Genomic DNA, 144,179 nt, shown 5'->3' on the forward strand with positions numbered 1-144,179 from the left:
AACTTAGAAGAGATCGACCTAACGAAGTCGGTCTCCTACAAAAACAAGTTATATAAGTAATCCCTGAAAGAGACCTAACAAAGGTCCAAGAAAGAGGATTACAAAAATAACTTAGAAGAGATCGACCTAACGAAGTCGGTCTCCTACAAAAACAAGTTATATAAGTAATCCCTGAAAGAGACCTGACAAAGGTCCAAGAAAGAGGATTACAAAAATAACTTAGAAGAGGACGACATAAAGAAGTCGACCTCCTACAAACAAGTTATAAAAGTAATCCCTGAAAGAGACCTGACAAAGGTCCAAGAAAGAGGATTACAAAAATAACTTAGAAGAGGACGACATAAAGAAGTCGACCTCCTACAAACAAGTTATAAAAGTAATCCCTGAAAGAGACCTGACAAAGGTCCAAGAAAGAGGATTACAAAAATAACTTAGAAGAGGACGACATGAAGAAGTCGACCTCCTACAAACAAGTTATAAAAGTAATCCCTGAAAGAGACCTAACAAAGGTCCAAGAAAGAGGATTACAAAAATAACTTGAAAAAGGACGACGCAAAGAAGACGGTCTCCTACAACCAACAAGTTATAGAGTAGTCCCTGAAAGAGACCTGACAAAGGTCCAAAAAAGAGGACTACAAAAATAACTGGAAAAAGGACCAATGAAAAGAAAACGGTTATGGGTTGCTAGTAAGAGCCAGAAAACCAAGAAACAAGTTGGAACCACCCATCCACGACCTCAAAGGATCCAACCCACAAGCAACAAGTGCAAAGCAATCCAAAGAGGCCGAAAGCTCCGACATTTTCAAAAAGTGCTAAGACAAGCGCAAACAAGCAGGATATAAAATATAATATTATAAAGCTTCAGGGTCAGGCCCAAAAGCTTGAAAGCTACTTATTGTTTTTCAAAGTAAAGTTGCCAAACCAGCAACCAAAAGGAATATCAACAGTCAGCAAAATATTCAAACTACAAATAAGGAGTTTAAAAGCCCACAAGCCAGGCCGACTACACGAATATCCAAAGAAAAATCAGCAAAGATCGGGAGCCTTCCCGGCAGCATCAGTACGGGGAGAAGGAGGCCGAGTCTGAATAGGCACAACATCCACGGTTCCATCATCCCGGTTCAGAATCTGGCAATCCGGATCAGACACAACTGGGGGAACTGAAGAGGTTGACACTTTCGCAGAAGACACAGGGGGAGGTTCAACATCATCATCATCCTGGTCATCAGGGATAATCTTACCATCCCTCACAACATTATCCAGGTTGAAAAGAGTAAGGTCGGCCTCGGGAGCAATAATCCGAACCTGCTCCCTCAAGCTCTCATAGGCAGCAGTTACGCTGCCAACAAGATGACTTTGGAGCTCGGAGCAATCCGCTCGCGCATTCTCCAACTCCTCCCTCAGGCGCACCACCTCCCGATAAGATGTCACATAACTGTCCTTATGCCTCAATGCCGTGTCCTCGGCCAACCGCACAGAAGCCGCTAGAGCAAGGGAACTCGCCTTTTCGTTCTCCAGATCCTTCTCCAACTTGGCTACATTTACCTCAAGCTCTTCCTTCAGGCCCTTCATTCGGTCGAACTCCTGTTTAGCCTCCTCTATAAACTCCTTGGTGGCATAGAGAGGAAGATTCTGAGCAGTTCGGTACAGAGCAGCCCCCATATATGCCATTTTAACACTATTTCGGGTCATAAAATTCAGATGGCAAAGGATTGACACATCATCCATGGGGAGGGTACCGTAGGGACCGATTTGCTGATCTATGAATTCGATTGCATTAAAATCAGGGGCGTCAAGGTTAAAGGCCTCAATCGTTTTCTGTTTCTTATTGGGAGGAGCACCAGAAACAATGGCAGAAGTCTATGGAGGATCAGTCAGACGAATTCGAGGAGTGGGGATCACCTTCCTTGGCCCAGGAGAACTTGGCACGGGCGGCTTCACAGGAACTTGAGAAGATCCCTCTCCGGCCGCCTTGGTCGAGATGTTTTGAGCAGCAGCAGCCTTCTTCGCCTTCTTGTAGGCCTCAATAGAATCATTGTTTTTCGACATCTCTGAAAATACAGAATCAACCGTAAATGACGAGTTACAACATAGGAGAAGAAAATCTCAGAAACAAGTATAAAAATAAGTCAGACAGTACCCAAAGCAGTTCGAACCAAAGATGGATCACTCAAGAATCTTTTTGTGTCCAGATGGGGTGGTTCCCCCCACAAATCTTCAAGAACAACTACAAAAGCCCGCTCAACCTCATTAAGTATCTCCCATGTATAACGTGGCACTCTCACATTCTTTTGCCACTCTAGAGGAAAAGCAGGCTCGTCATTCTCATCAAGAAAAAGGGGCCGGACCCCCTCAACAGCACGGACTCGGAAGAAATAATTCTTAAAATCTTTAAAAGACTCATCATACATGGCAAAAACTTTATGCCCCTGGGCCAATCTAAAAGAAACCCAGGAAGCTTTCTTTTTGGAAGAACCTCCGGGCTTGGCCGAGACAAAAAGATAGAGGAAAAGAGTTTCAAAAGGTGTTACGCCTAACTCTTGGCAAAGCAATTGAAATATTTTGATAAAACCCCAGGAATTCGGATGAAGCTGGGATGGAGCAATATTACATGACCACAACAAGTCAGTCTCGAAAGCAGTAAAAGGAAAAGTAACGTCCAACTGGCTGAAGAAATATTCATAAGCGTAAAAGAAGGGACGCTCCCCTTCGACGAAAGTAGGAAAACAAGCCCTTTCATCAGAGTCAGGAGCTACAAGCTCATAATCCCTCTCCCGAGAACTGCTACCACAAATCCTATGACGTTTCCTCAGCTCTACACAAAATTCAGCATCCACGACAGAGACACACATTAAGACAAGGGAGTCCAGCCAATCGGACATCCCCTTGAGAACTTTAGAAGACACCTCTACAACGTTATTGCGAGAAGACATGAGGCCAACTAATCCTACAATAAGAAAAGAAGATTGGATTACTAAAAAACATCTCGGACGAGGGGCAAAACAACTCGACAGACGAACAAACAAGAAAAGGAAAACCCCAATACTCAAACCAAGGTCCTGGGGCATCCTTTGGAGGCAGTAACAAAGCAAGGTTTCAGGAAAAAGCTACAGCTTACGTCCCAACATTTCTCAAACAAGAAAATAAGATCTCAAATAGCAAACATTTCAAAGAAGAAAAACACAAAGTCATCAAAACCACTATCTTCCTACAGTCTATCAGCAAGGAGCATTGTCAACATCAAAAATGCCAAGCAGAAAATCATCAAAGACACAACCTTTTTCAGAATCAAGAAAAAACCATCATCGAAGGCGCAAGCAGAAACGTTGATAACATGCAAAGGCCCTAAAAGCATCAAGCAACAGGAAAAGCGAAAAAGCTCATGCAAAAGACAAAGAAACTCCAGAACACACAGCGATCAGGCACGGCAAAAGACAGAAAGATCCAAACTTTCTCCAAGCAAAAATCAAAACTTTCTCAAAACAGACACAAAAAGTGACGTAGAAAGAGAAAGGAAGAAGAACCAAACCTGAGAAAATGGGAGAAAGCCGCAAAGGAAAGCAGAAAAGCGGAAGCGACAGGCGAAAGAGCCACCCCTCGAACTCTAAGCAAGAAACAGAAAGCGAGAGAGTAAAGGGAGAAGTTACGAAGAAGAGCGAAGAAGAGAAACCGTTTTTGATTGAGAAATTCAAAATAAAAAGCTAAGGGAAAACGGGGCAATTAATACCAATTAATGAAGGTATTAAACCCTCGCACGTTCCCAAGAACAAGGCGCTGGTATAAAAGCGCGTGCTTTTAGAGGAAAACGTTCTACATTCAAAAGATTCTACAAAAGGAAGAAATCAACAAAATGCTTGAACTCGGTTTCACTAAAGAAGGACCGAAGTCAAAGGACTCGACCTCAAAAAAGAAGACCGAGCTCAAGCAGGGACACTGTTCATACCCTGGGTCGAGCTATCCGACCCGGGATGATTGGCGACAAAGCGACCGACCTCTTCAGGTCAGACTATCCGACCTCTTCTTCTAAAGAGCTCGGCCAATCGACAGGAAAGCCCAATAAAGGGCCCAAATAGAGGAACACGACCCAAATCCACAGGCAGTCCGAGCCTACAGAGATAAGGGCGGTTCCCTTGAAAATAAGCTGACCTCACCCAAAGATAAGATAAGATAAGATAAGATAACTAACTTATCTTATCTAAAAAGGTCACTCCAAACCATTATAAATACACTGGAGCACCCAGGTATAACTCATACTCTGATTCTACTAAAAACCTGCTTAATACCCGTACTAACTTAAGCATCGGAGTCTCTTGCAGGTACCCCCCACCCTCCAGTGACCAAGGATCAGAAGTGCAGCTAGTCCAACAAGTCGGACACAACAGCTCCGGCCGCCACCAGCCAGCCGAACACGTCATCTCCGACCAGTACAAAAGATCTCATCCGAGATCGGCCTACAGTTTCAGGTAACCCTCGGAACAGTAATTATATCCTTTATTTAAATGATATGAATAAAAACTTATTGACAACACAAAAAATTGTTAGCAATAAAAAGGTAATTTAAATATAAATCTCATAAAATCTCTCAATTTAGAGAAACCTAAAAATGAAGAGTTTGTAAAATTTTGGAGGGTTAACACAAATTCATAAACCCTTGCTTTTCAAATAATAAAACTTAGGAATGAGATTAACGAACCCTCTAAAGCCTTTTATTTTCTCTCCTCCAAAATCTTTTACAATCAAACTCATGAATACATCATAAATGAAAATGACATTATTAATTTGAAAGTGGAAATATGCACTCTAAAACAAATAGTTTCAATGATGTCTCCTCTACAGTCTTATATTTGAAGTTGACACCAAAATATATAATAATGAGTTTAAATATTATTTTTCATAATTTGGTGATAATTGAAGAAAAATACCGATAATTTTTTTCTTCCCATATGTTTCACTTTTTTGTCTTTTTTAGGCATGTTATCATCCAATTGACTTATAATGCTTGAGATTTCAAATCAATTAAGAGTAAATAACTATTTTGATAACGAAAAATTCTAATTTTGACAAAATAAATTTTAATATTTGTTTTTGGCAAAATAAATTTTTAAATATCAAATCTATTTGATGAAATAGTAATTTAAGTGTAGTTTTATGAAAATAGATTAAGTAAAGAAAGATTAAGAAGAGAGTTTAAGGATAGATAAATTTATGAGGAAACACTTTTATTAATAGCAAATAAGCAACATAAGAACTAAAAATATAAAATAGTGGTAGAAAATAAGTGTTGAAATTTTTATTAATGTCGAGAATGAAAGAACTCTTTTAAAATGGACAAGGGTTAATTAAATTTGCTATCATGTGTTCTAGTGGAATATGCAAATACTATTTTTTTTTTTTTTGAATTTTTTTGTTTGAATTTAATGAACAAAATGCAGAACAATGAGAAGAATTGGAAGAGAGAAAATGATAGAAATGATCTCTCAAATTTTAGAAAAAGAGAAGTGGGTTGAAGTCCTTTTATAGTCTCAAGCCATTTTAAAAAGAAATATATTGTCTAATAATTATAATGTCATATTCCGTCTACTTTCTTTTTTTTTATCCAAAGGCTTCTTATTACTAAATAGGATAATTGGTAGAAGGTGTTTTTGGATGTTCTCATTATTTTAAGTCATTAACTAAAAATAGGTATAAAAAGAAAGTTGATCTCCATAAATTAAGATAGCAATTCTATGTATTCTAACAATGGTCTATATATTCCTTATAAAGAGGTATCTGACTAAAAGAGTGCTCATGACATGTAAGTATGTAACATTAATAAAGGAATATCTAGTTTAGTTTATTTTTAACTAGATATACTCTTTAACTAGATACACTCTCTACATTTTAAATCTAACTAATTCACTCCTACTAATTTAATTTTTATTTAAAGACAACTTTATTTTTTTTATCATATTTTAGATCATCTTAAAATTATTATTTATAATAACAAAATTGTATTTTTAGTGTACAATCAGATAACCTAAATATTTAGAATAATATGTTAATAATTAGTCTATTTTATCCAACAGAAAATAATATTTAAAAGTTCATTTTATTAAAATTAAAAATTGAGATTTATTTTAATCTAATCATAATTTTTTAAATACCAAAATGACTAATTATTCATGAATTAATTTAGGAAACTATAGTCCTTCATTCATGATTTAAATGAAAAAGATAAAGGAAAAAAAAAATGAAATGGTACTCCGTTCCATGTCTCCATCACGTAACTAACATAGCTTGGAATCTAATGTTATATATATTGACAATTTGACACTTTTTTTTCCTCCACTCCTTTTTTACTTTTGTATGTGTGTGTGGTGTATATATAATATACGTTCTTTGAAGCAAATACAAGATGATATGGATTGCCTTCGAGAAAATCTACCAAAACTTGGCAGATAGATAGACTCCTTTCCCAATCGATCCTATATCACTGTCTTCACACTTCATAGAAGAAAGAAATTTTGCTGGAAGTATCTTCAAACACTACAAAAGAAAAAAAAGAAAACAATGAGTATCATTAGAATTATCGTTAGAAAAACAAATAAAATCCAATGATAAATTAATTATCGACGAATTTATTGTCGAAAGGAATTTAATAGTATAAATTTTGTCGGTAATTAGTTATTGTCAGATTTTTTCGTCTAACAGAAATTACAATCGAATTCTGCAACGGATTATCTACCTGAAAAATTATTTGGTTATCGGCAGATTTTTCTAACGATAATATTAGCGCCACAATATCTTGTTTCCCGCATTATTACCGTCGGATTATGCCCTTAGTAAATCTGACAGTAATATCAATTTTTTTAAAAAGATATTGTGACGCAATTTTTTTTAAAAAAAATTCTTTTTTAATTTTAATTTATTTTTCACACAATTGGTGGTCAAATTATAAATAATAGAAATCAATTATGTAATATTAAAATATCAAATGTTCAAATAAATTAAAAGTTAAATAAATTAAATAAATACAATAAAACATTAAAACAAAGCTCTAATCACTAAAGATCCTGGTAGTCATTGTCGTTGTCATAAAACAGTGAAACGCAGTGATGTCTGTGTCCCACTAGCAGCACTACTGCCACCAGCAATACCGCTGCCACCAGCGGGGCCATTACCAACAACGCGCATCTGAGCTCAGTACACTGTCATCTGCTGCTCCATCTGCTGAAGTCGCTCCAGTTACTCCTTCCACTCTAGCCTAAGGTCATCCGTGTTCCTCACGCGTGTGAGGATCTTCTGATACCTCTCCCGAGTCTCGATCAGCTCCTAAGCCTATTCATGAAAGCTCCGGGTGAACTCCTGCACCTGCAGCCTTAAATCAATACCTTCCTCGGGATCGACAGCTCAACTGGGGCAAAGGAGGACGATGGCCTCAACGTGGAGGTGCGAAGGTTGCTAGCAAATAATGACCCTAGCTCGTATACGTGGTTCATGTACAGCGCTGAGGCGGTCTTACACCAAACCACATTGGGATCGACGACCGAAGCAGCAAAGCCACTGGCGTTCTCTCCACTTTGCTGAGATTGCTGAGTTGTGGCCTCTAGTCTCTACGTGTAGGACTGCTGTGTAACACATGTTATTATGATTAGGACGACAGTTGTACAGCTAATTAAAAATTTTATATCACAAGATTAGACGTTTACTCACATAATGATCTGTAGATCGCTAATCAGCGAACCTCTCTTTGCTTTCCTTCAAAGTGTGGGTGTATTTGAAGGTCTATGCCATTGTCTCATCACGATCCAACGACTTCGATTACACATGTTGCATTGAAACAATATGTTAGGATGCCTACTAATGATATGTCAAAGAATATGACTAAGTTAATAACAAAATTAGAGAAGCTACATACTAGCCTGACCTTAGTCTTCATGAAGATCGCTGAGCCGCCGGTATACTTGGATGACCTGGCCGATGCCTTGTTAGTCTCCCAGTGAACTTACAGAGCTTTCTTGATTTTTTGGCGGAGCCAAGGAGTGTGATGGTCACACCTCTCACGTAGATCCTCCAGCATCTGTTACAGCCGCCTACCCATTCGATGGTCATATATCTTCCTTATGAGGGCATTGTGCTCCTTGTCCCATATAAAGTTCAACTGCACAAAGAAACTTTAAAATTAGTTAATCAAAATATATCAGATTAAATAAAATAGAAGATATAAACTAGCTAAGAAGGTTTGACTATATTAAGTTTTTACCGCCCACTTCTAAAACCATCGCTCTCTTGTCTCAGAGGGGATCTTCTTATAGCTCGGCCATGGATGGTCGTACATCATCTTGATGACGTTAGTCATCTCCTGAGTACATACATTGTTGTTTGGCGCAAACCTATCAACAATTCACAAACAAACCAATATGGCAATATAAATTAAAACTTCAGAAGCAAATAACCATAATATATAGAGAATTTTTTAGAAATTTTAGCAGAGTTTTATCTATAACTGGAATGCGCCACAAACTCTATCCATCAACAATTAACTTAAATAGCACCAATTTTCAACAATCAATGAACAACAGTCAATAATCAAGAAGCAACATCCATAAATACACTAAACTCACTAAACTAGAATCAAGAATTAATCAATAATTAGGATATATCAAACACTTTGAGCAATTCAAACCTACAACCCTAAATCTACTAAAACCAGAATCAACTATCAAGAGTCACTAATCACGATATATGAAACACTTTCAACAGTTTAAACTTACAACCCTAAATTCACTAAAACTAGAATCAATAATCAAGAATCACTAAGCACGAGTTATCAAACACTTTCAGCATATAAAAGACTTAAAACAGTACTTACGTTGTTCTGCTATCAGGCCAAATCATCATCCGTACAATGGAAGGTGGTGGAGAGGCATCGGCTGGCTGGCTTCCGTGAAAGGATTTCGACGTCACGGTATCCGTTGCTGGAGGCGGCGTCGCTGAGATAGTGGGCTACTGAGCAGATGAAGGCGGCGTCGTCACCATAGATGCAGGGACGTAGTTGGGGTTAGGGACCATGATAAACAGCTGTGACGTCACCGAGGTAGTCAGAGTAGAAGGAGAGGATCCAGAATTCCCAAGGGTATCGGCAGAAACTCTTCCTCTACCACGACCACGACCACTAGGCTAATCCGCAACACCTCTACCCGTCGTCATGTCTGCAAAGAGCATACTAATTAAAAATATGCTAAACATATTCACAATATCATTCAAAATAATTAATCAAAATAAACTACATTAAACTTAGTTAAAAAAATACATTATCCATTGAAATCAAATAAAATAAAAAAAGGTAAGTGCACATTCCAACAACACAAACATTTAGCAATATATAGTACTACATGTATAATTTGTCCGTATGCAAATAAAAAGTATCCATAAGTCATTTAAAATGATCTCATATTTGATCTTTTTAATTTACTGTCATTTTCACGCTTAAAACATATTGAAAATTAATGTGACTTATTATTAGAGTCTTTAATCAAAACCAAACAAAGAGAACAAATCAACAATAATTAACACAAATCAACAATAATCAGAAATTCAAAATAAGAAATCAACCTTATAAATTATAATAACTAGTTCAGAACAAATCAACAATAATCAAAACATGTTTTAATTAGAATCGGAACAAATCAGAACTAAATAAGGAACACAAATCAGAACATGTTCTAATTAAAATTGAAACTAAATAAGTTCAGTATCCTAAATTCAGAATTTTTCACTACAAGAAAAACGCTGAGAACATTCAAATTTACCATCAAATTTAGCGGCGATGACTACAGTTGGATTTAGCGTCAGATTAGCGACGGGTTTGATGAGAAATTTGTCATATTAAATAATTACCGGTGGATAGTCGCTTCTGACGGTAAAATTGCCTGTAATTTTTTGTGGAAAACCACAACAAATAGGCGCTAAACTTTAGTGTCGGAGTTATCGTCGGAAGAATCCAATGGTAGACACGTTTAATAGAACGCTGTGTTTTGGAGATCCGAACCAAATTACCGTTGGAAATATCCGCCAGTAAATACGACGGTAACCGTGCCCTAAATTGAAACCGTGAACCTCCTCCCCCCTTCATTTTGAATTTAGTCTCTCTCTCTCTCTCTCTCTCTCTCTCTCTCTCTCTCTCTCTCTCTCTCTCTCTCTCTCTAACTTCTCACCTTTGTCTCTCTCTCTCTCTCTCTCTCTCTCTTTCCTCTCACCCTCTCACTCTCTCTCTAACCTTCTTATCTCTCCTCTTTGTCAACTTCCTCTGCCACTGTCGCTTTCGCAAATGCCTCCGACGCTACCACTGCTGCTAAACGTACATGCTGCCTCTGCTGCAACGCCCCTGCCAAATCTATTTTTGCCGCCACTGCTCCTCCACCCTTCTTCAAGGTTTTTTGTTTGAACTCTAGTTATTTCAAATTTTGTTATATCAAGTTAATTAATTAGTTAGTTTAATTTTCTATTTTAGTAGATATAGGTGGTTAGGATAGGTTGGAGTGGTTAGATTAGATTCTGAGATTATCGAAAAATATTAGATTATTAAGTTGTTTGCTGATTTTTGCTACTGAAATTGTTAAAAAAAATGCTTGACTGTATTAATAATGATTGAGTTGTTTGTATATTACCTTAATAATGATTGAAAAAATCAACCAGTTAAGAAGGGTTGATGAATATTTGGTTTGGATGAAACCTTGAAGGGTGGAGAAATCTGAATTTTAGGGGAGACTCTGTCAAAATTTTTATAAGATTTTAAGTGAAATCGAAAAAATTTAAAATTATATTTTCAAAATTATTATAATTAGTTGTTGGGTTGTAGTATTTTTGTGTAATTGTTAATTTTTTGAATAATTATTTTTATCTTAGTTTATATTTTTTATTTTGTTAAGTTGGTGTTATGATAAATATTTATAGCATTTACAAGGGAACTATATATATATAGATATTCATTTTGGTTCTTATGAAAGAAAATTTTCTCTTTGCAATGTGTTTTATTGCTCTATAGGCACTTGTTAGTTTGCTAAACTAACCAAAACACTTATTCATTCTAATTTAATTATTTTGAAACTAAAACACTATGTAATTTTCCTTTTTTTAAATTTACTAAACTAAAACACTTTTAGAATTATTTGTTATTTCTTGAGTTTATTCTTATGTTATTATTTATTAGTATTTGTTATATTATTAATATGTTACTAATATATTCGCTGTACAGATATGAAGATAGGTAGTAGAGGTAGATCGAGTGGGCACGTGGTCGTGGTAGAGGACAGGCTTTCACCGAATCCCCCAGGGCTGCCCAGTCATCGCCCTCTATCCTGGTTGCCCCAACTACCCCGTCAACCCCTATGACGTCACAGGTGGGTCCATCGGACCAACAATTCATCATAGTCCCAAACCTAAATAGGGTGCCTCCTTCTGCTACGCCCCCTGCAGATGCAGGGATGACATTGACAGAGCTCGTAGTGGGTGATTCCTCTAATTTCCCCGAGCAGAATGCTCTCCACCACTGCCCGTCATCCAACTGAGGATTTGGCCCGTTGGCATACAGTCGTGAGTTCAATTTTTTAATATCAAGTTTGTTTATCTTATGTGTTTGTTAATGGGAGGTTTTTCCTCTGACAGGTTTGCACCAAACCCCAATGCTTGTACACAGGCAGGGACGGACCCAGTAGCAAAGAAGAGGGGGCACTTGCCCCCACAGTGTTTTAATTTTTTTTTTTTTAAAATATAGTTATATATAATATGCCCCACTTCAAATTTTAAATGACCGCACTATAAATAAATTAAACTCAATTAGCTAAAGTTTTAAATTCACTTTTTTTATTTCTCTATCATTTTGATTATTATTTAACCTAATCAAATTTAATTCTTGTGTCGTCACTCCTTTATTCCCTTAAGCCCTCTTTTTATTTTTATATTTTCAACTTTTTTTTATTCCTTATCTAGTGGTCATCTTTTCTTCATCAAAAAATAAATTTTAAATTTTTTATGTTTTTTATATAGTTTTCCATGACCTTATGTATCTTTCAATTTAATTGTTTCTCTTTTTGATATTTTCAATTGCAAATTTTAATTCAAACAACTGTAGTTTAGGTATTAATCTAATATTTTATTTTCTTCGTGACTTTATATATTTTATTTTATTTTCGATTTATTCATTTTTATTACTTATTTTTTATCTTTTGTTCTATTATATGTACCTATGTTGCGTATAAAATTTTAAAATAAATTGATTAATTTACTAATTTAGAATATATTTTTTATTTTTAGAAATAGTAATAAAAAAATATTTTAATTACAATACATAATTAAACAGATGTATAAAATCTTTCATCTAACATTATATCAAAATTAAATTAAAAAATATATAACAAATTTAATTATTTTAAAAAGAAAGAAAGAAAAAATTGTGAATTATGTTTCTGTTATTTTATATAAACATACTTTTCGTATACAGATTTAATTTTTTTAGTATTTATATATAATTCTAGTTTCAAATTATAAATATTAGTGTATCATTAGGCGCTAATATACTAATTAATTCAGTCTTTTATTATTAAATGTGTATAAAAAATTAGTTAGGATAATAAGGTATTTATAATTTAATTAAAATATTTTAAGTTCAAGTTTTAGAAATAAAAAATATTTTTTTATAAATTATATATAATGAATAGTATTTTAAGAATGAAAGTGTTCACTAACTCTTTAATTTTTATATCTCTATATAATTAATAATATTTAATAAAATTTATTTTAGTATATATATATTTTTGCCCCCACTCCTAAAATTTTCTGGGTCCGTCACTGTACACAGGAGATATTAAAGGTCATTAAGTCCATGTACGACCACTCGTGACCGACCTAACGCAGATCCCGACTAAAACCAGAGAGCGTTAGTTTTTAGAAGTGGGTAGTAAGAACCCAATTTCGTTTGAATTAATTAACTGTATATGAACTGTATTTTATTCTGACTAACAAATCTTGGTGAATACTTTGTGCAGTTGAAATTCATATGGGATGTAGAACACAATGTCATGATCAAGAAGATTTATGACCACCGGATAGCCAAACGACTTCAGCAAATGATGAGCAACGTTCATCAAGGAAAAGACTACCTGACATCGTGAATCCGTCCAAACATCAATGGTGAATTGGAGGCCTATATTAGAGATAATGACGGGTTCAAGCATCACCGTCTGACGAACGTTGCTAATAGGGCTTTGCCCAAGTCATTGGATCGTGAGGAGACACTAGCGGAGACCTTCAATTATACCCATACTTTGAAGATAAACATTGAGAGATTTGCTGACGAGCGGTTTGTGGCCCATTATATGAGTTTAAATTAATCCTAAGTTTCAACTTTATTTGGTTTAAAGTCAATTATTTAACTATTATCCTAATCACAACTAATGTGTGTGAAGCAGGAGGAGTACACGCAGAGCTTGAAGGCTGTGACTTAGCAATCTCAGCCACCTAGTGGGACTGACAAAGCCAGCTCTGAGACCTCAGTGGTAGATCTTGATAGGATTTGGCGCGAAACTGCCTCTGAACCCCACAAGAATCGCCGCTTCGAATTAGAGTCGTTCTTTGCCAGTGACCTCTGCTCCTCCACGTTGGCGGCTTTCTCTGCCTTTACGTTTGCCACCAACCCTGCTGATCCCCAGGAAGTTTTCAACATGAGGGAGGAGGTGCAGAAGCTAACATAGGAGCTTTACCAGTAGGTGGAGCAGTTTGAGCAGAGGTATCGAGAGATTCTTGCACGTGTTGCTGTCAACTCAGACCTGACGGAGAAGCTCGTTTGGTTGCGACAGCAGATGGAGGAGTATAGTCAGCAGATGTGCGCTAGAGGCAGTAGCGCTGCTGGTTCCAACGGCGACGCTACTGGTTCCAACAGCGACGCTGCTAGTAGGGCACCGACGGCAGCACCTCCTCCGCTGCCTCAGCAGGGGAACCACGACGCCGATGACAATGATAACAATGAAGATTACCGGGATGTATAGGGTTTAGGGTTTTACTCATTTTCGTTTGTCTACTTTATTGTACTCTAAATTTGTGACATTTTATTTCATTCAAACTATTTATTTTTAAATAAAATAATTTCTTGATTTCTGGCAACGCTAAATTTTTGCTAACAATTTTGTTAACAAGAGTCTACGAATTATGTCTTAATTGTGCTAAAAAAAATTTAAAATAAAATTAACATTACCATACGATTTACCATCGGATAAATTCGACGGTAAATTGACACCTAAACACGTGAAACGGCACCAAAGTTACCGCCGGATATATCCGACGGTAACCATCAACACAATCTCACCAAATCTATTGAAAATACTGACAGAAAATCCACTGGTAATTAGCATCGGACAAAATAAATCCACCGGTAAGTAGTTTCTAGAAACATTTATACTAACAATGCAAGGATAGATGGCGGTAAATCCGATAGTAATCTATTTAGCGGTGGATTTATTTTATTAATCCGACGCTAATCAGCATTTTTCTTGTAGTGTTAGAAAATCCTAAGTTCGTAACTAAATAAGGAACAGAAATCAGAATATGTTTTAATTAAAATTGAAACTAAACAAGTTTAGTACCCTAAGTTCAAAATTTTAGAAAACTCTAAGTTCAAAATAAGTTCAATGCCCTAAATTCAGAACTAAATAAGGAATACAAATCAGAACATGTTCTAGTTAAAATTGAAACTAAACAAGTTCAGTATCTTAAGTTCAGAATTTTAGAAAATCCTAAGTTCAAAATAAGTTCAGTACCCTAAATTCATAACTAAATAATCAACAATAATCAGAAGTCTTAAAATAGCAAATAAATCTTATAAATTATATCAACAAATTAGAATTTCAGAAAACCCTATGTTCAAAAATATTACCTGATGATGAGCACCAAAGCTGAGAAGAAGAAGCGGCGTAGACGGTAGCAGTGTAGGCAGCGACAGCAGCAGTGGCGAAGATGGCGGCAGAAGCAACGGCGTAGACGGCGGCAAAAGCAACAGTGTTGGCAGCGGCGACAGCAATGGTAGCAGCTTGTTCAGAATTCGGCAACTACAATGGTGACGGCGAAAACAACGAGGAGTGGCTCCTGGAAAGAGGGGCTGCCAAGGAGATGAGAGGGGTAGAGAGAGAGTGGGAGGCGAGAAGGTTAGAGAGAGACAAATTCGAATGAGTAAAAAGAAGGTTCGCGCTTCAAATTTATGGCACAATTACCATCGGAAAATCCAACAGTAACGCATTGTGGGTCACCAAAATGAAGCGTTTCACTAAGTGGGTTTACCGTCGAATTTTTCCGCCAGTAAATTTGACCCTAGAGGATGCGCCAATTTTTTTTGTTTTTCCTCCGATTATTACCGGCGGCTTTACTATCGAAATCGTAAATCCGCCGGAAATAATTTGACCTGACATATTTGACGCTTAACCCATCAGTAAATCTGTCGGTAAAGTGCAATTTCTCTGTGATGCTAAATTCGATGATACTCAGCATTTTTTTTGTAGTGTAAGCTGGGCCATGCAAATTGGATATCCAATTATCAAATCATTAATAGAAGTATTGTCTCTTAAATTTGTTGATGACAAAAATAACATTAAAATGTTTTAAAATGTGATAAAAAAAAATAATCAAAACCTACCATTCTTTTTATAAGTAGTAAATAATTTTTGTATTTGACAAATAATTTGTATATTTATCTAAACTTTTGTAGAATTATTTGAATAACTATTGAGCAAATTTATATAAAAAATAAGACTAAAATCCGATCTTTGTATATTTTTATTTTAAAAAATAATTTTGGTCATTCATAAATAGTTACAAAAAAATTTCATTTGGCCTAAAATTTTTAAATTTTAAAGATAAAATATCTCATTCTTTTAATAATACGTACAAAATTTTACATTAAAATATGATTTCTAAAGCCTTTTAAGAATATATATATATATATAACAGTTAGATACTTTTGTTGTGTTTAAAAAATTGAGTAAATTTCTGTCGTTAACAAATTTAAAAGATACTTTTCTTATTAATTTAATAATTCACAGTCATTTTTGATAATTCGAGTTCAAAATGGAAATATTGTGTAAATTATTATAGTGGTAATTGAAAGTTCATACTGCTGATAAAATATTATCTTAAAACTTAAGCTCTTAAATTATTTAAAATATGACAAAAATATCATATTGTTATCATTAGCAAATAATTTTTGTATTTAGCAAGCAATTTGTGTATCTAATTCGAATTTTTGTGGAACATTTAGATAACTAGTTAAAACGTGCAGACAAAAAATTAGAACAAAATTCAATTTGCAAATTTTTTTATTTTTTCAAAAAAGATTCATTCATTAAAAAAATTCACTTATCATAAAATCATTAATATTTAATAATAAAAAACCTCATTTTTTAAAAAGTATTTGAAAGAAATCGCATCCAAATCGAATTTTTTTAAATAAATATATGAATTAGGAAAATAAATATTTATGAGTATTTTTATCGAAAAGTATCACATCACTTATTTTTTCTATACTGTAAACGAGATACGTGATGCAGAAGTCTATATATGTATCTTGTCTAAAGAGAGGATCTTAACCCTTTGACTTCTCTTTTTTGGCCTTATCTCCCACTTTTAACCCTTTCTAATCATATTTCTGAGTTACTGAAAGAATATGGCATACACTGATAACTACAATGGAGACATTAACATACTCAACATGACTTGACACATTGTAGGGGTAGAGAATTTTGAGGTTGGTGTTGTTTTTTATTTTATGTCTATGTTAAAGCATAGATGTAATTCTCTAATTAGGGTAGTTTTACGTAGGTAGTATGCAGTATATGTTAGGATCAGTTTAAATGTTAGGATATGATATTTAGGTACAAGTTAAATTGGATGTTATTGATTTAGTTATTAATTATAGTTTTTAACTAAGGTTAGGATTTGTTTAAATGCTAGGATATGATGTTAGGTTTAAATGCTAGTATGCTAAGTTATTGTTAAGTATATATTTGTGAATTTAGTTATTAGTTCACTACAAGAAAAAGCAATATTTGTAACAAAAAAAATTATTACAAAAAATAAAATTTTGAAACAAATGGATTTTGTAACAAAAAAAGGGGCTGTTGCAGTATGTCCCGTTATAAAAAGTTTTTGTAACGAAAAATAGAACTGTTACAATTCAAAGTAATATTTTATAACAAATTTTTCTGATGCAGAAAACCAAAAGTTGTTATAAAAGTGATAACAAATTTTGATCTTCAAAATATTTTTGGTGACAATATATTTTTTCCTATCATAAAATTTTATTACAAAATATAAGTTGATTTTGTAACATTTTTTCTTTAGTTACAAAACACTATTTATTTTGTAATAATTTTTTAATACAAATTACACACATAATTTGTCAAATTATTTTTTTAATTAATTAATATATTAACTAATTTACTCACCAAATCAACATATATATATATATATATATATATATATAAAATAACATAAATAGTTCAAATATCTTTCATTTAACTAAGATTGTTTTATAAATCTTCAACATATAAACTTGTACAAACTAACAAGACACATTAAAGAACCCTAATGTAGATACATTCATACATAGGACAAGAAAAACAAAGAATTATAAATCTCCAAAATATAATAAGTACCACACACCATCATGTTCATACAAGTTCCATCATGTATGAACAAGGAATTACAAACTCCATCATGTTCATCCAACTCCTTTCTCATGGAAAAACTTCTAATAAGTACCACACAAGTGTCACACACCTGAAAAGATCACCAACCAAAAAACACTAGCTTAAATTCAAATCAAATCAATAATGTTTCAAAGTACAACCCTACTTCTCAAAATTTTTAAAAATTCACATGGTTCTTCTTATGTTCCAAACTCTAGTGAGGATGCTCTATGGGTCACATTCTTACACTAGATTTGGTTCCAACTCAATCAGGTTAATATAAAACCTTATAGGAACTTCACAAGTTGCTACTACAATAGGGTGCCACAATAAAAAGACTAGAAAGTGCAATCACTTAGTAAATTCATATAAAAATGATCATATAACTAAGGTAGTGTTTGGTAGAGAGATAGAGACGAAAAGACTGAGACTGAGACTGAGAGACAGATACTAAGAGACAGATATTGAAATAAATCTTAGTATTTCGTTTGGTGCAAAGTGAGATACAGAAATTGAAACAAGAATAAAATTCTAATTTAATTTGTACAAAGAGTAAAATTGGAATTAATTAATTGAAATGAAGGTATTTTAGGTATAAAATGTTATTAAAGTTTCAATGTCTATCTCTAAAAATTTTAGTCCCCTGTGTCCCTACTTTTTAGAGGTACTGAAATACTGAAATTTTGGAGACAAAGACAAAAATTTTAGTACTAGTCTCTAAACTAACAAACATGATACTGACTCTCAGTCTCCCAGTCTCTGTCTCAGTACCTCACAACAAACGCTACCTAAAAGTTTATGGTGAACTACTAGGGTTTTTAACTTCATACTACAATTAAAACAAGAATGTACAAATTTATTAATTTTTACATAATTTTTGCCCAAAAAACTTATTTCAAAAATCATACAATTTTATCTATTGAACAAAATGACTTGAAACTTCACAAGGGACAACTAGGCTCATAAACCAAACTACTCAAATTGGTTCCAAGTGAAAAGCAATTGCGGTTTGGGAGTTATATACACTTAGAAAGTTGACTACCCTTTTATTAACAATTTATAATAAACCTAATCTTAAAGCAAAATATTTATGTTTGTATTTACCACATATCTAAGTAAATTATTTTTTGTTAAGTTTTCTTAAGTAAACGTTTTCATTTAATCTACCATCCATATATAGGAGTTGCGAAATGAATTTTGTTATTCACTATTTCACTAAATAATTTTATTTAAATTAATTAAAATAGAAAGTGTAGTCATTAATTATCTTATGAGACATTTTCATTTGCATTAAAATAAACGTTAAAGTTAATTATTTATCTAAGCATTTCCATTATTCAATTAAATTTTTTTATGTAAATAAATTTATAATTTAAGTGTTTGTACTTATTTGCTTGAATAATTTACTTATAAGTCAAATTAATTCCTGATTCGGTATTTTTATTGTTTATCAGAGACCTCGCCTGTTTCTTCCGAGAAGAGTGAGTCACACACTCCCACCACTAGACGTCATTGCCCCGTATCTGAGGGAGGCTGGGTTTGGTGATGCGTTGCCGCTAAGGAATTTTGTCTTCGACAGCTCTTTGATCACGACATTCGTTGAGCGTTGGCACCCAGAGACCCAAGCCTTCCACATGCCTCAGATTATTAAGAAAGAAAGACCATGATTTCATCGTCTCAAACTCAACAACTGTAAAGGCTATAGGAAGGATATTGCTGTTACCGTCTTGTGCAACTACAATAAGGAGAACACCACCATATTTTTCATATAGATGCATACCATCTAGGAGTGTTCGGTTTGTGATTTGGTTTGATTTTTTGACAAAAACCCATCCAATCTAATGTTATCTTAATTATGCGGTTTGATTTGGTTCGATTTTTTTATTGAGATCATCCGAACCAAACCAAATCAATTAATATTGGTTTAGTTTGGTTCGATTTTTTCGGTTTTCCAATTAATTTCATAAAAAAAAGTCTAAAAATTGCAAGAACGACATGTATACAATATAAAATATACGTTATAAATTTGAAGATAAATTTTCTCCAAAGTACACCATGAGATATATGTAAATTTTTGTTAATCAAAGTACATCATTTGTTGACTAAAAGTTATAAAGTGAAAAATATCAAGTTTCAAAATGCAAATTCCCATCTCCGTTCCACAAAGATGAAAAGTTACTTTATGCCTGTTGTAGAATCTAAATTGCATTAGCAACAACTTCCTCACACAATAAAATGTACTTTGCCTTTAAGACAGTTAAATTCTTTGTACCTCTTGCTTCCATTGTCCCTTCTCCGCTTCCTCTACTGCGTCTTTGGTTCCTCCTTTTGGATTAACAACCTCCAGCCCCTCATAGCCCATTATACTGAGAATTAAAATTACAAATTTTCAACAAACATAAAATCTCCCAGCTCATGTGAAACTGAATTAGCCTAAAACAAACACAAGCTTCATGAAATAAATCAAACAGTTAATAACACATTTCATGTTCTAGTGAAACAGAAAGAAATGAAACCCAATAACTGAAAATAATCACAACAAAATCAAAACTCAAACGGCTTTTACATTAAACTATACGTTTAGATAACTCAAACAACATATATATCTAATAAAACTGCTACATCATTATTTCAATCCAACAAACAAAGAAAACCAAGTAAGATCGATGATCATCCAAACCAAGTTAAATCAGTGATCTTGATTCTTGAACTTCTCTCATACAAAACAATTCACAAAGAAAAGAAAAAGCAATATAAAATTAACAAGTGTGAATCCAAAGGTTCTAAAAGATCTGATACCCATTCACGGATTTTGACATGGCAGTTCTAAAATTGGACAAATTATGCAAACAGAAATTTCAAAAATAATCAAAAATTTCAAAAATACAACAATGAACAATAAACTACATAAACCACATACAACAATCAACAACAATCAGCAATTTCAAATATACACTGAACACAGAGCAGAAATTATTCAACAGAAGCAAAAATTCAAACAAAATAAAATTAGTAACAACTACCAGAAACTCAAAAAAAAATACACTGAACAAAGAACAGAAATTATTCAAACAAAAGTAGAAATTCAAACAAAATAAAATTATTAACAATTACCAGAAATTCAAACAAAAATAAAATGAACATAGAACATAAATCATTCAAATTAACACCTGACTTGGAACCTCCATATCTGGTGTTCGGAGGGGCTGGGTTCGCCAGTTCGACGCTGCTGGGAGGGGATGGTCTAGCGCTGCTGGGTGGCTGGTCCAGCACTGTTGGAAGGGGCTAGGAGGCATTGTTGGGAGGGGCTGGGTGGTGCTGGTTCGGCGGGACTGGGAGGCGCTGGTTTGGCAGGACTAGGAGGGGCTGGGAGGCGCTGGTTCGGCGGGGCTGGGAGGGGTTGGGGAATGGGGTTTCTTTGAGACTGGCCGCGCTAGGTTAGGAGAGTAGGACGTTAGGTTATCTAATGGGGTGGGGTGGGGTAATGGTCTAATGGTTTTTTAGGGTTTTTAAGTTGAATTGTTTGGTTCGGTTAGGTTAGGTTTTTTAGTGTCAGAACCAAAAACCGAACTGAACCGTAAAAAAAAAAAAACAAAACATGATTTTTTTTTGTTTTTTCAGTTTTCGATTTATTTTGTTTTCAATTTTTTCGGTTCAATTGGTCGGTTTTGTTTGGTCCGGATCGGTTTTGAACACTCCTAGTACCATCGACAAAGACAAATGACTTGCAATGCTTGAAAGCATCAACATAGGGAGGAAAGGCCCAAAATACCTTATCAAACATGCTGTAGTCACGCACCATGAGGTGCCCATCATAGTACGATGCAACGATGATCTCACATATAGTTCCAGGACAATAACTCTATAGCGCTTGCAGCAACCTCGGCACCTTGTTGTAAGACTCCTTCCAATCACCGTATATCTATGCAATCGCCTTTTGCTTTGCCATCCAAACCTTCCTGTACGAGGGTTCGAAATGATAGCTCTGCCTAACTGCACCTTGTAGAACTGAGATGCTGACGGTCGGATTTGATTGTATTAACGGGAGGATGACACGGCAGATGAGACTACTATCAAACTGTTGGTGGTCCTGCAACATTGTGGGTGCTAAACACGTATGCACTCCACCCACCCTACGCACCTCCCTAGCGAAATAGAACAACAGTGGTAAACATGTTCAACAAGCATAACAACGACAAATGACAACATTGAATACAATGAATCCTTAACGTACTAGTATCCGAGATTCTATCGGAGAGTAACACGGAGACTCCAAGGGCATCTTGCAGCATGTTGTCGACAACGCACATGGTACTTCAATCGATCGGACTCCACCACTCGATATTCAACACTTCTGCGAATGCTGTAATTCTTAACACCCTGCACTACTGCATCTCTGCTTTTGATTCTATGGCCAACCCTAAAGTCCACCCCACTATCCAAGTTGTAATCTTCCTCACTCGTGTTGCCTAATGGATTCTTCTCGTGCATCGCATTCAGATCTAACGTACTATAGTGACTGGGTATAGATGACAAGGCCGGAATTGAACAGGGAGAGGCAGAAGATACCTACGTGATGCCTTAACCGGGATCTCCGGTACAAACTCATCCTCATCATCATCTTCGGAGGAACCTCTCTCGCTGCTATCCGCAACATACTCCTCGTCGAACTCCTCACCATCGACCTCCATGTCTTCCACTGGACTGGCAACATGAATTGGTGGTGGTGCGAGAGGTGGGTCATCCTGGATGAAGTCTGACGACCCAGATCCTCCACCACCACCGACATCTCCAACCTCCGTAGAAAGCTCCATCACTTGCTCTGCCACGATTCTCCCATAGATGTCAAACATCAGGCGCACATGCTCATCGCCATGGAGCCAAAACAGACGAAACCGAAATACTCTGTTTTCCATCAGTGCTAGCAACCTATACCCCACTCTTCCGATCTCTTTTCTCCCACTCCCACCGACGCTACCCAATATCAGACTCTTCAATTCTGCCAATGAACTTACTGGCCAGGTACGTAACAAAATGGGATTCTCATACTCAAATGTTACATCATTATCATTATTTCTTATACGGCAATTTGGATACACATTTACAACCAAGAAACTATTACTACTAGACATTTTGGCTTATTTTCAGAAGCAATAGATAGCAAAGAAGTAGTAAAATATTTGTGGAAGATACAAAGAGTTGCATATCCTTTTATAGCCATTGAAAATTTGTCTTAACGTATCTCATTTACACTGTAAACGTTATAATGACCCACTTATCTTGTTTACACTGTAAACGAAATATACGCCTGCATTTATTCTCAGTCTTATCTCGTTTACAGTATAAACGAGATGCGTGTTTACTTATTTCGTTTATACTGTAAACGAGATAAGTGATATGATGCTTTTCGGTAAAAACGTTCGTAAATACTTATTTACGTAATGAGTAAAGTATCGTTTTTGTCCCCAACGTTTGGGGTAAGTCCTATCTGTGTCCCTAACGTTTAAATCGTCCTATTTGTATCCTTAACGTTTATAAAAGTGATTCAATGTTATCCTACTATCAATTATACTAACAAATCAGATTATATTTTTCAATTATTCTCACTTGAATGTATTCATTCTCAATTAGGTCCCACTTGGATGTCTTTGATTTTAATATTATACCCATTATTTGTGTTTAGATTCAATTATGTCCCTAAAAAAGTGAATTATGTAAATGTTGTAGAAATTAGTTTCAACATTTGATGAGTTATTTTTCGGAATAGATCATCGATTCTATCACAGACATTTGTATTCTAACTTCAAGAATAGATTTTTAAAACTCAAACTAAAGCGCTCATGATGTGTAATTGACGGCAGGATAACATTGAATCACTTTTACAAACGTTAGGGATACAAATAGGACGATTTAAACGTTAGGGACATAAATAAGATTTACCCCAAACGTTGGGGATAAAAACGATACTTTACTCTTACGTAATTAATATATTAATGATATTTATTTTATTCATTTAAAAAAAATTCCATCCAAATCCAATTATTAAAACTATTTTAAAAAATATATATTTAAAATATAATTATTTTTGTCATATTTTAAAAATTTATTTATAATTATTTTAACCATAACTATTTTAATCGATGGATAAACATTTTACGGTCATATTTGATTTGATCTGTGAACTGCCGGCAACTTCCATTGTTGACTCTCTCCATTGTATACCAAATACAAACTCACCGGCCTAGCAAACTTCTAGACTCGCCAAACCATTGCATCACACACGACTCAATCCAAAATACAAAACAACAAACACCACACAGTTCCAAAGTTACAATACATCAAACTACCTCCCATCTCAAATAAATATTCAATTACGTATTGTTGTTAGAAAATAAATTAAAGTTGTCACCGAAAACTTGTTTTTTATTTAAGTTAAATATATGAAACAAAATTATTCTTATTAGGTTTTCTTCTTTTCATATTTGTTTGTCCACTTATTATTCTCATTTTTTCCAATTTGTAGAATTACCGGAAAAATATAGTTCTAAAATTTAATACAAATGGAATTTGTATCTACCTAAATTAATTATTGAGTTACTATAATATTTTTAAAAAGTAATAATTTCAGAAAAAAATATTTATAAAGAAATAGTAGTAGGATTTAAAATAAGCTGAGTAGAAATAGTTTATGATCTCTTAATTGTTTTCTTAATTTCAAATAAATTATTCTTTTTTAAAAAAATCTCTTCTACACATAAATGTTTATATAGAAAATTAATATAATATTAATTAATTTATTTTTCAGTTAAACCCCTAAATTAATGGACGAGGGTCATAAAATTACTTATCCTATTTTTTTTATTTATAGACATTTTGATATTATAGCTATGTCATGAAATGACTTATAAAAAGTTTAAACTATTGGATATAAGTATATAAAAAGTTATATATCTTAGCATGACAATAATATAAACACAATAAAAATTAAACGATAGTTATTGCTATCAAAGATAATTTTGTAACCATTTTTTAAAATTTTTAAGACTCTAATACATTAAATCATTTCTCTAATATACCACATGGAAGATCAAAATTTTTCAAACACAGTTTGATGCTAAGATATCAACTCTTTTCTAACCTACAACAACCAGTCAAAAATTAACAAAGATTAATGGTTAGGTTATTATAGTAGAAAGGGAAAGAAAACTCTTTTTGCAAACACTTATTTAAAAATGAAAGAAATAATTGTAGAAAACTCCAATATTTTGTCTTTAAATTTTTTAAAAATTGTGTATATCAAAATTAATCATTATGTATTTGTATATAATATATATTATTTAATTTATTTTTAATATATTTTTTATATTTTAATATATATTTTATATTATTATTTAATTTTAATAGTTATTTTTAGTATACATCTAACATAATTAATTTTATATTTATATTTATTTTTTAGTGATTGATTTTAATGATGGATTTTAACTTCAGCCTAATATGATTCTAATATTACATTTTTTTTCTCTCAATTTTTGCATCCATCCATTATTACTCTGATGGATTGTTAGTTAAAAAAAAAAAAAAATTGTTTGTTCAGCCAAAACCAACTATGCAAGTGCTAACAAACAATAATCACCATATCAATTTAAAGGGAAAAAAATGGGATTAATAAAGATGCTACTCCCACAAAACAAACTATAAATGCTTGTCCTAAACTCACAATACAACACACACAGTCACACACAAACAAAAAGCAGAGTTTCAGTATCACTAAAAATGGCAACCTCCATTTACTACTACTTACTTCTTACACTTTCCTTCATCATCACTCTCAAACTCTTTTTCCGGTTCCAATCTAGAAGGTTCAAGAACCTTCCGCCAGGGCCGCCAACTCTTCCCTTCCTCGGAAACCTTCACTACCTGAAGCCACCGGTCCACCGCATCTTCGCTGGCCTCGCCGCCTCCTATGGCGACATCATGTCACTTTGGTTTGGCAACCGCCTCGTGGTGGTTGTGTCCTCGCCGTCCTTGGCGCATGAATGTTTCACCAAGAACGATGTCGTCTTGGCCAACCGTCCCCGCTTTCTTACCGGAAAGTACATATTTTATAACTACACTACATTGGGTTCTGCCTCGTATGGTGATCACTGGCGCAACCTCCGCCGCATTACCACCGTCGATGTCCTCTCCAGCCACCGCCTCAACTCCTTCCTCGATGTCCGAAAGGACGAGACTAAGAGACTGGTAAGTTACTCCTAATTTTTTTTATCAACTATACTAAATGTGAACTAAAATAAAATATATATTAAAATATAAAATATAAATTAAAAATAAATTAATCCATACATAATCCATATATTTAGTGTTTTTTTTAGATTATATAATTTTTTGGATTCCAAATAATATAATAGGTAAACTTTTGTTTAATTTAACAGATCGAGAAACTATGGAAGGACACACGTAATGGTGAATTCGTGAAGGTTGAACTAAGGTCAAGACTAACAGAAATGACATTCAACGGAATGATGAGGATGATCTCCGGTAAGAGGTACTACGGCGACGATGTGGAAATGAATGACGTGGAGGAGGCGAAGCAATTCCGGGAAATCATAACGGAAATTCTGTCGTTGCTGGGAGCAAGCAACAAAGGCGACTTCATGCCGTTGGCCAAGTTCTTCGATTTCGACCACTTGGAGAAGAGGCTCAAGAATATCGCCAAGAGAGCCGATTCCTTCTTGCAAGGCCTCATCCAAGAGCACCGCGTTGCCGCCGGCAGCAACGCCGACAGCGACACCATGATTTTTCATCTCTTGAAGCTTCAAGAGACACAGCCCGAGTATTACTCTGATCTCATGATTAAGGGCCTTATTCAGGTATTTACAACTCTATCTTTAGGTAATTTACTCACTAAAGTTGTGTCGGTACAAAGATCGTCAAATAACAATTTAACCCAATTTATTCATGGTAGTTATTTGTATATAATTGTTTTTATACGAAACTACGAAAGTTAATATTTAAAAATTATTAAAAATAATTTAATATTTAATATATTTGATTAAATTATTATTAAATATTTTTTAAAAAATATTAAAAATCATTAAAATTTATAATTTTTGGTTATTATTTAATTATTAATTTTATTTTATATTTTTAAATATTAATAATTAATTGATAAATAAAAATAATAATTTTTAATAATTTTTTATTTTTTAATTTTTAACAATTAATTTTACATAAAAATAAGTGTGGATAAATTATGTTAAATTATATAAATTTTTATTTATCGTGATAATTTAAACGTGAATAGTCACCGTCAAGTATTTTGACTAAGTAATGAGAATATGACATGTAATAAAGTTTTATTATTGGTCAATTTTTGTTGTTGTATGAAAATGACTAAACCAATTGATTTTTAAACATAAAACATGAAATAGTTAATGACGAAAGCACTCTTAATCAATATTACTTATTTTATTTGATTTTTTTTAAAGTTAATTCTATTGGTTTAGTTGTTCATATAGTTTTAATTAATTTTTAAAAAAAATATAGTTTGACACAAAAAATTGAATCACATATCATAATTTAGTATTTGAATGAAGATATAAAAAATATGGTATAATTTTTTATTTTATTATACGTTAAATAAATTAAAAACAATATTTTTATAATATATAAAAATTAAATCTTAAAATTTATTATTCAATAATTAAAATAAAATATTTTTATATATGGATAATTATAAAATTTTTGTTGAAACATCATCTCATATATTTTTGCTCTTGTATGCACGTTGGATACGCATCTCTTGAGTTTGTCTTGATTTATGATGATTGTCACATCACTAGCTATTAGAGATAGCACTCTCTTACGTCCAAAAAAAAAAAAAAGAGATAGCACTCTCTTGTTACCAAACATTTGACCTTTTTTTAAAGAAAAAGTATATTTTTTATTTTTACTATATTTTTTAAATTTTAAAAATATTTTTAAATTTTTTATTTTATTTTTAAATTTTTTATTTGTATTAAATATAATCTTAATAATTAAATTTTTAGAAAATTTTTTAGACTAATTTAATAATGATATATAATAATTATGTTTAGTTTATTTGTGTTAAAATTATTGTTGAATTAATCTTAAATTTTTTTAAAATTAATCGTCAAATATATATTTAATGTAAATAAAAAATTTTAAAAATAAAATTCAAACAAAATAAAAATTAAAAATATTTTTAAATTTTTTAACAAATTTTAAAAATAAAAAATATACTTCGCCTCTTTTCTAAATTGAAAGGAAATTCAAAACCACGATTTACATTTAAAAGGGGGTTCCGTGTAGATGTTTTTAACTATCTAAATATAAAATTATCCATTAAGAATAATAATAAGTGTAAAATAAATAAAAACTACACCAAAATCTAAGAATTATAGGTTTAAGAAAAAAGTTTGGAAAATAATATCTTTAATTAATATTTAGTCACTTTTTATTGTCTAAGAAAATATTATATTTGAATTTTTTTATTAATTACTTATTAGATAAAAATAGATTCATTCCAAAATTAGACCGTACATTAAATATATAAAATATTTTTTATTATTGTAATATATTATTTTATTATATTTAATTTAATCTTAATTGAATTTTTAAATATTTTAAATATTTTATTTTATTAATTTAATAACCAAAATGTAATTTTACAAAACATTGAAATTTTGTAATTATAACTTTGTAAGTTTAGAATTGACTGCCAACAATATGATGTGATTCTTGAAGGTTGAAGCAATGGAAAAATGGTTAAGAATCAGGATTTCAATGATTTTTATCCGTTAATTTTAATTATATATTATATATAATTTTTATAATTAAAATTAATAATTAAAAATTTAAAATAGTAATGTATCAATACATTTAAAATTTTTTTAAAAATAAAAAATAATTTTAAAAAATTGACGAATTTAAATTTGCTTAAACTTATCTGGATATATCTTTTTAATTTCATGACACCTCACCTAAATTTAGTTAGTACAATCATTTGACTTTTGTACATAAACTCTTTTTTTAAAAATATTTATCTGAAATTTGAAATAAATTTTTGTTGAAGTTACTTGTTAAGATTACTTGTATTAAAAAATTTAATATTTTTCTTTATAATATATAAAATAGATTTATTGAAAATTGAAAATTTTATATTTTTAAAAATACAAATTATCTATATTAAAAGGTGGTTTATTAAAATAATGGTCAATTTTTAATATCAAGATAATATTAATTATTCTTTCAACATCTTTAATTTAATTATGATTATTGAGTAAGTATTGAATATGTTTTGTAATTTTATCTATTTATATAAAAATTTAATTTTAATACACTTTCAGTATAAAACTGTTTTACATGTATATTTAATTACGTATTATAATGTCAACAAAAAAATTAATTTTTATATTAACTATGTGAATGATTATCTAAAACAATAGATGTGACTAAATGATTGTACAAAATATTTTATACTATTAATATATCAAAATTAAACACTTTGTATAGTTTCAAAACATTACTAAAATTCATTTTTACCTTTTTCTTAATATGTTTATTTTTTAACTATTATTTTAAAACATAAAGAGTATTATTTAAATTAGGTTTAATTAGTCTGTTAGTTCCTATAGTTTCATAAAATTTTTAATTAGGTCCTTATATTTTTTTTTTTAAATTGGGTTCCTGCACCAAAATTTTTTTTCAATTAAGTCCCTCTTAGTAGTAATTGACTTAATTTTATAGGGACCCAACTAAAAAAAAAAAAAGAATTGATAGAGGGACCTAAATAAAAAAAAATGTAGGGACTCAATTAAAAAAAAATTTGGTGCAAACACTCAATTAAAAGAAAAAAAAAAGTATAGGAACCTAATTGAAAATTTTGCAAAACTGTAAGTACGAGTAAAGTAATTAAATTTGAAATTCACAATAAAGTATTTAATTTGCATTTGGTTTCCACTTTCAATGAATAAAATTTCAGGCTATGCTTCTTGCTGGAACAGACACATCAGCTGTAGCAATGGAATGGGCTATGGCTGAATTACTAAACCACCCAGAAATAATGAAGAAGGTAAAAGATGAATTAGACACACAAATAGGAAAAGACCGTTTAGTAGAAGAACAAGATTTGTCAAAGCTACCATACCTTCAAAACGTTATTTCTGAAACACTTAGATTGCACCCTCCAGCACCGTTACTATTGCCTCATTCTGCCTCAGAAGATTGCACCATTGGAGGTTACAACATTCCAAAAGATACCATAGTTTTGACAAATGTATGGCTAATTCATAGAGATCCTAATATTTGGGCCGATGCAGAGAGTTTTAGGCCCGAGAGGTTCGAAAAAGAAGGGGAAGAGAACAAGCTCATTCCATTTGGGCTTGGAAGAAGGGCTTGTCCTGGATTGGTCCTGGCCCAACGAACTTTGGGCCTTACTTTGGGTTTGTTGATCCAATGCTTTGAATGGAAAAGAGCGAGTGAGGAAAAGCTTGACATGGCTGAAGATAAAGGGATTGCAATGCCAATGAAAATTCCATTCAAATCTTTGTGCAAAGCACTACCAACTGTCAAGAATATTATGAATTACTAATAGGTTCTGTTTACGGAAACAACAAAAATTAATCTTTAATTAGTAAACAAAAATTTTATATATCTCTAAAATTTATGTTGGCTGATTATGGGATAATTTTTATTGTTTCTCTAAATTTATGCGTACTCATAATTAGTTATGTTGTATATTATAAAGTATATGTGCTATGATGAAATAAACATGTGTATTTATTAAGCGTAGTAAAGTAAGAGATTCATAAGGGCATAATGTACAGTTGTTGTCAGTTTAGGAGAAATAATTTTGGTGATTAGCTTATATGCCAAAGCTGATTAGTCTATTCGAGTATAGTTTGTTGCAGAATGCAAATACTCACGAAGTTACTCACGATTAAAATGAAGGAAGGAGTAAATGGATAGATGACAATTAAGATTTATCATTTATCTTGAAAAAGTATATGACAAGTTAAATTAGCAATTTATTCAAAATGCATCACTTTTTGTGTTTTTTTTTTTTCGTATTTCTTCAAGTTTCTATGCAGATTTTATTGGTATTTTTTTAAAGATAATTTCTATTTAACTTTCTACTCGTTAGTCATTATATCCCATTAATTATAAAAAAAAGTATTGACAAAAAATGTTAACCCTCTAAAATTTGTAGTTATGTTATTGGTATAATACAATCATGTTAGATATTAATTATGTATGAGCCAACATTAGTCAACAAATTTTTTTTTTTGGTTTTTCCACGGTATTTCCCAACCCGACAGGTCAAGGACTAATCCATCGCGGTACTGAACTCTATTTAAGAGTTTGTCGCTGGCCAATGGTATTCCCACTTGTAATTTGTTTAAGTTCAGAGGAATTACAAATTTTATTAATATATCTCTGAAATTAAACACTTGTAATTTATTTCTTTTCCGTTTTTATTAATAAAATTTTTCTACTTTTACTTGTTCTACGTTTATGTTTCTTTCTTCATCTTCTCTTTAATTTTTCATTTGTTTTAATTTCTGCAATTTACTTTGCCTTTGGCACTTTGCATTTCTTTGTTTATTTGTTACTTTCAATCCTTTTTAATTCTTATTGACGATACAATTGCGATATTGAGATACCCACATTTTCTTTTAAACATTAAAAAAAATTTGAGTAAAACAAATTGGCACGCCCAGTGGGACTTTGTCAATAGATTGTAGTTTGTCAAAAGAAAAAAATCAGGAGTTTTGAATTTGCATGTGATTACGTAGTGGGAAGATTGTGTTTCCAGGGACCAAGAAATTAGCATCAGTTGACATGTCAAATATATCTGCAACATCTTCTTCTACTTCCAGCGATGAGACTAGAGAAAATGAGTCCGAAAATTCTCCCATGATTTCAAACGCAGAGCCTCCCTTGCTGTCAGTGAGGCATGATGGCGTTGGCCGTGCCCATCTAGGGTTAAATGCAACTCACATAAATACCGTGGGGTGGCTGCCTTATGGCTTGCCACCAGAGTATGTCCCCTCCATGGTGACACAAGGATTGTCTGTACCTCTCAACTCAACTTTTCAAAATCCTCTGTACCAGAATGCATATGGCATGTCAAATGTACCTATTTCTGGGGTGTCAGGTTCACATATATAACAACAAAATTTTTCACACGCTATTAACACAGAAAATAACAGCGCATCTAATTCTACTACACCCACTGTTACTAGGGTAGAAAACTCCAGACTTGTGCTTCCTGACATGTCAAGAGCAATGTCTGTTAATCAACCTAGTCAAATCGTTGGATCTTTAGCAAATATTAGGAAATAGATGGATGAAAGCCACCATGATCTAGTAAACATGTTAACTCATCAAATGGTGACTGTTTTGAATCCTCTTTTAGAAAACACAAATACTAGAATTGAACAATTAAATAGGCAAGTTAATAGAATTGCTACTGTGGTAAATTTAGAAGAAAATGATAACCATGGTTTAGGGTTTGATAATGTCAACCAAAATGGTGGAGCAATTTCTAATTATGATATTCATATGTCTAGACAATGCTGATGATATGTTGAAAAGACTTAGGCAAAACAACTTAGGGGGCATTATAATCTAGCTAGGAATGTCGAACAAGTTTTAAACTGTTTGAAATTTAATGTTAGTTGCTTAAATAGGCCATATTTCGTGTCCGCTTTTCCTGAATGTATCCAACAAGCAGAGCTTCCAAGGGGTTAGAAAATTCCAAAATCCCTTACAAAATTTTCTGGAGAAGAAAATGAGTCCACAATAAAGTATATTGTTCGATGTACTGTTGAAATTGGGGAAGTAGCTTCTAATGAATATCTCAAGATGAGATATTTTCCTTCTTCTTTAACAAAAAAATGCATTTACATGGTTTTCCAACTTGAGACCAAATTTTATTCATTCTTGGGCGCAGTTAGAAAGAAATTTTCATGATCAATTTTTTTTCGAGGTGAATTGAAAGTTAGCCTTATGGACTTATTCTCTATCAAACGTGCAGAGGGAGAATCCATTGACACTTATTTGGCACGGTTTAGAAACATGAGAAATAAGTGTTTTACTCCGATTTCAGAAACTGAAGTTGTCAAAATGGCTACTAATGGGTTATAATTTGGAGTTAGGAAGAAACTTGTCAATCAACATACTTTAGATTTTTTCCAGTTAGCTGAGAGAGTAAGACAAATAGAGCAAATTAAGAAAGAAAAAGAAAATTTCAAAAAGGGTTCTAAAAAGGTTGCATATGTTGATTGTTTTTCCGATAGCAGTGATTCAGATGAGAAAGAAGTTTATATTGCTGAATTATGTGGGGGTCCTTCTTATGTATGCAAATCTTTGAAGCCTGTTAAAGAAAAAAAAGTTTCTTTATATTCCAAAATTAAAAATAAGACCTATTCTTTTGATATTTCTAAGAAAGATCAAATATTTGAAGTTTTATTAAAAGATAAGCAGCTTATTTTACTAGAAGGAAAAAAGATGCCTTCAGCTGATGAAATAAAAAATAAAAATTTTGTAAGTTTTATTAGATATTCTCACACACTATTAATAATTGCGTATGTTTTATGGATTTGATACAAAAATCCATTGAGGAGGGAAGGTTGAAGTTTGAGGATAAAACTACTATGAAGGTGGACACTGAACCGTTTGCTGCTGATTCAAATTATGTTGAGCCATTCAATTTGTCGGTCAACATGGTAGGAATTGAAGCTACAGTGACTAGTGCTCAAGATGAAAATAAAGACCTGAGAATTTTTTAGCAAGACAAAAAGCCAATTTTTTCTCATCCTAGTGAGAATTTGTTAGATTTTTTGTTGAGAATTAAAGAATCTGACAGCACTATCGCTATGTGCCCAAAGTGTAGTGCTATTTTTGACAAGGAAGCTGCAAAGGAGTTTGAAAAGTACAAAATTGAAGAGAAAGAAAATGCTGAGTTGAAAAAGAAGATTGCTGAAAAAGAGAATAAAACCAATGAGCTAAAACAAAAGATAGCTGAGGGAAAACAAAAGTTGGGCAGTCAGACTTCTTTGAACAAGTGTGTCAACAGCGCTTGGATACAATCCGTCCACCAGAAGATGAAGACTATAGTTATGATTGATAAAAAACTCGATGGATTTTTTCAAAAGACAAGGGTTCCTCCCACCAAAATTTCAAATAATAAATGGGTCCAGAATGTGAAAAATGTACAGAATCAACCTATCGCTTTCTCAAGAGGGCAAAACAAGTGGGTGAGACCTAGACCTTTTAAACTCAGGTACTACGAGTCCCAGTTATGGGTCCAGAATGTGAAAAATGTGCCGAATCAACCGACCGCTTTCTCAAGAAAGCAAAACAAGTGGGTGAGGCCTAGACCTTTTAAGCTCAGGTACAACGAGTCCCAGTTATGGAACATGAATCATGCACAAGATGGAGGTGGTGTATATATTCCAAAAAATATATCTATTCCTTCAAAGCCAATTTATTCTTGTTATAATCCTAACATGCAGCAGGTTTCCTAATTATTCTCCTTGGCCAAGTTGTCAAAATATTCCAAAGTATTCTTCTTTTACAACCTTTGAGCAAAAAGAGAATATACTTGAGTATGTTCCTTTAGATTCATACAAGGAGCACGGTGTAAATTTTTCTCCTTTGTCAACCATGGCTAAGTCTGCAAAAACAGGAAATTCTTCCAATCACCCTAAATACAATAAAAATGTAAAGAAGAATCTTACTGGAAAGAAGGTAATGGTTGAAAACAAGGGAGAAAAAGATGAAGATTTAATTACTGACAATTTTGACACTGATTTTGATGACAACTTAGAAGCGATATTTGGTGTTAAGCAACCTATAGCTGTGGTGTCAATACTGCCTGAGGAGTATAGTCATGTCCGGGAAGTAGAATCATTAGAAGATAATTGTTATGATGTCTTTCTTGGATGCGAATGCTTATTGCTAGATGACAATATGTGTGGTGGAGGATTGTTTGAGAAACCTACTAAAAATGATAAGAAACATTTGCGTCCACTGCATATCAAGGCTCGTGTTGATGGAAGGATAGTCAATAAGATTTTGGTTGACGGAGGAGCTGCTGTCAATATCATGCCTGAAAGAATGATGGGAAGGCTTGGAAAGACTGAAAAAGATTTGATCAAAAGTAGCATTGGGGTGACAGATTTTAATGGAAGAACTTCTTCTGTTAGAGGTGTGGTTCTACTGTCAATTGAGGTTGGTTCTGTCAATACGCCAACTCTGTTTGTTGTTGTTCTATCTAAAGCTAGTTTTAAATTACTTTTGGAACGTGATTGTATTCATGGAATGGGTGCTATTCTATCCACTTTACATCAAAAATTAATTTTTTGGAATAAAGATGGAGGAGTGAAAGAAGTTCTTGCTGACAATAGTACCTGTTACTATGATGAGATGCATGTGGAGTTCAGGATGTATAATCCTGGAGTCAAGCTGCTGACAGTTGACACCAAGGCATTTAATCATAAAAATATTGAAATGTACAAAATAGATATGAATGGTTTTATTTTGGTCCCTAAGGCCAGGGCGGATACGGCCTCAGGAGAGACTTAGATGATGAGTTTAACGAGCCAACTGGCTCGGCTGTCAGCCTATATGGCGGACAGAGAAGGGTGCATTGATAGTGTACCTTATGATTGTATATATGATGATGGTCTTTTAGGTTTTGAAAAAAAAAATAATACTAACAATGTGAAAAAAGTTGAGGTGCAGGATCCTTTGGAGGAGGTAGATATTGGTAACAGTGATCATCCTAGACCAACATATATGAGCAAGATGTTGCCTGATGATTTCAAAAAAGAAATAGTGGAGATATTATAGGAATATTGTGACTGTTTTGCATGGGATTATAAAGAAATACCAGGTTTGAGTCGTGAATTAGTAGAGCATCAATTACCACTGAAAGCCAATGTCAAACCTATCAAGCAGCCACCAAGGAGATTTGCTCCTGAAGTCGTGCAGAAGATTAAAGAAGAGATTGAAAGACTTCTTAAGGCTAAGTTCATAAGAACAGCAAGGTATATCAATTGGATTTCTAATGTGGTTCCTGTCATGAAAAAGAATGAAAAATTAAGGGTTTGCATTGATTTTAGAGATTTAAATTCTGCAACACCAAAAGATGAATATCCAATGCCTATAGCTGATATGTTGATAGATTCTACTGTCGGTCATGAAATTTTAAATTTTATGGATGGATATTCAGGTTATAATCAAATATATATCGTTGAAGAAGATGTGTCAAAAACTGCATTTAGGTGTCTAGGTGCTTTAGGAACTTTTGAATGGGTTGTGATGCCATTTGGGCTCAAAAATGTTGGTGCAACTTATCAAAGGGCGTTGAATAAAATTTTTCATGACTTTATTGGAAATTTTATGGAGATTTATGTTGACGATGTGGTTGTCAAATCAAATGCTAAAAAAGAGCATCTAGACAATTTAAAAAAAGCATTTGAAAGAATGAGAAAGCATAAATTAAAAATAAATCCCTTAAAATGTACTTTTGGTGTTAGTGTGGAAATTTTCTTAGATTCTTGGTGCAGAAAAAAGGGATTGAAATTGACAAGAACAAGACAAATGCTATCTTAAAGGCTCTTCCTCCAGCCAACAAAAAATAACTACAAGCATTTTAGGGGAAGGTCAATTACCTTAGAAGGTTCATTTCCAATCTGTTAGGAAAAACTAAGGTTTTTACGCCTCTGATCAAGTTGAAAAAGAGGAAGAATTTCAGTGGAAGGTAGAGCACCAGGAAGCTTTTGACAGCATCAAGCAGTACTTGACTAGTCCTCCTGTTATAGCACCTCCAAAGCACGGAGCACCTTTAAAACTTTATGTGTCAGCTTCTGAAGTAACAATTGGCAGAATGTTGGCTCAAGAAGATGAGGACGGCAACGAAAGAGTAATTTATTACCTAAGTCGTGTGCTAAATGATGTTGAGAGCCGTTATTCTCCAATTGAGAAACTTTATTTAGCTTTATATTTTTCTTGTTTGAAACTTAAGTACTATTTAATTCCTAGGAATATTTATGTAATTTCTAAGTTTGATGTTCTTAAATATATGTTGTCTTCTCCAATATTGCATGGTAGACTAGGAAAATGGATGTTGGTCTTAACGAAATTTTCTTTACATTTTGTTTCTGCGAGAGCTATTAAGTGTCAAGTTCTAGCTGATTTTCTGGTTGACCATCCTTGTATTGACATTGATGAGAGTTTACTGGGTTTTGTTGGTTTGGTGCTTTAGAAATTATATTTTGACGGTTCATGTCATAAGGGTGGTATTGGTATAGGTATGTTAATTATTTCTCCGAGTGGCGAGCCAAGTAAATTCTTCTTTAAATTGAATTATTCATGTTCCAACAATGAGGCAGAATATGAAGCGTTAATAATGGGACTGGAATTATTATTAGAAAGAGGAGTAAAAAATTTAGAAATTTTTGGAGATTCACAGCTTGTAGTCCGTCAAGTATCACTTGAGTATATGTGTGTTAGTGAAAATCTAAGAAAGTATTTGAATATGGTTACAAAGTTGTTGAGCGAGTTTGACAATGCCATTGTAAGGCATGTTCCAAGGGAGTTAAATCAAGAAGCAAATGAATTAGCTCATATTGCTTCAAGATATAAGATCAAGTCCTCAACACTAGAAAAATTGGTAAGGATAAAGGAAATATTTATGCCTTTGAGAGAAAGAGAAGTGTTGTTATTAGAAAAACTAGACCCAAAAGATTGGAGAGTACAATTTGTGGAATATTTAGAAAATCCAAGTCTTAATGTTGATAGAAAACTTAAATATAAGGCTCAAAGTTATGTTCTAATGAATAATGTCTTGTTTAAGAAATATGTTGATGGAAATTTCTTAACATGTTTGGGAGAAAAAGAAGCGTATTTGGCTCTTGTCGAACTGCACGAGGGAATCTGTGGTGCCCATCAGTCAGGAGAAAAAATGAAATGGGTGATAAATAGGAGAAGATTGTATTAGCCAACTATTCAAAGAGATTGTATAAATTATGCTAGGTCCTGTGAGGAATGCCAAAAATATGGAAGCCTTCAACATATTATAGTGTCAGAATTGCATGTTATAATTAAGTCATGGCCATTTAGAGGTTGAGCTTTAGATCTGATCGGGAAGATTCACCCACCTTCTTCTAAAGGTCATAAGTTCATTTTGGTTGGTGTTGATTATTTTTCTAAATGTGTAGAGGCTGTCCCTTTAAGGAAAGTGACTCACAATGAAATAATTAATTTCATTGTGGAGCATATTGTGCATAGGTTTGGAATTCCTCAGTCTATTACCACTAATCAAGGAACCATGTTTATTGGAAAAAAGGTCATAGAATATGCCAAATCTAGGGATATAAAAATGCTTTCTTCTACACCGTATTATGCTCAAGCAAATGGACAAGTGGAGGCAGCGAATAAAATTTTGATTGCATTAATTAAAAAATATATTGGGAGGCAGCCATGAAATTGGCACCAAACTCTCAGTCAAGTTCTTTGGGCTTATTGAAATTCTCCAAGAGGTTCTACTAGAACCACCCCATATAAATTAGTTTACGGTCATGATGCGGTATTGCCAATTGACATCAATTTGCAAAGTATAAGGGTGGCTAGACAAGATGAGATACTAGTGGTAGATTATTGGAATTCTTATATGATGAGCTCAATGAACTAGATGATGAAAGGTTGAGAGTTTTAGAGCGGGTAATTCGACAAAAAGAGATTGTGTCAAAATTATACAACTGCCGTGTTAAAGCAAAGATATTTGTAGTTGGAGATTTAGTGTGGAAAACAATTTTGTCTATAGAAAAAAAGTCAAAAACTTATGGTAAGTGGTCTCCAACTTGGGAAGGACCTTATGTGGTTGACACGATTTATTTTGGAAATGCTTATAAAATTATTAAAGTTAGATCAGGAAGAAGAATGCCTTCAATAAATGGCAAGTATTTGAAAGTATATAAGTCAGGCATTCATGAGATAAAAATTCCACATGTTTAAGGATACAAAACTATCCAGTTGAAGTGTCAAGGGCTAAAATAAAAAGCTAACTAATATTTGCAATTTAGTTTGTAAAAACTAACATGCCCATGTGACTTCTATGAATTGCAAGTTTCATTGACAGTGTAAAACATTAAGATTATAAGGCAAATATATGTCCATGGCATTAATTTAAAATAAGGGTCAATACAGAAAATAACTTATCATTCCTTGAGTGAAGTACAGTACATGCTAATATATTGAAATAAAAAGTTTAGTGAATAACCTATGTAGAGCTAGAAGCATGTCAAAAAATGCACATTTGATTTACTTTGACAGTAGTTGAGGCAAATGCACACGAGATGACATGCACCAGTGCAACCTGATATAAATAGATATGGAGGTCATCTCAAATGAAATATAAAAGAGGTTACTGTGATATTAATAATTGGTTCAGCGTAAAGTAGTGTAATAACTTCCCAAAGATAATAAGTGTCAACCAGTCTACAAGATGAAGATAGGGTGTGATGAGCGGATAATTTATACGCTTTTCGGCATTGTTTTTAGTATATTTTAATTAGTTTTTATTATATTTTTATTAGTTTTTAAATAAAAATCACTCTTCTAGACTTTACTATGAGTTTGTATGTTTTTCTGTGATTTCAGATATTTTCTGGCTGAAATTGAGGGACCTGAGCAAAAATCTGATTCAGAGGCTGAAAAAGGACTGCAGATGCTGTTGGATTCTGACCTTCCTGCACTTGAAGTGGATTTTCTGGAGCTACAGAAGCCCAATTAGCGCGCTCTAAATTACGTTGGAAAATAGACATCCTGGGCTTTCTAGCAATATTTAATATTCCATACTTTTCCCAAGATTTGATGGCCCAAACAGGCGTTCCAAATCAGCTTAAGAATTCTGACGTTTAACTCCAAAACTGGCACAAAAGCTGGAGTTAAACGCCCAAACTGGCACAAAAGCAGGCGTTTAACTCCAAGAAAAGTCTCTACACATGGAAGCTTCAATGCTCAGCCCAAGCACACACCAAGTGGGTCCGGAAGAAGATTTCTGCATTAATTACTGATTTCTGTAAACCCTAGGCTACTAGTTCTCTATAAATAGGACCTTATACTATTGTATTTTCATCTTTGGACGTTTAGTCCCTAGACCTTGGAGGCTAGCCATTCGGCCATGCTTACACCATTATCACTTTTGTATTTTCAATGGTGGAGTTTCTACACACCATAGATTAAGGTGTGGAGCTCTGCTGTTCTTCATGAATTAATACAAAGTACTATTGTTTTTCTATTCAACTCAAGTCTATTTCTTCTCCAAGATATTCATTCACACCCAAGAACATGATGAATGTGATGATTATGTGACACTCATTACCATTCTCACCTATGAACGCGTGACTGACAACCACTTCCGTTCTACATGCAACCAAGCTTGAATGTGTATCTCTTGGGTTTCTAATCTAAGATTGGAACCTTCGTGGTATAGGCTAGAATTATTGGTGGCCATTCCTGAGATCCGGAACGTCTAAACCTTGTCTATGGTATTCTGATTAGGATCTGGGAAGGGATGGCTGTGACGAGCTTCAAACTCGCGATTGTTGGGCGTGTGACAGACGCAAAAGGATCAATAGATGCTATTCCAACATGATCGAGAACCGACAGATGATTAGCCGTGCGGTAACAGTTTGGAACATTTTCACTGAGAGGACGGGAAGTAGCCATTGACAATGGTGATGCCCAACATAAAGCTTGCCATGGAAATGAGTATGAATGATTGGAAGAAGGCAATAGGAAAGCAGAGGTTCAGGAAGAACAAAGCATCTTCATACGCTTATCTGAAATTCCAACCAAAGAATTACATAAGTATCTCTATCTTTATTTTATGTTTTATTTATCTTTTAATTATCAATTCTCCATCACCATCTGAATTAGCCTGACTGAGATTTACAAGGTGACCATAGCTTGCTTCAAGCCGACAGTCTCTGTGGGATCGACCCTTACTCACGTAAGGTTTATTACTTGGACGACCCAGTGCACTTGCTGGTTAGTTGTGCGGAATTGTGACAAAATGTGATTCACGTTTAAGAGCTCCAAGTCCTTTGGCGCCATTGTTGATGATCACAATTTCGTGCACCAAGTTTTTGGCGCCGTTGCCGGGGATTGTTCGAGTTTGGACAACTGACGGTTCATCTTGTTGCTTAGATTAGGTACTTTTCTTTTTATTTTTCAGAATTTTTTAGAATGAATTCTAGAGTTTCAAGGTGATGCTTTTATCATCACAAAGCTGATTGATTCTCATCAATTTAGCTGTTGAATGTAATGTCCTGCTGAAGCGTGGCCAACCATGTCTAATCTTTTTAGACTGAAGCTTTAGACTAACATTGCATGATTCCTAGAATTCTTATTAAAAGTTTTGAATCCCTTTATTTTCTTCTCCATATAAGTTTCAAAAATCACAAAAAAATTTATAAAATCAAAAAAATAAAAAATATTTTATGTTTCTTGTTTGAATCTAGTATCAATTTTTAAGTTTGGTGTCAATTGCATTCTTCTTGCATTTTTCGAAAACATGCAATATGTTCTTCATTAATCTTCAAGTTGTTCTTGATGATTTCATTGCTCTGATCTTTAAATTCTCTTGTTTTGTGTGTTTTGTTGTTTCTCATATGCATTCTCAATTTGTTAGTGTCTCCTATATGAAAATTTTTAAGTTTGGTGTCCTGCATGCATTGTTTATTTGATCTTAGTTGCAATTTTTATTGTTTCTCATAATTAAAAATTCAAAAATATTTTCAAAATTGTGTCTTTTCAAGTCAATAATACAGAGAATTGAAGATTCAGAACATTCAGCAGAGGAATCAAACAGAAAAAGTTGGGCGTTCAAAACGCCCAGTGAAGAAGGAAAACTGGCGTTTAAACGCCAGCCATGGTACCTGGCTGGGCGTTTAACACCCAAAAAGGTAGCATTTTGGGCGTTAAACGCCAGAATGGATGCCATTCTGGGCGTTTAATGCCAGGATGACACTAGAGGAAAGATTTTGTTTTTAATTCAAATTTTTTTCAAATTTTCATAATTTTTCAAAATCAAATCTTTTTCAAATCATATCTCTTCAAAATCAATTTCTTTCCATTTTTTTTATTTTCAAAAATCCTTGCTACAATTAGTGATTTAATTCAAAATTTTCAAGTTGTTACTTGCCTATTAAGAAATGATCAAATTTTAAATTTTAAGAATCATATCTTCTAAATTCTTGTTAGTCAAGTAATCAACTTTAATTTTAAAACTTTCTCTTTTTAATTTGATCTTCAATCATATCTTCTCAATCATATCTTTTCAATCACATCTTTTTCAAAATTAATTTTCAATCATATCTTTTTAATTTCTAATTTCAAAATCTTTTTTAAAAATCACTTTATTTCTTTCCCAATCTTAGTTTTCGAAAATCATCAATCAAATTTTCAAAAATTTCTTTTAATTATTTCAAAATCTTTTAATTAATTTTCGAAAATTCCTCCCCTCTTCTCACATCTTTCTATTTAAGGGACTAACACTCAACCTCAAGGTGCAATTCAAACTCTATCCTTCTTTATATGTTCGAATTCTCTTCTATCTACCTCCTCCTTCTATTCTTCTTTTCCTCTGACACCTCAAGGAATCTCTATACTGTGACATAGAGGATTTCCTACTTTCTTGTTCTCTTCTCTTTCATATGAGCAGGAACAAAGATAAAGGTATACTTGTTCAAGCTGATCCTAAACCTGAAAGGACCTTGAAGAGAAAACTAAGAGAAGTTAAAGTACAATTCTCTCTAGAGGGCCTAACAGAGCTTTTCAAAGAAGAAGAAACCATGACAGCCGAAAACAACAGTGCCAACAATGCAAGGAAGGTGCTTGGTGACTTTACTACACCTACTCCCGACTTCTATGGGAGAAGCATCTCAATCCCTGCCATTGGAGCAAACAACTTTGAACTTAAGCCTCAATTAGTTTCTCTAATACAACAGAATTGCAAGTTTCATGGACTTCCATTGGAAGATCCCCATCAGTTCTTAGCTGAATTCTTGCAAATCTGTGACACTGTCAAGACCAATGGGGTTGACCCTGAAGTCTACAGACTTATGCTTTTTCCTTTTGCTGTAAGAGACATAGCTAGGACATGGTTGGATTCACAACCTAAAGAAAGCCTGAACTCTTGGGAAAAGCTATTTAATGCCTTCTTGGCAAAGTTCTTTCCACCTCAAAAATTGAGCAAGCTTAGAGTGGAAGTCCAAACCTTCAGACAGAAGGAAGGTGAATCCCTCTATGAAGCTTGGGAAAGATACAAGCAATTGATCAGAAGGTGCCCTTCTGACATGCTTTCAGAATGGAGCATCATAGGTATTTTCTATGATGGTCTGTCTGAACTATCCAAGATGTCATTGGATAGCTCTGCTGGAGGATCTCTTCATCTGAAGAAGACGCCTGCAGAAGCTCAGGAACTCATTGAAATGGTTGCAAATAACCAATTCATGTACACTTCTGAAAGAAATCCTGTGAATAATGGGACAAATCAGAAGAAAGGAGTTCTTGAAATTGATACTTTGAATGCCATATTGGCTCAGAATAAAATATTGACTCAGCAAGTCAATATGATTTCTCAAAGTCTGTTTGGAATGCAAGCTGCACCAGCCAGTACTAAGGAAGCTTCCTCTGAAGAAGAAGCTTATGATCCTGAGAACCCAGCAATGGAAGAGGTGAATTACATGGGAGAATCCTATGGAAACACCTATAATCCTTCATGGAGAAATCATCCAAATATCTCATGGAAGGATCAACAGAGACCTCAACAACGTTTCAACAACAATAATGGTGAAAAAAACAGGTTTAGCAATAGCAAGCCTTTTCCATCATCTTCTCAGCAACAAACAGAGAATTCTAAGCAGAGCCACTCTGACTTAGCAACCATTGTCTCTGATCTAATCAAAACCACTCAAAGTTTCATGACTGAAACAAGGTCCTCCATTAGAAATTTGGAGGCACAAGTGGGACAGCTGAGTAAGAAAATTACTGAACTCCCTCCTAGTACTCTCCCAAGCAATACAGAAGAGAATCCAAAGAGAGAGTGCCATAAACACGTCTCCCATGGCCGAACCTGGAGAGGAGGAAGAGGCAGTGATCTCCACTGAGGAAGACCTCAATGGACGTCCACTAACCTCCATGGAGTTCCCTAATGAGGAACCATGGGAATCTGAGGCTCAGACTGAGACCATAGAGATTCCATTAAATTTACTTCTGCCATTCATGAGCTCTGATGAATATTCCTCCTCTGAAGAGGATGAAGATGTTACTGAAGAGCAAGTTGCTAAGTACCTTGGAGCAATCATGAAGCTAAATGTCAGGTTGTTTGGTAACGAGACTTGGGAGGATGAACCTCCATTTCTCATCAAAGAACTGGATGACTTGACTAGGCAGAGATTACCTCTGAAGAGACAAGATCCTAGAAAGTTCTCAATACCTTGTACCATAGGCACCATGACCTTTGAGAAGGCTCTGTGTGACCTGGGATCAAGTATAAACCTTATGCCTCTCTCTGTAATGGAGAAGCTAGGGATCATTGAGGTACAAGCTGCAAGAATCTCACTAGAGATGGCAGACAATTCAAAGAAACAGGCTTATGGACTTGTAGAGGATGTCTTGGTAAAGGTTTAAAACCATCACATCCCTGCTGATTTCATAATCCTAGAAACTGGGAAGTGTATGGATGAATCCATCATCCTTGGCAGACCCTTCCTAGCCACAGCAAAAGATGTGATTGATGTTGACAGAGGAGAATTGATCATTCAAGTGAATGAAGACTCCCTTGTATTTAAAGCTCAAGGATATCCCTCTGTCACCATGGAGAGGAAGCATGAAGAGCTTCTCTCAATATAGAGTCAAACAGAGCCCCCACAATCAAACTCTAAGTTTGGTGTTGGGAGGTTTCAACATTGCTCTGAATATCTGTGAGGCTCCATGAGAGCCCACTGTCAAGCTATTGACATTAAAGAAGCGCTTGTTGGGAGGCAACCCAATCTTTAATTATCTATGTTAAATTTCTATTTTTTTTTGTTATTTTATGTTTTCTATAGGTTGATGATCATGTGAAGTCACAAAAACAATTGAAAAAGCAAAAACAAAAGAAAAAACAGAATGAAAAACAGAACACCCTGGAGGAGAAACTTACTGGCGTTTAAATGCCAGTAAGGGTAGCAGAATGGGCGTTAAACGCCCAGTCTGGCACCATTCTGGGCGTTTAACGCCAGAAATGGGCACCAGACTGGCATTTAACGCCAGGAATGGGCAAGAAGCTGGTGTTAAATGCCAGAAATGGGCAGCAGCCTGGCGTTTAACGCCAGGATTGGCAGCAAGGGACGTTTTACACGCCACATGGTGCAGGGATGAGAAATCCTTGATACCTCAGGATCTGTGGACCCTACATGACCCCTCACCTATCAAATCCCACCATTCTCTTCACCACTTACATCCATCCTTCATAAAACCCCACCTACCTCACCATTCAAATTCAAACCACTTTCCCACCCAAACCCCGAACCATACCCCCCTCTCCACTCCTATATAAACCCATCTTCACTCATTCATTTTCACACAACCTAAACACTACTTCTCCTCCTTGGCTGAAACACAAAGCCCCCTCCATCTCCTCTATTTCTTCTTCTTCTACTCTCTTCTTTCTTCTTTTGCTCGAGGACGAGCAACCTTCTAAGTTTGGTGTGGTAAAAGCTAAAGCTTTTTGTTTTTCCATAACCATTTATGGCACCAAAGGCCGGAGAAACCTCTAGAAAGAGGAAAGGGAAGGCAAAAGCTTCCACCTCCGAGTCATGGGAGATGGAGAGATTCCTCTCAAAGGTGCATCAAGACCACTTCTATGAAGTTGTGGCCAAGAAGAAGGTGATCCCCGAGGTCCCTTTTAAGCTCAAAAAGAGCGAATATCCGGAGATCCGACATGAGATCCGAAGAAGAGGTTGGGAAGTTCTCACCAACCCCATTCAACAAGTCAGAATCTTAATGGTTCAAGAGTTCTATGCTAATGTATGGATCACCAAGAACCATGATCAAAGTGTGAACCCAGATCCTAAGAATTGGCTTACAATGGTCTGGGGGAAATACTTAGATTTTAGTCCGAAAAATGTAAGGTTGGCATTCAACTTGCCCATGATGCAAGGAGATGCACACCCATACACTAGAAGGGTCAACTTTGATCAAAGGTTGGACCAAGTCCTCATGGAAATTAGTGAAGAGGGCGCTCAATGGAAGAGAAATTCAAGAGGGAAGCCGGTTCAACTAAGAAGGCATGACCTCAAGCCCGTGGCTAGGGGATGGTTGGAGTTCATCCAACACTCAATCATTCCCACTAGCAACCGGTCTGAAGTTACTATAGACCGGGCTATCATGATTCATAGCATCATGATTAGAGAGGAAGTAGAAGTTCATGAGGTTATATCCCAAGAACTCTACAAGGTGGCGGACAGGTCCTCTACTGTAGCAAGATTAGCCTTCTCTCATCTCATTTGTTACCTCTGCAATTCAGCTGGAATTGACATAGAGGAAGACATCCTCATTGATGAGGACAAGCCCATCACTAAGAAAAGGATGGAGCAAACAAGAGATCCCACTCATGGACAAGAGCATGAGGAAACTCCTCATCATGAAATCCCTGAGATACCTCAAGGGATGCATTTTTCTCCACAAAACTATTGGGAGCAAATCAACACCTCCCTAGGAGAGGTAAGTTCCAACATGGGACAACTAAGGGTGGAGCACCAAGAGCATTCCATCCTCCTCCATGAAATTAGGGAAGACCAAAGAACCATGAGAAAGGAACAACAAAGGCAAGGGAGAGACATTGAGGAGCTCAAGCACTCCATAAGATCTTCAAGAGGAAGAACAAGCCGCCATCACTAAGGTGGACCCGTTCTTTAATTTCCTTGTTCTTTATTTTCTGTTTTTCGAAAATTATGCTTTATGTTTATTTATATTTGTGTCTTTATTACATGATCATTAGTGTCTAAGTGTCTATGCCTTAAAGCTATGAAAATGAATCCATCACCTTTCTTAAATGAAAAATATTTTTAATTGAAAAAGAAAAGAAGTGCATGAATTTCAAATTTTAAAACAGTTTAATTATTTTGATGTGGTGGCAATACTATTGTTTTTCTGAATGAATGCTTGAACAGTGCATATTTTTGAATTTATTGTTTAAAGAATGTTAAAATTGTTGGCTCTTGAAAGAATGATGGAAAAGGAGAAATGTTATTTGATAATCTGAAAAATCATAAAATTGATTCTTGAAGCAAGAAAAAGCAGTGAAAAGCTTGCAGAAAAAGGATATATGCGAAAAAAAAAAAGAAAAGAAAGAAAAAGAAAAGCAAGCAGAAAAAGCCAATACCCCTTTAAACCAAAAGGCAAGGGTGATAAAAAGGATCCAAGGCTTTGAGCATCAGTGGATAGGAGGGCCCACAGGAATAAAATCCTGGCCTAAGCGGCTAAACCAAGTTGTACCTAACCATGTGCTTGTGGCGTGAAGGTGTCAAGTGAAAACTTGAGACTGGGCGGTTAAAGTCGTGGTCCAAAAGCAAAAAGAGTGTGCTTAAGAGCTCTGGACACCTCTAATTGGGGACTCTAGCAAAGCTGAGTCACAATCTAAAAAGGTTCACCTAGTTATGTGTCTGTGGCATTTATGTATCCGGTGGTAATACTGGAAAACAAAATGCTTAGGGTCACGGCCAAGACTCATAAAGTAGCTGTGTTCAAGAATCAACATACTTAACTAGGAGAATCAATAACACTATCTGGATTCTGAGTTCCTATAGATGCCAATCATTCTGAACTTCAAAGGATAAAGTGAGATGCCAAAATTGTTCAAAAGCAAAAAGCTAAAAGCGTCGCTCATCTAATTAATACTGATCTTCATAGATGTTTTTGGAATTCATTGTATATTCTCTTCTTTTTATCCTATATAATCTTCAGTTGCTTGGGGACAAGCAACAATATAAGTTTGGTGTTGTGATGAGCGAATAATTTATACGCTTTTCGGCATTATTTTTAGTATGTTTTTAGTATATTTTAATTAGTTTTTATTATATTTTTATTAGTTTTTAAATAAAAATCACTCTTCTAGAATTTACTATGAGTTTGTGTATTTTTCTGTGATTTCAAGTATTTTCTGGCTGAAATTGAGGGACCTGAGCAAAAATCTGATTCAGAGGCTGAAAAAGGACTGCAGATGCTGTTGGATTCTGACCTCCCTGCACTTGAAGTGGATTTTCTGGAGCTACAGAAGTCCAATTAGCGCGCTCTCAATTGCGTTAGAAAGTAGACATCCTGGGCTTTCCATCAATATATAATAGTCTATATTTTGCTCAAGCTTTGATGGCCCGAACAGGCGTTCCAAGTCAGCTCAAGAATTCTGGCGTTTAACTCCAAAACTGGCACAAAAGCTGGCGTTTAACTCCAAGAAAAGTCTCTACACATAGAAGCTTCAATGCTCAGCCCAAGCACACACCAAGTGGGCCCAGAAGAAGATTTCTGCATTAATTACTGATTTCTCTAAACCCTAGGCTACTAGTTCTCTATAAATAGGACCTTATACTATTGTATTTTCATCTTTGGACGTTTAGTCCCTAGACCTTGGAGGCTGGCCATTTGGCCATGCTTACACTATTATCACTTTTGTATTTTCAACGATGGAGTTTCTACACACCATAGATTAAGGTGTGGAGCTCTGATGTTCTTCATGAATTAATACAAAGTACTATTGTTTTTCTATTCAACTCAAGTCTATTTCTTCTCCAAGATATTCATTCGCACCCAAGAACATGATGAATGTGATGATTATGTGACACTCATCACCATTCTCACCTATGAATGCGTGACTGACAACCACTTCCGTTCTACATGCAACCAAGCTTGAATGTGTATCTCTTGGGTTTCTAATCTAAGATTAGAACCTTCGTGGTATAGGCTAGAATTATTGGCGGCCATTCCTGAGATCCGGAACGTCTAAACCTTGTCTGTGGTATTCTGAGTAGGATCTGGGAAGGGATGGCTGTGACGAGCTTCAAACTCGCGATTGTTGGGCGTGTGACAGACGCAAAAGGATCAATGGATCCTATTCCAACATGATCGAGAACCGACAGATGATTAGCCGTGCGGTGACAGCGCATTTGGAACGTTTTCACTGAGAGGACGGGAAGTAGCCATTGACAACGATGATGCCCAACATAAAGCTTGCCATGGAAAGGAGTATGAATGATTGGAAGAAGGCAATAGGAAAGCAGAGGTTCAGGAAGAACAAAGCATCTTCATACGCTTATCTGAAATTCCAACCAAAGAATTACATAAGTATCTCTATCTTTATTTTATGTTTTATTTATCTTTTAATTATCAATTCTCCATCACCATCTGAATTAGCCTGACTGAGATTTACAAGGTGACCATAGCTTGCTTCAAGACGACAGTCTCCGTGGGATCGACCCTTACTCACATAAGGTTTATTACTTGGACGACCCAGTGCACTTGCTGGTTAGTTGTGCGGAATTGTGACAAAGTGTGATTCACGTTTAAGAGCTCCAAGTCCCTTGGTGCCATTGTTGATGATCACAATTTCGTATACCAGGGTGCATACAAAAACAAAAACAAAAAAAATCCTAAAAGTTCAAAACGCTAAGATTGTAGAGACATATTAAAATGACAGAAGTTTACATAAGAAATAACAAGACTAAGCTTTAAATATCTCTTTCAAACAAGCAACTTCAGTTTGGAGAGCGGTTTGGAAGTTCCTGGCTTCTCTTGCAGCTTCATGTGAGGAGAGTATCTTCTCTTCAAGTGACTGTAAGAAGGATGCATTGCTACTGTCAAGCATGCTGCTTGCTTTGGCAAATTGACCCTCATTCTTTATCAAAGCAACATCCAGACTGTTTTTTACTTCTCTCTTGACAGTCAGTTGTTGTTCCAAGTCTTGAATCTCCTTAGATAACATATGAGTCCGATCTTTAATGTTTGCAATATGGGTAGTCAGGGTAGTTTTGGCAATCTCAAAAGATGAGGTGTCTTGTTTCAACTTAGAAAGAGTTTTAGTTGATTGTTGATATGATGAGATAGCTGCTTGAGAGTCCAGAAATTTGACATAAAGGTCCTCATAAACCTTTCGCAAGCGAGCCAACAAAGGATCAATAGTTCCAGGATGTGGTGTAATTGAAAAGGTTTGAAGAATATCAGAAAGTTGAGCCTTAAAGTTCAGATCGGTGGCAAGTGTCAAAACAGGTTTGGATAGAATAACACCGAGTTGTTGGGCCAATGAAAGCAGGATAGATTTGTCAACATTTTTGGTTGTGGGAGGTGTAATATGGAGTTGTTCTGTTGGAAGGTGACTTTGAATGGTAGAGCAAGATTCAACTATGACCTTCTGTGTATCCATACTACATGCATATGCTTCATTCAAACTTTCTAAGTCTGACAACAAATCATTCACCACATTAGGAGTTTGAGCATGAATGGAAGTGATTGGTATTTATTTTTCTGACTGTTCACTCGGAGAGATTTCAGAATTTTGAAGCTAAACAAAATTGCAAAAGAAGGTGTCAACATAAAAAAAAGGGGGATATAAGGAAGAGATGCTAATAATCAGGCTAAATAGCATGTCATACCTTATTAGCTTTGGGGTTAGGTGTAGGCTTATCAGATGTGGCAGCCATCAGATTTTCAGTGCTAGGCACAATCAATGAAGTGGTAGGAGCTGCGATGACTTAAAGCAAGAAGTGAAATGAGGGCGAAGGTAATTAATGAGATTAAAAATCAGCATGAGAGACATCATCATCATCATTTAAGTTCTTCAAGATAATGCTATTTTAATATGGAGGATACGAGAATATGTAAAAATACCTGAGAAGCAAGTTGACCACTGAGGCTAAGGGCATCGACACCATCATCTTCCGAAGAGGATTTACTCACTGCTTTATCACTAGACGAGTTGCTCTTTTTTTCCTCTTCATTTTTCTGAGAGACTTCCGGTCCATCAAGGTTGCCATCGGATGCATTGGATGTGTCATCCTTATCATCACTATTTGAAGATGTTGACACTGCAATTAGTTCAAGTCTTCTCTTTATCCGACAGCTTAAGTAATTAAAATTGAGTTTCTTTTTTTCTACAAGCCTACCAAAAGTCTTTCTTAAAGAAGAACTAGCAGGTTTTTTCCTCTCTAACGAAATAATAATAATAATAATAATAATAATAATAATAATAATAATAATAATAATTAAAACAGGTGCTATTTTTAGAAGGCATTATGCATGAAGGAAATAATATTAATAACATCAACACAGAAAAGAGCATAATTTTTTGAATTCAAATGGGCAAATAATTTAGTTGTAATTACTTTTTTTTTACGGTTGATGCTCTCCTCACTTATTGCATTACAAAAGCAGTGGTCATCCTTTGACAATAGGTATTAAAAGTGACCTTCACGGAATAGTAATAGGTTCTTCACCAAATAGTGATACTTTTCTTTTGTGAAATCTTAGCTGGGGTGAGAGATCGCGTCAACCATTCTGGACCAGTTTGACAATTAGCAAAAGGAGTTAAATTGATGTTGTGATCTTTCTCCGGCAAGTAGTAGAAAGCACGAAAGAAGTGTTACATTTTATCATGTGAGGCCATCAACTTGTCGGGAAAAACTAAGTTGAGCAGATGGTTTCTTGCAATCACAGAATCTGTAGGACCTTTTTGGGTCAAACGCGGTTGTAGCTCAGACCAAAAAATGGTAGACAGCCACAATTGGAAAAACCAAACGGGACCGTCAACATTAGTGATTTTCTTCTTCTCCCTCGTAAGGTCTGTGATCCAATCCAGAGTGAGATATAGTCGAGCCAGAAACAATTTGGCTAAACACAACTTCCTACCTTCGGCTAACATAATGACCAATGGGAGATAAGTGACTTCAACTTGAATACTCCGGGCACAGAAAACAATACCGCTCAACCAATAGAGAAGAAAGGCTATATGCTCGTTATCAGAAACAGGTGCTTCATCTTGACCTCTGTTATTGAGAATGAAGCTCTGGTAGGTGGTGAAAGAGATATCAATGGCATACTTAACTCCTGTGGTCGACTTGGTAGTAGTTATAATTTTCTCTCCCAAAGGAGGTAGGCCAGTTATAGCAGCTACATCCAGAATAGTAGGCGTAATCATATCGTATGAGTGTGAAAAGTATGAGAAGTCTCATCCCAAAAATACAATGCACCTCTCATTAATCCTGAATTGACAATGTAAAAGTTTTTACTAAGTTAAATTAGATCGTATATTCCAATCTCCTTCCATAAGGTCATTTTTTCAGTTTCAACCCTAGTTAACCAAGTACGGTAGACTCCAATATTGGTCTTTAGGAGATTTCTGAATAACCTGTTATTGGAGTCAAAGTATCAAATGGGAATGGAATCTTGAAAAGCATCGGGTTTTCTTTGAGGGTGACCAGAAAAAGAAATTTTTATCTTATTTACGGCTTTGGGAGAGATAATAGAGCCGATAAAAGTTGAGTCTACATCGTCAATGGTGAAAGGGAGTAGCACATGAGATTCCCATATTTTTTACTTTGAGACCTCTGATTCAGGAGCAAAATCTTTGTCATTTTTAACAACAGGATTATCGCAAATGACCACTTTCGATGAAGCATGAGAACTTGTTGACAGATGGTGGTTTGAGTTTGTCATAAGAGTACAGATTGAAAAAATTCAAGTATTGGGTGTCGAGGTTCTCAACGATCAACAAACAAGCTGTAAAGGTAGAAAGTAATGCATAAGAAATTAATAAAATTGAGCTTATATGGGTTTAATTTGGTTTAAGCAGTAAACAAGGACTTAACATGGAACAAAACTTACTACTGCTTGCTAATACTCATGAATAAAAATATATGTATATTAGCAGCCTATCTATTTGAAATTTTATCACAAATTTACAATAGGATAAAAAAGAAGAGATGCCTCTTTAAAAACTAGAACATCCTAATGTTTTTTCAATTTAAAAAAAAAAAAAGATAAAGAGCATTTGAAGAATAGAAAATATATTGAACAAGATCATAGGTAAAAAAAAAAAAGAGCAACACCGTAGAATTGAAGAATAAGGATTCTAACAGTGAAATCTTAATCTGAGTCAAAAAATATAATAAAAAAAAAGGAGAATACTCTCCGGAATAAGATTCTAGTACTCATAGAGGACATAAGAGATATTATTCACACTATTTTTAAGGGTTAGGATTTCTCTAAATCAACAATGGAAAAGAAATAGATAAAAATGGAGCTAACAATTAAACCTTACCTAAAGTATCAAAAGAGTTAAGTATAGTTGAACCGTTGTAAATGGAAGAAGCCCACAATAGTAGATGGAACTTGAAAGAATGGAAGACGCAGAGTTGAAGAAGAAATTTCTGGGTGTACAAACACTAACTTATTTTCACTCACAAGTATTACAAGATGATAGGATACTGAGCTGTTTTATTTTTATTTGATCAAAATAAAATAAAGATAAATAAATAAAGATTAAAAAAAAGAGGGAGTAAGAGTATTCCTATTTATATTCTAAGTTAACATTTTAAAATAAGATACTTATCAATATGTGTTTTTATTATTTATATATATATTTAAAAAAGAAAAAATATTTCAAATATATATATATATATAAAATAAAAAAATAATAATAAATTTTAAAAAATAATAAATAAATAAATACATGTTTATATATATTTCTTTTATTATTATAAACAACAAGATTTTTTCACTTTCAATTACTATATGACTTCAAGTGAAAAATTTTGGGGGGGGTTAAGTACTGAAATCGTCCCTAAGGTCTGGGGCGAAAATCAAAATTGTCCCCGACCTTTTTTTGTTATTAAAGTCATCCCCAACATTACAAAACGTTATAAAATCGTCCTTTTGTCCATAAACAATACTTTTTGGACAATTTTACCCTTAAACAAAAATTAAAAAAAAATTCATCTTCATCTTCCCCAGGCCAAATCCAGGGAAATGTCCCGTCTCTATATGAGCCACATAATGATTTGCATAGAATAAAAAGAAAGGGGCACCCTTTCTAAAGCATTAACAAACTGAAATCCAATTAGATTAAATCCTGTATCGTCATCCTTCACTTCGAAGAAAGCTGCCTCCCTATCAGCATCTCCATGGATATTAAGAATTCCCCCATCTTTTTGTATCTTGATCTTTTGTTGTAATGGTTCATCTTCTCTTAACGCAGATCCAATTTCATAAACAATTTCATCTAAATGCATATCCTTTTTCTCTTCCTTTCTCATTCACAACAACAATCTTTCATTTTCTTCTTCTCATAACAACCCTTCTTTATATCTTCTTTCTTCTTCATCTTTTTCTGCAGTGTCCACACAAATCTTCAACAATAATAATACCAACTATTTTTTTTAATTTAAAAAAAATCAAACAAAATAAAAAATAACAATACATCCAGATTCAAAACTCCATCACAACAACACCACTAACTATTTTTTTTATTCCAAAAAAATCAAACAAAGCTAAAACAAAATCAACAACAACAACAACAATGTATTCCAATTCAAAAATCCATCAACAACATTACATCTAAATTCAAGACAAAAAATTCAAAAATTCAATCTTTTAAACTCAACAGAAAACGTAGAAAAGAGAAAAGAGAGAACAGAGAAAAAAGAGAGAACATGAATCCCAGAGATTCCAGATTTGAAGAACAAGTCTTCCTAGAGGTTCCAGATCCACATGTCACATGAACCCCAAATCCTCTCTATCCCGAAAAACCTTCTTCAAGCAAAGAACATGAACAAAACCCTCGATCTCTCTCACTGAACAGCGATCATGAAGGAAAGCATTCGCTAGTCCTCGCCAGAACCTCCACCATGACCACAGAAAGCTTCCCCTCCCTCCCTTCGCCAGAAGCTCCGCACAGTAGTGATTGGCGCCGATGACTCAACACCGGCTGTTGCTCTGCCTTATTCCCTTCTTCTTTCTTTCCTTTTTCTTTCTTCTTTCTCTCTGTTTCTCTTTTCTTTTGTTCTGCGTCTTTTTTTTTTTCTGTTTTAGGTGGAATGGTGGGGGTAAGGGGTAACGGGTGGGGAGGGGGTGGGATGGGGTGGGGGTAGGTGGGGTGGTTTATTTTTTTAATATTTTTTATTTTTATTTAAGGGTAAAATTGTCCAAAAAATATTGTTTATGGATAAAAGGACGATTTTATAACGTTTTGTAACATTGGGGATGATTTTAATAACAAAAAAAAGTCGGGGACGATTTTGATTTTCACCCCAAACCTTAGGGACGATTTCAGTACTTAATCCTTTTGGGGGCATTATATTAGACAAAAATATTATTTTTATAACAAATTATGAAAAAAAAAATAGTTATATAGTTATGTTTGTGTATATAATATTTATATTTATTTTAATTAAATTAGATCATTTGACAATTTAGTTATTTACTTTGATTTTTTGAATTGGTATCAAACAAGAAGTGCGGGTACAGTTACGGATGTCATTCAAATTTTCACTTGGTAACTGTCAGTTGACATTAGGTTAGTCTATAAATATTAAATAGAGATTTAAGCACATTTTGTAAGGAGTTCAGTTCTTTTGGAAAACATTTAAAAACCCAAAACGATCTCAATTCCTTGGCATCACAGAGTAAAATTAGGAATCTTAAGTAATTTCTCTAAACTCAAATAATTGTAATTTGTTTCTTTTCCATTTTTATTAATAAAATTTCTCTATCTTTACTTGTTTTTGTTTTAAAGTTTATGTTTCTTTTTTTCATCTTCTCTTTAATTTTTTATTTGTTTTAATTTCTGTAATTTAATTTGCCTCCAATACCTTGTATTTCTTTGTTTATTTATTATTTTTAATCCTTTTTAATTCTTATTGACAATACAATTGCGACATTGAGATACCCACATTTTCTTTTAAACCTTAACAAAAATTTGAGTAAAGCGATGGGTTACAAGCGAAGAAGGATATGTGCCCGTTGTGCTCGTCTTTTCGGTCGCGCTGCTTCTCCCGTTGGTTCCACCCCGCTGCCACTGTTTAGGTGGCCTTTGTATATCTAATTTCGGATGTTTCTTATCATATAATTTTGGACTTTTTTTTTTCTATATTTTAAGATATTTTTTAGTGTATGATTTCAAATGTTTCATGTTTCTTCTATTGTATTAAAAAATTGGCTGATTTTTAAATGAAATTGGTAGAATGAGAGTTGATTTCCTATATCTTTTTGGTATAATATTGGTTTGGAAATTCGGATCGTGACTCCTGCTATTGTAACTTCTATCTTATAATAACTTCTCTCTTATATCTGATGACCTCTCTCTTTTATAATTATCAACACAGCTTTTATCATTCCCTTTTAAATTTTAATATATTTTTTCTGCCGACAAACAACCAGTTAAATACTCAAATCAATTGCCTATCAAAGTCCATACTCTATCTTTAGTAGCTAAAAGGAGTATCATCTCTTATTAGGGTTCTTGATAGGACAAGTTAATACTCACAGTTCATGAATTACATCAACATGCCTACTATTATAACAACTTTTTTATTTCAATTTTTTGGTCGGTGTCTATTATAAGTTTATAACTCTCTTATACATTAAAATAATGTAAAACTTTATACAGCATAGAAAAATAATTTTTGGTTTCGATTAGTTTCTCTTGTGTACGAATATATATTTTTTTTCTTTGGTACAGAGTGATTTGTTTTTAGGCTGACGGCATAAATAGCGACTAAAAGAAACTGAATAATCCCTGACCCAACAGATTAGAAAACTAAATAGCCAACGTTGAAGATTTTTGTTTGGGCTGAAAATCATTAGTTTCTTATTTTTCTCCCTTGTACATATTTTGGACATTGAAAACGTTCCCCAGGCCCCAACCTCTCTCGTAAAAGAATTATTAAGTGGTGCAGCTGAGGCTTTAGCTTAGTGGGTTGAGTATGAATGTGCGTGAGTTGTATGATATAAAAAGATTGGAAATGGTCGTATATATATCACAACGTTATTCTAAAAGCTACTCTAACTATAAGTTCGCACCACTGTGTCCTAATTTTGAAAACACAACCGCAAGTTTGGATAAAAAAAAATTTAGATTTGAGGTTTTTTGGGCAGAGTATGAGAAGTGCAAAAAAGTAATCAAGAGAAGTTGGCAACAGGATGACGGAAATAGAAATTGTTGGAATCAATTCACAAAAAAGAGAAATAAATGTAAAAGGAAGTTGATGGAGTGGAGCAAAAGGAAGCTTAAAAGAGCAGATAAAAAAATAGAAAAAAAGAAATAAAGCTACATTATATTCAAGAGGCTGATATGACGAAAAGAGAATTGAAGAACCAAATATCAAAACTTTAGAAATAAGAAAAAAAATATTGGGGACAAAGATCAAGGTTGAAATGGTTAAAATGGGGCGACAAAAACACAGCCTTCTTTCATGCAACAACCATTCAGAGAAGAATTAGAAATAGAATCGACAAATTGAAAGACGAGACAAGACATTGGATACAAGGAGAAGTAGACATAATGAGGTTAGTAGAAAGACATTTTACTAAGCTGTTTACTTCTGAAGGGGATAGGAACCTGGAAGAGTACGTAAGAGAAATACCTAGGAGAGTCACTAGAGAGATGAATGAAGAGCTAATGGCAAAGATTAATGACAAGAAAATTAAGGAGACGGTCTTTAGTATGGGAGGATTAAAAGCTCTAAGGCCAGATGGATTAAATGGGTTATTTTTTCAACAACATTGGGATATTCTGAGTAAAGAAGTGTGTGGTGTAGTTAAACAAATATTTGAAGACGGTATCATACCAGAGGACTTAAGAGAAACAACTGTTGTTTTGATTCCCAAAGTGAGTCAACCGGAAAGCCTGAATCATCTTAGACCCATAAGCTGCTGCAATTTTGTATATAAGATTGTAACACGGGTCTTGGTGGGGAGGTTAAGGAAAGTGCTAGATGTCATCATATCTCCGGTTCCTAGTGCTTTTGTAAAAGGAAGACTCGTACAGGATAATATAGTAATAGTATAGGAAGCGTTTCACAAATTAGACAGAAAAGGAAATCTTGGAACCAAAGACATAGCCGTCAAATTGGATATGAATAAGGCCTATGACAGATTGGAATGGAACTTTTTGCAAAGGGTCATGGAAGAGTTCGGTTTCAGTAATGAATGTGTGAAGTTGATGATGAGTTGCATGAAAAGTGCTACTTATAGATTTAAAATTAATGAAAAACTATCAACCAAGATCTCAAAGAGGTCTCAGACAGGGAGATCCTCTATCAGCCTATCTCTTTATCTTGGCAGCTGAAAGCTTTACTATTCTCATGGATAAGGCGATGAGGGATAATCTAATTTCTGGAATAAGATTAGCTCCAATAGCACCAGTAATCACTCATCTATTATTCGTTGATGATTGTATTATTTTTGCAGGAGCACAAGAAAAGGAGATTTATCAACTAATTCAAATTATAAACAAATATATGGAGGCATCAGGACAAAGAGTCAACACTAAAAAATCTGGTCTGATTTTTGGGAGTCAAGTATCTATCCAAAAGAGGGTGAACATTGAAGAGATCACCGAAATGACGTCGTGGGAGGATCCTGGAAGATACCTACGGTTACCAGTGAGATGGGGAAGATCCAAGAATAAGGCACTGGAGTGGATATAGGAGAAGATACTAGACAAAATACAAGGATGGAAAGAGAAATTATTAAATCAAGCCAGAAAGGAGGTTTCGATAAAAGCAGTAATACAGGCGATTCCAGTTTATTCCATGAACGTCACTAAATTCCCTAAATCCTTTTGCAAAAGAATTGAAACAACAATTGTGAGATTTTAGTGGACAAACAATGGAAAGAAAAGAAGCATTCATTGAAAGAGCTGGACAAAAATGACGAAGAGTAAAATAAACGGAGGCTTGGGGTTTAAAGATTTAGAATGCCAAAACATAGCACACTTGGCTAAACAAGTATGGAGACTACTAAAAGAGGAGGATGAAATATGGGTTCGGATACTAAAGGCCATTTATTACCCTAACTGCAGCTTATGGGAGGTGGGAGAAGGAAGAAACGCATCATGGATAAGAGCATGTTGGAGGGAAGAGATTTCCTCAGAAGGAAGGGAAGGTGGAGTGTAGGGAGTGGAGCGGAGATAGATATTTGGGAAGATAACTGGGTGGTAGGAATAGACAAATTGGGGAGATGCGGAGAAGATTGATTTAGAAGAGTGAGCGAGTTGATAAGAGAGGGGGAGGGCTGGGACGTGAAAAAAATTCAAGACATTTTTCTTGGTAACATAGCTGAACTAATAACCAGAACACCCATCAGTCTGATTAATAAAAAGGATCATTTTGTTTGGCCATATAGAAGCGATGGACGGTACTCAGTGAGAACGGTTACCATTATGCGAAGGAGGAGAAAGATACAAAGGAAAAGACAAAACCCAGCAAAAGCTCCGACAAGTCAGAATTTGAGGGAGGTTTGGGAGACTATTTGGAGATTACCGGTGCCACAAAAGGTTAAAATATTTTCATGGAAAGCAGTGCACAGAATTCTGCCAGTGAACTCGAATTTGTATTAGTGTAAAGGTGCAATTACACCCTCATGCAGCATATACCAGGAAAAGGATGAAACCATCGAACATGTGTTACTATTGTATCAGTGGACTAGAGAGGTGTGGTTTGGATCTAGCCTTCAAATTGTGCCTACGACCTATAATGTAAAATCTTTTGAAAAATGGATGATGAATACAATTGAGAAAATTAAGAGTGAGACAGGGAAGGAACAGGATAAAATTTTGTGTAACTTGAGATGTGTTTGTTGGTGCATATGGAAAGCGAGAAATCAGCACATATTCCAGCAAACAAAAGTCAATCCAGAAAAGGTAATAATCTATTCAGAGCATCTAGCAGCAGAATACCATAATGCAACAAAGGGATTCAATATAGAAAACAAACCAAGGGCAGGCAGGAATGGTGAGAGTAAGAGAATTACCTGGAGGTCTTTGCCATACAATAGGTTGAAAGTGAACTCAGACGCGGCTTTCCACAGGAAAACAGGCACGGCAGTTTCAGCAGTGGTTATCAGAGACTGGCAAGGAAAAATCATCACTGGAACAACATCAACATTCAGGACAACATTAGCATTAGCAGCAGAAGCTCAAGCATACAAAGAGGCACTCATTCTCATTAAAAATCTTCAAATAGCGAATTGCATAATTGAAACAGATTGCTTACATCTGGTTCAAGCGATTAAGGCAAGAATGCCCTTAGCAGAAGCAGACGCAATCATCAGAGACATTCTCCAACTGTTGGATAAGACTCCGAATGTGGGAGCTACCTGGACTCCAAGAGAAGGCAACAAATTAGCTTACCAACAGGCAGCAATGGCAGCGGGGAATGAACTACGGAGACAGTGGACAGTTAATCCACCTATTCCCGTCAAGAATACAATCAAAACAGAAGCAGGATTTGCAATACTTCAGCATAATCAATATATACGAAATCAAGTCAACGAGGTTTCAGTTTCAACCAACCATCAAGGATTTCAAATAAAAGAGGGGTTACCTGGGAGGGTGGAAACAGAAACCCGCGACAGGCAAGAAGATGAAGGGGAAGAGCGGTTTCGACCCACAGCATTGCAACGGCCTACCAACGACACAAGTGATAAACCCCTATTTTATTATTCATCTTGTACTCAATTAAGTGTTTTTATCAATTCTTCACCCACTTATTCATAAGATTTGCATGGTTTTATAATTCCTTCCTTATTCTATGATATATGTGAAAACATGTTTCCTATGCATTAAAAATAATTATTTTAATTATCCTTTATTACCATTCGATGTCGTGATCTATGTGTTAAGTATTTTCAGGCTTCATAGGGCAGGAATAGCTTAGAGGACAGAAAGAAAACACGCAAAAATGGAAGGAACGCATAAAAATAGAGTTTTGAAGAAAATGGCAGCGACGCGCACGCATGGACGACGCAGACGCGTGCCTAGGCGCCGAGCACAAACGACGTGAACGCATGACTGACGCGTACACGTGACAAGGAAAAACTCCAAACGACGCGCAAGCGTGACGGACGCCACGGGCAGAAAGTTGCAGAAGTTGCCCCCAGCGATTTCTGGACCCTTTTTCGGCCCAAATCCAAGCCCAGAAACATAGAATAGAAGCCAGAGAATGGGGGAATCAAGAGACAATTCATACAACATTCATTATTTACAATTTTAGGTTTTAGATGTAGTTTTCTAGAGAGAGAGGTTCTCTCCTCTCTCTTAGGTTTTAGAATTAGGATTCCTTTCATAGTTATGGTTATTTCTTCAAATTCAGGTTCAATGTTCCTTTAATTTATGTTTCTCTTCTACTTTTATTTATTCTAATACTTTTACTTGTTAATTACTTATGTTGCCAAATTTGCTTATGAACTCTTCATGTTAGATTTGAATATTCTATTTAATGAAATTTGAGGTATTTCAGATTTATGATTGGTCTCTTCTATTTATGATATAAATAATTTAGATTTTTCCCTCTTTTGGCTCTGGTTGAGTAATTGGTGACACTTGAGTTGTCAAACTCAGCGGTTGATTAAAAATTGGGAATTGCTGATTGATTTGGATCCTTCTAAAGCTAGTCTTTCCATAGGAGTTGACTAGGACTTGAGGAATCAAGTTAATTAGTCCACTTGACTTTCCTTTATTTAGTAAGGGTTAACTAAGTGGGAGTAATAAATAATTCTCATCACACCTGATAAGGATAACTAGTAGGGGTGTTCGCGGTGCGGTTTGGTTCGGTTTTTTAAGAAAAAGTCATCCGATCCAATGTTATATTAATTATGCGGTTCGGTTTGGTTCGATTTTTTTATTAAGACCATCCGAACCAAACCAAACCAATTAAATTCAGTTTGGTTCGGTTCGGTTTGTTCGATTTTTACATTGTTTTGAAAACCTATCTTATTCTAATCATCAAATCATATCTAGGGTACTAAAATAATTAATAATTTCGCAAAATCAACAATGGAACAATGGAACAATGATCAACTTGACTCAAAAATCACTAACAAATTAGCAGAAGCACAACAAATTAAAATTATTAGCAAGTTGCAAAAACATGGGAAACAGATGGAAAAATAATCAGCCTGAACTGAATCAAGAAAGTAAAGAAATACAAGCAAACTAATTCCAAAAATTTTGCAAAAATGGTGCACCAATTCCAAACTAAATCAAGAAATAGAACCAAACTGAATAAAAAATACACCCAAACTTATTCCAAAAATGTTCATGTGATGCACCAATTCCACAAGTTCTTCCTCTTTCACTTTCTTCTTTCCTGCATTAACATTAAATAAACAAAACGTTTAGAATCAACCCAAACCAAAATTTTCCTAAATCAAAACAGAACAAAAATTTTAAAATTAAAAAAACAAAATCAGAATCAACCCTATACCAGAATTTTGCAAGAAAGTAAAGAAATACAACCAAACTAATTCCAAAAATTTTGCAAAAATGGTGCACCAATTCCAAACTAAATCAAGAAATAGAACCAAAAAAGCAAAATCAGAATCAACCCTAAACCAGAATTTCCCTAAATCAAAACAGAACAAAAATTTCAAAATAAAAAAAGCGAAATCAGAATCAACCCTAAACAAGAATTTTCCTAAATCAAAACAGAACAAAAATTTCAAAATTAAAAAAGCAAAATCAAAATCAATAAAAAGACTAAACCAGAATTAATAAAAATAGAATCAGAACAAAAAAAAACTACCTGAGACTTAGGCTCCATTGCAGAGGACGACGGAGGTGCAGGATGGTGAGACGGCGGCGACAACGAACCAAAGACCAGAGAGACTGGACAGATCAGCGACGAACGAGAGACGGACGATGAACGGCGGTTGCTTCGACTGTGTCTGGTGCGTGCTGCTGCGGTTCGTCGAAGAAGACAGAAGCTGTTGGTTCATGGAGGTGACGGCTGCTGGAGAGGTGGTGTGAGAGCTGTCGAGGCTGAGGCAGAAAGAGAAGCGCTACAAGCTACGAGGAAGAGACAGGAAGAGAAAAGAGCCGCGCCGCTGCGATGGTGCTGTTCGGCAGCGTCGATGGTAGAGAAGAAGAAGGAAGAGCTTCCGCTGAGATTCGGCGCTACAGAGGTTGAGAGAGAGGGCTCGAGGGGTTAGGGTTTCTGCTAGGGATGGCTATTGGCTACGGCTGGTTTAGGAGGGAGGCTGCTTTTATAGCAGGGTTTTTAATAACACCAGTTCAGTCTGGTTCCGTTCGGTTTTTCCTACCAAAACCGAAAACCGAACCGAACCACAAAAAAAATGCACAAATTATTTTTTTCAGTTTTTCGGTTTTCGGTTTGTTCGGTTATCGGTTTTTTTGGTTCGGTTGATAGGTTTTGTTCGGATTGGATCGGTTTTGAACACCCCTAATAACTAGGATGGGATTTCCAGTTCTCATACCTTGCCAAGAGTGTTTCTAGTTATTAATTTACTTTTCTGCTATTTAATTTCCCTGTTCAACCTTTCAAAAACCCATAAATATACCTTTTTCCATAACCAATAATAAATCATACTTCCCTGCAATTCCTTGAGAAGACGACCCGAGGTTTAAATGTTTCAGTTATTAATTTTATTAGGTTTGCTTAAGTGACAACCAAAACTTTTGTACGAAAGGATTTTCTGTTGGTTTAGAAACTATACTAGTAACGAGAAATTATTTGTGGATTTCTTTACTAGCAAGAATCAGTTCGTCAAAATGGCGCCGTTGTCGGGGAATTGCAATTGTGTGCCTTATTATTGGTTATTGTAAATATTTTCTTTTGCTGTTTATTTGTATTTGTTTTTATTTTTGTTTCTAATTTTTATTAGTTACTATAAGTTCTCACCCCGTCGCTTTGAGTTTGGTTCTAATGTTGCTATAAGGAATGGAAGCTATAACAGGAACATGCGTCAAGGTCAAAACAATCACAGATGGAAGGAGCCACGAGGATCTGATCAACCCTTTTGGCAACAACACTTTCCAAAGTACCATGGACAACGACCATTCTACAATGCATGCCAAGAAAATAGTTATGGTGGACCCTCTCGTGACAAACCACCTCCACCAAATTACTATGGTCAAGAACCATTCCGAGGTGCATACCAAGATGATAGATATGAAGGACCCCCTTGTAGCTACCAACAAGCCCCATCATATGCCAATGAACCACCTCCTCAACATAGCTTTGAACCACCATACTCACAAGCCAACCACAACCATTCACCACCATATGACCCTAACCTTTATCCACCCCAATTCCAATCCAATTACTCCCAAGAACTACCACTTCCATATGCACCATGTCCATATCCATCAACCCAAGAATCACAGGCTCGCCTCAAGGAAACAGTAGATCAATTTCATGCAACCCTTCATCAACTAGAGCAAGCGATAAATCAATTAGCTTCCCGACGTTCGGACACTCAAGAAACTCCCATAGCTTCATGTGGAGAATCTAATGAAGAACGTAGTATGAAGGAGACACTAGAAGCTCCGGTGGACAGTAAAGAGCATGACTTTGTACTGGAACAAGTAGAGGAAGCTGCAATTGTCGAAGAAGAAGAATTAGTTGAAGACTTAGGAGACACTGAACCTCCATGGAAATCAAGAGTTGTGGAGAATTCTGCCCAAAAATTTGCAATCGATGCTAAGGAGGATAGTGCACAACCCCCAAAGCATGTATCTTATGAAGAACTGGACGGAACAGATCAAGAAGTGAGTTTCCTTGGTAATGATGATCATGAATCAACTTCTCCTAATGATGACCTTGCAGTCATAATTGAACTCTTTGAGCTAGAAGAATCTTCCCCAAGTGAGTATGAAGATGATGTGGAGGTAGATTTTTCTCAACCTCCAACTTATGACTTGAGTGATGAGGAAGAAATTGAAGATTTTGATCAAGACAAGGTTGCAATTGAAGAGGTTTGTTAGGAATTGGAAGAATTCACAGAGGAGTACAAGGAAGTGGAACTTGCAGAACCACCGGAAACACCTCTCCCACGGCCACTACCACCTAATACAAGTTTCAAGTGGGTAAAATCCTTAGCCTTTATCTTTACCTTTCCACTTGAATATGATTTGCTTGAAACCGATGGCCAGCTTAGAGCTCTTTGTGGCTTTAAGAGTAAGAGGGAGATGGTTGGTAATAACAGTTGGCACCTAAGGTTCAATATGGTTCCACGCTCCAAATGGAAGTGCAAGGATTGGTATAGAGCTCGATTGAATGAATTTCGGAAGAAGTTTGGGTATCTCAGTGGAAATTCAGGTTGTGTACTTCCCGGTTGGAATAATGAAGATAACAGCGAAGACGGGTATTGAAGCAAAGTTTGGGATCCTGGAATTTATCCTGACAATCAATACTCCTGGAGTCTGAAAACCTGCTTTGACTTGCTTGAAGGCTTTACGTGCCTAGTTTGGGACCCCGGAGGCTACTGAAATTGCAAACATTGGTAGAGATTTATGGATGAGTTCAAACACAAGCCACCATGACAAGGAGCTCATCAAATGTCCAACTTAAGGACTTTAACTAAAAGTGCTAGGTGGGAGACAACCCACCACGGTATGATCGTCTCTTTTTCAATTTTAATTTTATTTCATTTTTTTGTTTTAGTTTCATTTTATTTTATTTCATTTTTCCTAGAATCATTCATAACATCTGCATCTTGCATACTGCATAAAAAATAAAAATAAAAATAAAAAATAACACCACGCGTGCGCATGGGCCACGCGTGGGCGTCGACTACAAATCGACGTCACAATCCAATGCCCAGAAAGTTGGGCTGGAATCGTGCGGCTATTATGCGTTAAGCACAATTTGGGCCACGCGTACGCGTCAATGACGCATACACGTCACTTTCACTTCACACCCACCACGCGTCGCGTGGAAATTATTGCCCCCTCAATTGAAACAGAGAGTTACTCCAAAACGACGCTGAATTTGTGCGTTTAGTACAATTCTAATCGACGCGTACGTGTGCTTCACGCGTATGCGTCATTTTCATTATCCCACGCTCACGCGTTCGCGTGATCCATGCATTTGCGTGGATTTGAATCCACTTACCCTCGACGCGGAACCCTAGCCCTCCTCGCGTCACCCTTTTTCCCCCCATCCCTCCCTCACAGCCTTTCCTCTCCACTCTCTCTTCCCTCTGCAACTACCACCGCCGAGGTGGCACCGAGGGACTCACTGCTTGGCGGAAGGCTTGGCGGTAGAGGAGCAGCAGGGACCATAAGATGACAGTAACACCAGAAGCTTCATGGCGGACCCAATTGCATCATCAGGAGATTCAACGAGGCGCGTCTTCAACGCGATGCGGCTGCGGAAGAACCCAAAGGGAAAACCTGCGAATTCGGGTTGATGACAACAATGAGGAGGAACGATTTTGGCATCAGCTCCATGCATCAAGTCCTCGAGATTCTGATGGAAGCTCCGATGACAATGGGAGAGCTCTGTGAGATTGACATCGAGGAAGAATAGTTTAGGTTCTATTAGGGTCGGGCATTAAGGGGTGGGGTCGTTGGGTGAATTTGGTTCTGGTTGTTAGGCTGGGTCAGTTCCCTGGCCCAAAGCCAAATCCAAAAAAATAAAGATTGGTCAATATTTTTTATTCATTTTATGTTTAAATTGATATTAATAATTTTTATTTTTTACTAAAAATATTAGATCAAGTATGTCCGTTAAAAAAAATAATAAAAACTATATACATGTACCAAGTTTACTATTTGTGTCGTAACTTTTGTAGGTAACCACCTAGGGTACTAGCCAATTGCAATCAATTAGTATATGGACTGTAAAAGAAGTTCAACAAAAAAAAAAAAACTAAATCTACACACCGTAGTACAAAACTGCGCCACTGCACTACGCTACCCACCACCTTCCCTCCTTCAAAATCGTCCACGTTGCCTCCACTGTCTATCGAGTCCTTTTTCTGAAATTTCTCTTTTGGAAGGAACGTGAATTTAAATTATCATGAGAAACATCCAAAATCAAATAAAAAAATATCTAAAATCAAATAAAAACAAGCATCCAAAAACTAAAAAAAGAAACATTCAAAACATAAGAAAAAGAAACATCTAAGACTTATAAAAAAGGCACATTCGAAACTTAGAAGAAAGCAACATACAAAACTAGTAAAAAGAACTATCCAAAACCTAGAAGAAGAGCACAGTGTGTGGCGTAACCACGACAGTTGCTCTCTCGTGTGTCATCGACCGTGGAAGACGAGAGGAGTTGGAGGAAGAGGGGGGTGGCCTCGCAACAAGAAGGGTTAGAGTAGAGGTGGCCAATATCACGATGAAAAGGGTTGGAGGAGAGGATGTAGCATTGCGATGAGAAGAGTAGAGAAAGGGAGGCTCGGTGACGCGGTGACAGGAGATGAATCAGGAGGGCATGGCGGCACGGCGACACAACTTGGAGAAGGAGGGTGCGACGTCGTGATGAGAGGAGTTGGAGGGAAAGGTCGTGGTGTCACAACGTTATGGGTTGGAGTATAACGTGCGTGTTTTTTGAGCTCAAACCTGGCTTTTTTTTAAATTAAGTTATTTAAAAAATTAGCTGTTAGGTTGCATATAGAGTTAGTTACCTATACTTTCTTCTTTTGTATTGTCTTGTGAATCAATACAATACAACGACGCTAATGTTTCGAGACTTAACTAGAACCAATGTAATTTGGGTCTGAATGTGAGATCTAAATTCCTTTTAGATGAGAGGTTCCTTTGTCTCCTCCAAAGAAGTAGTGCCATCTGAGCTCTTTGGAGAGATTACAGGTGATACCTGCAAGAGACTCTAATATTTAAGATAGTAAGGGTTTAAGCAGGTTTTGTGTTGATTAGAGTTCAAAGAATTTATGAGGGTGCCAGGGTATTTATAATTATAGGTAGTGAGCCAGTAACTACTTCTAAAGTGATTTTACTTTTGCTGGTGGGTAGTTACTCCCTTTTGTTATGGAAGTTATTCAGATCTCATTTTTAGATTAGTAGGAGAGATTGTAGGAGTTAGCTATTTATTAAAACAAGTCGTGTTAAATCCATATCGTTGTGGTCGACCTCCGAGAAGTCGAGTAGGCTGTAGTATGGATCTATACTCTTTTTCTATAGATTGTTAATTGAGTTTTTAATCATTTTAGTTTTGACTCTCATAATAAACTAGTATATGAACAGTATTTTTACTTGAAATAGAATTTTATGAAGTTGGACTCGAACAATCAGATGATCAAGCCAAAATATCAAACCGTAAAAAAATAGTTTGTGGTCTGAATGGTCATGTAGAGAAAATATTATTAAGTAGAATGTTATAACAATTTATTCTTCAACCAATAAAAAAAAGGAAAGCAAACTATAAAATATAAATAAATTTGATTTTTTTTTCATGTTTTCTGTGTGTGTATTAGAATATAACTCAGCAATAAGCTTCAATGATCCCTTTTAAAATTATAAATACTCATCAACTTTTAACATTGTATCCATATCACTGTATGTAAGCTTAGTGAATTTAACTTCAAAGAAACTCCTTAAAAGAAAAGAAAAAAGCTTAATGAATTTAATTAGTTTACATAAATTTAAAGATTATAATTATAATTCCGAGTGGTAGCTTACGCATGTTAAGTCATTAACATAACCCTAAAGCACTTAACGTGCCTTGCAAGGCGAGGCCTTTAACCAATCAACATCATCGTTTTCTAATTTCTATATTGACTTCATTTTTCAGAAGACTCTCTCCTCAGGTAAACCCTTTAAATTTAAAAGCAAACCCCCACAACTATAAGAATCTTCTATATTCTTGAACATTGACTAGCCACTATGGAGGAAATAGGAATATCCTTTAATTAGCAATTTTGTAAACTTTCCTCCTTATTTTCCTAGGGAACTTAATTAAATAAAAGGCATCATAAAATTGTTGTGTAATTTTTTGAATTAAAGAAAATGCTAGGAAGATAATATTATTTAGTAGAAAAAGAAAAAACTAATGTTAACCTAACATTTTTCATTTTGTTTAGCATGTGTTATTGCTATTTTGGAAATATTTGTTATGCTTCATTGTCAAGAATCAAGATAGACCAAGTCAATTTGAAAGTTATTTTTTATTTTTATTTTTTTAATACCGCAGAAAACATGTGTTAATGCTCAAACTAATGAAGATATGAATTGATCGGCAAGAATTACTTTGTTTTTCTTTTACTTTTTTTGGTGGCGGATACCAATTTAATTTCTAATTTTAATTGTACTAATATTATCATTCAATATTTGTCATTCTTTGAAATCATGTTAAATTTAGTAGACCTTTCTAATGAAGAGTATATTAAATAAAATAAAAAATTACATAGGTTTTCATTTTTATATAGTTAACATGTTCATATATTCGCAATAGATTATTAAATAATCATATATGATGAGTTCATGTAGACCATAAGAACCCGAATTAAAAAAAAAAGCACATTTTTCCTTAAGAAAATAATTTAAAAATGATTTAAAAAAGCGTATCATGATGTAAAAACTTTCGTAAATATATAAATTGTTTTTTGCGCGCGTAGATAATTATCTAAACAAATAATTTATACTTTTAATATATTAAAATTAATTTTTCATTCTTTCTTATCCACCATTAGGGTAAGAAAGTTTTATGGATACATCTAAGTATGAATAAGTAATTTATGTTTTTATGGAAATATGCTAATTAAGATACTAAAAAATATTATATAATAATTTAATTAAATATATTAAATTTTTTAATAATTTTTAATTATTATCTTTATATAAAATTATTTTTCCATAATAAATAGTCACTAATTAGATATTAGAGATTGTCTCATTGTAAACGACTATTTTTCATAATTGAGTTGTATTGGCATAAATAATATGGTGATTGGCGATAATAACATTAAAGAGATAATAACTTAAAAATTTCTTATTTAATTTAATATTTTTAAAATTTATACATCTAATATTTATAATTTTATATTTATTACATATAAAATTATCTATTTATTCTAATAGTAATTAAAAATATAAAAAGTAATTATAAATTATTTTAGCTTAATTTTTTTTAAAAATATTAGAAAATTATTAGAACATATTGTTTTTATCCAGCAGTTAGTCAATAATATATAAAGATATAAGTTAAAAATAGGTTGTTAGATTAATGAACGGAATAAATTATATTGAAATGGCTAAAAATACTAATAAAAAATAATAAATTTGGCTGTTTTTTGAGTTTTTATTTTTTTTAATTTTTCAGACTTTTTTCGTAATATAATCTGGAATGAGTCTGTAAAATATTTGGGTCAAGAATTGAGATATATAGGTCAGTGTCTCCTATGACTATGAGACAAGAGCATAGTAGTTCCCCTGGCTCGTTCTCTGAACCTCCACTCTCTTCCTTTCACCTTTCGTTTACCATCTCTTTACGTCACACCCTTTACCCTTCACCCTTCGATTACGATACACAAACCTACCTCCACCCTTATTCAACTACTTCTCTTATATATTCTTCAACTCTTCTCTTTATCATACACAACAACACTTCTTCATCCATGGTGCTTCCTCACTTTCTTCCCTTTCTGCTCTTCTTCTTCCTACTTCTTGTTGCTGATGGCAGGTTCGTGGTGGAGAAGAGCAGCATCACGGTGCTGTCTCCGCACACCATGAAGGCCAAGCACGACGGCGCCATAGGAAACTTCGGTGTTCCTAACTACGGAGGATTCATAGTGGGATCCGTACACTACCCTGACAAAGACTCTCATGGTTGTAAGCCTTTTGAAGGTGATAAGCCTTTCAAGATTCACTCTTATCGCCCCACTATTCTTCTCCTTGATCGTGGAGGTAACTACTTCTTTTTCATTCTTTTCGTTGACTTTTTTTACAATCACCGTTGACTTCATTCATCCACCACATGCTAGTTTCATTCTTATGTGAAACTCTATGCTCCTGTGTTTTCTTTTAGCGATTTCTGAGATTGGTTATATCTAAAGATAAGAGTGGTTCGTGATTTGTTGTATCAATGATGATGATATAATTTATGCATCTGTCGATTAATCTTTTTTTTCTTTTCTTTTTTTTTTTCCCCTGTTGCTTTAATGTTTTCTCTTTTTGTTTATCGTAAAATATTGTATGTCCCACAATTAAAGTCTCATACTATTTCCCTTTTTGTCTTTTGGCCCTCAATTTTGTTTATATTTATTTCTTGTTCATACACAATTCATTAATTAATCTCATTTAAACTCCTGCTCCCATTTCCGGATTACATTACAAGAAATGCTTCAAGCTATCAGAATTTATTGTTTTTGACCTTATTTAGCCATCAATTCAATTTCAACATATTTTATCTCATACTTTTAAACGATGATAACTAATTAATAATAAAAAATAATAAATTTTAATAGTATAGAAGTCCTCTTGTCTTATATTCTCTTCCTTGCGGAGGAATACCTCTTTAGAGTTATTTGAATGATGTATTTGTACTTGGCACTGGCAGAGTGTTACTTTGCGTTGAAGGTATGGCATGCTCAAATAGCTGGAGCTGCAGCAGTGTTAGTAACTGACAGCATTGATGAGACCCTAATAACCATGGATTCTCCAGAAGAGAGCAACGATGCAGATGGATACATAGAGAAGATTCAAATCCCCTCGGCGCTGATCGAGAAATCCTTCGGCGACGAGCTGAAGCAAGCACTGAGCAAGAAAGACGAAGTCATGCTTAGAATTGACTGGAGAGAATCAGTGCCTCACCCAGACAACAGAGTGGAGTATGAGCTATGGACTAACAGCAACGACGAGTGTGGCGCTCGCTGCGAAGAGCAGATGAATTTCGTCAAGAATTTCAAAGGACATGCTCAGATTCTTGAGAGGGGAGGCTACACATTGTTCACTCCTCACTACATAACCTGGTTTTGTCCCAAGCCGTTTGTAGAGAGCAGACAGTGCAAATCTCAGTGTATAAATCATGGAAGGTATTGTGCGCCGGATCCGGAGAAGGATTTTGGAGAAGGATATGAAGGGAAGGATGTGGTGTATGAAAACTTGAGGCAGTTGTGCGTTCATAGAGTTGCCAATGAGAGTAACCGTTCTTGGGTTTGGTGGGATTATGTAACAGATTTCCATATCAGGTGTTCTATGAAGGAGAAAAAATACACCAAACAATGTGCTGAAGATGTCATGAAATCATTAGGTAAATGCTTACTGCTTTTGCCTTTTATAATCAACACTAATCTTGTACACTAAAAATAAACTACCAAATCAGTTATAAGTGTTAGAATCTAAAATACACATAAAAAATATGTGAAACAACATACAAATAAATAGTGGTTAATTTGATAAGTGATTTTTATTGTTAGTTTTTAGTATGCAGATGACATTTTTTATCAATACTAATGTATATAACTAAAATTATGGTGTGGATGTAACAGATTTGCCTATAGAGAAAATTAAAAAGTGCATGGGTGACCCCGAAGCTGATGTGGAGAATGAGGTGCTAAAGAATGAGCAACTACGCCAGGTCACATTTTTTTCTTTCTCTTTAAATCTGAATTCAAAACTTTGTAAAAACTTAAAATCTTCCATCAAATAACACAACCTTATATATGGATTTGGTCATTCATTCCATAACATTTAGAGGAGTTTTCTTTCATCTGTGAAATTCAGATAGGGCATGGATCTCGTGGCGATGTCACCATCTTGCCAACTTTGGTTATAAACGATGTCCAGTATCGAGGTTAGTAACTTAAATACCTATTTCACAGACATTCTGCTTAACTCTCAATCAAATATTGTGAAGTATGCTCTATCGTCGACTATAATTTTCAGGAAAATTGGAGAGATCTGCTGTTCTAAAAGCTGTATGTGCTGGATTCGAGGAGACTACTGAACCTCCAGTTTGTTTAAGTGGAGGTTGGTGTAAAACTTTTGAGTTATGAAAAGTTTTCACGCCATTTTATCAACATAAGTATGATTTCTAAACTTGTCATATTGGTTTGTATGTGCTTATCAGATATTGAGACTAATGAGTGCCTTGAAAGAAATGGAGGATGTTGGAAGGATGAGAGGGCTAACATAAGTGCTTGCAGAGTAAGGAATATCCATAACCACCATTTTTCTTTCTTCAAAGATTATTTATATGTAAATATCATTGTCCATGTGTGTGTGTGATTTGTTGGCAGGATACTTTTAGGGGAAGAGTTTGTGAGTGCCCTGTTGTGAAAGGTGTCCAGTATAAGGGTGATGGTTATACATCATGTGAAGGTATGCCTTCTTTTCCAATCTAACAAACGTGGTCTTCCATTTTTTTTAAAAAAATTATTAAGAAAATTCAGTTCGTTTTGAAATCATAGCTTTTTCTTTAAGATTATGTTGACATCATAAGAAAACAGAGACATTTGTAAATTAAAAGGAAATAGCTAGTTTAGTTTGACAACGACAACCGTCAACCAACCTTTTTTCTGGTACGGTCGGCTTCATGGGTTCAATAATCCTATTGTGTTATTTCATCAATTTCGCATATAAATAATAATTAAAAAAAAACTCAAATTTTAAGTTTAAATTAGTTCTAATGGTTTGCAGGAGCATAGATTTATATAACAGTTTTAGTTTTAGTTTATGAGACCTATTGTAAAAGTCCTACATTACCTATTTTTCTAAGGTTTTTCTTCCTCTATTAGCATAAATACCCTTATACCTGTGTTGTGCAAGTTAAGTTATATGTATTCTATTCACATTGTTTAATTTACACGATAATGATTTTCTTTTTAATTAGACAATGTGAGATTTCTAACAGTAAATATAATAAAGATGTCTTAAGGCACATGTTTAAGTTTAGTAAACATTTTTAAGGAATTTTTGAATTTTAATTTTAATAAATGAACAATAAATAGTCTAAATACATTGGGAATTTAACTTTGGAATTTTCTTATACAAAAATTTTCTTAACTAGTAACATTAAGATTTGCTTTAGCTAAATCCATATAATAAACTAAACTTAATAGTATACAAATCTATGCTCCGCTTCATTTACGCTACAAATTTTTCAAATTTCTGTCTTGCAGTTTTTTCTCTTTTTTTTTTCGGTGTCCTGTTTTGCTCTATAATAATACAAAACATTCGTATGTCAATATTAGTAAAATATTCAAAGCTCAAACATCTAATCCAGGGGGTCCACGGTTAATACATAATAGAGTGAACATACTACTGAAGAACAAGAAAAGAAGAAACTCATTACATGATCTCCATTCCCTATTTAAGAGGAAACTTGTTTTCTTACATGTTTTATCTGTGATAATCAAAGAGATATTCCAGTTTTTTCATGGTGTTGCTGAGACTTGCCTTGCCTTATTTTACAGCTTTTGGACCTGCAAGGTGTTCAATAAACAATGGAGGTTGTTGGTCAGAAACTAAAAACAAATTAACTTTCTCAGCTTGCTCAGTTTAGTACTGCTTAACCAACTCTTATTCACGTTTCTGGTTGTTATAAAATAGTAAATATTTATTGAATCACTTTCCTTGTTATGCTTCAAAGCTTACTGAATTCAGTTTATGTGTAAAGGAATTTATAGTAAATGGTTGTCGTTGCCCAGTTGGATTCCATGGGGATGGATACAAATGTGATGGTAATATCTGTTTCCACTCATGCAACTCAAATGACTAATTTTGGAAGAATATAATTCTATTCTTAAACTTCTCTTTTGGTTTGATAGATGTTGATGAATGCAAGGACCGAAGCGCTTGTCAGTGTGATGGCTGCACCTGCAAGAATACATGGGGTAGCTATGATTGCAAATGCAAAGGAAATCTTCTTTACATGAGGGAACAAGATGTTTGTATTGGTAAGATACTAAGCTAAGCACGAATAAGATTATAGTTTCAGATTAAATGAATCAGACTATAGACATGGATTTTTAAGTGACAAAATAGTTAGTACTTAATTAAACATTCAGTCTAAAACCTCTAATACCAATTGCTTCCAATGCACTACATATTCATTCAAAATAAAAGCGCCAGATTTTCCTTACTGTAGGATCCTTATATGTTTTGTTCAAAGGTGGATTAGTTATTATGACCACAATAGTGTGCTAAGCTAATCTACAAACAGATCATTTCAACACAGATTCATTTTACTCAACACCTTAGGACAGTAAATTTACATGATAAAAAACTTGCCTGTTAACAATGCAGAAAGAAGTGGATCAAGATTTGGGCGGTTCCTCGCATTTTTGGTGATAGCAGTTGTTGCAGCTGCCAGTTTAGCCGGTTATGTATTCTACAAATACAGACTCAGGGTAAGTTGATTTCCAGAAAACAGATGGCGCAAACAAAATATCCTCATTAAATTGGAGATCCAAGTTAAGCTCCACATTTAATTATCTCTACCTTCTTGTAGGCTTACATGGACTCGGAAATCATGGCTATCATGTCCCAGTACATGCCACTAGACCAGCAAAATAATGTAGCTCATGCCGAAACTGAACCTTTACGGTCACAAGGCACTGTATAAGGTTTTTACTCTGTCTTTGCCTTACAATTAATTTGCTTTGAGTTTTCCTTTGGTGGAGAACAAAATTTTCTTACTTAACTACTATCTGCATTTTGCAGACATAATCTAATAATGGCAAAATGATTGAGCTACACACAGTAAAATCCAAATCAGAGAGGTGGGGTATATGAGCAAGATTGGCGATATTCATGACTTGACAGCAAAGAATGGTTCACAACTTTATAGTTTAGTGTAGGGCAATTATGCAAACTATTTCGTGCATACATAAATATTTCCTAGAATACCATCTAGTTTTTGGTTTTTTGTAAATAGAATTGTTGAGATGTAATGGCACACTTGTTTTAGTATCAGGATTCAACATAGATACTTCCCAATACAAGTAAAGACTTTGGTTCTTTTGCATGGTCTTAAAATATAATCATCTACTGTAGTTCACCAATCAATATTTCACTCAGCATTTTGCAGTAGATGATGGTAATAAGGTATAACATCTTGTATGCTCTTATGGGGTAATGACCAGATGGCTATCCCTTTTACCATTAATCTAGTATTACTCAGAGCTCTTCATTCGTGACAGTGAAAAAGTGTAGCAAAGGGAGGAAACTGAAGGCATGAGAAACGGGGCACTTGTAAGCATGCATTACCAACTTCAATTGGAGAAGAAATTCTTTTCAAAATCATTGCTGGTGTTTTTGCAGCAGTGATTTAGAACATTAGACCTTTGCCAAACGAACAAGTAGAACAATCTTATGATAGACTTATGGTTATTGGTACGAACATAAAATGATACTGTTTATCTGAAAATAATCGATGCTATTGGCATGTGTAAAGTTGACATACCTTAGTTGAAGGATCAATATCTCCAATTGGTTTTTCCTTCACATTTCAAAGTCCATTCTTTACCACTTTGATGCTTCTTTAGTTTGTTTCTTTTCAAACAATGAACTGAAAATAAAAACACCCATTCACTTGGTACAAACAACAATTTTATCTTATAGTACAAACCCTAAAAACATTGCTCTTGGCTTAAAAAGTTGCCATTAAGAATTCCTAACAAATCAACAATAACAACTAAGTAATTTCAGCTAAGCATTTTTAATCTAATCATGCAACAAACATTCATTCTTATCTAATTAACAGTAACACCTTACCTGTTTCTACTCATTCCACCGAGCAATGACGCGTTCCAGCACCGCCAAAACCCTCTCCTTAGATTCTTCCTCATCATCACTGCCGCCGCATTTCTCGAATCCCAAAATTGCATCGTTCAACTCCACCGCATCCTCCACCCTCGCCTCCTTCAACATCCCCCGATAAATCCACTCCCTCAAGCCGCCACAAGAAGAAGCCACCACCTCGCCAGCCACCACCATGTCCCTCGCCGCCGATAAACCCTCGAACACGAATCCGTTCCTGCAAAGACCTTCGACGACGACCTCGTAGACCTGCCTGGTCGGGGGGGAGGGGGAGTCAGGGCGGCGGAGCCAGCGGAAGACGGCGAGGGCGGGCTTGCACATGCGGTTGTTGAAGTAGGAAGTGAGGAGCATGAGGGCGATTGGGGAAATGTGGTGGTGGATTTGAGGCGCGTGGCGAAGGCGCGTGAGGAGGGAGAAGGTAGGGGAGGTGTCCGGGTGGGAGGTGAGGGAGTGAATAAGTGGGGAGAGAGGGAGAGCGTGGAGAGGAGTAGTGGTGTGGAGGACGGCGGAGGTGAGGCGGAGGGCGGTGGGGAGGTGGTCCGGTTGAGAGAGGAGGCGGGGGAGGAGGTGGTTGAGATTGGAGAGTTGTTGTTGTGTTAGAGGAGGATAAGGACGTGTTTGGGGATGGGAACTTTCTTGCTTTGAACAATAAGAATAAGAGGTTGAATAGTGTGGTGATGGTGGTGTGAGAAATGGGGATTTGGAGGGACCGTGAAGAAGGCGTTGGAGGAAACTCATTTTGCTGCTCCTCGCCATTGCTACTCACTTGTCAGTCACTCAGTTGTCACTACTAAAAGTCTAAAACTAAAATGAATCTGTGTTTTAAACTCCTTTTTCTTTTTTTTTCGAAGGGATCTATTTAAAATTTTTAATTAATTTCCGCTTAATTTGCTTTCCGGTAAGACCATTTCCAGACTTTGGGATTTTTTTATATAAATTAAATAAATGTATTATTTACGAATATAAATAATTTGTAGTATTTTTACAAAATTATATCGTATTACATATTTTGTTTATAGTGTAAACGAAATAATTTTAATATATTTTGTTTACTGTAAATAAAATATGTAAAAAATTTTAAACACGTATTGGAAGTTGATATACTCCACAGATTTCGTTTATAATATAAATAAAATACGGTATAAAAGTATCATTTTTAAAATAATAAAACGGTATTAAAATATAATTTTAAATCGATTTAAAAAATTAAATTTGATACCTCTTAATTGAGTATGGGGAGGATATGCCATTTGAATTATAACTCATTGGCTATCTCATCTATATTTTAACATTTAAACTAATAACTTTCTCATGTTATTACTCTATAAATCAATTTTAACTCAAGTTACATAATTTAAAACTGCCAATTTAATATAACAAATTTTATAAGATTTTTCATGTATTTTATTATTTAAAATGTTCAAATTATATTAAAATTTTTAAATTTAAATTATATATGGTTTAAATTTTGTTTATTAAAATTTTTAATTTTTTTATGTTTTTATTTTTTTTAGTACTAATTTAAATGAGATGGTTTTTAGAAAATAATGTGATGGTAGTTTCAAATTACATTATTTGATCGTTTTAAATAGATAGTTTTAAATTACGTGTTTAAATGGGCACGCAACTTGAGTTAAAACTGCTCGTTAAAATCCGTCTATCTTCCATATTAATCAAAACGTTTTCATTGGTAGAATGACAAATAATAACAAACATAACCGAATTTTATTAGTTATTAGTTTAAATTTTAAAATCGGGCCTGCTACACATCCATGTAACCATGTAATCAAGTTGGCCCAAACCCAAAACAACTAATGCGCTTCCAATCTCATAAAAAAAAACATGACTTTCACGCGCCCCATACAAAGAAACGACTACTTCATTCGCGCTTCATTATGAAAAAACGTTCATTCTTCTTCAATACATACGAAACCGCTCTGTCTCTTCGAATCTCTCTCAAAATCACTCAAACTTTAGTCATGTTCTCTGCGAAAACCACTACTGCAGCATAATCGCGAGAAGATTTAGCAATGAACAACCAAAAGATAACGAAAACAGCATCACAGACTACCAAAGGTATGAGAAAAACTTCTGTTCATATGAATTCTTGCAATGTCGCATTTCTCCTAGTTGCATTTTAGGTTTACTGAATTGATTTTCTTCGTTTAGTATATCGAACTATTGTGAATGCATTTCTACATTATAACTAGGGTTTGGAATGAAATTTATTGTTGTTTTTATTCAGTTCAGTAGACAATGTAACTAGCGCTTTGAAATTGGTTGTTACTCTATTCAGTACTTTTTTTGCATGTAGAAATACTATTCTTGATGATTAAAAGTTGAAAACGATTTATTCTTGACATGAACATTGTTCGGTTTGGTGGCATTCTTGAAATACTATGATTGAATTTTTACAGTAGTATAACTAGGATTTTGGAATAAATTTTGTGGATATTTTTAAATTTGGCCAAATGAATTTTATTCGGTTCGGTGGCTTCCTTTTGCTTTGTTCGGTGGCTTTTAATTGACTTGATTAAGATATACATACTTGTGTTTATTGGTGTATTGAGTGAAGTATTGACCAACCTTTTTCCTTACAGCAAAACAGAACAAGACAATGGCAACAATGAAGGAGAAGCCGCACTATAATGTAAGCACATTAAATATATTTATCCGCTTTCATTCGAATAATATCTATTTTGTATTATAAAACTTGCAGAAAACTCATTATTGCAGATGTCAAACAAAGGCAATGGCAACAGTGTACAGGGATATGACTCAAGAAAAGAAAGATATAGTGGAAGAAATGGGATTTGGTGCCCTGGCACATGTCTCAGAAATGAATGTCTCTCATGCCCTGTTGAGAGAATTGATTAATCACTTTGATGAAGAGAAAGGATGCTTGAAAACTCTCCAGGGCAGAATATACATAACTTCTCAGAAAGTAGCAGCTGCCCTGGACATAACCAACGGAGGTAATACACTTTCCACTTACTGTTTATTTTTAGTTTATTGGTTTACAGAAAATTAAACTGAGTCTTTTTGACTGATTTTTGTTACTAAAAGATTGTAGGGAATCATTTTGATGATAAGGTTGATTACAATAACCTGAATCCAGAAGACAAGGAATATGCTGGATATGAGCGTAGAAGGAGAGGAGAACCGAAAAAAATTCAAGAGGACTTTTGTTGTTTTCATACAAAAGTACTTCTTGTTGCCCACAAAAGTAAGTGTGGCCTCCCCAATCCATAAGCCATCGATCTTTCATGTGGACAACATTCTGGAATGGAATTGGGCAAAACATGTGCTCAACTTCTTGATAAAAGGAGTTGAAAACAAGAGAAAGGGGAGGAAACAGTCTATTGATGGCTGTGTTTTTGTGTTGATGTTGATATACTTTCACGAAACCAAGTTTCCTCGCCCGTTCGCACCTGATGCTCCCCCAGCACCTTGGGTGGCCCATTGGACAAAGAAAATGATGCTTGAACGGATTTCTAGAGAAGCAATAGAAACATTGGTAAATACTCTACTAATTTTTTCCTAAAATTTGGTTTCAAATGTTGTTAAAATACTCTACTAACTAAATAAACTCTATTTTAGGTTATAATTAATTTATTTGTCCTACTGGTAATTGTTCACCATATGAACCTTTTTCGGTTCGGTGGGACCGCTCCCATTGCTTCACCTGATTGTTACTGTGTTCAATTGAGTCCTTGTGCATGCAAAAATATTTCTTTGATTATTAAATAATTATCATGTTTTATGGCTTTTTATTCAGCACATTAGTATCATTCGGTAAAGTGGGTTGCTCATGTTGATTAAATGGTTGTTATTGTATTTTTCATTAAATAATTGAGTCCTTGTTTCTGTTTTAGGGACTTCTGTACAAAAAAGAAAAAGAGAATGAAAAAACAGAAACAAGGAAGTTGGATAAAAAAGAAAAAGGAAAGAAAATAAAAAAGAAAATTGTCAATCTGGATTCTTCTTCGGAAGAAGAAAGATTTTCCAAATTTGAATCTCAATCTAAATCTGACAAAACACCACCGGCAAAGAGAGCAAGACAAAAGAAGGTGCTTGTTGAGAAGGATTCACAATCAACAAGTGAAACTGAAAGCATTCCCACGGATTCAAAAAGCAAAAGTGAATCCGAAAATCGGTAAGTTTAATGTTCATATTGATTTCATTTAACTTGTATTTTCTTAAATTTGTTCTTATACACTTGTTCTTATGTATTGCAAAGAAGAAGAAATCGAAAAAACCGAAACAAAGAAAAGAAAACAACCACCGAAGGTGGTTAAAAAACAAACAAAAAAATGAAGCCTGTGCCGACAAATTCAAAGAGCACAAGCAAATATGAAAGCCAGTAAGTATTGTTCAGCAAATGAATTTCTTTCGGTTCAGTAGTCTTCTAATTTTCGGTTCTGCTTTTTAATTATTTTCGGTTCGGTGGTGTCTGTCAGTTTGGTTGAATTGATTGTTATTTTCTTGTTCTTGCTTATATTTTTCTCGGTTATAAATTCGATGTGTTTGTCTGTCTTGCAGAGAAAAAGAAATTAAGAAAACACCCATAATAAAAAGAAAACAACCGCAAAAGGTGGCAAAAAAACAAACCCAATTTGACAAGGAGTAAGTTTCTCGAATCAGATTTTCTTTTATTGATACTTTCGTTTTAGGTGTATTGATACTTATTTTATGAACTTTCAGAACTGAACAAGCAAAAGACAACGCTACATAAAGAAGAAGGCAAGCGTTGGAGACGATAAGAGAAAAGAGATAAAAAAAAAAAAAAGAAATGATGGAGCTCAGTCAACACACATTGCTCCGGATCAGTTTGCCTCAACAGAGGCACGAAATGAATCCTCTCAGACGTAAGATTCAATTTCTTATACCAAGTTCTTTTCCTTTTTTTGCTTACTTTTGCTAGAACTTTTTGTAATTCCTCTATATTCAATTAATAATATTTATTTATCTTGGTTAGACTGCCAACTATAAATCTCAGAAGTGAACCACTCTTGCAGACTCAGGAAAGCTGTGCACCGTCTGTAAATGCCCAAGACAAAACCAGGTTTGTTGCACTCTTTACTTTCGGTTCGGTGGTTTCCAAAAAAGAATTTGATGTGTTTCTAGATCTCTACTTTTAATCTTGGTTTCTATTTTTAATTTGTATCTTTTTTTTAGGAAAAATACCCCAGAATCCACGGTAAAATATTTTAGAAAAAAGAAAATACATCCAAGAAAGACTTTAAAAAGTTCACCAGTGTAAGTTACAAATATTTATGTTACTCTATCATATTTAGGTAATTAAATTTTGTTTAATTAATCTCGCGGAAAACGTGTTTAAATGTCACTAGCGCTACACCCAATTCTGAGCTACAAATCATTCAGGTTCAACAAGAAACTCATTCTGAACTTTGAAAATGTGAGCTTTCAATGTGCGGATTCCCGTTTCTTAGAACAAATTCTAATTATTCAACATTAACTTCTTCCTTGTTTACATTCTTTAGAAATCCTCTTTCATTGTCTCTTCCAAGTTTTCTTCAGGAAGAGTTGATCAATGATGAATTTATCTATGTCCCTCCAGAAAGTCAAACAAAACAAACCTCTGATAAAGAGTAAGTTTATAAATATTTATTCACCACATGAATCTTGTTCGATTCTGTGGGCTTGGTAATTTTAAATCATTACTGAAATATTTGCTGTTTAATGCAGCATCCCTACAAAAAATAACAACAACAACAACAACAACAACAACCACCTGAATTATAAGTTTTTCCATTATTCACCACATTACTTAATTTAGGTTCAGTGAATTTGGTTATTTTAAATCACTTGATAGATAATGTGTTCAGGATTTAGGGTTATTTTAAATCACTTCAAAATCTATTACTGCAGCAGCCCTCTGGAACCACAGCACCAGCCCAACAAAGAAGCAACAGTGCAGCAATCAGAAGAAGAAGTAGATGTTAATGTGTAAGTTTAACTGCTTATACAAATCCCAATAATTTCACTTCACTACATGTTTTAATTGTAAGTTTTATCTCTTCTGTTTCTTACAGCTACCCTCCGGAACCTAAAAAGCAGGCTGTCGAAATATCTTCACCGAGAAAAATAGAGCCAAAACTTGCGTTGTCTCTTACGAGTTCTGTTATTGAAGAATTATTGAAAGACGACTATTTCTATGAAATTTTTTATGATGAGTAAGTTGCACATAAAAGTTCTTTTTATTAATTTAATGAGTTGTTTTTGAACTATTATCTGTTTAATGCAGTAGCCCTGTGGAAGAAGAACAGCAACCTAGCCAAAGGGAAGATGATATGCCTTCCTTTAACCTTGGGATAAGTCCACAAGAATCTCAACCAACTGATCCCTCTAAGCCACCTGTTTCATAGCTTGAAGTCCTGACAGAGGCGGTTGTAGATGCTGGAGTAACGACAGCATTAAAGTTTGCTGAAGCAACAACTTCCGAGTCACCCTTGCCAGCTGTTGCAGTTTTAAAAACTCCGGAAAAAGAAATAAAAATCTCAAAGGAGTTGATCGAAAAATGTTATCATTGGATGACACATGTAAAAAAGACAAAAGATAGTAGCAATAAATATGATGCAATATTCGTCTTGAAATATGAGGCGCTTTATGAGAGGTTAAGAGAATATTTCATGTCTCTAATGCCCAAAGAACAAGTGCATGCCTCGGTAAATTCTTTCCCAATTGCTTTAACAATAATAATTTTTCTAAACACTCTTATACAGTATATCTCATAACTTTTCTTCGTGTAGGTTGCCAGTATACATAGCATGATTCTCAACCAAATCAAAGTTCGGTGGTATCAGGAACAAATATACATTGTGCCGCTAGATATTGTGGTAAGCTAAATTTCTTATTCACTGCTGATTCATGTTCGGTTTAGTCAGAATGTTAATATTGGTTCACCTGAATCTTATGTGTTCTGTTGAGTTCTTTTGCATGAAGAAAACTTTTTTCTTCATGATTGAATATTTTTCACATCATATTCAGCATATGAATTGTGTTTGGTTTGGTGGAAATTTGATTTAACTGATCTTCGTTTTGCATAATTTTATGTTGGGATACATGGCGTGGAGTACGTTGATAAAACGACAAACAAGGCATACCGGTTTGATATTGAGCAGTATGCCCACCACCGCCAATTTTTTGACAAAAGAAAACTTGCTTCACATCCATTTGTAAGTTGTAATTTCTAAAAATTCTTTAATAATTCTCTCATTTGTTATTTATTTCCACTGAAATATTCTATCATTTACCCACAATTCAGCTATTTGTGCCAATTTGCAACGGAGCTCATTGGTGGTTGTGGATCGCTGATGTCAAGAAAAAGAAATTCTATGTGTTTGACCCTATCAATAAGCCGAAAAAATATATATCTGAATCAAGAGTGATGCTGAACAAATTTGTTGTAAGTTATTTTTCTTGTAAATTATTCAAATAATTTAGTACATGAAATGAGTTCGATTCACCGTTGACACTTTCTTTTTTAAATTTTTGTGTCCCTTTCAGGGATTAATAATTTCTCAGATGAGGGTTTACACTGGGGCGGAACCCTTAATGGAAGATGGGCTGGGAAAAGAAGCAGAGTATATCCAACTGAATGGTCAACGTACAGAGTAAGAATCTTTCTCTTCTATAGTGCTATATTTAATGTATTTTATTTTGTATACTATTAATCGTATTATACTCAATTCTTGCTTAGCTATGATTGTGGAATATACATCATGAAATGACTCGAAACAATTGATCCACGAAAGATCAAAAGCGGGAAGAGATATAAATATAGAGCTTGGACACAAGTAAGTACTTTCTAAATTAATAAACTTTCTTTTTTTATTTCAGTTGGGTTCATTTGTTATGTAACTAATTCCTTTCAATTGAAATGTAGGAAGAGATTGATGACTTCAGGTCCCAATATGGTCCAAATCTTCTGTTGCATGAAATGAACAAATCAGAGAGCAAGTGATTTGGGAATCTGAAGCAATAAGACTGCCAAAGCTATCTGCTGCCCTCTCCAGCCCTTATTGTAAATTCACATCTAGAAATTTAGATAGTAAATAAGATATACTGTGATTCACTAGTTGTATTTGACAATATTTTGTTTAACTTGTTTAAAAAAGCAAACAATGCTTCTTTCAATGTATATATGTGAATATTAATGTAAATGCTAATCTATGTATCTAATATTAATATCAATACTTTTTTCAATGTATTCAATGTACTCATCTGAGATGTTAATTTATAAATCTCTTGGAACTGTCTGGCTGTTGTTTTATTCAAGGTTCTTAGTGATTGCAATCAGTATATTTACCAATACATTAGTAACACCAAAAAAACACAATGAACCGAAATTAATACACTAGCCCAACCGAAAGTTACAAACACACTGTAGAAAAATTCTGAGAGCTAATTACAAAAAAAATGTTTCTATCAATATTCAGTTTCAGAAACACCTGAACCCTAAACCCCTAAACCCTAAACTTAAAACCCTAAAACCCCTAAACCCCTAAAACCCTAAACCATAAACCCCTAAAACCCTAAACACTAAACCCTAAACCCCTAAAACCCTAAAACCCTAAACTCTAAACCCTAATTCCTAAACCCTAAACCCTAAACCCCTGAACCCATGAACCCTGAACCCTGAACCCTGAACCCTAAATCCTGAACCCCTAAACCCGAATCTCTAAACCCTATGCCCTAAACCCTAAACCCCTGAACCCTGAACACTGAACCCTGAACACTGAACCCTAAACTCTAAACCCTAAACACTAAACCCTAAACTCTAAACCCTGAACACTGAACCCTGAACCCATAAACCCTAAACCCTGAACACTGAACCCTGAACCATGAACCCATAAACCCTAAACCCCTAAAACCCTAAACTTAAAATCCTAAACCCTGAAAATTCATCCAAGAAAGAGTTTTAAAACTCCACCAATGTAAGTTAAAAATATTTATGTTACTCTTTTAGATTTTTTTAATAATTTTTGTTTAATTAATCACAAGAAAAATGTAACTAGCACTACACCTGATTCCCGTTTCTCAAAACAAATTCTAATTATTCAACTTAGAAATTAATACACTAAACGAATCGGAAAACTGCATATATCAATATAGAATTTGACAAAAAAAAAGTGACTATTTATTAAAGACTAACAACAGTCAGAAATTAACCCTGCTATAACCATGGTGAACCGAAATTTACTCATGGGTGGACAAAAATTTACATTAATAAAAACTAAAACTTGTACAATCCTCTCTTGGATAATTCATATCTGGTGCATTGTAAAGAGTGGAGCTTGACTGAATCGATGATGCGGAGTCTAAAAGGTTCAACTACAAAAGACATAATTAATTGTATATTAGAAAAATGAACAATTGAATTTTTAACTAATCAAAAGCAAGTCAATTTTACCTCGCTTGGAGCTGTCTTTTTCTTTTTCTTCATGGCATTTGAGATCTTTTTTCTAGGTTTGATCCAAGTCTGTTCTTGGGCCGACCTCTTGTTTTGACACGTGGTGGGCTTTGAAGGTCATTCACATTGCTTAACGTCGCTTCTTCGTGCGTTAACAAACTTTTTCCTTTGCTTCTCTCTTGATATTCTTTCATCTCTGTCATGACCTTGTCAAATCTTCGGTGTAGAATTCCGGTCAACTCTTCAGATTCAGATGCAAATTCACATATATTGTGCGACCGAAACACCAATTCATTAAATCTCTTACTTTTCGGCTCCAGTAGAGGTTCATCTTGGCTGCTCTTGATGTGTGTATGCCTCCTCTTTATGTTCTTTCTCCAGCATTCCAATATGTATTTCGGTGCCACACTATCCACTCGCTCAAAGCAAAGGACGCTTAGGGAATGGCGGCACAATATGCCCCTAGACTCAAACAGCAAGCAATGGCACTTTACATCTCGTGGTACTGCATCGTAGGTGACGACAAACTTGTTGAATGTGGAGTTGGAAACCTGCTCTATGACTTCATATGTTGTGAAATCTAGGGTGGAATGCATTGATCTTGTGATACAATTCACTTTACCTCTGAATTGAACTTGAACTTTCTTGAACTTCTCATAGGTATATAGATGCTGAAATTGTGCCTCTATTGCTGATTTTGTTGCGCACAGTATCACGGTGTGAAAATCTGCAGTATCAAATTCTCTCTCTGCTTGCTAGGAAATTGTTGTATTGCTTCATGAATTATCTCAAGGAGCTATTCCGTCTGATGAACTTGTTGAAAAATGAATGCATCCTTTCGCTCCTTTGTGTGCTTCTCATCCCGGCCCAGAAGTGGTGATCCAAGTAAACTGGAATCCATATATGCCGATCCTTGTACAGCTCTGCAAAACAAACCGAACCTATAAGGTGTGATGAACCGAAAACAATGCATGATTCAGGAAAAAAAATATGAGGATGAAAATAATTCGAATTGAAACCTTAATTACCTGAAAGCCACTTGTTGCCTCCGAGGCCATACTTTGTGAGGAAATCGTTCCAGTTTCTATCAAATGCGTCTTTTGTGTACGAGTTCCAAACAACATAACTCATCTCTTGTTCAATATCGATGTGTCCCTTGTAGCCATTTAGTTTGTTTGGGATCTTCTTCATGATGTACCAGATACACCAGCGGTGAATTGTTGTTGGCATGCATAGCTCAATTGCCCTTTGAATCGATGCGCATTGATCGGTAAGAATGCCTTTTGGTGCCTTCCCTCCCATGCAACATAGCCAACACTCAAATAGCCATTTAAATGATTGAATGTCCTCATTTTTTATCAGCGCACATCCGAGAAATGTCAACTGGCTGTGGTGATTCACGCCAACAAAAAACCTAAACCAAATTGTACCTGCATAAATAAGCGCACCCAGTCCATGGTGAACCGAAAGATATACATTCAATGAACATGAAAATATATGTCACTGAACGAAATACATGTTTGTATTATAGGTGGTGTCAAATGAAACCACGTCTCTGAAATACTCAAATGTAGCCCTGCTTCTTGCATCGGCCCAGAATACATGTTTAATGCAGTGATCGCCTTCAAGGTCGAAAAAGAAATTTTGGTTCTTCTCTTTCATTCTTAGTAGGTACTTCCCAAATTCTTTGGCATCGTCTTCTTCGAAAATATTCCGTACTTCCCTTGTGATGTAATTTCTTACGTCTTTTTCTATAAAACCTAGTTCACGGTGGCTGCCAGCTGCTGCCACAAATGATTGGTAAGTTTTGCTCGATCTGATTCTGGCTTCCTCGTGGGTTTCAATGGTGCAACGCACAAACATGCTAAGCTCCCTGTGTTGTTTGAGCATCTCTGCCCATTCTGGACAGCAAGGATGTGAGTGATTCAGAACAACTATGGAAATTGTCCAAACACCGACGTCCTTCATTATGTGTACTTAAATCCTAGCTGGACAGTTTAACCCAGCTGAAGGGTTTGTCTTCAGAGTTGGAGATATCTTGGATTTCCACCTCTCCTCTCTGGTGCATACAATTAGTTGACTCTTAATTTTGTCTCCATCCCGAGTCGTGTTCTTTATTTTGGTAGAAAAACTAGTAAGTTTGGAATAATGTTTATAGAACTTTGTAGCTTCTTCTAGTGTCTCAAAAATTATCCCCACCTTTGAGACAAATCTTTCATCCACAACACAGCTGGTCTACACCATGAACAGAAAACGTCATTAATAGTAAAACAATTCTATAAAACTTACCGAACCGAAACGTTACTAATAGTAAACGAAAGATAATCCATTATACAAAACCAAATTTGAAACAACTCTATCTACAATTTAGATAGTATCAATTCAATTCAATTCAGATTTAGATCACCTCCGTCTATTCAATTCGATTCAAAATTCAATAATCCAAACATCATCAAATTGATGCGTTTCCGAAGAATAATCCAAATCGCACTCATTCAACTGATTTGAAGTTGATTCATTCATTGTTTCAATTCAAAACTCCATATCGAAGAAAAAAAACATAGAAGAAGAAGAAGAACGACGAAGCTAATTACGTCAAAGTCAATCCAGATCCATCATGCAGAGAACAAGGAATTTTATTAGGTTGAAGAAGAAGCAGAAGAAGAAGAAGAACAAAAATGTGAGAAGAGAACAAGGTCTACGTTGAGAAAAGTTTATCACGAAGAAAAGGTTTATGTTATATACGTTATATGAAGCGCGTGTATAACAAACGACTGTGGGGTGAGGGAACGCGTGTGTGGAGAAAGTTACTTGGATAACATCCATGTATTTTTTACATGGATGTAGAGCTTTTTTGTTTTAAAATATAGATGAGATATGAATTAATTAAAGTAGTTCTAAACAATAACAAACATATATCGAATTTTATTTTTTAAATCAATCAAAATTATATTTTTAATACCGTTTTATTATTTTAAAAATTATATTTTTATACCTATAAAAATTAAATTTTTTATAATTACAGGTACTCGTATTTCGTTTACAGAGTAAACGAAATATGTGAATATTTTTAAACACGTATTACGGGTGCACACATAATAAGCTCCACATATTTTGTTTACACTGTAAATGAAATACGTTCAAAATTATTTCGTTTACAGAAAATAAGTAATACGATGCAATTTGGTAAAAACGCTGCAAATTATTTATATCCGTAAATAATATATTTATTTAATTTATATAAAAAAATCCCCAGACTTTAGTAGAGAACTCGTCTGACTTTTTATTTTTGATCTATTTATTATAAAAAATAATTCTACATCAACTTTTACATCATAAATAATATATTAAAATTTAAAATATTTTTTGTTAAAAAAATTAAGTTTAATTTTTATCAGGCATCAACTTACACATTAAAATGGAGGTACTTTTCCAGGCTCATTTTTTTTGATATGCGAAGTCTGTGTGTGTTGTGCGTGGTTATGGAGAATGAAGATGCTAGATATGGATGTGGGATAGCTTTTTTGAAATATGAGGTGAAAAAATTGGACCATCCAATTTTTTTGTTAAAAAAAATTAGGCCCACTAATTGCACAATCCGATTTCTGTGGGAGAAAAAATTTGAATTTTGGCGTAGCTAATTGAACCGTCCGATTTTTATATAGAATTTTTTTTTATTTCACAAATATCAAATCGGATCGTCCGATTTGATTATTATGTATTTTATTTAAATCCGTCAATACAAATTGGTGAGTCCGATTTACTATATATATATAAGTATGTGTAACTCGTATACGAGTTCTCAAATCTCCTCTCCTCCTCCTTCTTCTTCTTTCCTCAGCTCCTCTATTTCTGTTATTTCGTATGAAGTAAAAAAAATTTGATAGTGAATTTCATATTCATGTGAGTGAGAAAAATGGATGATAGAGTCCTACTAAAAGTATATTATTTCTGTAAAATTTTGTTATAAACATCTGAAGGAGTAAAAATTTATTTGTGAAAATTCGTTAGATATTGTTATTCCATTCACAATCTCATTCGAAAAACTATAAGGTGTGATTTGTGAGAAGATAGATTCTGAAATGTCAAGGAAAATATCATGTATTTTATACAGATATCCTATACCGATATTTAGTGGATTGTTCAATTTCAAACCAAATATATAACTGATGAAGCGAGTATGCAAGAGATGTTTTCAATGTACATTGAAAGTCGTGCTCAGATATTGTTCATTGAGTTGTATATTGAGTTTGAACAATCTGAAGCCGATTGAAATATTGAACGGGAAGATTACAATAGTGACAGTGAGGAAGAGTTTGAAAGCAATTACAAAGTTGTTGGTCTAGAAGGAGATGAAGAACAAGGTGACAGCACTATGGCTCCAAATGTGACAGACGTGGCAAATGCACTCGCAAACGAACATCTGTTTGAGGAGCCATCTTTCATGCGAGCTTTGAATTTCGAAGCCATGCATGCTCCGGAGTTTCCGGAATATATGAATGTAGGTACGTAATTGCCTATATTTATACGAAGGATTAGAATTTTGTAATAATTTATATTGATCGATGGACCAAATAGTTACGTGACATGTGAAAATATACTTAATTAGCATTTGTTTATGTGTTTATTTAGTTAAACTTAAGATAATAATCTTTTTAGTTAGTTATTGATTTAGTTAAATATTAATTAGTATTTATTAATTAGTATTTTATTTATGTGTTTATATTTTTATTTTGTTAAAATTAAGATAATAACTTGATGTAAAGTTTATTTATATTAATATTGATGTAGTGAGTATTGATTTACTTTTAATTTCACTGATTAAATATTTGTGTTTTAAATATTTATCGTATGGCTGTCGTCGTGGTAGAAATTTCTATTGTCATAGATGGTGAATTTGCCGTTGGAATGGAATCATTTCCAGGAAAGTTGTTATTATGGCGATGAAAGATTATACTATTCGAAGAGGTGTAGACTACCGGGTGTATGAGTCGGAGCCGTTGACATTTTATGCCAAGTGTACACAGTATGTGTCAGGTTGTGATTGGCTGATCAGGGTTAGCATGATCAGTAGAAAGTACTATTGGGTTATAAGGAGGTATAATGGTAGTCACACTTATACCAGAGCCACCATTTTTCAGGATCATTCGAAGCTGGATTCGAACACAATTGTAAAAGCAATAAAGTTGTTGGTTAAGGTTGACCCCTCGATAAAGGTGAACTCAGTTATTGTGGAAGTGTAGTCGAAGTTCAATTTTACCATCAACTATCGGAAAGTATGGTTGGCTAAGCAAAAGTCAGTGGAAAAAATATTTGGAGGTTGGGAAGCATCGTACAAAGCTTTGCCCATATGGTTTGAGGCCATGTGTCATAAGGAGTCATCAGCAGTAGTCCATTTTGTGACTATGCCTGCATATCAAGGCGATGACTTGGTAATTGATAACTGGGTATTGCATCGAGTCTTCTGGAGTTATTACCCTTGCATTAGAACATTCAAATATTGTAAACCAGTCGTCCATGTGTATGAGACTCACTTGTACGGAAAGTATAAAGGTTGTCTGTTGATTGCAGTTTCACAGGATGGTAATAACAATATCATCCTAACTGCATTTGCTGTTGTGGAAAGGTAGACTTCTGATGCGTGGCCCCTTTTTTTTAGTAACCTGCGATAACATGTGGTGACTCGGAATGGTGTGGGACTGATCCCTGACCGACACAAATCTATCAATGCAGCTCTGGCCCGTAGTAACGGAACTTGGTCGCCTCCTAGAGCTTTCCACATGTTTTGCATCAGGCATATAAAGTCGAATTTTTTGAGAAAGTTCAGGGCACCATACCTGCAAAAACTTGTCGTCAATATAGGTAACATTGAGTAATTCAAAGTTCATTATTAACAGAGTTACTTTTAAATAATGTTTCTCATCTATCTTTTTTCTCTTTGTTTTTTCTTATTGCTCAGGATATTCAAGGACGGTTCGCGAGTACGAATTGCGTTACCAGCGTTTACGAGAACGGGGCGAGGCTTACACTAACTGGTTAAACCGAATCCCACGTGAACAGTTTGCGTTGGCATTCGATGGTGGTTACCGATGGGGTCACATGACCACGAACCTAGTGGAATACATCAACTCAGTCTTGATGGGTGCATGCAATCTCCCCATCACTGCACTTGTCAAAGCAACATTCTACAGGATTAACGAGTTGTTCACCCGAAAAAGAGCCGAGGCAGAGGCTCGGATTAATGCTGGAAATGTTTTTTCTGAGCTTGTGACCTCAAAATTGCATGCAAATCAACTTGCATCAAGAAACATCCAGGTTAATTGTTTCGACAGACAGAATGAGGTCTTTGAAGTGCGTGAGATGCCAAGTGGAATGGAGTATACTTTGAAACAAATACTTCTTTAATGAAAATACATCTGGCCTTCCTGAAGATCATCCAATGACTTCCTAAAGTGAGCAAGACTAAGATATCTATAGCGTCGGTCTCCACGCTCCCAATTACGCCACCTAATATGATTTATTTCATTAACATAATTGGATTCTAAATATGAACATACGATGTAAGTCGATAATGTTACCTGTTTGCAAGTTAAAAACTGCGGGGTTCCCTAGGAATCGGCGCAAGATATGGTAGATGGATCCAAGCCCAAGTTAGCAGAAGTGTTGGTGGACCATCGATTTTCTTGTAGTCAAAATGAGATACCCTACATAACGTCCTGTACAGGTATGCTATGCATATCGATCTCCAACTATATTGTCTGATACTGCCAAAATCACGAAGCAAAGGCAGAAACTTCCAGTGCACATATGCACCAGACTTGTCTCTAAACAAGATCGTACCAAATAATAACATAATGTGGTACTTCACGTACCTCTTAATATTGTTTTCCTCAAACAACTGTAAAGATTCTTTTAAATCCCGAAGCCACGTCAATTTTATGAAGCTTCCTCTATAGTCTGGCTTTCTCGGTGCAACCCCAAATTAGTGCAAACACTCAGCCTCTAAGACTTCAAAACTACTCATAGTCATTCCTGTCACTGGAAGACCGTTTGTCGAAAAACCAAGAATAACAGCCACATCTTCCAGTGTCACAACACACTCACCAACTGGAAGGTGAAATGTGTGTGTGTCAGGATGCCACCTTTTGATTAGAGCATTTACTAATGCTTTCTGACATTGAACTATTTCATTCTGGAAAACATGATAAAAACCAGTAAACCGTAAATGCTCCTCCACACTATGATTGTACCGATTCCGGAGGCAATAAATAGTTACATGTCAAATTCCGTGAACTGTACAAAAACATAGCAAACTATTAGTCAAATCATTAATAATTACTAATTTATTAAACTAATGCTAAACTTACTATTTAATTAACTAATTTAGTAACGACTATGTATGCATAAATATAACTAACCTACCAATTAATTAACTATCATTATTAAAAAAATTTCACAATTAATTATACAAAACATATTAATTAAATACCTAATAGCTATCATTAATTATTGAAAATACTAAAAAATAAATAATTTTACTAAATCTAATTTTCTAAACTCTAAAATAATAATAATTTAACTTCTAAATTTAATTAATAATCCTAAAATTATTTCGAATGCTTTTAAATTTTTAAAAATTATGATATTATTATACATATTAAATATTTTAGTCATACTGTTTCCTAAAGTGAGCATTGAATTGTTTCTTACATAATTATTTATTTATTAGTCATAGATAATTTATCGGGTAATGATTCCTATATCACTAATAATAAATACTAATTTACTATTAATAATAACTAATAAATAAATTCAATTCTTATTTAACTAATAATGTTTCACTTTATTAAAACCTCAACTACAATAATATATTTACGTCAATTAAATATCTAACAATAAACAAATAATTATTACCGCAGCAAAAATATATTATATTTAACAAAATTTAATTATTAATCATAATTCCTAAAATTATTATAAAAATTATACAACAATTAATGTAACTCTAAAGTTAATTAATTATGATTTTTAAAATTATTACAAAAAATTCTAAACATATATTTTTTACTAATCTATTACATTAGTCTAATTTAAACATTATCATTGATTAAAATGTTCATTAACTAAGTCTAAACATATATATTTCTAACTATTATTTAAACATATATTCCTAAATTTCTAACAATGATAATAATTCGGTAACACATATATTCCTAAATTCAATTTCTAACAACAATAATAATAATTTTGTAACATATATCATATAAACATATATTCCTAAATTTTTAATAATAATAATAATAATAATAATAATAATAATAATTATGAAATATAATAAAATTTTAAAAAATAAACTTACATAATCAGAATAGCAGAGATAATTCATAATATGAAGTTCAAGACGATCAACATCTTTATATTTTTGTTTCTTTGGCATTGTAATTTTTTTTAATTGAAGAAGAAGAAGTAGTTAAACTGGTGAAGAAGAAGAGAGAATGGAGCTACTGGATGGGTTCAAGGAAAAAAGTGACTTCGGAGAGGGAGAGAGTGAATACAAAAAGGGGATACGTTGGTATAAGGGGCACCGCTGTGGGACACAAGGTATGCGTGACACGTGGCGGGGAGGACACAAATCGGACGGTCTGTTTTGTGCCTCTTAAATCGGATCGTCCGATTACCTAGACTAAAATCGATCCATTCGATTTGTTCTTCTTTGGCACCACATCCGGGTAAAGCACACATGCACTCCATAATGCCGTCCTACCCCATTCCCCTTTCTATATCAAAATTAAAAAGTGACTTCTCCACTCTCATTTTTTAAATAAACCCACTACAAATAAATTAAGTTTAATTGCTCAAAACTTCAAACTCATTTTTTTATTATTTTGACTATTAGTTAACTTAATTAAATTTAGTCTTCTCTCATTCTCAAATTCCAACCATCATTCCTTTATTCTCTTAAACCTTTTTTTAAGTATTATATTTTCAACATTCTTTTTCTATTTCTAATCTAGTGGTCATATTCTCTTCATCAAAAGATAAATTGTAAATTCTCTATTTTCTTTTATATAACCCTCTATGACTTTGTATCTTTTAATTTTATTGTTTCTCTTTTTGATATTTTCAATTACAAATTTTAATTCAAACAATTATAATTTAGGTATTAATCTAATTTTTTATTCTCTTCACAAATTTATATATTTTATTTTATTTTTAATTTATTGATTTTTTTTTATCTTTCATTGTATTCTATTATATGTAACTATGTAACATATAAATTTTTAAAGTGAATTGATCAATTTACTAATTTAGAATATATTTTTTTATTTTTAAAAAGGTAATAGAAAAATATTTCAAAAAAAAGATACTGCTAGAATCTGAAGATACTCTATTAGTCTCTTCTAATAAAAATAAGTTCTTAGAATTCAATGTAAAAAGATTGGTAGCTTATCCTGGACAGCGATCCAAAATTTTAAATTATGATCCAAATGACAAAGATAAAATTAGACGAGTTTATTTGCAAAAAGGTCCTTGTCAACCAAGAGAACATGATTTTTCACAAACATATTTTGAGACTTTTCTACATAGATTTAATACTAATTGGTTAGATGAATTTGGCAATTGGTTAGAATATAGTATTTCAAAAGATGTTGTCTTTTGTCTTTGTTGCTTTTTCAGTTAAAAGAATATTTTTTACTATGAATATCATAAAGAGTTAACTTCGTAATCAAATGAAAGATGAGTGGTTGAATGATTATTTGGTTACATATATAAAAAGAGAGACATTCAATCGAGTTGATAATGAAACAATTATTCAACATTTTCAAAATATGAAAACAAAAAGAGAAGTATCTTCAAAATTTGAAGAGAAAAAAGTTAGCGGCTAATGTAATTAATGTGCACTTTTTTTATTTTGGATTAATATATCTTTTAATAATAATGTATATTATTTTTGTCCCCAACATAATTTTTTTGGGTCCGTCACTGGCTCCTATTGTAGTCTTAATTAATTAATTAAAGTAACTAAAATTAATATACTTACTTTTTCATAATTATATTATTAAAATTTATAAATTCAAAAATAATTCACTATTAAAAAATATTAATATTCAAAAAAAATTAATAACTTCGTAAATAACAAAAATGCACCATATATAATTTGAGATTAAACTAATTTATAAAATTACTTAATATAAAAAAATACATAATTAAACTCTATAGTTGATGACAATTATTGTGAAATTGTTATATATGTTCAATTAAATCCTCTTTCAATTGTTGATGCTGCTGCCAATTTTGAAGTTGGACATTTCTTTGGAGAAATTGATGGTATGGTGCAAAATCTTTCTCTCCCAATTAAAGTTGTGATAAATCATTTTCGACATCGTCATACTATAGGCTTTGAGCAAAATTTTCTGCATAAATGTCTCTTTCATCTTCAATAATCACATATGCAATATAATACAAGTTCTCATTATGTTTGCAAACTTCTTTTTTCAAAAGCACGTTGGAGCACGTATAATTGCAAAGCGTGCTCGCAACACTCCGATTCTCGCTCCATGTCTTTTCTTTGTCCTTCTTAGGATTGTGTAAATAACTTGTTTTTCTCCCCTTTAGCTTTGATATTAATTTGACAAATGTGGTCCATTTAAGATAAATACCTCTGCTAAATAGTATTTCATAGTATAATTATTACCATTGATAGCGTAATTTATCTCACGGTCATTTAGAATATCATCGAACACTGGTGAACGATCTAACATGTTGATATCGTTATTTGAACCAGAAACTCCAAAGAATGCATGTCATATCCAAAAGTCTGAAGATGCTACAACCTCAAATACTTTGGTAGCAACCCCACGATAACCACTCATGTACATACATTTCCACACTTTTGGACAATTTTTTCATTGCCAATGCATGTAGTCAATGCTATCCAACATGCTAAGAAAGTCACGATCCTCCGCCATTTGCATCCGGCGTCATACATCATTTGAATTTGTAACTCTTTTTTTTGTTGTTGTCATAATCTTTTCTCTATGTTCGCTCTTCTCCTCTTCTCTTTCCTTTTTTTTATCCATTAGTTCATTTTCTCTAACATTCTTAATATCTTCGATGAGAAATAATTTCTTAACAACTGATGATTTCTTTTAACTAAGATCTTCAGACATATTTTTTCCTTTCCCTTTCTCTTGCTCTTCTTTGATCCTTGTAGGCAAACAGAAGAGTGCACACCGGTTTTCTCAGCCAACGGTATTTTTGAATTTGATGATGATGAATATGCTCCAGTTGCAATGACCTTAGTTCTCTTTGAGCCTCTAGTTTGTGTTGGTAGTTGGCTTCTCCATTTTTGTTCCAAACGAAGTGTAACATCCTGGTTTTTTTTCGATAGATTCGCATATATGAGTTTTACGTTTTGTTCGCGTAACGTCTATGATAAGTTTTTCTGCGATCTTTAAATAAAATGAATAATAATATAATATTAATATTATGTTATTATTTAATTTTATTTGACGAAGGATGGTCAATTGATATTGGATCCGAAAGATTGTAAAAGTTTGGCTTTACTAATGTCATTTACATTAGTAATTTACCCAATCCTTATTTTAATTAAGTACCACCACTTGAGATAATTAATTGAGTTTTTACAATGTCCAATTACCTTAATTACCTTCTAAGATATTTAAAAATTAACCTCGCTGACTTAGCGGTTTAAAATCGCGACACGCAGTGCGCCATGTGTCGCAACGCATTCCTCCTTCCCCTTGATTAAGTGACGCTTAGTCACTAATCAAACTATATAAAAACATACAATTCTCTCTCTTTCCTCAAGGAACAGTCGAGGCATGCATGGAGAGAAAAGGGAGGATTTTTGTTAATTTGTGACTTTTCGAGCTAGATTTTTTGAGATCCGTGACCCCCACAAAAATTCTAATCCGATAGAAGTAACCGTATCTTTCTCCTCCGGTGACTTGCATTTTGTTCGGTGGAATTACGAAGTGGAGCTGCCCCTGCGAGGAACCAGTTCGGCCGAACCAAGAGAGGGAAAGAACCACCGAGTTTTCGATGTTTTTGCTCTGTTTGACCGATCAGAAACCTCCTCCGGTATCTTGTGTGTGTTCTACACTTCATAGAGGTAGGATTTGACTCTTTAATCGGTTAAAATTATGAATTAATTTATATATGTGATTAGATTATTGCCTATTAATGTTTGTTGTTCAAATATGTGATTGTTGGCTGTTGAAATTTTAACTGAATTGCTGCTGAAATTGTTGTTGTGATTCGGCCATGTTGAGAAATTGGAAACTGAGATGTTGTTGTTGAATAATTGGCTGAAATATCAGTTATATAATACTATGTAACTAAGTTCTGTCGCTCGTATGTTGATTTGGGATTAAATATAACTAAAATGAATATTTTGAATAGAGGTTTCGAGTAAAAAGGAGCAGAAACTTGACTGTTAAGAAAGATTTAATAAATAAAAAATATTTATTTATAAAGATATGAACTTTATTAAAATTAATTTGAGTTTGATTTTTGAATAAAAATAATTGGTTTGAAATAAGGGTTTAAAGTGGAAGACGGCTTGGGAAAAAATATTACTCTAACTGAACAAAACATGTTTTATTTTGAAAATGGAAGAACCATGCCCAATTTACTTATTTTAATAAAGTTTTGAGTATTTGCAAATTGTACAATATTTTGAATAATTTATAAAGTAACCAGTGAAAACCAGATCTTTTTGTAGAAGTTCAGAGTTATTTAGAGTAATTTTTAAAGTATGTAAATTTTAATTAAAGTAACTTGCAGAATATGTCATTTTTTAAAGTTTAAGCATATTTATGTATTTTTAGTCCAATGGAAATATTTATACATTTTTAAAGTATTTATAAAATTTAAGCATAACTCTGAGATATTAAAAAGAGTGATCCTAAAGTTAAATCTCATGATCCGCTCTATTTCAGTTGATTATTTTAGAGAAATTATGCAATTCTGGATAAGGAATTATTATATCTTGAAAGGTATTTGATTATGTGATGAAATAATTGAGGTTGGAAGTGCTACACTAATGATTCTTCTTGTCATCGATTTATCCGGCGAGCACCATAGCTCAAGAGTGTGACCCATCACTTTAATCGTGGGAGCGGTACGGGCGCTATAGCTCAAGAGCGTGCTCGGCGCTATAACCCAAGAGTGTACCGGGCACTATACCCTGAAGCAATGGCAATGACAGACAATGTCTGTAAGGATGTAATGTCTGACGCGGGTCAAAAATCGACGGATGAGCTCATTACCTGCACTAAGGCTAGACATGCATCATAATTGGTTACGTATATCACTTGTGTGTGTTGAATTGGTTCTTGTAGTTGTATATTATGTTGTTGTTTGCTTTTGTTTGTTGTTTGCTCTATGTTCTTTTGTTGTGGTCTGATTGATTTGGGACACATGGCCATTATATAAAAAAGCAAATTAACTTATTTCACCTCGACCCTACTAAGAACTCTCCAATTCTTACCCCCTATCTTCCTACCCCTTCAAATGGAGATGGGTGTCATTTTCTATGTGCTCGAGCAACCTATGTGTATGAGGATCCTGTCCTTCACAGCCTTATCCGTAAGTACATAGTTAAAGATCATCCCTTTCATCACTCGCTAACTTTACCTCTCTTTGATCCTGATGCACCATATGCTTTTCCACTATCTTGGTTACATCTTAATTATGTTCATCATCCTTTTGATCACGCGCATGGAGGTCTTGTTCTAGCATAGCAGGATGGTCAGGCAGTGCTTGAGCCTGACCCTATCATCGATAACTACATACATGAGTCTCCTCCAATAAGTTTGGATATGTCAATAGAGTCTCTTTCTATTTGCTCCTTTGACCCTTTCACCATAGAGCCTATCAGGACTTCCGCTGCAACTTCTGGTCAGCCTTCAGCAATTGAGCATATTTCTCCTAGTGGTACAGTTTCCGTAGGGAACAGCAGTGATGGTAGTCCCCAAAGTATATCAGAGGTCATCGTTATTTCTGACGACAAAGACATCGAGGAGATAGAGATTGGGGATCTGACTTCTAAGGATGATGAAGATCCTGAGATGGATATAGATATCGTGGACTTGACTTCTGACAGCGCTTAGATAACGACATCAGCATCTTTTTTTAGCAGCTCTCCGGTTTAGTGTTTCTTTTTTCTTAGGCTCTCACTTTTGTTTTTTGAGAGATCAGATTAAAAGACTAGGCTAATCTGGGCATCAGATTAGGGGCTTCCTATATGGGTCGAATCCCGGAGATATTTTGAGTTGTATATATGTACATAACTGTGAGGGAGTAGCTAACTTTTCATCTTTTGGGTGCTATATATATATATATATTCCTGTTTGTATATGTATCTGTTTATCTTTTTAGTTTGTGCAATCTCGTGTTTCTTCTTATTTGCGAATTATCTTTAAGAAAGTTTTTTTTTATAAAAATTGAGTTCCATTAACCCGATTACAAGCTTTATATTAGTAATAACAGTGTCAGTGTAGTTTCAAGTTGGTAACACTCGATGTTTCGGTATGAACATGCCATACTGGAAATTGGGTCGTTACACGAAGCATATTCTATTGTCTCTTAAAAGTGAACTTTTGACCATAATTTATGAAATAAAGTTTATTAGTCAACTCCTTTATATCATCAGCGTTCGAACCACTCTTTATGTTTTTTGACTAGCTTGATCGTAGCAGTCAGTGCTAAATTTTACACAATACTTGTGAATTCGATTTCCAAATGTTTCACTCTTTTCGTCAATACCAAATATAGGGTTAGTTGAAACATTCAACTATACACTAATCAACTATAGTGTGAAGTTTTGATTTGAAATTTGAGTATTTAAAGTTTGAGATTGTTGTGTATTTAAAATTTGAGAAAAATTTTACAAATAATTAAAAAAAGAGTTGAATTAGTTTAGATCTATTTTTTTTGAAAAAAAATAATACCAGTAGGACTTTAATTTTGTAAATTTAAAAAAAAAAGAAAAAGAATAAAAAAATTGTGAAAATAAATGTGTATATAAATAATATATATAGAATAATAAAATATTAATTTATTAATAATAACGATTATATATTTTTATTTATATATATGTTATATATAATATATATATATAACCACTACTTAATATATACATAATATATATTTTTATTTTTTTATTAATTATCACATGTTAAAATTTTATTGAAAGTAAAAAGTTCTTCTTATTCTCTTTCTCGAAATAAAAGAAGAGCTTCATTTTTTTTGTTAGTGTCTGTTGCCAAAAACGTCCCGGACCAAAATACAAAACTCATACTCTAATCCGACTCGAATTTGATCTCCTTTCTTTTTTTTATCTGTTGACTGTATTTCTGCTCCATTCTATAGTCGAAGCTTTCAACAAATCGATACCGCAACATCGCTTCCCCCATGCGAAGAAGAAGACGCAGCTCGCGTACCTTGTCATCACTGTGTCGACTGACTCTATGAGTTGCCACAATGCGAACCGTGGCTGTCGTTGGGAATTATCACCATATTTTTTTCACCGCCACTTGCTACGATTCTGTCCTGACCAGAACAAGAAATTCTTGACTTCTCTCTAATCAGATTTGCTGGGTTTGCTTCATTTTCTCCTACACTTGGTATGTATAGTTGGACGCCGTTTTTCTTATGTTGCCGATGAGTACTTTCGCTGTCTACGCTAATATTTCTCAACCACAATCATCTTCCCTCGTCACTGATGAGAAGAGCCTCACTTTGAGTTCCATTCTAATGCATGATTCTCTTTTCTCTCTAACAAATACAGTAAAAGGACCTCAAAATTTTGGCCATTGAAATCGCTCTAAGACTCCCAATTAGGTGACTTCTAGAGTCTAGACTTCTAATTTTAGTAAGTTTTAGTGCAAGGACACAGTAATGTGGATCAAAAGGACATCGTGTAGGATGCATTTAGTATCAAGAATAATTAAGACATTTAGAATAAAATATAAAAAGAAGGGTAAATCACAAAATATGCACCCGAATAATTTTATTGTTAATAAAAATATACTCGAATTTTGTTATCAACAAAAATGTCCTCGAATAATTTTAAAACGCGATAAAAATGCTTAACATTAAATATGTATTCTCAAACAATGTTTTAAAAATTGAATTTTGATGCGATTTTTTGCAAGCATGATTAGAAAAATGAGATATTTTTATCCTCAAAATTTGATAATTTTTCGCTAAGTATATATTTTTTGTGATTTTTTTGTCAACAATCAATTATACTTTTAAAAAATAAAAAACATAAAGATCAAATTTTTATCCCTTTTTTCTATATTTTTTAAATAGTTATATAAATATTCCTATAAAATTTTGGATTAAATGCATAAACGGTTTATCGAATACAAAAGTCGTTTGTCACTTACTAAAAAATAATATTCTTTATTAGTATTTTTGTTGTTTTTTAAATTATTTAAGAACATTTTTACTGATAACAAAATTCGGATACATTTTTGTTAGCAATAAAATTATTCAGGTACATTTTTAGTAGTTTATCCATATATATAAAAATCAAAGATAGAAAAATTAGTATATTTTATATTTTTATCAAGAACATAAAATACATCAATTTAATATTTTAAGATATAATATTTATGTCTATATTTTATCTATCTAATATAATTTTGTATTTTTATATTTTTTTTTGTTGTCCTGTACTTATTTACAAATGTAGCCTTACATATTTTAAATGGAGTAATGTCTAAACCAAGAATGACAAGAGATATTCATGGAGCGAGTATTTTTCTCTCTCATCTTCTATTTCTATTTAGGAAAATGTTATTATCCTTGTCCCATTTCTGTCATATATTCCGTTTAATTCTCTTCATATGAGATAAATATTCATAGATATCTATAGATATATTTTTTAAAAATAAAAAAAATAACACAACCATAATATAACTTCATACAATTCAAACAAATTTATTATATTAAAACATAAATGTAATATAATTCACGTATATATACAATTTCCAACATACATATTAAAAAAAAACATGAAATAAAAATAGTTTCTAATAAAATAATATAATATAGCTTTTATATATAAGTGAATGTATTTTAATAAGAGTAATTCTCCGTATACAAGTAATTTTCAATACAAGTGATACAAGTTATTTATATTCATGTCGTTTTACCTTTTTTTTTTTGCCTCCTTTTCTTCTTCTTCGTAATTTTTCTCTCTCGTTATCATCGTCATCAACACCACGTCTTCCTCCCTCTTTTTTTATTGAAATTTCTTCTCCTCTTTTCGTTTTCTCTTTCTCCTTCATCAAAATCACTAGAAAAAATGAAAAAATATTATTCAAGGTACTGTTTTACTGTTCTTCTAATTTTTTTTAGATTGTCTCTGTCATGTGACTCATCCTTAACCAGCAAAACATTAAAAGATTTCAATAAGAAATATACTGTCTCCCCCTATATTGGGTGTATTTCTTAAATCCTTTGGGTGTATTTCTGTAACTGTTTGGGTGTATTTCTGTAATCCTTTGAATGTATTTCTGTAATCGTTTGGGTGTATTTTTGTAATCGTTCGGGTGTATTTCTGAAGTTCCATCATCTTCAAAACAATTTCAAAACTTGATTTCAGAAACCATGAAAATCGAAAAAAATAGAAGGAGATCGAAGGCAAAGAGAGAACGCTTTTCTATACAAATCATACAAGTCATTTATATTCACGCCGTTTTCACGTTTTTTTTTGTGCCTCTTTTTCTTCTTCTTCTTTCTCCGTGCTTCCTCTTCTTCTTCTTCTTCTTCTTCTTTCTCTGTGTCTATTCTTCTTCTTTTTCGTAAAAAAGGAAATGAAGATGAAACACGCGAAGATGGTTCAATAACGCGCATGTTAGGCCCAACTTGTAAGAATTGTAAACAAAAGTGACTTGTATGTGTAGCACTCCTCGTCTCCATTTATTTTTTTGTTATTTGTAATTTAAAATTCTCTGAATATTCGAGCGTAAATTAAAATAGTCATTTACTTTTATAAATATCAAAACACGTCCCTTAAATTGAGTTTTGTGAATCTCCAATTATCCCTATGGGGTTAACTCAACTTCCATTACTTCAATATTGACTTGGATTATTAAGTATCAACATGGCATTCTAAAAATAAAATAACGTAGACACTACATGAATATAATCAAAATGGTATTTCAAATTGGTTAATAGGCTTGTGAAGATTTGAGAAAAGAATCTAAAGAATATAAAAAACAGTAAATGAAGAGAAGTTGAGAGAGAATGAGTAAGAATACATCAAGTAGTAATATTATTGATTGTGTTTCAGATACAAGACTTTGACTTCTATTTATACGTTAATAATGAGTAACTAACAGCTTTGCCTAATATGAAAATTATGTTGATTCCTAACTACCTTAACAGTTTTATTGTATACTACCTTGTATGTATCTGAAGAGTCTTTTAACTGCTTTTCAATTATTAAGAGTAGGATTGTGCATAAGTTATCACACTTTATTGATTGAATAGGTGATATCAGGTCTTGTCAAAGTGAGATAATATTGAAGTGCATCAACTGTGGACCTGTATAACTTAGGATTATCAAAAGGTTCAGAATCAATAGCATGTAATTTAAGAATCAATCATTAGTAGAGTAGGGACATGTTTAGAGTGTAATATATTAGTTTTGGTGAGTAGATCAATAATATATTTATATTGAGATACAAAAAGGCTACCACCAGATTATGGAGTAATTTAGTCACCAAAAAAAAAAAGATTATGGAGTAATTTGTAAGTCTAAAAAGAAGTTAAATCACATAAATCCTTGAGAGAAAACAAAATGCAATCTTTTTAATAAGAGTGTTAACAACATGAGGATCACTACTAGTGACAAGGATATCATCAACATATGCTAATAAATAAATGACATTATGAGATTGGAATTCTAATGAACAATGACGGATCAAATTTGGTTGCTTTAAAACCAAAATTATGTAAAGTTTGAGTAAGTGTAGAGTACCAAGTCCTGGGTGCTTGTTTATATATAGCTTTCTTTAAATGGTGTGGAAGTGAAGGCTCTTGGTGCTGACATTGCAGATTTAGAACGAGTCACCATAGAGTATGTTAGTTGATGGAGTTTATGGAATTGGGGGAAGAACAATCTCAATTTCAGAAATTGGTAATGATGTAGAATGATCATTTTGAGTTAAAAATGTTAAAACCGTATTAGCTAAATCCGAGGCTGCATTTGATGGAGGTATGTTAGGAGAGGTATTAACTAACTCTGATGATGGTGAAGTTTGATTAATAGGATTAGGAGGGACTTGAGAATACTGCATAGGGGCAATGTTAGTAGTAATAGAGTGCTAGAGTTAGTGAATCTTGTATGTAAGGAAATAGTGATTCATCAAAAATCACATTTCTGGATAACTATAACTTGCCATTTGGTGACAAACACTTGTAACCTTTATGGTAGATATAAATGAGATTTATAATCAAATTTATCTCTATTGTATGGTCTTAATAAAAGGTAACATGCACACCCAAACACTTTGAGAAATACATAATCAGTTTTCTATGGAAAAGCACCTCAAAAGGTGTTTTAAAGTCTTAAACAGCAGTTGGTAACCTACTAATAAGGTGTACAGCTGCTGTGAAGGCTTCATCCCAAAACATCATTGGCAATGAGGCCATGGCTAAGAGAGAAAGCCCAACCTTAGTAATATGTCTGTGCTTTCTCTCAACATTGCCTTATTGTTGATGAATATAAGGGCATGACAATCTATGAATAATACCTTCTAATGCTAAAAATGCAGTAAAAACTTGAGAAGTAAATTCCCCACCATGATCAGATTGTAGAGCTAAAATGGAGTGTCCTGTTTACTTCTCCATCCTCAATTTGTATTGTTTAAAGACTTTAAAAGCTTTTGATTTATTGACCAAAAGAAAGATACTAGTATATTTGCTAAATGCATCAACAAAACTAATATAAAAATGAAAACCATATCTTGAAGAAAAAGTCTAGGAAGCCAACTATAACTTAAGCCAACTCAAGCCAATCCTTTGTATTTCTAGTTTTGAAATTCGAAAAATTAGGGTAGTGGAATGTTGTTTTTTCTTTTTTATAACAGACCTCTTGTTTTTCAGCTAGTTGGTTCCCTAGTGGAATCGATAATTAATTAATTTTAAATTTTTTAAATTCAAAATTTTAAAAATTCAAAAGATTAAGTAAACCTAATTAAAACCTATAAAAACGTTTATCTTTTCTCTCACATTAATCTACTTACTTCCAACAATCATACACATAGACTCCTCTCACACCGTCAGGCCCTCTCCGCTTCCCCACCGCGACCCACTCTTTTTCTACCAGCGAGTCGCTGGAACCAACTCGGTGCCCGCTAGCCTCCGCACTCCCCATCATCGCCGCCACAACCTACTTGTAACCGAAGAAGAATCTCTTCATCGCCGCCTCTATTCCCTGCATCGCTTGCAACACCTCCACCACACTCTCCTTCTTTTCCGCATGAACTCTCATCGCAGCCTCAACTATCCCCGGCCCTCCCTTCGGATCAACCTCCACCTCCAACATCTCCGACATCATCCTCTTCATCTCCCTACACATCTTCGTCACCTCCACTAGCTCCTTTGACCGGAAGCAAAATGCCGCCGTATCGCCGAAACACGGAATCTCGATCTGCTTCTTCAGCTTCATCAAATCGTTTGGATCCATCAATAAGTGAAGCTCCTCGATCTCTGTTAGAAGCTTCCAGATCCGTTCCACTGCGTAGCACTCCCTCGCGGCCTTCTCGAACCCTTCCTTCCACCGACTTCGCAACACTCGAGCAGCACGGACTCCACAATCTGGTGCGTCGCGCGGAGATTCAAGTTCTCGAAGTTACCCACGTGATCAGGATGTTGTTCTCTGCGTGTTGGGATATTAGGTGCCGTTTTGATGATTAAAGAGATTGCAAACTACGATCTTAGTCAAAAAGAATCTTTGAACAATTATAGAAAAATAAAAAAAAATATTCATTTAATACGAAAAAAAACATCCTAATACTTAACAAAAGAAATATCCAGTTATATTTTAGCAAAAATAATTAAATATCTATAAAATTTAAAAAAAATTATGAAATTCTTAAAGAAATAGAGGCATTCACATTTCTAGTACAAAAAAATTCGAAAAATATATAAAAGAACATTCATTTAGTATAAAAAAAAATATTCTGATACTTAGCAGAAGAAACATCTATATATATTAACTCATGGAGATTTTGGATTCACCTAAAAGTATTTGGCTGATTTTTTGCTAATACCCTTTTGGTTCCTAGCATTGCTCATTAATTATTAATATAAATTAATGTGATTTTATTTAATTTTTGGCTGATAACCTCCTTACTATAAATAGATGTAAAAAAATTAAATGAAAATTGACGCATTTTTTGCCATTGAACAAAACTCACATATATATAGGTAATAAAGAACTAGAATTAATGAAAGGAATATTGCATTTATTCAGAATAGTTTGAACAATTTTTAGAGCTGGCTCAGTCTCTTATGCCATTAGAGCAATTATATCAACATCTATTTTTTTTAAGTGAGTGCTCTTTTATTAACATTGCTAGAAATAGAAGTAGAATTGAGTACAGTAGGTATGTTTCTTGGTACATAGAGGTTAAAAAATTCATATAGTTGATTTTATAGTTGATGGTTTTCCACCTTTTTTAGCAAATTGAGATGAAATTTTTTTTTTGAAAAATAATCTCCTAAATATTGGCTCTGTAGAGTGATGAGTATAGTTTTGCGCCATGTACTATAGTTGTTTTCATGCAACAAATCTGTGATAACGGGAAGAAAATACTTGGAATCAGAAGAAAAAGTGGGTGTTACTACCATGGCTCATATTGAAAGAACCTTGGCTCATAATACCATGTGAAGATTTGAAAAAGAATCTAAAGAATATGAAGAACAGTAAATGAAGAAGAGAAATTGAGAGAGAATAAATAAAATAAATCAAGTAGCAATATTATTGATTGCGTTTTAGATACAAGACTTGCACTCCTATTATACATTAATAATATGAGTAACTAACAGCTTTGCCTAATATGAAAAATCTATTAGATTCTTAATTGCCTTAACAGTTTTATTAAGTCACAAGCTAACTAACCATTCTCTACACTACTATCCTTTACAAGGCTCAATTTCATCCCTCCAATATAAAATCCTAAACTCCAAAATGAAAAACAACATTCATCTTCATCTTCTCTTCCGTTTCTGTTAACTGCTACTGCTACTCTTGTACTTGTTTTGCTTTTTGTGGATACTTTCAATTATATTTGGCGGTTATGTGTGTGTCACAATGGTATTTGGTAGAAGTGTTACTTGTCGCATGTTATTGGATGACTTCATTTAGTTCTGGCATCTTACTGTATTATTGTTGGTTGTAGTTTTATCAAATTGTAGAAAATGATACTACAGATCTTTATATATTGCTGATTTCACATTTATCACCGTGATTTGCTACATATTTGGCCTTCAAATGTTTTGCTTAGATCTTTGTTATGTAATATGTGCTTGATTGTTGGTTACATCTCTTGCTTTCGGAAGAGAAACTGATCAAGATGAATGTGATTTTTTCATTTTGGACTTGGGTTTTTATATTGAGGTAGAGACTAAATTCAGTTCAATCAATTAATTCAAAATATCATTTTGATGATATTCATGTGGTGCTTACGTCATTTTATCTTTTGGAATGTTATGTTGGCACTAAAAAGTCTAAAGTAAGCATTGTAATAATAAGTTGAATTATTACTAATTGATAGAGATCGGAGATCCTCAACTTAATTTGAGAGGCTAATTTGAATATTTATGAAATGAGTAGCTATTTTAGTTCACGTTTAAAAATTTAAAGACCATTTTAGATATTATTCATAACAATTTGATTATGTTATAATAAAAAAATTTGATTATTCAGGTGACAAATTTGATTATTTTACTATAAAATCTTTAATTATTTTCATTATTTTATTAAAAATATATATTAAAAAACTATAGAAATAGGCTAACCTGTATTGACTGATATTTGGTGTTCATTAAACATTTTTCGTAGTAATATTTTTTTTTTCAGTTTATGTGTTATAATTTAGTTTATAAAATTCTTTTATTTTGATTTATTTTTCTCATAAAACATAACCAAATTTTATTTTTGAATAAATTAAATAATTTCATGTTAAAAATATTTTTCCTAATTAAATATATAGTTTTAAATTTTAAGGAATATTTATTAATTTTTTCTTCTGAATTAAAAAAAATTAAAAAAAAGGAAGAAGAAAACATGAAATAAATATGAAATTGTTAGGCAAATATAAGATACTCCATTTATTGGTTAGTTTAGTTAGTTTAATCCTGCATTTCGCGTGAAAGGGAATCCCTTGCAGGGAGGGGACCACATAGGTCAAAGGCAGTTCACCCCCTTTTTCTTTAATAGGATGAAAAAGAGAAGATAGATATAATAAAAGTAAATGGTGATCATAGTATAATTAATTAATTATAGATAGTTATAATTAAGTGTACAAAAATAAAATACTAATTTTATTATCTTAATTTTCCGGTGATTAAATAATTTGCATCTGAGTTTAGTTTGGGATCTTTTATTCTATTCTCAATTTCTACTTTTTAGTGGGATAAAAAAAAAAGAAAAATTTTCGACTTCTTCTAACCTTTTCTACTAATAAAAAATTGAATAAAATGATAATTAAATTTTTAAGGATTTTGGCTTAAAATTAATTAGTCATTTAAAAAAATTATTAATTAGATTTTTTTATTATAATAAACGGTGAATATGTATATCCTTCTATTAATAAATAGTACGAAATAAAATAGAGTTGTCAATAAATGATGCGTATTTTTCATGTGAACATAGAAATAATGTAGTTTTAGATGGTAAAACATTCATTATTTTAAATTTTCATATAACTTTTATCAATGATTTTCTGTTTATCACGAATTCTATTAAAACAGGTAAGTTTTCGTAATAATTTTTTATAAGTAGATATGTCACAATAGTTAACAGTACATATAAAAATCATTGTTAAGTTGTACGTCATGAATTGATAGAAAGATATAATGTATCCATCTCCGCAAATTATTTTTTATATTGGGGTGGAAGTGGTATTTTTCATTATCATGAATTGTAAGAGTGTTACTTTCAAATGTGGAACTGTATGATTCAAAATGTAGAAATTGGACCTTCCGATTTTTTTTTTGTTGGAAACAAAAATCAGGCCTTCCAATTTGGTGAGAACCAAAACCGAACCTCTGATTTGTGAATTTTTTTAAAAAAAAAAATCACAAAAAACAAATCGAGAGATCGGATTTGATATTAAAAAAATTTCAAAAATCAACTTGTAAAGTAATCAGTTGATCCGATTACTGATTCCCATACCAAAACAACAACACTTGCAAAACTAATAGAGCTAAATTGCACACACTTTTTATCCATAATAAAAAATTTTAGCCTTTACTATATGAACGACTTAATTGATTTTTTTTTCAGGACTAATTAGTTTGAAATTAAAATTTTCAAAGACCCAATTTACTCTCAAAAAATTTTCAAAGAAAGAGTTTAACTTTTTCCTATGATTTAAGTTCTAGTTGTTTCTCCTAAATCAATTTTATTGCACTCTGCATATTTGCCAAATAACTATAATAATGCTTAATACCTTACAGTTTTTAAGCTCTAAAAAGTATTATAATTTTTAATAACTCAAATATTGTAAATCAATATCGTATGTCCTTATTGTTTTCAATGAGTATTTTAAAGTTAGTAACTATAAATCTATAATAACCATAAGAATTAAGTTAATTTGTACCCTAAAAATATAAATTAAGATTACTAATAAAAAATGTTATTATAAAAAAAATATGCAAAATTTAGTTTCTAATACAAATATTGTGCATTTATTAAAATAAAAAATTTAAATTTTTTTACTACTAATAATAATAACAATCTTAATTTGTACCATTAGAAAACATGTTAATTAAACCCTAACTGTAATAATGCTTGACACCTCAAACCGAAAGAAGAGAGTTTTCCCAAAAAACAAATGAAAGAAGAGAGATACACTTCCCTTCAGAAAATGGGTTTGGAAACTAAACAGGAAATGAACTCCAGTGGGGACCACAAGTAACTTCTTTCTGAAGTATGATTCTGGTCATGTATTTTTTTGTCCAATATAGTTAAAATGTTAATAATTCTATGGTCAAAGGGAATAATCTAACTGAATTGGTAGTAAATGAATCACCTCAAGATTAAATAACATTTTATTAGATATATTTTGCTATTTTAGTTTAAGAAGATCACTCAAGGAGGTAAAAAAAACAAGAAGCAAAACATAACACACTACTAGTTTCTTGGCTTTGTTTGTTCTTAATTGAAGCACAAAACATTCTACAAGTTTGTGCTAGAACTGCATAACCACCTTCAGATAAACAAGGCATAAATCTCATACACACGATTCAGTGAATATTTACTATATGCTCATTATGTGTTTGATTATTTTCCTCTGAGAATATTTTGTTGTTCACTCACATGGTATGTGTTTTTTCATTTGAGTTTTAGTTAACTTTTGTCATATTATGCAGAAGACAAATATTATGAGTTCTTCTGGAGCCATGCAAAAAAAGCATGAGGAGAATAGTTTCCTTGATACCAAGACAATGGCAGAAGGTTCAGACCCATCACCATCACCAACAAACATGGTTGCAGCTGCAGATGAAGGAAACACCGAAAACAGCAATGAAGAGAATCTCAATCTCTCTTTGGATGAGTTCTATCACCAAAACCACAATCCACCACCACAAACAACAGAAGGTGTCTCAACCTTTGAGAATGGAACATCTTCCATATCTATGGACATAGAAAACACACAGAATCTGAGTTTGAACATCGGCAATTCCTACAGCAACAAGGGTACTACTACCCCCTTGGTGCAAGAGATTGTGATTGATCATGATGATGCATTTCACTATGAGAAATCCAATTGGGACTCTACCATTCATGAATTGCTTGATCTTGGATTTTCTAACCACAATGAAAATCAGCAAGCACATGATCACCAACAATTTCAGCTATGTGAGGCACAAAATTGTAGTCAAAGTTACCATTCATCAGATCTTCTTCAGCTTCATTTGAATCCGAATCAAATCCCTTGCATCACAAACCCAATTCAGAATAATACACCAAACTTTCAACATTCCATGGGGTTCCTTGGTGACCTTCCTGTGGGATCAGACTATGACACTTCACTTCATTTGAATCCAGCCTTTGGAGTTGGAGAGTTGTTTCCGTCTCTCCCGCATGGCTACACTAGGCTGACTGATTCGAGGAGCGGATTCCTCTTTGGTGGAGGGGATGAAATGGAGGGAAATGGAGCTTGTTATCAAGATGGAGATGGAAGCCAGGTTGACATTGGAGTGATGGAGTTCAACAGAGCCAGAGCTTGTTCTGTTGGTGGCAGAGGGAGGAGAGGACAAGGTACCATGCCAATTGATAAACAAAGAAGAGAGCAATTGAATGACAAATACCAAATCTTGAGAAGTTTGATCCCAAGCCCCACTAAGGTACCTATGTTACTAATACTAATGCAGCATCTAGTAATTTTGTTAATCATATATATCTGAGATTAATTTCTATATACTTAAGCCAATAAAGTTTGAGAGAGAAAAAAAAGAAGAAACGATAGTGATTGCCACTTACTTCTAGCTATAGGCAATGTTCAATCTATAACCAATTGAAATTCTCTGATTTATATTGAATGAAATGTAATGGATACAGAGTGATTTTTTCATTTTGGCTTAATTAGGACCCAATCTAATACAATATAGAAACTGTTTAATACCACTCAAAGTAAAATTTGAATGTGTGAACATAGGCCTACATTTTCAGAATATAAAGGTCAAACAAAATCATGGTATGTAGTTATCATGATGGCTAATTACTCATTATAATTTAGCATTTTTCTTAAAAAATTCTGTTGGTTTATAGTGTCATTGCATAGAAACTAGATGTCTAACAAATAGAACCAAATATACAAAATACAAAAATTTCCAGCAGAATCATGGAGTCATTGCATTGAAATTAAATGCTACATATATCTTTTGTGGCTAAATCAAGTTGTGTTTGGTTTAACTTTTGATTACACTTTTGGATTCCTATCTGTTGTGTTATGAAAATAACATTGATAGGTAGATAGAGCATCTGTGGTGGGAGATGCAATTGATTACATAAGAGAACTGATTAGAACAGTGAATGAGCTCAAGTCATTGGTGGAGAAGAAAAGGATTGGGAGGGAGAGGTTCAAGAGACACAAAGATGAAAATGATGCTTCAGAGAGCTGTAACATAAAACCTTATGGTGATGGGTCCATAAGAACCTCATGGCTTCAGAGGAAATCGAAAGACAGCGAGGTTGATGTCCGAATAATCGATGATGAAGTTATAATCAAGATGGTTCAGAGGAAGAAGATCAATTGCATGCTTTTTGTCCCCAAGGTTCTATTATGGAAAAAATTAAGCTAAATCAAAGAACTACACTAATATACTAACTTTTGACACCTCACATATTCTAGAACATTCAATTCCTATAACTATTCCATCTTATACATAACAGGTCCTGGATGAACTTCAGTTGGATCTTCACCATGTTGCTGGTGGCCATGTTGGAGAATATTGCAGTTTCTTGTTCAATAGCAAGGTTGGTATTTCATATGACAACAAAAATTAACTCTGAATTTGAGTAACTTGCTGTTTCTGTCCATGAATGAACGAAACTAGCTTTGTATCCAGGAAAGATGATATTGTGTGACGAAAGTAACAAAACGTTAATTTCATTCATGAGTAGATTTGTTAACATTCTGAACTATCATAGCTAGAGATATTAGTTTACTTATCATTCATGAATACAAAATTAGTTTTACCAATATTAAACATTTTATGCATAGAAATAGTAGTTTACTCTCTTAAATTACAAGACTTTCCTGAGTGAATACAATTATCAATTATCATCACTGTTTTGTATATTCAAGTGTTGAATTGTTTTCACTAAGACAGATAATTGAAGGTTCTTCAGTCTATGCAAGTGCCATTGCCAACAGGGTGATTGAGGTTATGGACACTCAGTATGCAGCAGCAGCTGTTCCACACAATAGCAGCTATTAGAGTTGCGGTTAATTGAATAAAAGATTAGGGGTTTTTATTAATATAGATAATGACATTTATGGAAAAAAATAATAGATAGCTAATAAAGTTTATATGGATGCTAGATACAAAGAAGTAAGAACTTAGTGAAATTTACTTGTTAAACAGTTTATGACTTATGGTTCACAATCGAACTTCTTTAATTATGAACTATAATGAAGCAGGTGGCTATGATTGAACAAGAACATGAATGCATTTGCTTAGCTTGTCTGTACAGAATCAGACATACTGCATTTTTTTAACTTTTTATATTGCAGCTATTATTACTGGTGTTCAAATCATTTTTACTAGGAAGTAATTCTATAATTAGGATCAAGTTCGAGTCTTATATAGATACAAGTACAAAAGCGACAAAAGAAAAAAGAAAAAAGAAATGGGAGAACTGCTTCCGTGAATTTCATAGAAATTTTCCAAATCCAACATTAATATAACGAAAGCAAAAAAAAATTAGAGCAATGTTATATAACTAACAACTGCTATTAGTTTTGACCAATAATAATTTATATCCATATTTATAAAAATTTTGTACACAAAAAATATATAGTTTATACTTATATTTACTAGAATTTATACACATAAATATCAATACAGTTTGTATCCATATTTTTCAGAATTTGAACAGATAAATTAATAAAATTTATTTATTAAAGATAATTTAATATTTGTACTAGTCAAATGATGACTAAGGCCATCTCCAGCTCATCCCAGTCTCTCTTTTACGTCATAAGAACATGTCCAATAGTAAACAAATGAAGACCCCATTTACTATTTATCTGACAGTAAATGAAACTCAAAACATCTCTCTTTTTCATTAGAAGAAAAAAATTATTGGACATGTTCTAAAAAATACTAAAAATTATTGGCACTCAAGAGTTTCTCAAAAAAATATATAAGCAAGAAAAAATTTTATGTAATTATATTTAAGTATTCATCTTAGTTAAAAAGAAAAAAAGAAAAAACTATTATTCTTTAGATGAGAAATTTAAAATCAAAGACCTTTTACTTAGGAACAACCATTTACCATCATGACTATCCTACACTTATATAACTATTAAAAGTAAATTAATAATCAACCGGTGGAAAATCAAAATTCTATAAGTATTAAGTAGTATAAATTTATTATATTATACTAGTATCTTAATCTTTACCACTAAAAAAAATTATCTTGTAATTACAATATTGATTTTCAAACTTCAAATATTATTATATTTATATTCACGAAAAATATATTCATATAAAAATAATAACTAAAATATTAATTTATATCACAATTTAATTTTTGTTTAAGTGTATTGCAAAATTTTCTTTAAAATTTATGATTTTTATTGTGTTTGTTCCTCATTTCACTATTCAAACTATAGCTACGGATAACGTTGTTTTCTACTCTGTTCTCTTCTCTTCCCTCCAATCACATGGCTTCTCCCCTTCTTCACCAGCCAACGCAGTTCTTTTTCTCCAACACCCAGGTTCTTTTCTTTCTCTTTTTGTGACTGTGTATGTTGTGTTCTCCTTTCTGAACTTGGTTTTTCCATGCTTAACAGTTAAAAGGACCGAGCCATGGATTCTTGTGCCGACCCCCTTGTTCTTCATTTGGCGCCTCTCATTCTGAAAACAAAGCTCGACCCATTAGAGCTTCGGTTGATGCACCCACATTTCCATTGTTTCAGACTCCAAAACAGCATGATTCAGCCTCTGAGGTATTTCATTTTACTTGAATAATCCTTAGGATTTGATAGCTTTAACATCCTTAATTGCTTAGCGTGGTAAGTGATTGATCCAACAGCTATAATTCATACTCATTGCTTAGTGTAGTAAGTGATTGATCCAACAGTTAGAAGCACTATCTGGGTCTATGATGTGCTGATTATTGCAATTCTTTACTTGGTCCAAGTTTTGATTATAACAAAAAAGGAGGATTGTGTTAGGTAGTTGATAGCTCACTTTGTGGCACGGTCCAATATGATTGGTTCCTTTTAGTAGAACGATGCTTGATGTTCGTTGTTAAGCTAGCAGCATGCTAAGGCTTGGTTTGGTAAAGCCTCTTGAAGAGGTGTTTGTACTTTTGAAAACTACAAGCACCTCATTTTGTGTAGTTAGGAGTGCTTTTGAAAGTATCTAAGGAGTAGTTTGGTAAAATTGGCTTTTGCTTGTCAAAATTAAAAAGCCTAATATACCCTCATATATTAATAAATATCTAAATTTACTTTAATATTTATGTCTATTATGTTCTTTTTAAATTTTAAAAGTTATTTTACCAAACACAATTGTTACTACTTATTGAAAGCCATTTTTAGTTTGATTACCAAACACAAATGCTACAACTTTTAAAAAGCCATCTTTCAAATGCCAGATTTGATAAAGTACTTTTGAAAGATAAAAATTTTGCCAAACCAAGCCTAAATTAGCTTATAAATGTGAGACTTCGATGGAGGGTTTACAGTTTCCATAGTTTGATCTGCTTTGATATTCATAGAAGTATAACAAATAGTGTAGATATTTTATGATTTTAAACAGCAAACAAATAGAGTAGACCTTGGTTTTGATTTTGAGAATCTTCTTTATTGAACAATATGCCTTTGGATGAATTCTTAAAAGGGTCTTCAGGTTTGATGGGATATTCTGTTGTAAGTTAATTAATTAATGTATTGGTTTGTTCTTGTAGTTGGAGCCTGCAGATCCTGATTTCTACAAGATCGGTTATGTTCGAAGCATGAGAGCTTACGGAGTTGAGTTTAAGGAAGGGCCGGATGGATTTGGTGTGTATGCTTCCAAAGATGTGGAACCTCTCCGGCGAGCAAGGGTGAGTAGCTTTTTTGAGCATGGATGCAGTTGATGTAAAAGCCCTTGTGAGTTGTGACCGCTCTCAGTGTGGCACATGTGAAAATATTTTACGTATATAAATTTTAAGATTATATTCTTAGCCAGTTTCCATGTTAGTTTTCTATAATGGTTTATTTGAGCAGGTTATAATGGAAATTCCTCTTGAATTGATGTTAACCATAAGCAAGAAACTCCCATGGATGTTTTTCCCAGATATAATTCCTATAGGTCATCCAATATTTGATATTATCAACTCTACAGATCCAGAGGTAATTATTTTCTCTAAATTCATTATTTCATAATAAGTTATAAGTGTATATATTTTACGAATTTGTCACCCATTGTTGTTACAATGTTTATACCAACTTAGAAACTTAAAAGGAATTGTTTTCTGGTTATCATGCTTATTGTAATTGCATAAAATCTTTGTGGCAGACAGATTGGGACTTAAGGTTAGCTTGCCTCCTCCTATATGCATTTGATTGCGAAGACAACTTTTGGCAGTTGTATGGTGACTTCTTACCAAGTGCAGATGAGTGTACCAGCTTACTTCTAGCTTCAGAGGTGTGTAAAGTGTAAACAAAACAGATTTTGAATCACTAAACTTCTATGAGATGGTTGAGGCTATGACATGCTGAGTTATAGACTCTTGACCTCAAATCGATATCATTGATGTAATAGATATTCCAATTTTCCCTTGTTGGGGTGTTTCATTTTTTCTCTTTTAACAATATCTTAACTTGCATTTTCTTCCCTTAAGATCTTTAATTGACCCATACAAAAATTTGGTTGTCCCTCAGAGATAACTTGTTTAATTTTTGGTTGAGCCACAAAATACATATAAGCTCTAATGAATTGGCCATTGTTTTTCTGTATAATAAACTACTATAAACTTGTGTATGATCACTAATAGCTATATCTAAAACTTACCATAGTTTTTTACAAACAAATTTACTTCTCTCCTACAGAATGAACTTTCAGAGCTTCAAGATCCCGATCTTGCTTCTACTATGAGAAACCAGCAACATCGAGCCCAAGAATTCTGGGAAATGAACTGGGTAAATATCAAGTTGTGTTTCTTTATTTTGTTAGTTTTCCATTACACATGAAAGTTGTTGCTGTGTTCTGAACATATTTGGTGTCAACATTGTTCAGCACAATTCTGCACCCCTTAAAATAAAGCGTCTTGCTCGTGATCCTCGAAGGTTCTTGTGGGCAGTGGGTATTGCACAGTCACGATGTATTAACATGCAGACGAGAATTGGTGCATTAACTCAAGATGCAAATATGCTTATTCCTTATGCTGGTATGAGCGTATCTCTTTAGTTAGTCTGAGTAAATATGTTGCCTATTTTGCACTCTTAATATAATCAAGCAAATCTTCCATGTTTTCATAATTTTTTCAGAAATCTATTTTCCAAGTTAATATTAAACCTATTGAAAAATTTTTAAAACCTGATTATGCATGCAATGTATATTTTCTGCACTGCAGGAAGAAGCGCCAAACTCTGAACATAAATGGTAAAGTTTGAGTTGGAGTGGGGGAATATAGTGGGAAAACAACAGCACCGAGCTTGTTTTTTAAACTTTAGGTGTATAGATTTTCTAACTTTTAAGGTCGAGTTTGGATAAACAACTTAATTAAGTTATTTTTGAAGAAATAGCTTAAACAATAAATGTTTATATTAAAAGTAGTTTATAAATAATTTATTTTGTATTTGGTTTCTTAGTTCTAAAAGTACTTATTTTAAGAGAAAAGTGATAAAAAGCTTTTTATTATGAGAGAAGTCATTTTTTTTAACTTCTCCTTAAGCACCAAAATAGCTTTTTAGAAAGTTACAATTTTGTTTTGAAAATTGTACCAGACATTAATACTACACATTTTCATAAGTTAAAAGTTAAAAAAAGTCACTTATGAACATATCCAAACGGGCCCTAAATCTGTCTTTTCAGATATGCTGAACCATTCCTTTGAGCCAAATTGCTTTCTGCATTGGCGTTTTAAGGACAGGATGCTTGAAGTTCTTATAAATGCTGGCGAGCAAATTAAAAGGGGAGATGAGGTAAACTATGTGACACTTCTATAAACTGTGCTTTTATTGACTCCTTGCTTATTATTGAACATATCATAGTGCTGATTTTTTAATCGTGGCCTTGATTTTGCAAGATAGCAAAAGGGTAAAACGTGTGCATAAGTCTTGGAGAAATATAGCTTGATAGATTGCATGCATGCCAAATGAATCTATACTCCATTTTCTGTGAAGTATATAAAAGCGTAGACAAGAGTGATATGTGTTGTACTCTTCCAATTTTATGGTCTAAGCGCAATTAGATTGCTCGAGCTGGAGTCTTATTGTTCATATGTTTGCACTATTTGGTTAATTTTTTTATTAGATTGGTTTACATGCTTGAAAGTTGGGAAGCTGAAAGTTTCCTTGCCTTCCTATTTTATTGTTTGTCTTATTTCATCTTTACATTGGAGATCCTGATTGTGGTGTCGAAACCAAAAAAATTTGTTACAGATGACAATTAATTACATGAGCGGACAGAAGAACGAGATGCTAATGCAAAGATATGGATTTTCATCACCGGTGGTAATTTTTTTTTCCTTTAAATATTTGACCAAATTAATGTTCTACATTTGTTAGTAAAAAATTCCATGTAATAAAAAGGGTGAAAAATTACACATAGAAGGCCTATATTGCATCCCTAATGGTATAACTAACTGAAGTAAAAATCTGTGATCTGAAAACTTGTAAGAAAAATTTTTATAAACATAAAACTTTCTGTTTGGCATTTTGATCCATTGAATTGTGCAAGTGTAGTCCTTATAGTAACTTACATTTGCAGAATCCTTGGGATGTGATCAAATTCTCAGGCAATGCAAAGATTCATCTGGATTCCTTTTTGTCCGTCTTCAATATATCTGGCCTTCCCGAAGAGTATTACCATAACAGTATGAGCAATATGAATATCCTTTCTATATTGTGCTTTTTTTGAACTTTCCTCTATTTACACTGGTGCTAATGAAGACGCCACTTGAAATTAATAGCAGAATGTCTAGCAAACGATGGCGATACTTTTGTTGATGGAGCTGTTGTAGCTGCAGCACGAACATTGCCAACTTGGTCGGACAAGGATGTGCCTCCAATCCCTAGTGCAGAAAGAATGGCAGTAAAGGAGTTGCAACAAGAATGTCGACAGATGCTTGCTCAATACGCTACAACCTCTAAGCAAGACGAGAAATTGCTTGGTAAGTTAGATGTTCATATCCCGACATTAGAAACAAAAATAATTTACCACTAGGTGGAGTCGGCTACATAATAGTTTACAATTATGTTGGCTTGAAAATATTTTTTTGGGGACATTCTGGTTGACCAAAAAGAAATAATAGATAGCTAGATCAGTCGGTCTTCTATACGCTACCAGCAAGATTCAAGTTACTTTCGCAGCATTTTAGCCCCTAATTGTAAAAAAGAAATGACAAATCGACCCCTTTAACTTTTGTAAACCTGCATTTTGGCCAAAAATAAGTGTTTATACCCTCTTTAACTTTGTCCTCCTGAACTTTTCCAGATATACAACTTTGATACTCTAAAATTTTGTTATTTTTGTTAATAATTGATGGAAAAATTACCAATTAGGTCAATATACATTTTTGGGAAAGCTCTAGGAGTCAATTTGCACATGGTGTAAAAGGTCTAGGATAATATTTTGGTCCTATCATCTAGGATGGACTCAACCTTTTGAAATTGTGGTCTAACTTGAACAATGTTTCTATTGTGAATAATTGGTCTTTCATTGGAATTTGCTTTGATTATAAAAGCTAATGCTTCACTTTCCTGTGATCGCCACAGATTCTTTGCCAAACGCTCCTAGGACGCTAGAAGCTGCAATTAAGTATGCCTAATTTCATGAGCTAGCAGTTTCATAAGCTTTTTAAATTTTATTTTGGAAAATCTTAAACCGTTAAGCTTCTATTAATAGTTCATCGCGAATCCTACGCATGCAGGTATAGATTGCACCGGAAATTGTTCATTGAGAAGGTTATCCAAGCATTGGAGATCTATCAAGATAAGATACTTTTCTGATCCCAATATACTAACTGTATACTAGCACTAGCCAGAAAAATTTTGTAGCAGAGTTGTATAAGCCTGCATCATCATAAAATGTTGTTACCCTTGATTGCAGGGTCAGTTCAGTTGTATTCTATTCTAGATTTCTAGTCATTTGCCCCCCAAAAACCATTTTCTGTTTCTTGATCAAGCTTTTAAGGACATCAGAAAAGAAGATTAAGAAATTATTTCTTGTATATTTTTTAGATTTAATTTTATACTATTTATAATTTGTTTGGGCCTGTAATTGTAAACAGTTTTGCATTATGTAAGAGACCACAGAGAAATATAGGAAGAAAAGTGTGTATTATTGTCTCAAACTACAAGGGAAGGAAACCCAGATAATAAGACAAACAACCACAGAAGGAAGATAGAGCACTATAGCAGCTCTGCTCTGCCAAAATCAATCATATATTCTTAAAAGCACAGAAATTTATTTAACTAAATCAAAAGTCGAAAAATGTTAATCAAACACCATTTATATATTCACGAGTATCGTTAATTCTCAACTTTCTACCTTCTCTTCAAGATATATAATAAGATATGTATAAGAAAAATATATATACATAGAAAAAGTTTTTCTTATATGATAAAAATATAAGAAATAAACCTTCCGCCAACTACGAGTCTAGCCTTCCGTTTTGGCATGACTGTGTATGAAGAATGAAGGGCACTCCTCTTTACGGTCATCACTAAACTATTGTTTGGATATAGAAAAGAAAATGGGAGGAAAGAAAATGAGTGGAAAGAAAATAGAAAGAAAAGTAGAGTTATTTATTATTTGGATTAACACTATGTTTGTTTGAGAGGAAAATGGAAGGAAAGAAAAGGGAGGAAAGAAAAGAGAAAGGAAAATGATTATTTTCTTTTGTTTGGTTGAGAAGGAAAATTAGAGAGGAAAGAAAATGGAGAGAAAACTAATGTTTCTCTCTCTACTTCCAATACTATCCCTTCACTTTTTTAATATATTTTATAATATAGGGGTAAAATTATCTTTTTATAACATTTCTTTCCTTCTTATTTTCCTTCCATTCAAACACATCTAAAGAAAATAAAAATTCACTCAATCTCTTTCCTTTCTTTTCTTTTCTTTCTATTTCCTTCCTCTCTATTTCTATAGAGAGAAAATTTTCTTTTGTTTGGATGAAAAGAAAAGTGAGAAGAAAAAAAATTATAATAGTATAAAATTACATTAATACCCTTATATATATTATATGTAAATTATAATATATTAATATATTTAAATTATTTCTTTAATAAAAAAAGTATTTTTAATTATATTTTAGAATTTTAATGTATTATTATTATAAACAATAATATTTTTTAAATTTATTTTTTTATTTTCTATTAAATATTATAAATTTTGTTTTTAATTTAATAATGGACATGTTAGTAATTTTACTTTTACTTCAGAAGTTTTGTTCGCAAGTTGGGAAAAAAAACTTGGATGTGGACCCTACGTCACTATTTTCCTTTTCCATCCAATTTCTGTGCTGATCCAATCAAGAGAAAATTTTATTTTTCTTTCAATTTTCCTTCCTTCAATTTTCTTTCCTTTTAATTTCTATTGATCCAAACATAGTGTAAGATCCATTTTTTAAGAATTCATCTTAAATACCTATTTTTATTTCTCAGTCTTTCTGTCTATGAGTATGGGGGAGATATTTGATTTGTGTAGTAGTTTGAAATATTATTTTAAAAAATATTTTTCGGCACAAAATTTAAAAGTATTAATCTTTATCCCTTAATTTTTCATGTACTCATTCTTATAACAAAAGTGTAATTGAGGAGTAATGCATAAAAATGTAACTCATTTTACAATTATTTAAAACGAAAATAGGGTATTTTTTATTTAAATTACGGATGTTTTTTTTTTTCTCTTTTTCTCTATCTTCATGGGTATGAATATAAATGACAGGATGAGATATCAAATTTGTGTATTTTTATATAGAAGTGTACTTGAAATATTATATTAAAAAATAAATAAGTTTTTTCAGACAAAATCTGAAAGTAATAATCTTTAATCGTAGTACTCATATTTATAGACAAAAGTTTGTCTCTATTAAGCTACTATTATGCAAATATTCTTCAATTTTGCTGTGGCTATGAAATTGAGGTAAGAAAAATTTTTAATTTTACTGAATTCAAAATTAATTTTTCCTTAATTTTGTTGGTATATCATGTTAAATTGAAGAATAATGTACAGAAACATAATTTTTTTAATAATTATTTATATTTTTTATTTAAATAAAAAACTTTTTTTCTTTTTTTTTTTATCTTTACGAATGTGAGTAAGATGTCATATATATATTTTTATATAATAGATCATTTGAAATATTATATTAAAAAATAACTAATCTTTTCACACAAAATCTTTACTTGTTAATTTTTGATGTACTCATCTTTTTAGACAAAAATTTATTTCTATTAAGTTACAATTATATAAATTTCTTTCTCAATTTTGTTGTGGTTGTGAGATTGAGGTAAAAAAAGATGTTTCTAATTTTGTAACTAGTGATTGCAAAATTAAATTTTTTGGTGATTTAAAATTGAAAAATAGAATATTTTTATTTAACCAATAAAAATCTTTTTATATGAATGTGTGTGAGATATCAGATTTGTTATTTTTATATAATAGAACACTTAAAATATTATATTAAAAATAACTAGTCTTTTCGTACAAAATTTATAACACTTAAATAATTTTCTCATGTTTTTATTTTCATAGACAAAGTTTATTTCTATTAAGTGACTATCATGCAAATAATCAGATTTAGATTATTTTTGGTTGAACCTCAAAATCTGGCTAAAATTATTTTTTACATGGAAAAAATAGTAGTATTCTTAATTTTTATAGAATATTGAAATTGGGAGTGTTTCGTAGAATTGTAAATGTTTAGGGTTGCCATTGCACAACAGGTAAGGAGCAGAGATTCTTAGCAACTTTAAACATGTGTGGCGTCACCAGAGCAACACGCAGGAGAGTTGCTATCTCAGAAATTCTTAGCAGCTCTAAACATGTGTGGCGTCACCAGAGCAACACGTCCCATGCATCATACATTTTCAGAGATTCTTGGCAGCTTTTGCCACGTGACGCACCGAGAGCAACACGTGTTGATTGCTTTTTCAGCCATGCAGGAGATAAGTATGATCCAAAAACAGGAGATAGATGAATACCTGACCCCTTTAAATTTGGCTCAACCAAGTTGCTTTCCTTGCATACATTAACCAAAATTTCAAAGAAAAAAAAAAAGGGAGAGAACGAAAGAAATAAAGAATAGGGAGAGAGGCAAAAATATTGTAGAAATTAATTTATGGTGATTTCTTCTAACTTTATGGTAATTTTGTGGATGATTTATTCTTGCTTAGGTGTCACCATCACAGTCATTGATTAAGTAAAGTTTTCTAAACTTCATTAATTGCTTCATTAAATGTTTTCACATTGCATTGTATTCTATGTTATTTACATTATACCACATAACGTATATGTACTCCAAGTACAATGTACAAATAGTTAAATTTTACCAAATATTTTAGAATTAAGAAATTTTATTCCTAATTCTTCTACCCCATATGTCTGTATGTTTTGGTGACTCATCGGCAGGATTAAGCTTATCCGAAACCGAAGACGCTGCCTACTGCTTCTTCTTTTAGCGGTGACCCACTGCAAAAACTTCTCGAAACACCCTTGTAAGATCCACTGCTTCTTCTTCTATATGGTGCATTTTTATTTTTCGGTGACTCACTGGCAGGGGTAAGTTCATCCAAAAACCTCGAATACCCTACCCACTGGTTCTTCTTGTAGCTCATGCGTTACTTTTTTTCGGTGACTCACCGGCAGGGTTAAGTTTTTTCGAATCCCTCGAAGACCGTAACTTGTCCACTCTCCGGCCAAGAACCGGCGACTGGAATCTGAAACCTATCCAAAAATCCTTGTAAGGCCTACTACTTCTTCTTCTAGCTCAGGCGTTTGTATTTTTTCAAATTTCACTAACAATCTTGCGTTATTTGTTCTGTTACTCACTTTCTGTAATCACTGGCCATGGAAGAAGATTGTTTCAAGTTCGAAAAAGTTTGTTTCAATTTCGAATGCAGTAGTTGATCATAGTTGTTCATGGTGGTGTTAAATGTTAATTAGATTGATGGCCAGTGATGCATGCTCCTCAAACACGAGACGAAGCAGAGGTGGAGACGACGGACACCAGGGACTCAAAGCTGGATATGGAACCTCATGTTCGCCGCAACCTGGGGATGTAAAAGATGGTGTGGCCCCAAAATGCTTCTGTGGAAAATATGCCATCTATTACATGCTGAAGACAAACATCCACTCGAATAGGCTATTTTTTGGATGCCCATTGTTAAAGGTAAGCTCGCAATTCTTCATGTATGCGTACTATATTTATGCTAAAATTGGGTTAAATTTTAAATTTTTGGAATGGAGGTTTAGACTCTAGATTTTGGTGATTTTTCCTGTCTCAAGTTGTTGTGGATGTGATTTTGAATTATTAGGAATGGCATGACAATTGGATATGAAAATAATTTGATTTCATAAGCGGTTTGCTGTTGAATTGGGTTGATTTTGTATATGATTTTATATTGGAGCTGGTTAATTTTGAAGAATGATTGAGAATTGAAAAAAAAAAGTTGATTTATTGCAAATAGATCTACTTAGATTAATAAATTGATTTTGACATAGAACCTGAACTGATATAAAATATTTTAAAAATTAGAAAGGATTTTTTAGATTTAGATTTTAGGAATTAATTACAGTGATATATGTGGAGTAGATTGAATTGGAGTGTTTTGTACCACCATACATTCATTGTGTTCTATTCGATTTAGGTGACACAATCACATTGCAAATTCTTTGTCTGGGTTGATGACCACATTGCAAGGGTCAGAGCTGTGGAGCCAACAAGGGGATTAGGTGACGGCAAGCCGAATGGTGTTGAAGAACATTCGGGACGAGATAACTTGATTGCTCATGTCGAGGAAAGAATAGTAAACCTAGAGAAGCTACTGAACAAAAAGAGTAGAGAAGCAGAATTGAAGAAGAAGAATAAAGAAGCAACTGCAAGAGAGAAGGAGGCTTCATCAATAAAGTCTAATGATTAGATCAAAACCAGAACCACAAGCACCTCTAATAGGTTTAGAAACTTAAGAATAATTTCCTTCTTTGATATGGGCAAGATGGTTGGAATTTGATTATATATGTAGTGACGTGTTCTTGTTTTACCTATAGATACATATATGTCTTATGGTATATATTTTTGTGAGTTGTGAGTTAGTTATCCAAGTTCCTTCGTAATTTCAATAGCATATAAAGGCTAATATGTTGTAGTAACTCGTCCGAAAACCAGAAAATAACATTTTTTATTGACATGAATGCTTAACATTGCAATCATGTAATAAGTCAATGTTTGGCAATTCTGTAAGAGTAGCAAAGAGAAAGGGATGACAAAATAGACAGATTATTTGGTGATTCCCATGACAAATCATTCAGCCACCATAATAGATAATTGATACCCGAGTTACTCTAGTATATCACCAAACATGTCCGCGATTTGTTTTTCTTCTTATATAGTAACATTCAATGAGTGTATGGCTTATTACAGGTCTTACCATGTAAGGGTTAGGTTGGGTTATCGTCCACAGTAGTGGTATCTACAATTGTTGTCATGACACCTGTGGCCATCATGTAAATTTGTCTTCTAACTTATTTCAAGTAGTTTCTTAAATGCCGGTTTATATGTCGTCATTTTTGGTGGAATCGTGTTACATAGTAAGGTATAGGTCGAATTTTGTATGCATAGTAAGATAAATTATGTCAACCGTGTTGATTCATCATGATCCCCATTGAGTTCTTGTTAGGAATTAAGGTGTAAGATAGTAGAGGAGTTGGTATTCGATATTTTTTTTCCCAGTGTTAGTTATTTTAATTAAGGGAATATTTAGTCTTTCTGACATGCTTGGGATTAAGCTCGGTGAACTAACCTGAAAAAATATTTATTTTTTGGTAGTTTAAGTCTCTCTAAAAGTAAAGTGGACTAGCAAGCAAATTGGGTCAGCTACAAAAAAAATTAATGTACATGAGTAGAAAATTCAGCAAGTGGCTTGAAACCAGTTAAGCCCAACTTTTTATGGAATTTTAATATGTAGATCTTTCATATACCTCCAACAACATTGTTATCAAACTCTCGAGTTAAATCGTAAACTACGAGTTTACGAGTTTAGGTAGTGGAATCGAGACTCGGACATAAACTCGTTTTTGAGTAGATTCGGGTAGACTCGGATGAACTCGTGTAAACTCGGTCAAAATCGCAAGTTTGAGAGCGAGTTTGCGAGTTTGCTTTGGGTGCTGGTTTTGGCAAAAAATAACGTCATTTGGGCAAAAAAAAAAGAATAACGTTATATGTTATGCTAACCCAATAACACGTAACCCTAAATGACTAAATCCCTAATCACTCTTCTCTCAGTTCTCTCCCTCTCTATCGTTTTCTCACACTTCAATCTTTGTCACCATTCACCGTCGATTGCTTGTGTCCCAGAACAGTCGTACATCGCTCTCTACTCTCTCCTCTCAGTGCTTTGCTTCTTACCATAGCTAGGTTTTGCTTCGATGCACAAGGAGCCTCTGCCATCCACTACACTGGCTCGTTCGTCTCATTGCCACTGCTTATCGTGTCCTCTGCGACTCTGCAGTTCGTCGCGCTACCGTGGTTTGTTCGTGCACCGTTCGTTCATTCATCCACCGTTCGTGCATAACTCCGCTGCGCTATCGTTGTTGGCCCGTGCCTCTTACCTCTATTGTGCTTTGCTGTTGCTCACCATTTCTCACTTTTTGCATCTGCATCGTGACTCCATCTCTGCACTACATGAGTACAATTGTGCTGCATCTCTACTCGGTTTCGTGCTGTTTCTTTGTCGGCCATCCCAGGCTCACAGCTAGCTATTGTGCTTTTGTTCCATTCAAGTATTTTTTTTTTGTAAATTTTATTTCTTGCCTTTTATGTAGTTTGAAAATTTAGGCAGTTAGTAAATTACAGTGCTTTGATTATGGTTCAACTTTAATGTTCATAGTTGTTATTTAGGGATAACATAGAAAATTAACAGTTAAGAATAACTCATAGTTGATAACTAAATTAGGGACATAGTGTTTATTTAGGGACAACCATGGTAATTTAATTATTTGATATTCTTGATTTAGGTACCAAATGTTTGAGAATGCTGCTTAAAGAAAATGATAAATGAAGATTTTGATGAAGACGATGAAGATGTTATTGATGTCATGGAAGATAAAGATATTAGAGGATTTCAATTTAATTTTATTAGAAGTTTAGAACTTTTAGTTGTGTGCGTTGTATGTTGTACTAATTGCATAAATATAATTATAAGGGATTTGAACTTGTGTTCTCAAATACTTGTTATAATGTATGCTACTACTTTAGTTTATTATGTGCTTTAAATTTGATATTGTTAATTTTAAATGGCAAGATTTAAGCAAATATATATATATATATTATGTATGATATGTATATATTTTTTGAAAAAATTTTGTAATAGGTAAACTCGTACGAGTTTACGAATTAACTCACGAGTCGAGTCTAGGTTAGCTCCACGAGTTTACTTAGACTCGCGAGTTTGACAACCTTGTCCAACAAGGTAATCGTCACTGGCTCAAAGCACTGAGACTTAAAGTCAGCTATTAATTCATTGTGTCTATACTCCTTTAAGGCCCTATCCAGGTTATGCATGAAGTCAATGAGGGTATTTTTGCGATTAACATAAAATCTGATGAGAGAGTTTATACATTCACACTGTGACGTCATCCTTATGTACCCGAAAAACTTATCCCATAGGAAACAATGGGACCATATCGCACGAGTTTTGTACATCTTTTCCATCCAAGTACTCCCAACAAGGTTGTGCTTATCCAAAATGGCTGTCATCTCCGATCAAAATCTCTGCGGTCATTGTTGTCGTATATAAGACCCTTAAAATCCCGTAGGAAATTAGGATTCTTTATATTTTCACATGCATTTCTCTAAAGATGCCATCCGCATAACCAATGGGTCGCATTAGGAAGAATATTCTTGATTGCATCTCGCATGGCAAGGTCTCCATCAGTTATTAATGCTTTAGGACTTTTTCCACCCATCGATTCAACAAACGTTTCCAACAACCACTTATACGTGTCTGTGGTTTCGTCAGATAGTAGGCCGGAGTCGAAGATAACAATCTGCCCATGATGATTGCATCCGGAGAAAATGACCAAAGGTTTGTTGTATTTATTCTTCTTGTACATTGAATCAAAGGCAACAATATCTCCAAAGCAGTGATATTCAACAATTGATTGCCCATCTGCCCAAAAAATATGCTCGAGCCCTTCGTCACTAGTGAACGTATACTTCCCAAAGAACAGTGGATCGTTGTTTAACTTGCTAATCAAATAATTTATCGCCGCATTGGCATCCCCATTTTTTACTTTTGATCTACGATAACAATCAATGTGGTTGTACAAATCTTTGCGTGTGAAGCTAGCATGATGATATCCACCCTTCTGGAACGCAATATATCCTATAATATAGCACGTCTTGACACCAAAATTATGAAGATTTTTCACTTGGACTTTATCAATAACAGTGAGACGATGATTGGCCGAAACGAGATACACAAATTGGGGTGGGGCGGTCATATCGTGGTTGTGAGATTCCACAAAATATGATACCTTCCATCTTCCGCAGCCGTAGTCATGCTTTACCCTAAGCCGAGCTGAACACTTGGTTCGCGTGAGTGACCTTGCCTCCCTTAATCTATCATCCAGATCAAGATACCTCATATTCCTCCAGCCCTCCTTATTGCAAACAAGTTGCCTGCAAATGATTCTACCTTCGTTATCTCTAACGATGTCATCCTTCCTCATTACAAATCCATGCCAACAAGCATAAGCGTTATAAAATTGGCAAGTCTCATCCTCTGTCCTAAACTCCAGGTTCCAAATATCCTCCACCATTAAATCCGCTATTCTTTTACACTACAATCTTATTCACTCTTGCTAGTAGAATCCAGCGAATCCACATCATCATCTTCTGCATTCAGTTGATAATCGAAATCATCACCCAAATCATTATCAGAATCATTCTTAACATCATCCTCGTTTGTGGACATAATTTTATCCCTGCCAAAATCCAAGTTGGTGACAAAAAATGTGAATAAACAGAACCAATGGTAGCAACTACAGGAAGCTAACCTAAGTTGCATGTAAAATTACTGGAATAAGGTTTTAATTTCAATGCCCCAAACCTAGCCACAGCATAGAACTGGATAATGTGACTTAATTTCTAAATTCCAGATTAGCAACCCAACACCCTAAATAGAGAACCGTTGAAAAGGCATAGACTATCATCAAAATTAAACTAATATGGATTAACAAAAAAACTTAATCGGACATAACTTGATGACAACCAAAGGTTGAGCTTGAACGGGTAAAAATAAACTACTGGAGGGAGGTGATCTTACCTAATCCGCCGCACCTAATTTGAAGGCAGCTGAAAAATAGGGATGGTAAACCAGCTTCCACCAGCCACAGTTTCATTAATAGCAGAAGTTCAGCTACAAATTTCTCTGCTGGAGCCACATCAGGTTAGCATTCGGCCTCTCCTCAGTTAACGGTGATGCCTAATCGACGGAACCAGAGTACTAGTTCCGGCTCCAGTAACTCGAAACATATATAATTCTTGCTAAATAGACGTTGGGTTGATTAATGTGTGGTATAACATACAACGAAGGGCCGAAGGCCACAAAAACGAAATAGGGTTGGGTACTATGGATACTATGCGTTTTCCTAGTTCTTAAAGATGCATGTTCAATTTCAGGAAGAGATGGAGGGTATTTTAAAAAAAAAAATTAGAGATTAGAAATTATAATTGCAAATGTTTATTAATACACTATACAGTATGTATATACACTAGCTAATGTAGTATGTTTATGTTATAGGTTCATTAAAAGCTTTTACTATAACTAATGAATCAATTAATGAAAGGTTGAAAACTTTACTTAATCAATGGCTGTGGTGGTGACACCTAAGTAAGGGTAAATCACCCACAAAATTGCCATGGGTTTGGAAGAAATCACCTTAATTTATAAATAGAATAAAAAATAGTGTAATCCAAACTCAATAGAAGTGCCCAAACTCGACCTGTCTTTGACAGGTGGGCAGAGCAAATCTCAAGTTGCGATTGACATGGAATTGAGTTGCATGTCCCACACGTGTTGGTAAAAAATATAAAGGAGGTCTTTATAATGCAAAACACATCTTGTCTTTGGAGGAATGTGAGCTTGTTTCACTTTGTTAAGGGTTTGTGTGTTTTGATTATAACTAAGGGAGGGAGGGTTTCAACGTTTTGGGTTGTAGGAGAGGGAGGAGTCCTGCCTTTTGGTTGCAAGGGAAGAAGAAAAAAGAAGACTAAAAAAAGTAGTTTGAGTGAGTGAGTAATAAAATAAAAAAAAGTTCGTAATTTTACATTATCTCAAGAACATATTATTGAATATCAGGACGTGAACCATTCTCAATGGATAAATATTTTTTTTATATTTTTATGATAAATAAATTTATTTATTTGTATTTTATTAGTTGGTATATACAACAACAACAACAACAACAACAACAACAACAACAAAGCCTTGTCCCACTAGGTGGGGTCGGCTACATGAATCAAACGACGCCATTGTGCTCTGTCATGTATCATGTCTATAGAGAGACCGTTTACATATAAATCTCGTTTGATCACCTCATGGATGGTCTTCTTAGGCCTTCCTCTGCCTTTCACCCCTTGTCCATTTTCCATCTCATCCACCCTCTTGACTGGGTGTTCTGTCGGTCTTCTTCTCATATGTCCAATCCACTTGAGACGTGGTTCAACCATCTTTTCCACAATGGGTGCTACTCCAACTCTCTCCCTTATATCTTCGTTCTTTATTTTATCCAATCGCATATGACCACTCATCCATCTCAACATCTTCATCTCTGCTACACTCAGCTTATGTTCGTGCTCCCCTTTGGCCGCCCGACACTCCATACCATAAAGCATAGCCAATTTTATAGTAGTGCGATAGAATTTACCTTTAAGTTTTAAAGGCACTTTTTTGTCGCATATAAAACCAGATGCACTCTGCCATTTTGACCAACCTGCTTGGATCCTATGATTTACATCCTGTTCAATCTCTCCATTATCCTGTATGATGCACCCAAGATACTTAAAACTTTTAACTTTTGGTAGGATGTTTTCTCCAATCTTTACCTCTATATTAGGGTTTTTCCTTCTCAAACTGAACTTACATTCCATATATTTCATCTTACTACGGCTTATGCGTAGACCATACACTTCTAAAGCTTCTTTCCGTAAGTCTAACTTCTTATTTATGTCTTCCCTTGACTCTCCCATAAGGACAATATCATCGGCAAAAAGCATGCACCATGGCACAGGCTCTTGGATGTGCTTTGTGAGTACTTCCAAGACTAATATGAAAAGATATGGACTTAAGGATGATCCCTGGTATAATCCTATACCAATAGAAAATTTCTCTGTCACACCACCTTGAGTCTTCACACTAGTTGTGGCCCCATCATACATGTCTTTAATTACACGAATATATGTGATCCTTACTCTCCTCTTTTCTAAAACCTTCTATAAGACCTTCCTTGGCACCCTATCGTACGCTTTTTCCAAATCAATAAACACCATATGTAGATCCCTTTTATTACTACGATACCTCTCCATCATCCTTCTTAACATGTATATCGCTTCGGTGGTGGATCTGCTTGGCATAAATCCAAATTGGTTCTCTGTTACTTGTGTCTCTTTTCTCAACCTCTGTTCTATCACCCTTTCCCATAACTTCATGGTATGGCTCACGAGCTTGATCCCTCTATAGTTTTTGAAACTTTGTATATCCCCTTATTCTTGTAGATAGGTACCAAGGTGTTTTTTCTCCACTCATCAGGCATCTTCTTTGACCTTAAAATCTCATTAAAAAACTTGGTTAACCTGTTGATGCCTTTTCCTCCAAGGCCCTTCCAAACCTCAATCGGGATATTATCAGGTCCTACTGCCCTACCATTTTTCATCTGTTTTAGAGCCTCTTTTACCTCGAATTCTCGAATCCTTCGATAGTGGTCAAAGTTTTGATCTTCTTCTCTTGTGCATAACCCACTGATGAGTTTGGAAAACTCTATTTCTAATTAAGTGATGATCAAACATTATTAATAAAATTAGTTGCAAAAATTATGGATATTGAATGATTAAATTAATTTTGCAATGCAGGATCTGTCTGGGCCGAAAAAATGAAAATCTGGTGCATGCCCAATATGCTTATAAAAATTTCAGTTCTGATATTGAATTATTGTGGCTGAAACAATGTGTTGTTACTTGGGCCAGATTGAGTTATTATTGCTACAAGCCCAAATGAATGCTTTCCTATTTGCTCAATGCATGATCCGAAAAATATACATCAGGAAAGCAAATGTTACTAATTGGGCCAGATTAAATGATTATTGCAACTAAGCCCAATTTTACTTGAGATGAGAGTTCCTCATGCTTTGTCTGAATCCATGAAGCAAAGAAAACAAAGCCTCAATGCTTCCAACGGATTCCATTTCACTCCTTGGAAGGATTTCAAATTTAATTTACTAGCATTGGGAACATGAGAGAGAACTTGACTTTGATTTGATGGGAATCATTATGATTCATGCTACTCCACCTAAAGGAAAGTAAAAGCAACCTTTTTCTCAATTAATTTTGTTTATCTCATTAAATTGCTTTTCTTCCAAGATTGTTTCTTCTCTCTCATCTCTTTATCTCTTTCGGTCTTTAACCAGAATACAATGGATGCCATGAAAGCAAAAATGAGCTACTAAAAGGAAGAGAAAGCAAGCCTAAAGACCATCACAATGATGGCAAAAAAACATATCAAAATAAAAGAATGTTGTGGCTAAGATATTCACCAAATGTGGTTAGATTTGGTGAGGTAATCTTGAGCTCTTCATGCTCAAAAAGGAAGAAGAAGATCTCGGCCAGCAAGGAGAAGATCTTGGAGAAGATGGCTTGTCTTTGATTCTGCTCAACCACCACAGGAAGTAGCTAGAGTGGCGAAGTGATGGAAGAGGCAGAGATTGGAGAAGATGAAGCCATCATCATCATGAAGCATCAAGGGCCAGAAATCCATCTTGGAGAGCAAGCCAAGGATGGAGAGCTCGGATTGATGAAGAGTGATGACCAAGGAAGGAGTAGAGGTAATTGCATGTTTGTTATTGCATGGTTATCTCTTCTCTCTCTGTGTGGCCAAACCGGTTTCTTGAAGGAAGAAGAAGTTGGCTTGGGTTTTTGGCTTCAAGTGTGGAGGCTTCTCCCTTCTATAAAAAGGGAGAACAACCACTGTTTGGAGCAAGGAGTTAGAAGTAAGCAGTGAGAGTGCAAGGCACAGGATTCTCATAGCTACCTAAGCTTACAGATTTTCTTCTCCTTCAATATATTATGTTTTGTATTTTTCTGTTTAATTTTGTCATGTCTTGAGTCTCATGGAAAAAGGTAAATAGTGAGGTTTGTATGAAAAAGCCATAGAGCGAAAAAAGGCAGAGAGTGCAAAATTAAAAGAAAAAGCCATAGATGTCCTTAGAGTTCCTTTGTTCATCTATGTTGTGTTTCATGATTCTGTGGAAATTCCCTTGTAAGTTGGGTTAGCACTTTACAGTTTGTAATTTGGAAGATTATAGTGAAATTCCATCATGTTTGTGATGGAGACTGGATGTAGGCTGCACTGCACTTAGCAGCTGAACCAGGATATATCTTGGTGTATTTTTCTCCCTTCTCTACTCCATTTCTGTTTCTGCTGCACAGGAGCTAAAAATCAAAATGTCTCGTGCCAAGTGACGAGACAAAACGAAAAAGTCTCGTGGCTAGGGACGAGATAAAAACAGAAAAGTCTCATCTAAGTTCAGCAAGTGTAAGCAAGCAAAAAGGGGGCTAAGATTCAACCCCCCCTTCTCTTAGCCACTGAAACCATCAATTGGTATCAGAGCTTGGTCTCAAAGAGATCAAGCTTTGTAGCTTGGAGTAAAGATCCTCATGGCAGAAAACAGTGGCTCAAATGTGGTGTCCTACAATCTTACAGAAGGACAGTCAAGCAACAGACCGCCTCTTTTCAATTGGAAAACTATACCTATTGGAAAGAGAGAATGAAGATCTTTGGCAAGCGGTTGACTACAGAATTTGGAAGATCATCTTGGAAGGCCCTCAATTTCCAACTACCACAAGTGCTGAAGGAGTAGTCTCTCTCAAACAAGAAGCAAGATGATGATGAAATTGAGGAAAGAAGAAGGGACCGATGGCCTCATGGGAAGACTTGGAGAATGACTCAGATGATGATGATGAAGAAACGGAGACCAAGTCATAGCCATGCCTCATGGCAGACCACATAGATAAGGTAGTCTTTCACAACCCTAACACTGAGGATCTTCATCTTATGATAGACCACCTTTCTGAAAAAGTAAGATGTTTTCTGCTAGAAAATCAAGAACTTGAACAACAAATCACCATTCTTAAAGCTGAAAACAATTTTCTTAAAGAGAAAGTGAGAGAGGCCGAAACTGCTTGTGATCTTGTTGAAGAAAATAAGTAGTTAAGAGCCCAAATTAAGAGCTATGAAAGTAATCATTCCATTCTTGCATATGTAGATTGTTTTAAACAAAATGAAGAGTTGCTTAAAGAGGTTAAAAGGCTTAAGGAAGACTTAGCCAAGTTCACCCAAAGTTCTGAAAATCTGAATCAAATCTTGGCTAGTCAAAAACCCCTTTATGATAAGGCTGGGTTGGGGTTCTATAAATCTGAAAAATCTCATTTTGAAAACATTGCTTCATCTTCAAATGATACAAGGTATCAAGACCCAACCTACTTTAACAAAACAGCAACTCCAAGATTTTGTAGGCTATGCAATCGAAATGGACACTTTCCTATTGAATGTTTCTTTGGTGAAAAAATGATTGGTGATAAAGTTTGTAAAGTTGTTTTTTGATTACAATGGCTTAGGACATAGGAGATGGTTTAACGTGAAAGGATCCAAGAAAATTTGGATACCTAAGGTCACTTAAGCTTGTTTTGTAGGTGTGCCTAGCATCCAAACGGAAAGAAAATATGTGGTATATGGACAGTGGATGCTCTAGGCATATGACCGGAAAGACAACCTTCTTCATAAAGCTTGATGAATATGATGGAGGTCTTGTCACTTTTGGTGATGATGCAAAAGGAAAAATAGTGGCTGTTGGGAAAGTTGGTAAAAATTTTTCTTCTTGTATAAATGATGTTCTTCTTGTACATGGTTTGAAACATAATTTGCTTAGTGTTAGTCAATTGTGTAATTTGGGTTTTGAAGTTTTTTTTAAGAAGTTTGTTTGTTTGGTTGTTTGTGAGAAAACTGGGGATATTTTATTTGAAGCCAAAAGGTGTAACAATGTGTATGGATTAACTCTTGAGGATTTAAAGGAACAAAATGTAACATGCTTTACATCTCTTGAATCTGAAAAATGGCTTTGGCATAGAAAGTTGGGTCATGCTAGCATGTACCAAATTTCTAAGCTAAGCAAAAGGAATTTGGTTAGAGGAATTCCAAACATCAAGTTTGATAAGGATCTTACTTGTGATGCTTGCCAATTGGGCAAACAAGTAAAATCCTCTTTTAAATCAAAAGATGGAATCTCAACCAAAAGGTCATTGGAGATGTTACATATTGATCTTTTTGGTCCTACTAGAACTCAAAGTTTAGGAGGAAAACACTATGGTCTTGTGGTGGTAGATGATTACTCTAGATTTGGTTGGGTACTTTTCCTTGCTCATAAGAATGATGCCTTTCATGCCTTCGCCACCCTTTGCAAGAAAATTCAAAATGAAAAGGATTTGAAAATTGCCCATTTAAGAAGTGATAAGAGAATTTGAAAATCAAGACTTTGAAAAATTCTGTGATGACTTAGGGATCTCTCATAATTTTTCATGCCCTAGAACCCCCAACAAAATGGGGTGGTTGAAAGAAGGAATAGAAGCCTTCAAGAAATGACTAGGGCTATGTTATGTGAGAGTGAGATTCCTAAATTTTTATGGGCTGAGGCTGTGAACACTGCATGCTATATTTTGAATAGAACAATCATTAGAAAAGGGTTGAAGAAAACACCTTATGAGCTATGGAAAGGAACTCCTCCAAATCTTAAGTACTTTCATGTTTTTGGATGCAAATGCTTTGTGCTTAACAATAAGGAAAACCTTGGAAAGTTTGATCCAAAATCCTATGAAGGAATGTTTGTTGGATATTCCACCACAAGCAAGGCCTATAGAGTTTATCTCAAAGAGTATAGAACTATAAAGGAATCCATACATGTTACTTTTTGTGATTCTAACTTAATTCCCAGTACTGTGATAGATAATGATTCAGATGGTGAAGAAGCTGGAACAAGTAAAGAAAATCCCAAATCTGTTCAACTTGAATCTGTCAGCCCAGTTTTGTCTCGTCAGATTGGAGGAGACATTTCCGTTTTGTCTCCTGAGCAGGCACGAGAAACTGAAACAGTGAGACAACCAGAAGTTCATCAAAGCTCAACACCTGTCCGAAAGCCTAGAGAATGGAAGTCTATGAGGGGTTATCCTCATGACTTCATCATTGGTGACCCCTCTCAAGGTGTAACAACAAGATCCTCCACCAAAAGGCAAACCGAACCTAGCAACTTTGCTCTCTTGTCACAAATGGAGCCCAACAATGTTAAACAAGCTCTTGAAGATCCATCGTGGGTCAAGGCCATGCAAGAGGAGCTTGCTCAATTTGACAAGAATGAGGTTTGGACACTAGTACCTCATCCGGATGGTAAGAAGGTAACGGGTACTAAATGGGTTTTTAAAAATAAACTTGGTGAGGATGGACAAGTTGTTCGTAACAAGGCTAGATTAGTAGCCCAAGGTTATGATCAAGAAGAGGGTATAGATTTTGATGAGTCTTTTGCTCCGGTAGCTAGAATGGAAGCAATTCGGTTGCTTCTTGCCTATGCTGCCCATAAGGGTTTCAAAATGTTTCAAATGGATGTTAAAAATGTGCTTTCCTTAATGGCTTTATTGATAGAGAAGTGTATGTGGCACAACCCTCCGGTTTTGAACATAAAGAGTTTCCAAATCATGTTTTTAAACTAACTAAGGCTCTTTATGGTCTTAGACAAGCTCCAAGAGCTTGGTATGAAAGGCTTAGTGCCTTCTTGTTAGAAAATCAATTTCAAAGGGGTACCACCGACACTACTTTATTTATTAAAGCATCTAATGATGATATGCTCCTTGTTCAAGTTTATGTTGATGACATTGTATTTGGATCGGCCAACATTTCCTTGTGTGAAGAGTTTGGAAAACTCATGACTAGTGAATTTGAGATGAGTTTAATGGGAGAGCTTACTTTCTTTCTTGGCCTCCAAATTAAACAAACTCCTAGTGGTACTTTTATTTACCAAGGAAAGTATGCAAAAGAGCTTATAAAAAAGTTTGGCCTAGAAAACTCCAAATCAATGGGTACTCCAATGCATCCTAATACAAAACTTGAAAAGGATGATGATGGTCAAGATGTGGATGAAACAAGGTATAGAGGAATGATAGGTTCACTTATGTACCTTACCTCTTCTAGACCGGATATTGTCCAAAGTGTGGGTGTATGTTCAAGGTTTCAATCTCACCCAAAAGAATCCCATCTCACGGCTGTTAAATGCATCATTAGATACATTAAGGGGACTTGTAATTTTGGATTATGGTATCCTAAATCTGATGACTTTTGTGCAGTAGGGTTTTGTGATGCAGATTTTGCGGGAGATAGAGTGGATAGACGAAGCACATCCGGCATGTGTTGCTTCCTTGGGAGCTCACTCAATATGTGGTCAAGCAAAAAGCATGCCACAGTGGCTTTATCCACAGCTGAAGCAGAATACATTTTCGCATATGCATGTTGCTCACAATTAATTTGGTTAAAAACACAATTGGAAGATTACAAATTAAAAATCAATAGTATACCCTTATTTTGTGATAATATGAGTTCTATAAACATTTTAAAAAATCCTGTTCTGCACTCAAGAACCAAGCACATTGAGATAAAATATCATTTCATTAGAGAACATGTGCAAAAGGGAACTATTGATATTCAATTTGTAAAATCTGAAGACCAAATTGCTGATATTTTTACAAAACCCCTCTGTGAAGACAGATTCTGTACCTTGAGAAAAAGTTTGGGAATGTTTGATTTAAGTTTCATTGATAACTTGTGAATATTTAACTCTGTTCAGTTTTGTCTCGTAGGTTTGGACGAGATAAAAATGCAGGCATGATGGAGGAGCTATGATCAAGGGGGAGGATACGCAAAATTAAATTTTTATGGGCCCCACCTAATAGTTTCTGACTCCACCATGACAGTTTAGTTAGTTATTCTTTCCTTAAAAAAAATAAAATCACAAAATCCCTTGGTTGTCCTTTCATATCTTGTTGGAATAAGCATGTTGTCAAATCATATATTTTCTTCCAACTAATCCCTTGATTCAAGGAAACTCCCTTTTCAATTTTTGAAACTCCTTTTGGTTAATAACCGCGCTATAATGGTCATTAACTTCCCCATCATCTCTCTCCAATCCACATTTATTGCACCACTAACCTCCCTCCTCCCTCACTCTCTTTCAGCACTCTCACCCTTTCATATTCAACTTCTCCATTCATCCTACCATGAAAAAGAAAACGGCCCTTAGGAGAAGTGGCCGAACCCCCATTCCAAAGAGTCCACCCTTTTCATCACCTCCAACCCATACGCATATCCATCTCCATTCTACCTCTTCTTCCACCCATTCACCTCCTTCCAAAAAGACCGAAACCATGCGCCGAAAGGTAGTTGCTCAGAAAACTTCAGGGAGAGGCAAGACTGGAAAGAACAAGCAACCTAGTGTTGAAGAGGATGAAGAAGAATCACATACTTCACCCCCTCCATCTCCACCGAAAAGATCCACCCCACATGCAAAAAGCTCTCAGAAGAAGCAGAAAAGCTTTGTGTTACATGATACTAGAGAACCTGCCAATTTGGAGTCTCTAGAGTTCAAGAACAAGTATCACAAAACTCACTCACATTTTGATCCTTCTCGGTTCTACTCATGTGCTTTCTATGAGTTTCACAAAGATGTTTTGATGAAACATCATCTCTGCCCCTCATACTTGGTAAATCTTGAAAATCTGGCCACCAAAGGAATCAACTTTTCTTCCCTGTTTGATGCTCTGAAATGGACCCCATTGGTTCAGATTCAGAAACTTGTTTACCCGGAGCTGGTCCGGGAGTTCTATGCAAACATGCGTTTGATTGATGGCTCGATCCACTCTTATGTCAAGCGTGTTTACATGACCCTCACCCCTCAAACCATAGGCGCTACTCTTGGGTATGAAGATGAAGGACCAAAAGTTTACATGATTGATAAGTGGGATGATCAAGTTGGAGTTGCACAGCAAACCGTCTTGCAACACATCTGCGCAAATCTCTCTGGTTTAGATGGATTAATCCCAACTTGGTATCAGAGCACTCGGTCCTGAGAACTCTCTATTGCACCGTATCATCACTCACATTCTCACTCCACAAAGTGGTTCTCACCATAGAGTAACAGTTTCTGATTCTATTATTCTCTTTGCTCTTATTACTTCTTCTCCAATTTCATTTGCTTATATTATGATACGTCATATGTGGGAAGCAGTTAAAAGCATTAAAAAAGCTAATCTTCCTTATGGAATGTTCCTCACATGTATTTTTGAGTATTTTAAGGTTGATTTGTCTAACGAATCTGTTGAGAACAAGGTTTCAATGATTAAAGGAGGAGGAGTTTCGGGTAAGAAAGGCAAGCGCTCCATTCCCTCCGAACCATCACTCAGCGATCTTGAGTGTCGCCCTGAACCCTCCAATGTGACTGCCTCAATCAGGGAGGTTCTCAATGAGTTTCGCAACATGTCCAAGTTGATGCTTAAATCTCACAAGGCTGCCCGGAAATTGGAATATGAACAGGAAAGGGCTTGGAAGAAATATCACGAAAGGGTTGGCTTCATGATTAAAAGCTTTGATGAGGAGATGGGGACATGGGATAATGAGGATGATTCCGGTTTAGAGTTCAATCTTTCTGATGATTAATGACTGTTTCTTTACTTTTATTTGATATTGGCTCCATTAGGCTCAATCTGTTTTTTGTAGAGGCATGACTTGATACTCACTGCTCTATGATACTTTGATACACTCTTGTTACTTTATTATGGATATTTTGTTGTATTAAAAATATTTTGTGCAGGTGCCCCTTGATGACAAAAGGGGGAGGAATAATAAAATTGAAACTGAAACAGGGGAGGATTTGAAACAGGGGATGAAATTTTCAGTTGAAAATTCATGATCACCCTTGTTAAAAGATGCATGTTGATGCATGTTAATATTGCTTCTGTTTCACTGAATTTACTGCTGCTGGAAATGCTTTTGGCATTTGGTTATGATGTATGTTTAGCAATGCATTTGATTGTATGAATGTTTTGGCTGTTGATATGCAGTTTATTTTGAAGATTCTGAATTATCTTGGTAAAATATGCTTACTGTGCTTATAATACATTTACCCTCCTAAATTGATTTATGTTGGATTTATTTTTGGCAGTTCCTTTAGTTCTTAATGTTGAAAATTGCTATATTTTTGAAAAATTAAAACACCTTTTTCCATCAGGATTGCTCTGATTCATTGAAAATTATTCTTGAACAGCAAGTCTTTATGCCAAAAACAGCTTTTGATTGATTATGATATGTTTGAGCAGAAAATCAATTTATGATAACAAGTGAGTTTTGATTATCATCACACTCTGCTCATAAATCAAGCATTCAACATTTTAAAATAAACATGTTGAATAACATTGTTACTTGAAGCTTGATTAAATTGTTACAGGTTAGTGCTTCCCTTGATAAAAATGGCATATATTGAGGGAGAGCCATGTGACAATTTGAAAGGGGGAGAAATTCAAATTCAAAGGAAGTATTCTTTACTCAATCTTTAAATTTCTTTCCATTTCAATTTTAATAATGTTTGTCATCAAGGGGGAGATTGATGAGTTTGGAAAACTCTATTTCTAATTAAGTGATGATCAAACATTATTAATAAAATTAGTTGCAAAAATTATGGATATTGAATGATTAAATTAATTTTGCAATGCAGGATCTGTCTGGGCCGAAAAAATGAAAATCTGGTGCATGCCCAATATGCTTATAAAAATTTCAGTTCTGATGTTGAATTATTGTAGCTGAAACAATGTGTTATTACTTGGGCCAGATTGAGTTATTATTGCTACAAGCCCAAATGAATGCTTTTCTATTTGCTCAATGCATGATCCGAAAAATATACATCAGGAAAGCAAATGTTACTAATTGGGACAGATTAAATGATTATTGCAACTAAGCCCAATTTTACTTGAGATGAGAGTTCCTCATACTTTATCCGAATCCATGAAGCAAAGAAAACAAAGCCTCAGTGCTTCCAACGGATTCTATTTCACTCCTTGGAAGGATTCCAAATTTAATTTACTAGCATTGGGAACATGAGAGAGAACTTGACTTTGATTTGATGGGAATCATTATGATTCACGCTACTCCACCTAAAGGAAAGTAAAAGCAACCTTTTTCTCAATTAATTTTGTTTATCTTATTAAATTGCTTTTCTTCCAAGATTGTTTCTTCTCTCTCATCTCTTTCTCTCTTTCGGTCTTTAACCAGAAAATAATGGATGCCATGAAAGCAAAAATGAGCTACTGAAAGGAAGGGAAAGCAAGCCTAAAGACCATCACAATGATGGCAAGAAAATATATCAAAATAAAAGAATGCTGTGGCTAAGATATTCACCAAATGTGGTTAGATTTGGTGAGGTAATCTTGAGCTCTTCATGCTCAAAAAGGAAGAAGAAGATCTCGGCTAGCAAGGAGAAGATCTTGGAGAAGATGGCTTGTCTTTGATTCTGCTCAACCACCACAGGAAGTAGCTAGAGTGGCGAAGTGATGGAAGAGGCAGAGATTGGAGAAGATGAAGCCATCATCATCATGAAGCATCAAGGGCCAGAAATCCATCTTGGAGAGCAAGCCAAGGATGGAGAGCTCGGATTGATGAAGAGTGATGACCAAGGAAGGAGTAGAGGTAATTGCATGTTGGTTATTGCATGGTTATCTCTTCCCTCTCTGTGTGGCCGAACCGGTTTCTTGAAGGAAGAAGAAGTTGGCTTGGGTTTTTGGCTTCAAGTGTGGAGGCTTCTTCCCTCTATAAAAAGGGAGAACAGCCACTGTTTGGAGTAAGGAGTTAGAAGTAAGCAGTGAGAGTGCAAGTCACAGGATTCTCATAGCTACCTAAGCTTATAGATTTTCTTCTCCTTCAATGTATTCTGTTTTGTATTTTTCTGTTTAATTTTGTCATGTCTTGAGTCTCATGAAAAAAGGCAAACAGTGAGGTTTGTATGAAAAATCCATAGAGCGGAAAAAGGCAGAGAGTGCAAAATTAAAAGAAAAAGCCATAGATGTCCTTAGAGTTCCTTTGTTCATCTATGTTGTGTTTCATGATTCTGTGGGAATCCCCTTGTAAGTTGGGTTAGCACTTTACAGTTTGTAATCTGGAAGATTATAGTGAAATTCCATCATGTTTATGATGGAGACTGGATGTAGGCTGCACTGCACTTAGAAGCTGAACCAGGATATATCTTGGTGTATTTTTCTCCCTTCTCTACTCCATTTCTGTTTCTGCTGCACAGGAGCTAAAAATCAAAATGTCTCGTGCCAAGTGACGAGACAAAACGAAAAAGTCTCGTGGCTAGGGACGAGATAAAAACAGAAAAGTCTCATCTAAGTTCAGCAAGTGTAAGCAAGCAAAAAAGGGGCTAAGATTCAACCCCCCTTCTCTTAGCCACTGAAACCATCACCGACCAAGGCTCG

General features: G+C 34.1%; 9 protein-coding genes, 1 long non-coding RNA gene and 1 other non-coding gene across 13 annotated transcripts; 5 read left to right on the top strand and 6 right to left on the bottom strand.

The window, feature by feature from the left end:
- Positions 1–19,748: 19,748 nt before the first annotated feature.
- LOC112741793 (uncharacterized) lies at positions 19,749–21,194 on the bottom strand. Its single transcript, XR_003171628.3, has 2 exons — positions 20,882–21,194; positions 19,749–20,077 (listed from the first exon to the last, which is right to left on the bottom strand). It is a non-coding gene; the product is annotated as an uncharacterized lncRNA (long non-coding RNA).
- Positions 21,195–25,331: 4,137 nt separating this feature from the next.
- LOC112741794 (isoflavone 3'-hydroxylase) lies at positions 25,332–30,612 on the top strand. The gene is made up of 3 exons (XM_025790905.3): positions 25,332–25,955; positions 26,147–26,584; positions 29,719–30,612. Exons 1-3 carry the CDS (start codon positions 25,413–25,415, stop codon positions 30,325–30,327), a joined length of 1,590 nt encoding a protein of 529 aa, XP_025646690.1. The 5' UTR covers positions 25,332–25,412; the 3' UTR covers positions 30,328–30,612.
- A 12,394-nt stretch (positions 30,613–43,006) lies between these two features.
- On the bottom strand, positions 43,007–43,114 carry LOC112745590 (small nucleolar RNA R71). The gene has a single exon (XR_003173509.1). It is a non-coding gene; the product is annotated as a small nucleolar RNA R71 (small nucleolar RNA).
- Positions 43,115–70,130: 27,016 nt separating this feature from the next.
- LOC112741795 (vacuolar-sorting receptor 6) lies at positions 70,131–75,726 on the top strand. Its single transcript, XM_025790906.3, has 13 exons — positions 70,131–70,671; positions 71,324–72,016; positions 72,255–72,343; positions 72,490–72,559; positions 72,652–72,735; positions 72,836–72,912; positions 73,005–73,086; positions 74,181–74,263; positions 74,384–74,447; positions 74,535–74,663; positions 75,013–75,116; positions 75,218–75,332; positions 75,430–75,726. Exons 1-12 carry the CDS (start codon positions 70,167–70,169, stop codon positions 75,329–75,331), a joined length of 2,094 nt encoding a protein of 697 aa, XP_025646691.1. The 5' UTR covers positions 70,131–70,166; the 3' UTR covers position 75,332; positions 75,430–75,726.
- On the bottom strand, positions 73,929–77,418 carry LOC112741796 (uncharacterized). The gene is made up of 4 exons (XM_072213923.1): positions 76,483–77,418; positions 76,172–76,276; positions 74,998–75,097; positions 73,929–74,583 (listed from the first exon to the last, which is right to left on the bottom strand). Exon 1 carries the CDS (start codon positions 77,281–77,283, stop codon positions 76,489–76,491), a length of 795 nt encoding a protein of 264 aa, XP_072070024.1. The 5' UTR covers positions 77,284–77,418; the 3' UTR covers positions 73,929–74,583; positions 74,998–75,097; positions 76,172–76,276; positions 76,483–76,488.
- An 8,212-nt stretch (positions 77,419–85,630) lies between these two features.
- LOC140178531 (protein FAR-RED ELONGATED HYPOCOTYL 3-like) lies at positions 85,631–87,154 on the bottom strand. Its single transcript, XM_072215706.1, has 5 exons — positions 86,992–87,154; positions 86,900–86,904; positions 86,170–86,718; positions 85,800–85,884; positions 85,631–85,647 (listed from the first exon to the last, which is right to left on the bottom strand). The coding sequence occupies exons 1-5, from the start codon at positions 87,152–87,154 to the stop codon at positions 85,631–85,633; spliced, it is 819 nt and encodes a 272-aa protein (XP_072071807.1).
- Positions 87,155–106,400: 19,246 nt separating this feature from the next.
- Positions 106,401–106,697, bottom strand: LOC112742395 (nematode resistance protein-like HSPRO2). The gene has a single exon (XM_072215707.1). The coding sequence runs from the start codon at positions 106,695–106,697 to the stop codon at positions 106,401–106,403; it is 297 nt and encodes a 98-aa protein (XP_072071808.1).
- A 4,334-nt stretch (positions 106,698–111,031) lies between these two features.
- On the top strand, positions 111,032–114,472 carry LOC112741798 (transcription factor bHLH10-like). 2 transcript variants are annotated; one of them, XM_025790909.3, is made up of 5 exons: positions 111,032–111,168; positions 111,611–112,588; positions 113,213–113,518; positions 113,637–113,720; positions 114,077–114,472. In XM_025790909.3, exons 2-5 carry the CDS (start codon positions 111,623–111,625, stop codon positions 114,182–114,184), a joined length of 1,464 nt encoding a protein of 487 aa, XP_025646694.1. In that variant the 5' UTR covers positions 111,032–111,168; positions 111,611–111,622; the 3' UTR covers positions 114,185–114,472. The 2 variants fall into 2 exon arrangements, with proteins under 2 accessions (XP_025646694.1, XP_025646693.1); XM_025790908.3 differs by lacking the exon at positions 111,032–111,168 and adding an exon at positions 111,195–111,462.
- A 1,040-nt stretch (positions 114,473–115,512) lies between these two features.
- Positions 115,513–121,478, top strand: LOC112741799 (protein PLASTID TRANSCRIPTIONALLY ACTIVE 14). 2 transcript variants are annotated; one of them, XM_025790910.2, is made up of 13 exons: positions 115,513–115,689; positions 115,765–115,920; positions 116,886–117,023; positions 117,187–117,312; positions 117,479–117,607; positions 118,012–118,101; positions 118,199–118,349; positions 118,997–119,106; positions 119,566–119,637; positions 119,894–119,999; positions 120,096–120,296; positions 120,901–120,943; positions 121,056–121,478. In XM_025790910.2, exons 1-13 carry the CDS (start codon positions 115,636–115,638, stop codon positions 121,132–121,134), a joined length of 1,455 nt encoding a protein of 484 aa, XP_025646695.1. In that variant the 5' UTR covers positions 115,513–115,635; the 3' UTR covers positions 121,135–121,478. The 2 variants fall into 2 exon arrangements, with proteins under 2 accessions (XP_025646695.1, XP_025646696.1); XM_025790911.2 differs by having other exon boundaries at positions 120,099–120,296.
- Positions 121,479–124,428: 2,950 nt separating this feature from the next.
- On the top strand, positions 124,429–126,445 carry LOC112741800 (uncharacterized). The gene is made up of 5 exons (XM_072216091.1): positions 124,429–124,475; positions 124,763–124,848; positions 125,000–125,093; positions 125,297–125,522; positions 126,001–126,445. Exons 4-5 carry the CDS (start codon positions 125,301–125,303, stop codon positions 126,271–126,273), a joined length of 495 nt encoding a protein of 164 aa, XP_072072192.1. The 5' UTR covers positions 124,429–124,475; positions 124,763–124,848; positions 125,000–125,093; positions 125,297–125,300; the 3' UTR covers positions 126,274–126,445.
- Positions 126,446–129,202: 2,757 nt separating this feature from the next.
- On the bottom strand, positions 129,203–130,171 carry LOC112742396 (protein FAR1-RELATED SEQUENCE 5-like). Its single transcript, XM_025791634.1, has one exon. The coding sequence runs from the start codon at positions 130,169–130,171 to the stop codon at positions 129,203–129,205; it is 969 nt and encodes a 322-aa protein (XP_025647419.1).
- Between the last annotated feature and the right edge of the window lie 14,008 nt (positions 130,172–144,179).

This window comes from Arachis hypogaea, chromosome 14 (genome assembly GCF_003086295.3).
Source record: "Arachis hypogaea cultivar Tifrunner chromosome 14, arahy.Tifrunner.gnm2.J5K5, whole genome shotgun sequence".
Taxonomy (NCBI): domain Eukaryota; kingdom Viridiplantae; phylum Streptophyta; class Magnoliopsida; order Fabales; family Fabaceae; genus Arachis; species Arachis hypogaea.

Coding starts and splice junctions, on each gene's coding strand:
- LOC112742395 (XM_072215707.1), bottom strand. CDS start 106,697: ATGGATCCAAACGATTTGATGAAGCTGAAGAAGCAGATCGAGATTCCG.
- LOC112742396 (XM_025791634.1), bottom strand. CDS start 130,171: ATGGTGGAGGATATTTGGAACCTGGAGTTTAGGACAGAGGATGAGACT.
- LOC112741794 (XM_025790905.3), top strand. CDS start 25,413: ATGCTTGTCCTAAACTCACAATACAACACACACAGTCACACACAAACA. Junction 25,956..26,146: donor AGGACGAGACTAAGAGACTG/GTAAGTTACTCC, acceptor TTAATTTAACAG/ATCGAGAAACTATGGAAGGA. Junction 26,585..29,718: donor TGATTAAGGGCCTTATTCAG/GTATTTACAACT, acceptor ATAAAATTTCAG/GCTATGCTTCTTGCTGGAAC.
- LOC112741800 (XM_072216091.1), top strand. CDS start 125,301: ATGGCCAGTGATGCATGCTCCTCAAACACGAGACGAAGCAGAGGTGGA. Junction 125,523..126,000: donor TTGGATGCCCATTGTTAAAG/GTAAGCTCGCAA, acceptor TATTCGATTTAG/GTGACACAATCACATTGCAA.
- LOC140178531 (XM_072215706.1), bottom strand. CDS start 87,154: ATGAAGAAGATCCCAAACAAACTAAATGGCTACAAGGGACACATCGAT. Junction 85,885..86,169: donor TACACCGAAGATTTGACAAG/GTCATGACAGAG, acceptor TGTCTTTTGTAG/TTGAACCTTTTAGACTCCGC.
- LOC112741795 (XM_025790906.3), top strand. CDS start 70,167: ATGACTATGAGACAAGAGCATAGTAGTTCCCCTGGCTCGTTCTCTGAA. Junction 72,017..72,254: donor AGATGTCATGAAATCATTAG/GTAAATGCTTAC, acceptor TGGATGTAACAG/ATTTGCCTATAGAGAAAATT. Junction 72,344..72,489: donor AGAATGAGCAACTACGCCAG/GTCACATTTTTT, acceptor TGTGAAATTCAG/ATAGGGCATGGATCTCGTGG.
- LOC112741798 (XM_025790909.3), top strand. CDS start 111,623: ATGAGTTCTTCTGGAGCCATGCAAAAAAAGCATGAGGAGAATAGTTTC. Junction 112,589..113,212: donor TGATCCCAAGCCCCACTAAG/GTACCTATGTTA, acceptor TAACATTGATAG/GTAGATAGAGCATCTGTGGT. Junction 113,519..113,636: donor GCATGCTTTTTGTCCCCAAG/GTTCTATTATGG, acceptor TATACATAACAG/GTCCTGGATGAACTTCAGTT.
- LOC112741796 (XM_072213923.1), bottom strand. CDS start 77,283: ATGGCGAGGAGCAGCAAAATGAGTTTCCTCCAACGCCTTCTTCACGGT.
- LOC112741799 (XM_025790910.2), top strand. CDS start 115,636: ATGGCTTCTCCCCTTCTTCACCAGCCAACGCAGTTCTTTTTCTCCAAC. Junction 119,107..119,565: donor AAATTAAAAGGGGAGATGAG/GTAAACTATGTG, acceptor AATTTGTTACAG/ATGACAATTAATTACATGAG. Junction 120,944..121,055: donor ACGCTAGAAGCTGCAATTAA/GTATGCCTAATT, acceptor CTACGCATGCAG/GTATAGATTGCACCGGAAAT.